Source organism: Chiloscyllium plagiosum, unplaced genomic scaffold (genome assembly GCF_037043375.1).
Source record: "Chiloscyllium plagiosum isolate Xiang-an unplaced genomic scaffold, Cpla_swu_hap1 HiC_scaffold_6, whole genome shotgun sequence".
Classification (NCBI taxonomy): domain Eukaryota; kingdom Metazoa; phylum Chordata; class Chondrichthyes; order Orectolobiformes; family Hemiscylliidae; genus Chiloscyllium; species Chiloscyllium plagiosum.
Genome location: NW_028270144.1, coordinates 75,112,544 through 75,215,684, shown reverse-complemented (window position 1 = coordinate 75,215,684; position 103,141 = coordinate 75,112,544). Strand labels below are relative to the sequence as shown.

General features: G+C 41.1%; 1 protein-coding gene and 1 non-coding gene across 3 annotated transcripts; both read right to left on the bottom strand.

Moving 5' to 3' along the window:
- Window positions 1-430: 430 nt before the first annotated feature.
- gpr45 (G protein-coupled receptor 45) lies at window positions 431-90,421 on the bottom strand. Of its 2 annotated transcripts, none has more exons than XM_087987790.1 (3): window positions 90,063-90,421; window positions 7,643-7,867; window positions 431-1,826 (listed from the first exon to the last, which is right to left on the bottom strand). In XM_087987790.1, exon 3 carries the CDS (start codon window positions 1,608-1,610, stop codon window positions 486-488), a length of 1,125 nt encoding a protein of 374 aa, XP_087843916.1. In that variant the 5' UTR covers window positions 1,611-1,826; window positions 7,643-7,867; window positions 90,063-90,421; the 3' UTR covers window positions 431-485. The 2 variants fall into 2 exon arrangements, with proteins under 2 accessions (XP_087843916.1, XP_087843917.1); XM_087987791.1 differs by having other exon boundaries at window positions 90,221-90,421.
- Window positions 84,840-84,912, bottom strand: trnak-uuu (transfer RNA lysine (anticodon UUU)). The gene has a single exon. It is a non-coding gene; the product is annotated as a tRNA-Lys (tRNA).
- Window positions 90,422-103,141: the final 12,720 nt, after the last annotated feature.

The window sequence follows — 103,141 nt, the reverse complement described above, 5'->3', positions numbered from 1 at the left end:
TTTCTTTATACCCAAACAGAAGATATGATGTTGTTTAAATTGGATCTTCACAATAGAAAATCATGAAAACACAATCCATTTTATAAATGAGAGGGTTCATAAATGATGTATGGCAAAATCTAGGGTATTACAATATTAATTCCCTCATATGTGCACTGTTTGCGCAATTGCTTGGAGCAATTTTGAAATTTGAAGCGATATTTACTTCAGTTTTAATCAGAATTAGCAAAGGTAAAGAGAACGTTTTCAATACTGTCCCATTATTGCATATGAACTATGTCAAATCAAGAATCATAAGAATAATTTCAGCATAATGCAACCATTTTATATGTAATAAACCTGTCTGCAATATTAACAAATTCATTATGGCAGCAACCGGTCTTTGTAAAAGCAGACCAGTTTCACAGAATGAATGATAAGTTCACATTGCCCCAAAATGCTCTGTTTATGGCTGTTTGAAAATGCATTTGAACAAACATTTTAATTTATACAGTTGACTGATGCTCACTGCAAGCATAGACTGTACTGGGCCGAATTCTCCGTCTTGATCTTCCAGGCTGCTTTGGTAAAATTTTAAATGTTTTAGGCATGAATTCCATACAGGACTCCCGAAATTTCTTAATTCGCCAGCAGTAGATGATAGGATTGAAGACTGACTTCAGGTAAGTGAGCCACAAGACCCAGATGCTAACAGTATAGAAGGAGCGACCGTGGTAAAAGCTCTCACTGAAAACAGAGAGTAAACTGTATACGGTGTATGGCAACCAGCAAAAGGAAAAGCCAATGAAGAGAATTAAAATAGTCGTGAAGGCTCGGGTTTTAAAGCTCATATCAATGTTAATTTGATGAGGGCGTTGCAAGCCCATTAATCCTAGCTTGCTGACTTGGCTCAAGCAGAGGCTTTCTGCATGGTTGTGGATCCGTACAGAATTCCTTCGCACTGTATTCAGAATGCAGAGGTAAGAGTATAGCATCAAACTGAAAGGAATGAAAAAAATAGTAACCAGCAAGACCACCGCATAAATACGGTCAGCCTCAGTGGCTGTGTATCCCAGAACACACTGGGGTGCTCGAGTAGGCACTTCCACCAGGGTCCAGCCAATCACTGATGGAAATGAAATACAAAAGGAAACTGCCCATGAGATAACGATCATTATTTTGGCACGATGAGGATTCAGCTTGTCTTGCCGTTGCACAATGATTAAGTAACGATCAACACTGATTATCATAAGTATTGCTACGCCTTCCAAAACAAAAAACCAGTAAAGCATCGCAGATATCCGGCAAAAATAACTTCCGAAGATCCACTCAACAGTTATGATGGTGACCATGGTAAAAGGCATGCACATCAAAGACAGCATGATGTCTGAAAATGCAAGGGTTGCTAAAAGCAGATTGATTGCTGAGCGCATTGCAGGTTTCTGGTACACAATTAAACACACAACTGCATTGCCAAGGAAACCAACTGCAATCATTGACATCATAACTATTGCTAGTAATAGCCTTATAATGATGGGAAGATTTGGCTTGCCTGAAATCACCATTGGACTTGTTTCATTCAAAACTTCAGGGGTACAGCTCTGCAAAACAGTGCTATTACATTCCATCATTTTGTGAAATGTGCCTCAAATTCACTTCTTGGTGGAAAATGACTGTTATTTAACATTTCACATTTCAACAGGGAGATGGATCAAATTCTTTAGTAATGAAAATCCGTTGCAACTGGACGTAAAGCATTGCAGGGACATCTTGACATGAATTGTCTTCATTATTATTTCCACCACATTGTTAGTCGGTATGATAATTTCCAAACAGCACTTCATTGCCTAGGAACAATAAAGAAAAAGACAAGATTATTTAAACAGGTTTTGTTTTAAATCACCAGTTTCAAGTTTACAATCTTTCAAACACTTTGGATTGAGTTTTCATCCGAAGGTTGAGGCATGTTTTGATGACAGGCGTGTCTGCAATTTCTGACTAACTCTGGTCTGCCTCACGTTCCATCTTTGGCCTATTTCCAGGGAGGTGACTGCTGGGAGTAATGACAATCGCTTGCCAGGGGTGATCAGCCATTGAGACTCATTAAAGTGTCAATAGAAGGCACTCCATACACTGTCTGTATGGGGTACACCTATTCAACCCCCAGCTTCCACAATGTGTCTGGAATTCATAGATGGAGTGGTAAGGACCTCCATATGATGGACTGCTGATCTGTGGTTGCCATTATTGTGGTTGTAGGCCAATCTGTGGAAGAAAAGCCCCTTCACCTTCCCCTATGATGATAGCCTAAGAACTGTGGTTATAATATAGTTTATGCATTATTAGCTTTCAGGGGATGTCACCAAACTTGTTGCTTCTTTGTACTGCCCCAACCATAATGGCAGCTTCCTGACCTACAATGTGGGGTTGCCAAATGTCAGGAGCTTCTGGTATGCTGATTGACCTTCCCAGCTGTGAAGGTCTCCCATCCTTAATTGGCTGACCTCCCTCAGGGTCCTGACACAGCTACCAGTCCTAGCTTCCTGTCCCCAATTCAGTCAGAACCTAAAGTCAAGCACTTCCAACACAACTTCCACCATACTGCCTAACATCTTACACAATTAGACTACCACTTATAGACCAAGTGTTTTTACACCTCATACTTTTGTCTCTGTTCTCAGCTGATGCAATGAGAGCATGTCTAGATCAAAAATTTAAACTTGGTAAATCAGTCACTGAACACTTGATCGGATATTGACTACATATTTTGTATTGCTGAAAATGTGTTGCTGGAAACGAGCAGCAGGTCAGGCAGCATCCAAAGGACAGGAGAATCGACGTTTCGGGCATAAGCCCTTCTTCAGGAAAACCTTCCTGAAGAAGGGCTTATGCCCGAAACATCGATTCTCCTGTTCCTTGGATGCTGCCTGACCTGCTGCGCATTTCCAGCAACACATTTTCAGCTCTGATCTCCAGCATCTGCAGTCCTCACTTTCTCCTACATATTTTGTATTATCTTAGTTAATACCATATGAGAGTAAATACCATAAACTACGTTACTATACACAGGTTCAAAATATTTACTTAATTTAACTAACAAATCAAAATAGACAGAAGCAGTAAGATTGGCAATCTACGAAAAGTTCAATTAAGAAAGATCACTGACCTTAAAATTTAACTTGCATTTTCTCTCCACACATGCTGCCTGAGTTGCTGAGTATTTCCAGTATTTTTAACAAGTTTAAATATAATGCTTGTTTTCACCTCTTTCTGCCCTACTTATGTTATAATGCCCCAAATCTTTTAAAACAGGGAAAGGGAGAAATTGTGTGTGAGAGAGAGCAGAAACAATATGTGTTATCGATTCCATTAATTAATTGAAGAATAACCTTGGTCAACATTTTTCCTCCAATTATTATCACCCGAACAGAGGTTAACTACTACCTAGTGAGGCAGTGCTGTGAATAAAATAATTATTGCATTTGTCTTATCACTCCTGCTGCTGTTTTACCCCCAGTTGGGGGAGGTCCAGGCTAAAATAGATAGCTCAGCAGCTTTACTGAGTAACTGGTGTCAGACAAAGAGTGTAACATTAGAAATAGAAGCAGGCACTGGCCATTCAGGTATTCAACCTCCCTCCCCACAAGGTGTCACCTATTATTCTTTAACTCTATACCCTGCCTCTCAAATCTAGTTCCCCCACTCTCTTTTGTGGGTGGGCACCCAATGAGCCTAATAGTCAGTTTGGAAGGGGGGTGGTCGCGGTTGCAGTTCACATGCAATCACGGAAAATCCGCCATGTAGCACAGCTATAACTCCCTTATCTCACTAATCCAAACAGCCTCCACAAACATAGAAGGAATGCTTGAGAGATTAGGGTTGATTCCATACCATGATGCTAAAAGAGATTTATCACCCACTTACTACACTTGGCAGATGGTGGAAGAATCACACAATAACTTAAGAGTATAGCTAGTATGGTCAAGCAGTTATAAAAAGATATAAAATGGAAAATGTGCAGAAAAACATTTGAATGGGTTGAGATGCCTTAATACCTTACATGGACAGAGGGTGAAATATCTGAGCTGCTATGTACAACTAAATATGTGAAAATTTGTGAAAAACAAATTGCACTGTCCTGTTCTGACACAGTATGTTCTGCCCAGCTTTCTTTCTTCCTACTGTTTGGATATAAACAGTCACTGATAAAGAAATTTAGAAATAAACAGGTATGGAAGAGAATGATGAATGTGTATCATAAACTCAGGCAGAGTTACAGCAGTAATGGGCTTTTGCTCCCTGCAGTGTAGTGTGTTTGATGTTTGTAGATGAAAGCAGTATTTTATCCCCTGAGCACTACAAAATACAAAGAAGGTCTTGGGTTTTGTCATAGTTTCAAGCAATTTCATTTTCAATAGAGTTCTACTGGAATAAGCTCTGCAAGCAGTCTTGTGAGTCTTAATAGTTATAAACTTAATAAAATATTATCTCTCAGTTTTTGATGACACAAACCCAGAACAGCAGGAGGAACAAGAAGGATAATTGCCTGTTGAGGAAGTGCCCTGGCAGCACTAAAAGAGAAGATGGTCATGAAAACAAACAGAATAGAGGATAGAGAAAGGCATAGATGGGGATTGGGTGGTGGCTGTAACATGTTGGGGAAAAATAAAAAGAGTTAGAAATTGGCAGAATTGTCGGTTCAGTATGGTAGGGTAGGGATGTAAAGAATAGAAGAAAGGCAATAGATGATTAGATAAAACTATGAAAAACAGAGGGTTACATTTTTGCAGCAAATATAAGGAACTCATAGGCTTCTTTGTCACTAAAATTGAAATCATTCATTCAAGTGCCTCTTTCCAGCCTTCCTTTAACTCATTGGGCGATCTCTCTTCTAAAGTTGCCTCAATCCTAGCTCTGAACTTGCATCTTTCTCTACTTACTCTCTAGCCTCCTCTCGTGCTCCCACCAACCTCTTGTCCATGACACTTGCCTCCTGCTGTCTTGACTCTATTCTCACTAAGCTGTCAACTTCCTTTCTTGGCTACTATGTCAGCTGACATTGTTAATGGTCTCTCTCCTCAAGCACAGATCCTCCTCTCCATTAGCCCCTCTCAAAAAAACAATCCTCGTCTCCTCCTCACAAGCAGCCACCTCTTATCCAATTATCCCTTCTTCTCGAAGTCCTTGAAATAAATCTTGCCATAAATCTATGCCAGGAGAAAGTGAGGGCTGCAGATGCTGGAGATCAGAGCTGAAAATGTGTTGCTGGAAAAGCGCAGCAGGTCAGGTAGCATCCAAGGAACAGGAGAATCGACGTTTCGGGCATAAGCCCTTCTTCAGGAATGAGGAAAGTGTGTCCAGCAGGCTACGATAAAAGGTAGGGAGGAGGGACTTGGGGGAGGGGCTTTGGAAATGCGATAGGTGGAGGGAGGTCAAGGTGAGGGTGATAGGCCGGAGTGGGGTGGGGGCGGAGAGGTCAGGAAGAAGATTGCAGGTTCGGAAGGTGGTGCTGAATTCAAGGGATTTGACTGAGACAAGGTGGGGGGAGGGGAAATGAGGAAAGTGGAGAAATCTGAGTTCATCCCTTGTGGTTGGAGGGTTCCCAGGCAGAAGATGAGGCGCTCTTCCTCCAACCGTCGTGTTGCCATGGTCTGGCGATGGAGGAGTCCAAGGACCTGCATGTCCTTGGTGGAGTGGGAGGGGGAGTTAAAGTGTTGGGCTACGGGGTGGTTGGGTTGGTTGGTTCGAGTGTCCCAGAGGTGTTCTCTGATACGTTCCGCAAGTAGGCAGCCTGTCTCCCCAATATAGAGGAGGCCACATTGGGTGCAGCGGATGCAATAGATGATATGTGTGGAGGTGCAGGTGAATTTGTGGCGGATATGGAAGTGTCCCTTGGGGCCTTGGAGGGAAGTAAGGGGGGAGGTGTGGGCGCAAGTTTTTCATTTCTTGCGGTTGCAGGGGAAGGTGCCGGGAGTGGAGGTTGGTTTGGTGGGGGGTGTGGACCTGACGAGGGAGTCACGGAGGGAGTGCCCCAAAGGTCCGAAAAGACCACTCCCTCCGTGACAAAGTCAAAGATTTTCATTTCACTCACCGGGACTGAAATACAAAACAATACTTAGAAAGGAAGCAACAATTTGCATGGCCGGAGAAAGGGGCGCTGATTCCAAAACTCAGAATATAGCACTCAGATATAATTACTCAACTGGATGAAAGCTGTTCAAGAATTCTGTACACCAGAAACCAATTTAAGATAATTAGTCAGGCTTACAATGTGATCCGTTTGCATGTGCAAGAAATGGCCTTTATTCACACACAAAGACCTTGTTCATCATATGTACATAGAAGGCACACGCCCATATTTTCCACCTTTTTCACTGAGGAAAAGATGATAGACAGTCAATCCCTTCTGCATTCCCATGAATAATGTCAGAACCAAAGTTGACTTGCCTGCTTTGAATGTAATCAGTTATCAAAGAGAGTTAAGAGTCCTTGCTTTATCTTCATACCAACTTATTACAATCAGTCAGAACCCTCTTCTCACATTTTGCTTCCTAAGTTGGTTTTCTTGAGTTTCAGTCCTGCTGAGTTAGTGTCAAAAAGTTTCAACTTTGTGTTTCTTTTTAGCAATATTGACATTCCTTCAATTCTGGCATTTTGTTCAACACAGATGTTAATGACTCCATGGGCAGCCATACCTTAATTTCAAAAGGCACTAATTTAATTTACCCCCTTGTTATTTCTGCATCTCTTTCTCTCTTTTCTGCTTTAATATGTTTCTCAACTTAACTTCTCAAATAAGCTTTGGGTCGTAGGCCCAAATATCTTCTTAATGTGGCTTGGTGTGACAATGTTCCTGGAAACCACTATGTGTTGTTTACTATTCTAAATGGATGCAATGTTGTTGCTGGGGGAAATGATGAGAAAAGTAAAGTTAAAAAAATCTGGTAAGTTTGCAAACAGTAAGACAGTGGAGGAGAACAAAGAGCTGCTCCTGATAGAGAAGATGTGGTAAACTAAAAGATCTGGTAAACTAAAGTGAGTCTAACTGAATGAAAAATCCACATTTGTAAAACAAAATAAAAACAATCAAAAACTTATCAGTGAAGACTGGCACATTTGTCTTTTATATGTATAATGTCATGACTGTGTAGGGTTTTCATTTCCTTTCTGCAGAAGCAAAATGACATTTTGTATTTCATATGATGTTCTGCATAGTAAACTTGGTGATTATAACAGAGAGCTGGATAACTGAACCAAAACAGAAAATGTGCTACTACTTTCCCTAAGTTGGGATGAGGTATAGACTTACATGGCAATCCCCATTACAGCACTTTGTTAGAACTCGTCATCAGACACACTAGATACCAGCCTTGAAGACTACCATTTGTACAATGGAGATGACAACAAAGGCTATTGACTAAGGAAAAGTGGAGAGAAACTGTCCTTAATTCGAAAGAGCATAAATTACTTGCATGGTATTACAATAAATCAAAGTACACTGTAGTCATTAAGCAATATAAATTGAATTTGAAGGGACTCTATCAGCATCCATCCTCATCTGACACCAAGAACAGTTAGAACATTAGTTTGTTCAGGATGCCAAACAACAGGAAGGTTGTAAACTATGTCCATTTTGTAAGCAGAAAGCAGGTGGAATACATACCAATTTAGCCTTAGGACTGATGAAGGGCTTTTGCCTGAAATGTCGATTTTCCTGCACCTCGGATGCTGCCTGAACTGCTGTGCTTTTCCAGCACCACTCTATCCAGAATCTGGCTTCCAGCATCTGCAGTCATTGTTTTTACCTTAGGACAGCAGATAGCCAGTCTGCACAGGTAGTGGTTATACTGCCAAGCTTTCCAGCAGATGCCTGAAGGAATAGTTAGATCTGTGGGATATGTAAACGCAAGCTTAATACCCATTAAAAGCTCTTTCAGAAATTCAGCAAATGACAAGCAAATGTTTAACCCTATGTTTTTTAAGGGGTCCTCACTTTCCCTTCAATAATTAGAGTGAATACAATCCAACTTACAAAGATTTACCACCTGGACCTTTGATTATTTTAAGGCAGTAATCAATCATTTTCCATTAAACTGTAAGAAAATGGAACTTAAACAGGCTTTTGTAAAAGCACCATATTATATTCCAGTTATTTTTTCATTATAAAGGCTTATAAAATGAATTATAAAATGAAGGAATTTGCATTGATTTACTTAAATAATTTACTTACATAAATTACTTAAATTTACTTAAAAAATGTCTTCACAATAGGATTGTTCTACACATTTTGTAAACAACCTGTTCAGAAATGTTAGTACACATCTGTTGAGTAGGTAAGACTTGAATCTAAAGTCTACCACTACACCACAAGAGCCCCTAATAGGGCTGGTCAATATATGATTTGATGAATTGCATCAGATGACAATGGTATATTTTAATCTTTGTTCAGCCATTAGTTATCTGTTCAGCCTTACGTGAACTAGGCCTTTACTTAGTTACAAATTGCCCAAAAAAACAGCAGACCTAAAGACAGACGGCAGCTTAGATTTCAGAAAATCAGAACAAAGGAAGTGAGGAAGTGATTGACAGCTGGAAACCGCGGTATGAGAGTTACATACAAACCAAATGTAAAATCCGTTGCAGGTATGTGAAGAGAAGAAATCTAGTAAAGACAAATGTTGTTCCCTTTCAGTCAGAGTTGAAAAGTGTGGCGCTGGAAAAGCACAGCAGGTCAGGCAGCATCTGAGGAGCAAGAGAATCTATGTTTCAGGCGTAAGCCCTTCACCAGCCCTTGATCCCATTCCTGATGAAGGGTTTATGCCCAAAACGTCAATTTGCCTGCTCCTCAGATGCTGCTTAACCGGCTGTGCTTTTCCAGCACCACACCTTTCAACTCTGATCTCCAAAATCTGCAGACCTTACTTCCTCCCTTTTAGTCAGAAAGAGGGGAAGTTATAATGGACAAAAAGATATGACAGATCAATCAAATAAATACTGTGGTTCTGTGCCCACAAAGGAGGGCACAAATTATGTCCCAAAAGTAATGAAGTGCACACTGTCTAGTGAGAGGGAGAAACTAAAGGAAATAAATATTAATAGGAGTATGGTGTTGGGAAAATTAATGGGATTAAAGGATGATTAATCCCAGGACTTGAAAATCTATATCCCAGAGCATTTAAGAAAGTAACCCCAGAAATTGTGGATAATCAGTGATCATCTTTCACTGGTTTGCAGGGTGGATAATCATATTTTAAAAATGAGGTAGCGAGAAAGTAGAGAATTATAGACCAGTTAACCTGACATCAGTAGTTGGGAAAATGTGAGGGTCCATTGTAATACATCTAATAGCAGAGCACTTGGAAAACAGGATTGGACAGAGTCAGCATGGATTTACAAAAGGAAATTCATATTTGACAAATCTACCGGAATTTTGAGAGTATGTAACCAGTAGAGATGGAGCCAGAGGAATGCAGACGACATGGACTTTGAAAAGTATTTCAATAAAGTACTACATAAGAGATTATCATGTAAAACTAGGAGAATGGGGTAGTGTACTGACATAGATAGAGAACTGTTTGGCAGACAGTAAACAAAGAATGGGGATGAACAGGCAGGCAGTGACAAGTGAGGTACCATGAATCAGTGCTTGGACCCCAAAAGTTCACAAATTAATAAGTAGATGAAGGAACTAAATGCATATCGCCAAGTTTGCAGATAACACAAAGCTGGGTGAGACTGAGGGAGCTGTGAGAAGGATGCAGAAATGCATCAGTGTGATTTGGAAAATTGAGTGTGTGGGCAAATGCATGGTAGATGCAGTATAATGTGGATAAATACGAGGTTATCTACTTTAGACTCAAAAACAGACTATTATCAGAATGACTATAGATAGGTATGAATATAGCAAGAAGATTCAAGCACATGGATATCTTGCTGCAATTGTACAGGGCCTTGGCGAGACCTCACCTCGAGTAATGTATGCAGTTTTGGTCTTCTTACCTGAGGAAGGATGTTCTGGCTATGGAGTTCAACAAAGTTTTATCAGACTGATTCCTGGAAATGCAGGAGTGATTTATCCAGCAGGAATGGATCATTTAGGACTATATTCACTGGTGCTTCAAAGAATGAGGGACTGTCCCATAGAACCCTATAAAGTACTAACAGACTAGACAGGATAAACACTGGGAGAAAATGAAGACTGCAGTTGCTGGAGATCAGAGTTGAAGAGTGTGGTGCTGGAAAGGTACAGCCGGTCAGGCAACATTCAAGGAGCATAAGGGTCGACGTTTCGAGCATAAGCTCTTTGTCAGGAATAATAGCTGGATTATCCCAATTACTGAGGAGTCCAGAATCACGGATTTAAGGGAACAGAATAGACCATTTAGGACTGAGATGAGGAGAAATCTCTTCACCCAGAGAGAGGTAAGCCTCTGGAATTCTTTGCACAGAAGGTAGCCGAGGCCAAACCATTAAAATGTTTTCAAGAAAGAGTTAGATATAGTTCTTAGCGCTAAAGAAATCAAAAGGTATGCAAAGAAAGTGGGAAGTGGGCACTGAGTCGGAGGATCAGCCATGATCATATTGAATGGATAAATGGCCTGCTCCTTTTTTTTTTATGTGGACAGATTCACAAGTCACCCATGTTATTGGAGGCAGGAAAAAAAATCACAGTTCTTCATCCTGCAAGTATGAGACTAATCGTTTCACAATATTCATTCCCAAATGCAATAGAGATAATGAGAGAAGTGACATTTTGCTGCATGGATGATTTAATTTTCTTTCATTTGTTTCATCAGAAGGCACTGAGGGCAGAAGAATTGAGTTCTTTTTTTGAACAGATCCAACCTTGAAATCCTAACTCCTACAACACCAAAACATTCATTTGGAAAGTCTTATAAATAAACAATTGTATGCTAATTCCCACTTCCATAAACTGTATCTGTTAGAATTAGATTTGTTCAAAAAGATAACAAGCCAATATTATTATTTGTTTTTCATATCTTTAAGGCTAATGAAGCACAAACATGCAATTATTTTGTGCAATACTATATATGATACACATGGGGCATAAATTTGATAGGACATTACTTACATCCTCTTCCATTGTAATAAATCATTTAATTGATCCTTACACCTATTAGGCAAACTATGTCTTTTCCTAGGCATTAAATACAGTTCACCAATGTTGATTAAATTGCTTATTAACATTCTTGTCAAAGATGACATATCATATGAGGAGGCTGCAATGGAACAAAGATTTTCTTCTCAAAAGTAACAAAGAGGAATGTCAGCCCTTTAAGTTCAAGCCATCGTATCTTATTTTTAAGTCTGTTTTAAAAGGTTTTAACATCCATTCATGAATCCAAATATATGAATTTAATACAGAACGATGGAGTGATTATCACTAAATTCATTGTTGCTGAAATGAAAATCCTGGGACACAAGTTAATAGACTGATCAAAAGTACCTTCAGCACACAGAATATAGTCATTCAAAAGGAAGACTCATTGCCACCTTCTCAAGAGCATCTAGCATAAAAGCTAGTCAGTAAATGCTGATCCAATTAAAAAAGCTTTGTCAAATAATTATTGCCTCCTTATATGCTGAAACTTTATTGCTGGAACAGCACAGCAGGTCAGGCAGCATCTAGGGAACAGAAGATTCGACGTTTCGGGCACATGCCCTTCTGTTCCCTAGATGCTGCCTGACCTGCTGTGCTGTTCCAGCAATAAAGTTTCAGCTTTGATCTCCAGCGTCTGCAGACCTCACTTTCTCCTTGCCTCCTTATATGGCAACTACCTAACATAATGAAGATTAGCAGCCGAACCGATTCGAAAGGTTGCCCTTAGTAATAAAGAGTAGAATCAAATAGGGGTCAGTGTGATGTGGGCTGTGGTGTAGCAGAATGAGGCAACAAGGAAGGCAAGGTCTACCTCAATGCTGAAATGATCTCTCTCCATCTTGTAAGCTTTTCACAAGCAGCGAGTCAAAATTCTCACGAGACACCACCAAGATGCTTGATCATGGCCTTCATCTTAGATGGGGGCATGTGGAGTGCTCTGTACAGTAAGTCAAGGTCAGCCTCCAATACCAGTCCAGGCCCTGATCGGACTGATCAGCATCAGGAGCCTCTCCTCATTAGGGGGGAGGAGCAGAATGACAGGCAGCACACGATTTACCTTGACTATTTCTGCCCCACTGCACACTGTTTACCTCCTGCAATCAGAGAGCGTGATAGGTATTATGGGAGATAAACGTGGGTGGCACACTGCTACATTAGGTGCAGGTGGAGAAATGCCCCAAACAAGCAAACAATGCAGCGTTAGTGCTGTTGAGGACGATGGAGGGCTGATGCCCGAAACTTTGACATTTCCTGCCCTGCATTTCGACTCTGATCTTCAGCATCTGCAGTCCTTACTTTCTCCCAGTGTTAAAAGGCTACAGCCAGAACACTTTATACACACAGACAGGCACACAGTTCGTGAATTGAACCAGTCTGCATCTCAGGGCTACTTACTTGCTCTCTTAGTGTTTGCTCATATGACACCTACCAATATGCCCAAACCAGTCCCCCATACCATGCCTTCCAGGGTCACTTACCACCAGGCAGCTCAGCTTGCAGTCCATTTCAAGGGGCTGGACCCCTTGCTGTACAACAGCATATTATGTTAATCTCCCACATCAACTTCTGCAGCAAGCACACTGCATGTGTAACAAGCAAGCAGTTATGTCTCAAAATAATAGCCTTTATCCAAGTCCATGGAGGAACCTGACAGTCTGAGGCTTCTAGCACAGTAAGTTAAGAGTATCCTCTGATAGCTGACCAGGGAATTGTCCACAATCAAAGGTTCAATCAGAGTGTTCTCAGTCAGGGGGATGATGCCTCTGCAATCTGGGGAGTTGGTTATGTGTCTCCATAGCAGCCAGTCCACAGCTAATAATGGAGGAGGAAGCACACAGCCATCAGTCAGGGCTTTGGGTACTTCTTAGCTGTCTGGTTATGTTGCTCAGGGACTGGGCCACAGTCAGTCGGTCAAGGGACAAAGGAGCTCACTGCATGGGATGGAGAGTTGGTTAGGATTGGGGGCTGCAGTCCGGGGGGCAAAGGGCATTGACAACTGTGAAGAGCAGCAATAGTTTCTGTAAGGGGTGATAAGATAGAGAATGGATGGGAAGGGGTCATGTGGGATGGGTATTTTTCTATAGTCTGGTGCACCTTGCTTCAAGTGGGGCCAGTGTATGACAATGAGCACTCTGTGTGACCATGACATTAGGCATCGCACTGCTACTGTTGAATTTAGGGCTACAGAGAGACTGTGTAGAGGTGTGAGCAGTACCATTTACAGAAAATTAACAAATAACATATGTTGTCATGTGAGCCACCAAAGTGCCCTCAATATGTTTTCTTCTTAGTCTTCCCTTCATTAGATCTCAGTGTAGTCCCTCATTCCACAGCTGGGGTGTAGGAAGCCTGCTCAGTGGTGGAGTCCATTGGTTCTACAGGCTTGATTGGGTGACCTCCAGGAACATTGATGTGTAGACAGGCCAGACACATCAATGGCCTTCTTTCCAAGTGCAAGTGGACCCTCTATGATTAGATTAGATTAGATTATTAGATTACATTACAGCGTGGAAACAGGCCCTTCGGCCCAAAAAGTCCACACTGACCCGCCGAAGCGCAACCCACCCATACCCCTACATTTACCCCTTACTTAACACTATGGACAATTTAGCATGGCCAATTCACCTGACCTACACATCTTTGGAGCACCCGGAGGAAACCCACGCAGACACGGGGAGAACGTGCAAACTCCACACAGTCAGTCGCCTGAGGCGGGAATTGAACCCGGGTCTCAGGTGCTGTGAGGCAGCAGTGCTAACCACTGTGCCACCGTGCTGCCCTATGATGTTAACTTCGCAGGGTTGACGATGGGTGGCTAAGGTGGAAGTAGAGGACACAACCAAGTCGAGAGTGTCCTGAAAGGAGAATTGCGAGGGACCTGTGTGTGGTTTCTCCTCCAGCTGGGTCTCTCCTGGCAGTGCCCTGTCTTCATGTGAGGAAGGGACACCAAGAGTTCTTGCCAGGTTTTCCTCACACAGATCTTATTTTGTTATTATGCCTTTGATTCTGAGGACCAATAGCTATGGAAATGGAGAGCATAGGGTATTAACTGCATTTTTTATCTTGCAAGAAGGCAGAGTTAAGACTGTAACATCAGTAAATCTACAATGTGCCAATTGTACTATTCACATAAGTTTTCTTTCTAATAAATCTGAACATTATCGTTTATAGACACTCAACCTAGTAAATAACGTTCCTATTTTTCACTCTTAAATTTGTTACTCAACTGACATGGTCATAAGCATTTCTTTTCAATGATTTTCTGCACATTTATCAGATGTGATCTTCTCTGCCTATATCCAACATGCAGATATTGGTTAACTCATTGATTTTTCACACTGAAATCATGGGAAAAAAATCTCAGGGCTTTTTCCAGTTACTATGACTTCTCTGAGACTTCTAAACAGCACATCTGGTAATATTGATCTTTGATAAAAACAGAACCTGCTTTCTGTCCGTGGCTTTTCCATCTGTCTCTCACCAGTCATAACAGCCCAGCTTAGTAAAAACTTGAAAAGCTGTCTCACCAGGTATCTTGGCTAGTCATTTAAGTCTCATGATTCCTTGGCAATGCTGATGGACCCATTGCTGACAAAAGTGACCTGCCAACCCTGAACAAAAGACCTCCACAGAACTGAAAACCAAAAATCAATTTAGCTCTACTTTTGAAATCAAGTTCTCAAATAGGAATATATTATAAACCTTAACACATCTTCCCCAGAGAAAACAATCTATCTTTATGTAGCAACTTCATTTTGTATTAACATTTCTTTTACTCCTTCTTGCATTTCACTTTGACAGTATTAATGAATTATAGTAAACATATAAGGATTCCCACAACAATTATATTTGACACAAGTCCATGTAAATCCTGACATTTCCCTCCCAATATTTGTTGTTGACAAAGTTATGTTTTGAATATTATCCCTACTTGGCATATGTTCAATAGTTCTGTTGGCTCAAATTCAATTTTTAAGCAAAATAAATAATGGGTCACACAATCCGCAACACTGTACAATACCAAAATCATTGGCATTGACAGTCAGATTAAATTACTTATCGCAATTTGGTGCTACTAAACTGACCTTTTAATCAATATAGCTTTCAAGTTATCAAATATACTCTGACAGGCTTTTATCTCTTCAAATTTCTTGATTTCCATTAACAAACTCATCAAAGGAGCAACTACTGTACAGTAACTTGGAATTACTTTCTGATAAAATCCACATAAACCAAAAAGCCTAAAGAAATTTGTATTTTATCTTAGGTATGAGAAATTCCAAGATAGTCGTTATTTTTACTTGTCTCAACCTTACTTATGCTTTTGTTTTATTATGTATTTCAAATTAAACACTTTTTCTTCGGGAAATTCATTTCTAGCAAAATTTATGATCAAATTGACTATTTGCAACTGATCAGAAGTTAATTCAAGTCCTGTGAATGTTCTTCCCATGCTCAGCTGAATATCAATATAAAAAGTCATCAATATAAACAGCACAGTTGCATAAGCCTTCAATGGTCTTTTTGGTAATCACTGAAAGGTTTTGGTAATCACTTTCATTCCAAATGATATGGCTTCATGTTGAACAAAGTTACAGAAATTTATATTTGTTTGGCTGTCTCAGTCAATGGAACTTGCCAATATAGCCTTTAAACAAGTCATTTTTTGTAATAAGTTGTGGCTCTTCAAACCTCTTCAAACAATTCTTCAATCATGGAATTGGATACAAATCTGTGCTTGGTTCCCATGTTGACTTCATAATAGTAATTACACTGTTGTAATTTTTAGCACTATCGCATTAAGCAAGCCGCTGCTACTATGATTCAGTTCACTTAGGTCATTGCTTATCATAAGCTTTAACTCTTCACTTCCTGAGCTAACTTTTCCATATTAAGTCGAAGAGAATATTGAATTATGGGTAATGCATCTCCTTCATGATCATCAAATAAAGTCAAAAGCTATTTTCCTGTTCTCTTCACGGAGGGGTGCATTATCCAATCAGATTTATGAAGGGTCAACTCTCACATTTTAAATTTCTGATTCATTCTTAAATAATTCAGGTATTTCTATTTCGCTTCCTATTTCTTTCACCATTGTAAAGTACAGTTTTCATCTGATCAGTTATAATTATGGTCTTAAACATTTGATGCCATCTTTCCACTGCTCCTGAGACTGGACGATAACCTGAAGTAGTGAAGAGTTTTATTCCCAAACTATTGATTACTTCTTTGAATACTTCAATTAAATTTTGATCTGATTTCATGTTTTTGGTAATCAGTATCTTGTAAAAAAAAAGAAACTAATTTATCCACGACCATTTTGCCATAGATTTCCCCAAAATCAATGCTTCAGAAAATCCTTAAAGATTTAAAGATATTAATACCAATTCCTGGTTTTAAGCAGGGATCACACATGATCTATTAAGTTCCCACTAAACAGTTTTTTGAAAGCTGATTTTGGAATTAAAGGTACAAGTTTAATTCGTGGTTAGATGGTTGCTCCACTGTGTGACAGGTATAGCACACCTGGAAAAATGTAACCACATCCTTGTGAAATCCTGGCCAATTGAAATGTTTCAGTGTTTTGATGCGTATTTTCCTAATATCTAAATGACTTGACATTGGGATTTCATGAGCCACACATAAAAGTTTGTTACAATATTTAGAGGAAACTTCCATCTGATGGACTACTGCATATACCTCATGGGCTAGTATTTGAGATGATTGCCATTTGCTCACTAACACTTAAATAATAACACTCTTAAATAATAACACTCAGGTTCAACTCCTCCATAGGCTGTTTGATACAGTTCTTTCAATTCAGGATCTGACTGTTGCATTTCTATTGAAGAATATGGGCTAAACATGTCAGCTTCATTCTCTCTCCCTTCATCCTTTTGACCTTGGTTTTTGAAAACAGTAACAGATAACTGAATTTCCACACCATCATCCTTTATCATGCACACTTCTTCTTCCTGTCTAATTCTTTGAGCCTATGACAGAGTAACAACAGTCAAGAAACAATCAAGCATGTTCCTCCCATAGCATCTCAACTACTTTTACTTGTGTTGTCTGTCCAATACCCTCAGCAAGGCTAATTCTTCTGAACCAGTTAGGTCATTCACAAAGATAACATCAATTCCTTTTATAAAAATTTATTGCATTACCTTGGTTACAACTTTTCCACTTACTATGCCACCCTTAATCAAACTCTATAAAGTGGGATTGGTTAGAAACCCCTGTGTACCTTCAATTAATATCTCTTTCCTACATTAGCCCCTCCAGAAGGCAAACTCAATCATCAGACATCCTCAGTGACTGACTTTTTCCAGTGTCTTCCAATAGCTTCATTGCTTTATGTCTTTGAAGAGTAAAGCAATACCAATAAGTATTCAGAACCTCCAGTGGGCTGATTTGCATGTTCAATAATCGAGGAATAATTGGCTTGACTGCCCCGAGTCATCTACTCCTTCCTCATCAGCTGTGAGGCAACATGCTCCAACTGTATCACTGTTTTATTTCCAGATACACACTTATCTTAAACTTCCATAGGTATTTCTATCACTGCAATTTCTCTACCATTTAATTTCTAGCAATTAGCTTCAATATACTCATTTTTCTAATGTTTGTTAATGTCTTGCCATTACTTTTAAGTTCTAGCCTTTCTCTTATTATTTTGGCATCTTTCTGTTGGTCCCCTGAAACTAATATGCTTTCCATCCCAGAGTTTCTGTTCCACCAATTTCCTCATTGGTTCCCATTTGACTATTTTCCCCATTTGACCATATCATAGGTATCTGCCAAAATTGTTGCTTTGCAGATTTTTGAATACTTGCTCAGCTAAGTAAGTTTCAAGCTTCAACAGCAAGCTGAGAAGCATTGAATATTGCTCTTCCAACAATAACTACATGTTCTGTAGATTGTTCTTCTCACAAACTGATGTGCACATTTATAGCTGTACCATTCAGGTCCAAATATCTTTTAACCACTTCAACTTCACTGTTACCTTTTCAAATGAGGGCAGATGTCTTTCAACGCCATTTTCTGTGAATATAGGCACTAAACACAGATTTCTAATTGAATCAAGCCCCTCTTTGGAATCTGAACCATCCTCTGAAGTACCATCTATTATTTATTCTTTTATTCTAAAACTTTCTCCAGCCAAATGAAGCCTGGTTTTTCTCTCACTCTAGAATTCAAGCTTTTCATTTTATTCCTTGATCTTTTTTCTCTCTTTGCAGTTGGTGCCAGACCCACTGAGGTTCTCCAGCATTTTGTGTGTTTGTTCCTCCATAAACTCATTTCTTTAAAGCTACGTAAGTCCCTCTTACATTCAATGCATTTTGATCCCATTTTGGTAAGTTCCCAGCTGACAGTAAAACCAGATAAGACAGATCCCAGACTGAAACCCAATTTGATAGATCATATGTTTTATGTTTGCAATGTATTTACTGCGGTGATCAGTCACTGAACGTTTTTAAACAAGGCTGCCAATGTACTTTGAACAACTCAGTTTATTACACAAAAAAGGAAAAATGTAAGAGAATTTGGAAAAGTCAAATAAAAAGCAAAAATAAAGATTCAACCCTTTTATTTTCAGTGATATCCTTTACAGACACTCAAACCCAGTGAAATATCACTCCTATCTTCACTATTCATTCTCTAACTCAACTGATCTAAAGTACTTACTTTCAGTGATCTCCTGCACATTCACCTGGTCTGATTCTTGTTATCTTTCCCAGAGACATAGACACAAGCTAACTCTTGACTTTTCTCACTGAATTCTCAGGAAAAAAAGATCAGGGCTTTTAGCAATTATTTTGACTACTCTGAGGCTACAAAATAGCACAGCGAGACTGTTACTGCTTCTGGCTTCTTTATCTCTGGGTCATAAAAGCTCAAGTGAGTAAACATCTCAACAATCATCCTATTGTTATCTCATTTAGTCATTTAATTTCCGTGTATGATTTCTTGGGAATGCCAAAAAAGTTTCTGACCCTTACAAAAAGACTTTCTCAGAATTAAAAAAACTATTTAGGTCTTCTTTAAAACTAAAATAAAATTACAGGCCCTCATCATGGGAGTCATCTAGGAGTGATCTGAAATAACAAAAATGCAGCATTTAGCTCTTTCTGGGCTTTATTGTGTGTTTTAATCTACAAAGAGAACACAGGAGTTATCCTACAAGATAAACATTTCTGGACAGAATAAAGTTGGCCATTGTGTGAAAGAATGCAGCCTTGCAGTACTAACAAAATCTCTTCATACCTCATCTTTTTACTCTGCCAATTTGATAAAATATTGAAAAGATGTCTCATTATCATTCACTGCAGATATGTACCATAACCAGGCCTCTCCATTAGCAACTTAAATTGCATTTGGTCTGTCACATTGATAATTTACTAAATTTAACTGTTTGACCTCTACCTAGCCTCAAATGAAGTGGAATAATCATCTATTTGGCTCATTAATAAACTGAATTGTAAAAAGGAGGTGCTGACTCACTGCTTGTCACAAGGGCTCAATTTATGTTGTACATCAGGCATACATCCTTGACCTAAATGTGTCAACGTGAATAGAAGTCTTTATCAGGAAATGTAAGAAATTTAACTTCAAACTGTTACAGTTTTTAGTTTCTAAAATCAAATCTTTTTTATTTCTAAATCACATAAGTCAATCATAAAACATTAGAAAGTTTTAGATGATGTAAAGGCAACATAGCAAATAAATGACAATAAATTGAGGAGTTAGAACTATAGTTTGCAATTTACTTATAAATTTTAGATTGATCAGCACCACAATGTGTTTAAAATGTAAGAACTTTATCTTTAATTTTCTTATGCCAAATTAACCTGATAACTTTGACATGTACTGCATTGCAGTAGTTCTAAAATGATTGCTCGTCAAGAATAGACAAGACATTTCGATAAAATTAAAGGAAGTGATGACCTTAACTGGTACAATTTAATGCTGTTCACCTCAGGGAACTGGATTATAGGTCATCAAAAATTAACATTTTACCAATGACCTCTAGTACTAAATAGAGCATTTCGAGAAGGTGACAACCTGAAAGGTGATTGAAACCATCTTTGTTTGTAGATTCTGCTAAGTACTATATATGTGTGTAAGAAAGAGATGTCAACTGTGAAGCCCACTGTTGACATCTTGCAATCTAGAGTTGAATTTTACCAGCCCTCTGGAGTGAGACTGCAAGGCAGAAATGCTGAGAAAGTGGCAGTCGAAGGCATCACATTGGCAACTTCCCACCGCTGTGCCATATTACCAACACTCAGCATCTCAGCACCACAATTAAGTTCCAAATTAAAGGCCTCTTATTGGCATTTCATCAGCATTTAAAGGGACTGTCACTACAGCGAGAGAATACCAGGCAAATGTTGGTAAAACATTTGTAAATGTTCAGAATATGAAAGAAATGGTAATAGAAACTCACCAACAAATCTCCATGAGCCCACTGCACTAAATACGCTGCACATATTCTGTCCTTGGCCAGTGTCTGCCATTAGGTATTGCGATAAAAAATTCAGACATATAGGATTCACGTTAGTGGTCTCCCAGTAGGTTGCTGGGTGGTGAACTTCCTTTATAGTTACTTAGTGGAGCTTCCTGGCAGCAATGTTTTTTTTCCCTGCAGCTACAGCATTGACTCTGAAAGGTGCATTTTCCTTACTGATCATTGAGACCTGTCTGATTGACCAAAACTTGGGGAGAAAGAAAAGGACTGACTTACATTCAAAAACACGGCAGCATAAAAGGTGCCCACTCCTCGCTATCACCAAGCGACAACCATCTTTAACCCTAACTCTGCCAAAGCTGTCTAGCTTCCAACCCTGTGATTGGAGAGACAGCTCTGGGAGGTGGGTCGCTGTTCTCAATTGGACAGGTTTCCCAGCAGCAACACTGAATTGTGTTTCACTAATGAAATACCACCAAGCACCCAGCTGTTTGCCAGCATGGGGTCAACAACCACTTTGCTCTATTTATCAGTCCAAATCCAATTCAAAGGCCAACTTGTCAGCACTTTCGCTTACGAAGAAATTGGGAGAAAACTAGTAAACCAATGCAATACTCAGTTTTCATTTACAAAAGATAGTTCAGTAAAAACAATCTTCTTTGGTGAAGCAAGCAATAATTTTTACTTTATGGCTTTTTCTAGGTTGACTGCTGAATTCAAATCAGTTGCCATTGGGTGTTTTATGCCAAATTCAGAAACTATTATAACATTTCCAGAATAAATAAACATATCGATGCACTGACAATGCTGAAAACATATCATGAGCTCAGCTATAATTACATGAGTTCTTTCTTTTAAAAATGCAGCCAATTTAACCAGTATACTGAGCTGAAAGAGTTTTCAATCTCAGTCAGCACCACAATCAATTCTGACACTCTCATCCTATTTAATCAGATCAATGAGATATTTCAACTTGTGGAACACGTTTAGTTTCCATGGCAACATGAAATATCACAGTAGGCACCCTTTGATTGAGATGAATGTTGTGTTAGATCTGATAAATAATTCAGAATTGTTCAATAGTTAAAAATAATGTTCAAACATTTCTTCATCACTGAAATGCACATTGGCTGGGGTCTTTATTTCAAAGATTTGTAAAAGATTCAGAATATGAAAGGACATGGTAAAAGAAACTTACCAACTCAAATCTCCATAAGCCCACCGTACTAAATATGCTGCATATATACTGTCCTTAGCCAGTGTCTGCCATTAGATATTGAGATACAAGATTCAGACGTATAGGATCAAGTATGCCAAATAACTATGCACATGTATCCAGACAGAAATCTACTCGACTGACAGCCAGCGATCTCTACTTAATTTGATTTCACATTATTCTGCATTATCAGAGTCTTAGGGCTGTGTTTTCAATACAAACTCCCCAGCCTTGTGCCCATTTCTTTGGACAAGAGTCCTCTCTCTGTCTCATAGACCCCTTCGCCCACATCCAACACTCTCCCTTCATCTGCAGCCCTCCCTCTGTCCAGAGATGTGCAGGACAGGCAGATTTGCCATGCCAAATTTCCCATAGTGTCCAGGAATGTGCAGGCTAGTTGGTTAGCCATGGGAAGTGCAAGGTTACAGGGATAGGGTAGGTCTGGGTGGGATGCTTTGCAGAGGGTCAGTGTGGACTCAATAGGCCCAACGGCCTGCTTCCTACTTGCGGAGCGTTTCAGAGAACACCTCTGGGACACCCGGACCAACCAACCCAACCACCCTGTAGCTCAACATTTCAATTCCCCCTCCCACTCCACCAAGGATATGCAGGTCTTTGGACTCCTCCATCGTCAGACCACAGCAAAACGACGGTTGGAGGAAGAACGCCTCATCTTCCGGCTAGGAACCCTCCAACCACAAGGGATGAACTCGGATTTCACCAGTTTCCTCATTTCCCCTCCCCCCACCCTGTCTCAGTCAAATCCATCAAATTCAGCACCGCCTTCCTAACCTGCAATCTTCTTCCCGACCTCTCCGCCCCCACCCCAGTCTGACCTATCACCCTCACCTTGACCTCTTTCCACCTATCACATTTCCGACGCCCCTCCCCCAAGTCCCTCCTCCCTATCTTTTATCTTAGCCTGCTGGACAAACTGTCCTCATTCCTGAAGAAGGGCTAATGCCCGAAACGTCGATTCTCCTGTTCCCTAGATGCTGCCTGACCTGCTGCGCTTTTCCAGCAACACATTTCCATCTCCTAACTGTAGGGATTTACCCGCACCCGACCTGTTCATTTAGAACAGTCAATGTGACATTGGTCACCTCAAATTTCTCTCCCCCCTCACCCATTCCAACCTATCTCCCCATGAACTAACTGAACTCCATGCTCTCAGATATCATAGAATCGTTACAGTGTGGAAATAGGCCATTTGGCCCAACAAGTCCACTCCAACCCTCCAAAGAGTATCCCACCCAGACCCATTTCTCTAATACATTACTTTAAATTTCCACTGACTAATACACCTAACTTACAGATCCATGATCACTATGGGCTATTTAGCATGGCCAATTCACCTTACCTGGACATCTTTGGACTGTGGGAGCAAACTCACACAGACACAGGGAGAACGTGCAAACTCCAGACAGACAGTCACCCGAGGCTGGAATCGAACCTGGGTCCCTGCTGCTGTGAGGGAGCAGTGCCAATCACTGATCCATCGTGTATCCAATCCTGACTTTGTAATTAAGCCTGCTGACAAGAGTGGTGCTGTTGTTGTCTGGCGGACTGACTTCAACATTGCAGAGGCTGAGCTCCAGCTCTCAGATATCTCCTCCTATCTCCCACTGGACCATGTCATCATCATGGGACATCAGGCCATTGTATACGCAATGGTCACTAACTTTATTTTGTCTGGTCATCTCCTCGCCACTGCCTCCAAGCTGACAGTTCACCAACCCCGCACAGCCCGCTTTTACCTCTTTCCCAAAATCCACCAACAATACTGTTCTGCCTGCTCCTGGCCCTGAGATGTCTCAACAAAGATTAGCAGACAATGTTTCCTTTACAGCATAGAAATAACTAGACTAGATAAGACACTACTGGCCATCCTAACTGACCTTCAAGTGCAGGTGCAAAAACTCGGCTCATGAGATAAGAATGGGTTAAGTTTTGGAAAACACGGTTGGTTCCCAGGAAATATCATTGGGTTAAGTTGCTGTCAATGAAACCATTTCATTAAAATTGATTGGTAATTGTTTGAATGTGCTCTACGATTATACCTCTGTTTAAGAAAAGTATAAAAATTTCTTTGTTTTAAGCATGTGCGCAGTTTCTCTGAGGAACACAGAGATGTTTAACCTCTATATTACTGGACAACCTGTGCCCGGCTGCGATTGAATAAAGTGTGAAATCTTAAAGAACCAAACCGATTGCTAGTGTTTATTGACCGATCGTGGAGCAAAGAGATCCCGCCACCCACCTCCCCCCCCACCCAACAAAGGGGTCCAGATCTTCACCCCAAAGAACTCATCTCTTCCTACCTCTCTCCTTATGTATTCCCCCCTTATTTGATTCCTTCCTACTTACATCCGTGATTCCTCTGACGCTTTACATCAGATTCAGCATCCTTTACATATCATTCTCTGAGCAGGATGGTCTCAGGGCTCTCTGCTTTTTCCTGGAAAAAAATGCCTGACCTGTCCCCATCAATCACTGCCCTCCTCTACTTGGCTGAGTTGGTCCTCACCCCGAACAACCTCTCTTTTAACTCATCTCACTTTCTTCAAGTCAAAAGGTTTGCCATTGGTATCCACACGGACACCAGTTCTGCCTGACTCTTCGTGGAGTACGTGGAACATTCCTTTTGCCAGTCCTATTCCAATTCCCACTCATGACTCTTTCTCCAGTATATCGATGATATCATTAGTGCTGCCTCCCTCTCTCATTGGGAATTGGAAACGTTTATCAATTTCACTTTCAATTTCCACCCCACTCTCACCTTCGTCTGGTTCAGCTCTGACTCCTTCCATCCCTTCCTTGACATCTCTGTTGCAATTTCTGAAGATAGGCTGGCCACCCACCAATATCCACTATAAACCCACTGACTCCCACAGTTACTTTGACTATACATTCTCACCCTGCTTCCTGTAAAGACTCCACTCCATTATCCCAGTTCCTCCATCTCCATCACGCCTGTTTTGATGATGCCAACTTCAACAAGGGAGCGTGCTAAATGTCCACCTTCTTCCTCAACCGAGGAATCCCCAGCACTGTGGTTGACAGGGCCCTCAGCCAATTCCAACCCATCTCCCATACTTTGGCCCTCACCCCCTCTTGCCTTCCACAACAGCAATAGGGTTCCCCTTGTCTTCACCAACATCCATACCCAGAGGATCATTAACCGTCATTTCCACCACCTTCAGCTTGATGCCACCATCAGACACATAGTTCCCTCTCCTCCCTTGTCAGCCTTCCGCAGGGACTATTCCCTCCAGGGCACCCTGGTCCCACTCCTCCTTCACTCCCAACACATCCCTCCACACGCACACCACTGTGCTGGGAAACGTGTTTTCCTGGAGCGTCGGAGGCTGAAGGGTGACCTTATAAAGGTTTATAAAATCTTGAGGAGCATGAATAGGGTAAATAGACAAAGTCTTTTCCCTGAGGTGGGGGAGTCCAGAACAAGAGGGCATGGGTTTAGAGTGAGAGGGAAAAGATATAAAAGGGATCTAAGGGTCAACTTTTTCACGCAGAGGGTGGTGCATGTATGAAATGAGCTACCAGAGAAATTGGTGGAGGCTGGTACAATTACAACATTTAAAAGGCATCTGGATGGCTATATGAATAGGGAGGGTTTAAACAGATATGGGCCAAGCGCTGGCAAATTTGACTAGATTAAGTTAAAAATCACGCAACACCAGGTTATAGTCTAACAGGTTTAATTGGAAGCACTAGCTTTTGGAGCGATGCTCCTTCATCAGGTGATTGTGGAGGGCTCAATTGTAACACAGAATTTATAGCAAAAATTTGCAGTGTGATGTAACTGAAATTATACATTGAAAAATTGATTGTCTGTTAAGCCTTTCATCTGTTACAATACAGTGATAGTTTCACTTCTTTCATGTGTAAATCACAAAACCCTTTTTTTATTAAAAGTTGCATTCTTGGGTTAGCTGTTAACAATGGTGATAGCTAGACAATATGTTGAAGGTATTGGCCCCCTGTGTTCTCTATCTATGCCATGATGTTTAGATTGATTCTTATCTAAAAAGTGAGATAACGGAGATTTACATAAATTCATGCAGTTTTTGAGCTCAGAGTTCTACATGAATGCATGCAGTTTTTGAACAAAGTACAACGTAACCCTGCAAGTACAAATTCACCCCACAAAATATATGTGTGCATGTGGGTCTGTGTGTGTGTGTGTCTGTCTGTCTGGGTTGGGGGTTGAGAGTGTGAGAAAGTGTGTGTGTGTGTAGTGAGTGCAGAGTGTCTCAAGTCTGTGAGGGGGTGCATGTGTGAGTGTGGGAGTGTGTGTCTGTCTGTAAAGGTGTGTGTGGGTGTCTGTGTGCGCGTCTGTGTGTCCGTGTGTCCGTGTGTGCCTGTGTGTATGTGAAAGTGTGTGTGTGTATAGTGCAATGGTGGTCACCTGTAATGTGACATGAACCCAAGGTCCCGGTTGAGGCCCTCCCTATGGGTACCGAGCTTAGCTATCAGCCTCTGCTCAGCCACTTTTCTCTGCTGCCTGTCCCGAAGTCCACCTTGGAGGATGGTCACCCAAAGGTCCGAGGCTGAACGTCCTGGACCACTGAAGTGTTCCCCAACTAGATTAGATTAGGTTAGGATATCTGATCGGCATGGACAAGTTGGACCGAAGGGTCTGTTTCCGTGCTGTACGTCTCGATGACTCTATTTTGCTTTTCCCTCCTCAGTATCCAAGGGCCCAAACCCACCTTCCAGGTGAAGCAGCACTTTACTTGCACTTCACACAATCTGGTCTACAGCATTCACTGCTCACTGCACTGGGGAAACGAAACACAGACTGGGTGACCACTTTTCAGAGCACCTATGTTCCAGTTGCTTGCCACTTCAACACACCCTGTGCTCCTTGGCCTGTCTCAGACTTACCACAGTGCTCCAGTGAAGCTCAGCTCAAGCTGGAAGAACAGCCCTTCATTTTCTGCTTGGGAACACCACATTCTGGACTGAATATGGAGTTCAACAATTTTAGCGTTTCAGCATTTTTTCCCATATCCTCCTCCACATGCACACATCCAGGTCTTGTCATTACACTGATTGCTACCACACACTACATATTGTCAGCCACTAATTGTCCTCGTTAGCAGCTACTCATTTCCCAGATTGACCTTTAACCCACTCCTTTGTCTGTCCAACCCTTTTACTCTCTCTCTTTGGACTCTATCTTCACCTATCATTTACTCTACCATACCCCATCCTTTTCCTAGCCACCATCAGTTCTGAAGAAGAGTCACTGGACCAGAAATGTTAACTCTGGTTTCTCTCCAGAGGTGCTGCCAGACCTGCTGCGATTTTCCAGCAATTTGTTTTCATTTCAAATTTCCAGCATTCGCAGTTCTTTTGGATTTTTGTCTGGATTTTCAGAAATTCTACAACTGGATGAATACTGTGCCCTTACCCTGTGTCTCTGCAGTGTAGCTTTAGTGATGCGGTTTTTCCACGTAAATGCGCTAATTGGATGGGAAGCCAACTTTGAACCCAATTAGTGGCACCAATGGCCCCAAGAGGTTTTGGCTGCCTGCCTAGTGCCAGTTGCAAAGGCAGATGGCAGCCATGATGGGGGTCTGCTGGTGAATTGCTGAGGACAACTGGCAGATTGCCAGATGAGCAGAAGGGTAAATTTTTCAGAATGATGGTGAAGGGGCTAAACAGAAGTATGTATACATTCAGATTCAAATGATCTGCAAGTTTGACAGCAGACGGAACAAGGAATTTTACTCTATTCTACCACATTCCTGATACCAGCATACTAACATCACTGGTCAGGTTCACAAAATAAACAATAAAAACTGCATTCCTAATCACACTGGTCCCCTGACCAGTTCCCAAAGCATTTCATGGGGCATTAGTTGTTGTGAGCTGGTCCTCCATTCCTTTCCCACTACCAACAATTTTAAAATCTCAGCCTGTCTTTGAAGCTTTGAGATCCTGAAATGACCTTTATGACCATAGGTATCAGAGTGTATCCATAGCAGGACCCAACCACCAATATTTGAAAAAATGGTCCCAATCCTGAGAAAAATTGTGGGATATAGGTGAATTAATGTTACTTCTGCAATTATAAGTTCAGATACAGAGTAAATGAACTCACATCAGTGTGTAATTGTTTCGGCTAAGAGCTGAGTTAACAAGAATGGGGACTATATAGAGGAAATATATAATCCGTTAAAAATGGTATGTCAGCATGAGACGTGATACAAAACAATGGTAGATGTATGGGCGAATAGATAAGAAGTTGTAAGAGAATGCAATCACTTGTATAACAGTAGGAAAAACATCTGTTTTCCAACTTGTACAGCGACACAGGAACAAACCCTAATTAAAGAGGTCATAAAGGTCAGAGTGGCCTCCGGAGCGGAATAAATGCTGATAAAGAAAGAATATGCCTAGCGATGACCTGCAGTGGGATGACGTCAAACAACCTTATGGGGGCCAGAGATAGGCATTTGTCACGGACAAGGCCGGATAAATAGAAGTTGTGGGATCAGTCTTAAGGAAATGAGTGACGTAAGCTCAAATTGTATAAATTTTGAAAGTTTGTGGAATATGATATGTATTTGTCTTTGCCTTGCCTGGCATTAGACATTGTACCCACTTGCAAGTGTACAAATAAAGGACACGACTGATTCAGATTTTTGTCTCGGACTGCAATTGTTTAGTGAGTGAGCTTTGTTTCTCACAAAATCAATCAAGTTAAATAGCAGTTCCAAATAAAAGTCATACTGGACTCCTCAAATGTTGCTAGTCTTGCGGAGTTTCTCCAGCATTTTCTGTTTTGATCTAAGGTGTTTCAAAGCTGATTTTAAATTTGGAAAACATCCTAAAGTGAAAAGACTATCTCATGAGATGAGAAGAAGCATTGGAGGATATGTTGAAAGGCAAAATCAAAGTGATTAATTACGAGGAGCCTTTTGAAAGCTGGAAGAGAAATTGCAAGGTGGAGACCTTAACGGTAAGAGTTCCAAAATATCATCTAAGATAACCAAACACTATCTGACTAAAGGTAAAACAAAGGGAAAGCAGGATGTAATGCAGCCCAGAGTTATAATTAGGAACAGTGTATGCTGACACCTAGAAGTAGAAGAGGTAGAATCATAGAATCCCCGTCATGTACATAGAAGCTATTCAGCCCACTGAATCTGCACCAACACTCTGAAGAGCTTCCCATTTAGACCACCCTGTCCCTGTAATCCCTCGCTTACCATGGCTAATCCATCTAGCCTGCACATACCTGGTGACAGAATTAGGTAGGGAAAAATTCAAAAACTTTTTACAGTGAGTGTTGCAATTTTGAATTAATTTAGAAGACAAAAATGTCCCTGTGGTTCAGGTTCTATACATTGGGGATGGCTATCTGGGTGTCGTAGGGGAGGGGAATTGATCTTTGTATAGTGGCAAGCCATGACATGTTATCTTGACAGGATTGGGCAGTACCTTGGACAGTATGGTGGCTCAGTGATTAGCACTGCTGCCTCACAGCACCAGGGATCCAGATTCGATTCTACCCTTGGGTGGAGTTTGCACATTCTCCCTGTGTCTGCATGGGTTTCCTATGGATGCTTCTGTGTCCTCCACAATCCCAAAGGTGCAGGCTAAGTAGATTGGCCATGTTAAATTTCCCATGATATGCAGGCTAGGTGGATTAGCCATGGGAAATGCAGGGTTACAGGGAAGGGATAGAGGGGTGGATCTGAGTGGGACTCAATAGGGTCAGTGTGGAGTTGATGGGCCAAATGCCTGCTTCCACACTGTAGGAAACCTATGATTCTCTGACTGGGCTCGACTTGCTATTGAATGGGGAACATTCTGGGTGACGTCACGGTTGCAAGAGCGGGTGTCTGCTTCTCTGCTAGTGGTGGGTTGGGAATGCATTGTGCTCCAAATCTTTCTTCTGAACGGTGTCATAGGAGGAAGAGAGAGGTTATCCAATTCCACTGTACTATTGAGAGTGGACCAAACCCCTCAATCTGCAGGAGATTGGAGATCTAACCTCAATCCTATGAAGAAAGAGAGGTCTGATCTTAGATTGTTTGCATGGCAGAATGTAGGGGCGGATGTTGGCAGGTGTCTAATCTTCACAAGAGTGGGGTTAGCAGTTTACTTCCTGCCTTAGCTGTGTGAAAGCTAAACGTGGACAACTTAGGGGTCAGCTTTGTCATTTAAATATTTTACATTTCATCTGACCCCAGTTCATTCTTCTGTGGAAGTTAAAATTACATCCAAGGAATAAATGGAGGGTGCTCGAACCTGACTGAAAGGGGAAATAGGATTAGGACAGGAAATGCAAGGTTGGCTACATTGTAGTTTGAGCAGAATTAAATCCAAAAGGCAAGCAATAGTGCATGGGAAGTCAAGGACAATAGTTTAAAGACATGCATGAGAGTTTCAGCAATAAGGGGCAGAACGAAGCAATATTGTGAAAGTGAGTGGTTTTTGTGGTGGATTGGATGTAGGATTAAAGACCTTTTCTGGGTCAAGCTAAATATGGAAGTTACAGAATATCAGAGTAAACCTGAGCAAATAATTGGGAATGGGATTGAATCAATTGACTAACAACTCAAAAATGACAGTAGGTCCATCATGCCTGTACTGGCATTTGGTATTCAACCGTAACTATCTGCTCCTTTTTTTTTAAGCCATTTCCTCAGCTTTTAAAAAAAATCTTTCCCATTTAAATGATTCAATTCCCATTATAATTCCACTTTTGACCTCAGCGCTGCAGTCACTTGCTGTAAAGCTGGCCACCTCCTAATAATTCTCTACATGCATCGCATCCTATCCGCTACCTTCTATCCTTTGCTTTTGTTCCTCAGCACAACTTCCCCCAAGTTCCCTAATTTTGTATCATTAGCAAACTTCAATTACTCCTGCTAAATGTCTAAATCACTTTTATAAAATAAAAAATAGAAATAGCCTCAGAAAATACCCTGGGTCACAGTACTACCTACATCTGACTAATTCACTCTGCTCGCCAGCAATCCATTTATCCAAGCACTAAATTTTGCTTAATGCCATTCATGTTAGTTTTTATAACTTGTATTTTGTGGAGCGTCTTATCAAATAGTGTTTTTAAATCCATTTATTAAACATTAATATTATTCAATGTACATTCAGCTAAGTCACAGAGCTAATGTCAGAAGTTACCAGGTTGGTTTTAAACTCAAACTTCTCCAGGGGTTCTGTTGGATATGACCACTAGGTATTATGGTGGCACTCCAACCAACAGCCACACTATGCCAGCTACTTACCAGGACTAGGGACCCCATATCCACAGCATGCAGGGCCAACGTTGTATGAAAAATCCCTTGCAACTACTGCAACACTACATCAGACAATGTAGTAGAAAATTAGCCATCCAACTTCACAAACACCAACTGGCCACCAAAAGACATGACCTACTCTTCCCCCTCTCCGTAAACAAAGACCAAGAGGGCCACCAATTCAACTGTGACAAAGTTACTATCCTAGGACAGGCCAACCAAAGACATACAAGAGAGTTCTTGGAAGCCTGGTTTTCAACCAAAAAGGCCATCAACAGACAAAGAGAAAGACCCAGTGTACAGACTGCTGCAGAGAAGACCTGGAACTGACACTCACCTCAACAGACTGGACCACATAAAAACCCAGGTTGGGCAGAACAACAGCACTTCACAGAAGTTGCACTGAAGAGGTTACCCAGCAGGGTAACAAAATGTCTACACGATAACCCAGCAGCTTGATGAGCTAACCAACTACCTCATCCACAACCCCAGCTACAGATCTTCTCAAAACCTTAAAGAATATGAATACAAACTCTGGGCAAAGCCACTGGGAAAAAACAGGGAACTGGTGTCTGCTGATTTTTGGATTTAATGGGCGGCATTACAACCTGTATGTGTTTCTTGAAAAGTTCAAAGTTTGGCGTATATTTTTTGATTGCCCCTAATTTAGTGGATTTTGAGGATGAAATCTACAGGCAATAGAATAATTCAATTGCAATTCGCATTCTGTGTCATGTTTCCAATAATCTCAAGTGGAAATAAGTGAATTTTAAAAAACCTTATTAAAATTGCAAAAACAAAATTGAAAAAGAACATAGGGAAGTAGCATAATCATTTATGTTCAAGCACCCAATCCATTTTTGAGGTCAACAGTTTTATTTAATTAGTTGCATTCAATTGGAAGTGTCCTAATTGCTCGCTAATACTACTTAGAAATTGAGTACCTTCCTCCGAAAAAAAATCGGCTCTTCACAAGGTTCTAATTTTTTGTTTCTTTTATTAATAAAGGAACAAAAATGCTGCATCTCATAAAATAGAATATATATATATATGTATATATAGAATATTTTATACATTGCTAAAAAGCAGACTAGATGTTGAAACTTTTTATCTTGCACTCATCAGAACTCGAACAGGAGAAACAGACTTGAAATAAGGAGAATGTGAAAAGGGACCTGACCAATTTTAGATAATCTGCTGGGCCCACGGTGTAAATGTATTTGCATGTACTGGAAACTACATACATAAATAACCAGGGTTGTGTGTCATGTAGACAAAGGAATTTGCACATACATTGTACTGTTTTCAAAAAAATTGGGGTCATGGAGCCAGCAATATCTCTGCAATATCTCCATGGCAACACTCTGAACAATCAGCATCTACCTTCCTGTTCTTAGAATTAAAGGACAATTAATGGTTCTTGCTGCATCTCCATGCCAATGATGACTCAACCAATCAGCACCCTCTTCTCATTCTGTACAACATAGCGTCTCTTTTTTTCCCAAGTCTGCTTCCAGCATCTGCGTTCTGATGAATGCAAGAAATAAAGTTTCAACTGCTAATTTTCTTTTAAAGTAATGTTTAAAGTTCTGAATTACCAAGCATTTATTTATGGAATTTTTTTGCTCTGAGCCACTTAACGGTTCAAGTTTAAAAGAAAGGACACTGGAATGGGGACGCTGCGATTGTGTTACACTTGTCAAGTTAGAAGTAGATGAACAGTAGAAGCCTTAGGTGATCTGAAGCAGGCAAATGTAACTGGTACATGGTTACGGCAAATTTAACCACCTTACAGTTGACAGAATCCTGAGAAGGCTATACTGGAAAACCTCAGCTGTTGACAAGAGTACTGTTATATTTAGAGCTGAAAATGTGTTGCTGGAAAAGCGCAGCAGGTCAGGCAGCATCCAAGGAAGAGGAGAATCGACGTTTCGGGCATATACTGTTATATTTAACCAGGTTTTGGTAGCTGGAATTATCAAAATAATTAATGGCAAGTATCTTACACCTATCTGAAGAGTTTATTTTATTAAGTTCAAGCCAGTAATCCATCTCCCATGGCGATTTTTATTTTAAAATGCATAAAAGGTATCTGGTTGCAAATTCAATGGGAATGAATTAGCTCTGACCTCACCAGTCTGTAGAATGAATGTTTAGGGGGAGGGCTTTTTGAGTGTGGAAGTAGACATCAATTTCTTTGAAATAAAAACTTCTGTTGTAACTTTTGCCTATTGCCCCTGGTATTCAGGAAATTACTGCTTTCTTTCTGTGTTTTGGCTTTAAGTTTAAATAAAATATTGATAATTACGGAAAATATTGAGATGTTCTTCGAATTGTACACCTGTGAGACTAAATACTAAATATGCCAACACAAAGAAAGAAGATATTGTTACATGACTGCATCACTGAGCAAATGTTTCCTTCAAAACGAAAAAGGAGTCCATGAGAAGATCTTAGAGTGGCCTTGCAAAAGAAAAATATACTTTGTGCCCTGTCAGTCACCACTGGGAATGCAATGTCTGACCAGTACGACAGACTCATCAAAACAGTGATGCAGAGCTATACAGTAAGTAGGGGAGTGGCACTGGAAATCCTCAACATTGACTTCAAATCTCATGAAGTCACCTGGTCTCAGGTCGATTTGGGAGAGGAAGCTTCCTATTAATCATTGTTTTCCCTCTGTTACTGAATAAGTGCTTCTCCACATTCAAGTTAGTAGAAGTACTGAGTGTAACAAGGGCACCCAGTGCATTTTGTTAGGGACTTAAATGTCCGTCATCCTGAGTAACTTGAAAGCACTAAAATTGCCCAAACTGCTTGTGCCCTGAGCATCTTTGAAGCATTGTGTGTTGTCAGAAGTAACAGAATTATAGTCTACTGCAATCCATAATTTTGTGACATGGCATATCCCTCAATCAACCATCATCATCAATATGGGGACCGATGCTGGTTTGCTGAGTCCAGAAGAACATGCCAGGAACTAAATCTAAAGTTGAGGTCCCAACGTAGTGAAGCTATAACACAAGCTTATTTGCATGGTTAACAGCAGAAATAAGATATGCAGGCAGAGCCAAGCAATCCCAAAAACAATAGATTAAGTCAAAGCAGTATGCCACACTCAGTCATGAATGATGATGGACAAGTAAGCAACTAATCAGAGGTGGAGAGTCCATGAACATCCCCACTTTAAATGATGACAGAAACCAAAACGCTTATTACAATATTCTAGCAGAGAGTGCCAACTTGATGATCCAACTCAGCCTCCTCCTGATCTCCTCATCACTACCGCTGAAGCCTTCAGCCATTTTGATTCAATACACATATCAGAAAATGACTAGAGGCACTGGACTCTGCAAAGGCTATGGGCCCTGATAACATCAAAGGAGTTGAATTGAAGACTAAGAATTGAGTGTTGCAGAATTAGTCACTCCTCTAGGCAAGCTATTCTGGTGTAGCTACAACATTGACACCTACCTATGTGGAAAATAGCCCAATTCACCTTGTCCACAAAAAGCAATTTAGTCAATCAGAACATAAAACTGTAAAGCACATTAACAGGCCATTCGGCCCACAAACATGTTGCCTGAAAAAAACCAGTTCCTTCTGCCTGTCCTTGGTCCATATCTCTCCATTCCTTGTTTTTCATGTGCTTATCTAAAAGTCCCTTAAACACCCCTATCCTATCTGCCACCTCCACCCCCCAGCAGCAAGTTCCAGTTTCCTACCACTCTGTGGAAAGAAACTTGCCTCTCACATCTCCTTTGTACTGGCCTCCCCTCACCCCCCCCCCACCTTAAATATAAGCCTCCTAATTTTAGACATTTCAACTCTGGGGAAAACAATTCTTACCATCAACCCTATCTATGCATCTCATAATTTTATAGACTTCTATCAAGTCCTCTCTCAGTCTCCACCGCTCCAAAGGAAAACAACCTGGGTTTGTCTAGCCTTTCCTCATAGCTCATTCCCTCTAATCCAGGCAGCATCCTGTTAAATCTCTTCTGCACCCTCTCCAAAGCCTCCACATCCTTCTTGTAATGTGGCAACCAGAATTGAATGCAATACTCTAAGTGCGGCCTAACCAAAGTCTTAAAAAGCTGCAACATGACATCCTGACTCTTGTACTTGATTCCCTAACCAATAAAGGCAAGCGTGCCTTACGCCTTCTTTACCACCCTAACTACTTGTGTGGCCACTTTCAGGGAGCTAAGGATTGAACCCCCAATTCCCACCAATCAACTCACTCTCACAAGTAGATTGATGAAAAGTGTTGTTAAGAGTGTTATCAAGTGGCATTTGCTAACCAACAATCTCCTTACTGGCACTTCATCTGGAGTCTACACAGACCATTCAGCTCCAGATCTATAGCCTTGACACCAAGGCAGCATTTGAACCAATGTGGTGTCAAGGAGCCCATAACATTCTTGGTTTTATTCTACTGCTGAAGAATTTAAACGGAGTCTGCTGAAGTATAGAAACATTAACTTTATTTAATAAAAATCTTGTGGCATCAGCTTGCCACAGGTTACAACAAAAATAAGATTATCTGATGCTGCACCACTTCCTGCAGTTAGGAATACTGCCTCATTAGCATATTACACTATCAAACTTAACTCTTGGACTACATCAGTGCCTCCTCCCAACCTAGTCTCCTATTCTGCCTATTACTTTACTTTTCTCCACCATCACTAGCCACCAACAAGAGTGACTCGGCAGCAGGACTATTAACCAAGCTGCTCATGCCCCTAAAGGAGACAGCAGCTAATCAGGGTCTGTGGAAACTAACAAGAGAAAAGACTTACTTGACCATATCCTCACCAATTTTTGTCGCAAATGCACTTGTCTGTAACAGTGTCAATTGAAGTGACCACTGCAGAGTTATTATGGTGAAAAAAGTCCTATTTTCATATTGAGAATTTGCTCCATGATATCATGTGGCAATACTGCTGTGCTTAATGGGACAGAATTTGAAAGAATCTGGTAATTCAAAATTGGGCATCTATGAGGTGCAGCAGGCATCAACAATTGCAAAATTGTACTCAACCAAACTCTAAATTCATGAGGAAAAAGTGAGGTCTGCAGATGCTGGAGATCAGAGCTGAAAATGTGTTGGTGGAAAAGCGCAGCAGGTCAGGCAGCATCCAGGGAACAGGAGAATCGACGTTTCGGGCATAAGCCCTTCTTCAGGAAATTAATGGACTGGGGTAGCCCCCACTTTGCTACAACATCAAGCCAGGGAATCAGCCATGGTCTAATGTAGAGTGCAGGAGGGCTTGCCAGGAGCAGCACCAGATAAACCTAAAAATGAGGTGAAAACCTCAAAAAGTTAAAACACAGGACTATTTGCATGCTAAATTACTAAAGCAGCATGCAATAGGGATAGCTAAGTGATCCTGCAGCCAACAAATCAGATTAAAACTCCACAGTCCTGCCACATCCAGTCATTAATGATGTTAGATAATTGAAAAACTCCTGAATGACCAGAATGCCTAGAACATCAGAGCAAACCTTTTTGACATTTTTGCCTCCCTCTTCAGTCAAAGGTGCCAAATGAATGATTCAACTATTAATATCCCAGCATCACAGATGCCAATTCAATTCACTCAATGTTTTATCAAGAAACAACTGAAGGCACTGGATTCTGTAAAGGCTCTGGGTCCTGATAAAGTTCTGCAATTGCACAGAAGACTTTTGTGCTAAAAACTATCCACGCCCATAGCCATAGTACAACTACAAAACTGGTATCTACCTCATAATGTGGAAAATTGCCAAGATATATCCTGAATATAAAAAAACTGGTAGGTCGTGGCATTCTCACACATCTGCTGCCTTTTTCCATCCAGATCGTAGGGGTTAATGGTTTGGAAGCTGCTGACTAGGGAGACTTGGCAATTTTCTGCAATGCATCTTGTCGAACTTTGGAGAACTGAGGACCTTCTGGATGATATACATTACAACCACATTGTATACCACTACATAGAAATGCAGAGTATTTCTTAATTGTTAAGAAATGTTGAACTTCAAAGAGACTTTTGTGTCTTTTTTCATGAGTCACTGAAAGTTAACATCAGGTACACAAAGCCATTAAGGCGGCAAAATGTATATTAGTCTTTATGACAAAAGGATATAGAGTCAAAGAGTTATCGTGGTGTACAACATAAAAACAGACTGTTTGGTCCAACTCGTCCATGCCGACCAGATGTCCTAAATTAATCCAGTCCCAGTTGCCAACACGTGGCCCATATCTCTCTTAAACCAGTCTTACTCATGCAACCATCCAGATGCCTTTTAAATGTTGTAATTGCACCAGCCTCCACCACTTTCTCTGGCAGCTCATTCCACACATGCATCACTCTCTGCATGAAAAAGGTGCCCGTGGGTCCCTTTTCAATTTTTCTCCTCTCACCTTAAACCTAAGGCCTCCAGTTCTGGACTCCCCCACCCCAGGGAAAAGACCTTGTCTATTTACCCTATTAATGCCCCTCATGATTTTATGAACCTCTATAAGGTCACCCCTCAACCTCTGACGCTCCAGGGAAAACAGCCTCAGCCTATTCAATCTCTCCCCATAGCTCAGATCCTCCAACCCTGGCAATATCCTCGTAAATCTTTTCTGAATCCTTTGAAGTTTCAGAACATCCTTCCTAAAGGAGGGAGACCAGGATTACACACAATATTCAAAAAGTGGCCTAACCAATGTCCTGTACAGCCACAACATGACCCCCCAACTCCCATACTCAATGCTCTAAACTTCTTCACTATCTTATCTATCTGAGACTCCACTTTCAAGGAACTATGAACCTGCACTCCAAGGTCTCTTTGTTCAGCAACACTCCCTAGGACCTTACCATTAAGTGTATAAGTCCTGCTAAGATTTGATTTCCCAAAATGCAGCACCTCACATTTATCTAAATTAAACTCCATCTGCCACTCCTTGGCCCACTGACACATCTGATCAAGATTCCGTTGTACTCTGAGGTAAGCTTATATGAAAATGTTATTTTTTTTTCATTCACAGGATGTGGATGTCGCTGGCTGGGCCAGCACTTATCACCCATCTTTAATTGCCAGTTAAGAGTCAAACACATTGCTGTGGGTCCAGAGCCAGACCAGGTAAGGACGGCAGATTTCCTTCTCTAAAGGACATTAGTGAACCAGATGGATTTTTCCCAACAATCTGCAATGGATTTACAGTCATCGTTAAATTCTTAATTCCAGATCTGTATTAAAAATGTCTTACTATAAACATGTAGGGCCTTGATGAGATCACATCCGTGTGCAGTTTTGGTGTCCTTATATTTGTATTTGCTATGGTGGAGTTTCAACAAAGGTTTACTAAATTATTCCAGGGTTGAATGGATTGTGCAAGAAGGAATGTTTAAATAGTTGGGTGGTTATTCTCTGATTTCTTCTCATTCTATCATATATAATTCTTGCAAGGTTTTATAAGCTAGATACAAGAAGGATGTTTCCAGTTGCTGGGTGATCTAGAATAAGGGACCCCAGTCTCAGAAGAAGGAGCAGTTTATTTAGGACTGAGCTAAGGAGGAATTCCTTTACTCAAAAGAGTGATGAATCATTGGAATTCTCTGCCCCAGAAGGCTATGAAAGGTCAGTCATTGCGTATGTTCAAGACTGAAATCAACAGATATCTACCTATTAAAAACATCAGAGTATTGGGACAGTGCACAAAAATTATGTTGCAACATATCAGTCATGATGTAATTGAATGGTGAAGTGGGCTGAAATAGCTGAGTGGTCTATTCCTGCTCTCATTTCCTCCGTTAACATTTCTAACAATTTTAAAAAGGGCTTTTGCTGGTCCTCTTTGTTTCATTTAAACCTCTCGACACGAACATGGGCTCAAAAGCAAGACTGCTACCAACTGAGATAAGTAAGGGGCCTAACAGGGAAGGCAGATGAACTCAGGGCATGGTTAGGAATATGGGACTGGGATATCATAGCAATTACAGAAACATGGCTTAGGGATGTGCAGGACTGGTAGCTTCATATTCAAGGTTACAAATGCTACAGGCAGGATAGAAAGGGAGGCAAGAGAGGAGGGGGAGTGCCATTTTTGATAAGGGATAGCTTTACAGCTGTGCTGAGGGAGGATATTCCCGGAAATACATCCAGGGAAGTTATTTGGGTGGAACTGAGAAATAAGAAAGGGATGATCACCATATTGGGGTTGTATTATAGACCCCCTAATAATCAGAGGGAAATTGAGAAACAAACTTGTAAGGAGATCTCAGCTCTCTGTAAGAATAATAGGGTAGTTATGGTAGGGGATTTTAACTTTCCAAACATTGACCGGGACTGCCATACTGTTAAAGGTTTAGATGGAGAGGAATTTCCTAAGTGCATACAAGACAATTTTCTGATTCAGTATGTGGATGTACCTACTATAAGAAGGTGCAAAACTTGACCTACTCTTGGGAAATAAGGCAGGGCAGATGACTGAGGTGTCAGTGGGGGAGCACTTTGGGGCCAGCGACCATAATTCTATTCATCTTAAAATCATGATGGAAAAGGATAGACCAGATCTAAAAGTTGAAGTTCTAAATTGGAGAAAGGCCAATTTTGACGGTATTAGGCAAAAACTTTCAAAAGCTGATTGGAGGCAGATGTTCACAGGTAAAGGGACGGCTGGAAAATGGGCAGCCTTCAGAAATGAGATAACAAGAATCCAGAGAAAGTATATTCCAGTCAGGGTGAAAGGGAAGGCTGGTAGGTATAGGGAATGCTGGATGACTAAAGAAATTGAGCGTTTGGTTAAGTAAAAGAAGGAAGCATATGTCAGGTATAGACAGGATAGATCGAGTGAATCCTTAAAAGAGTATAAAGGAAGTAGGAGTATACTTAAGAGGGAAATCAGGAGGGCAAAAAGGGGACATGAGATAGCATTGGCAAATAAAATTGAGGAGGATATGGAAGATATAGACTGTAGAGAAATAGATGGCGACATATTGCAAAATGTCCAGATTACAGAGGAGAAAGTGCTGGATGTCTTGAAATGGTTAAAGATGGATAAATCCCCAGGACCTGATAAGGTGTACCCTAGAACCCTGTGGGAAGCTAGAGAAGTGATTACTGGGCCTCTTGCTAAGATATTTGTATCACTGATAGTCACAGGCGAGGTGTCGGAAGACTGGAGGATGGCAAACGTAGTGCCACTGTTGAAGAAGGGTGATAAAGACAAGCCAGGGAACTACAGACCGGTGAGCCTGAGCTAATGGTGGGCAAGTTGTTGGAGGGAATCCTGAGGGACAGGATGTACATGTATTTGGCAAAGCAAGGACTGATTAGGGATAGTCAACATGGCTTAGTGTGTGGGAAATCATGTGTTGCTGGAAAAGCGCAGCAGGTCAGGCAGCATCTAGGGAACAGGAGAATCGACGTTTCGGGCATTAGCCCTTCCTGAAGAAGGGCTAATGCCCGAAACGTCGATTCTCCTGTTCCCTAGATGCTGCCTGACCTGCTGCGCTTTTCCAGCAACACATTTCCATCTCTGATCTCCAGCATCTGCAGACCTCATTTTCTCTTCTGTGTGGGAAATCATGTCTCACAAAGAAGATTGATGAGGGCAGAGCAGTAGATGTGATCTATATGGACTTCAGTAAGGCATTCGACAAGGTTCCTCATGGGAGACTGATTAGCAAGGTTAGATCTCATGGAATACAGGGAGAACTAGCCATTTGGATACAAAACTGGCTCAAAGGTAGAAGACAGAGGGTGGTGGTGGAGGGTGGTTTTTCAGACTGGAGGCCTATGACCACTGGAGTGCCACAAGGATCAGAGCTGGGTCCTCTACCTTTTGTCATTTACATAAATGATTTGGATGCGAACATAAGAGGTACAATTAGTAAGTTTGCAGATGACACCAAAATTGGAGGTGTAGTGGACAGCAAAGAGGGTTACCTCAGATTACAACAAGATCTGGAACAGATGGGCCAATGGGCTGAGAAGTGGCAGATGGAGTTTACTTCAGATAAATGCGAGGTGCTGTATTTTGGGAAAGCAAATCTTAGCAGGACTTATACACTTACTGGGAGCATTGCTGAACAAAGAGACCTTGGCGTGCAGGTTCATAGCTCCTTGAAAGTGGAGTCACAGGTAGATAGGATAGTGAAGAAGGCGTTTGGTATGCTTTCTTTTATTGGTCAGAGTATTGAGTACAGGAGTTGGGAGGGCATGTTGCGGCTATACAGGGCATTGGTTAGGCCACTGTTGGAATATTGCATGCAATTCTGGTCTCCTTCCTATCGGAAAGATGTTGTGAAACTTGAAAGGGTTCAGAAAAGATTTATAAGGATGTTGCCAGGGTTGGAGGATTTGAGCTATAGGGAGAGGTTGAACAGGCTGGGGCTGTTTTCCCTGAAGCGTCGGAGGCTGAGGGGTGACCTTATAAAGATTTACAAAATTATGAGGGGCATGGATAGGATAAATAGACAAAGTCCTTTCCCTGGGATCGGGGAGTCCAGAACTAGAGGGCATAGGTTTAGGGTGAGAGGGGAAAGATATAAAAGAGACCTAAGTGGCAACTTTTTCACACAGAGGGTGGTACGTGTATTGAATGAGCTGCCAGAGGATGTGGTGGAGGCTGATACAATTGCAACATTTAAGAGGCATTTGGATGGGTATATGAACAGGAAGGGTTTGGAGGGATATGGGCCGGGTGCTGGCAGATGGGACTAGATTGGGTTGGGATATCTGGTCGGCATGGACAGGTTGGACTCGAAGGGTCTGTTTCCATGCTGTACATCTCTATGACTCTATCTCTGTTCCATTGCATTTGAAAAAATGCACAGCGTTGCCAATTTTATACATCATGTAACATTGGAAGTAACTTTCAATGAAGTACATTTGAATGTAGGGATATTGTAAAGCAGCACTAATGCAACAACTAATAGTGAAAAAATGTTGGAGATAAAAGCTTTTGAATGAGATTCCATTACCTTGCATTTCTCTATCTTGTCTTTAGTCTCCCACTCATCATTTTTTCAAATGCCATATATCTGAATCTAGTCTTACTGAGTTTCATTCTTTCAGCTTGCGATAGCTCCTATTCTCTGACTTACTCTTGCTCCCTGGTATCTTATGGGAGACATTCTAGTAAATGACAATGAAGAAGTAAAAATATGTAGGAGCTGCCAACTCAGAACTTGGGCACCAGGAATAAATAACAAGAAATAAGTTGTGCAGATTAGCAAGCTCTGCAGAATTCTGAAATTTCTTATACTGCATGCTAAAAATGTTGCATTTCAGACATGAAGTACTTAGAGGAGCACACATTTGCAAAAGTCCATCTTTATAGTTTGTCCTACAGGAGCTCACTCAGTTATTAATGATCCACCCCTGACCTCCTGACTCTCCCACATTCTCAAGTTCAAATCACTCTTTCTCCAAGTTTTACTATGTACCTAATCTCTCACTCAAGTATTGTTAAAAATGACACATTTTATCAAAGCTTTTCATTTTGCACACAAGACTAAGTCACAAGAATACAGACACGGGGGGGGGGGGGGACCATCATTTATACTGTCTGAGAGGAGAGCGCTGACTGTTTAGCAAGTGGACTCTGATTACTAGAGGAATTGCCATACAGGATTAACCTATTAATACTGATGGACAAGCGTTGTGTATCTACATTCTTTCAGACACACACTTTGCCTCTTCCAACTCAACAAAATAGATAATAGCTATTTTCTGGTTCATTTCCTAGAGCAATGTCCCTACCAATCAGTCAACCTGCACGATTTAAAATTTGAATAAAGCCTAGCAGTGAACTGTCAATCACATTAATGTTCAGCACCAGTTGTGACAACTCAGATATGAAAGAAGTCTATTTTTATATGCAACAAGACCTGGTCATTATTCAGATTTGGGTTGATAAAAGGTGACTACCATTTGCAATACACAAGTGCGAGGTCATGACCAATCTCAAACAAGAAATTATCTAACCATCTTTCCTTGACTTTCAATGGCAGTGCTATAACTGGACAGCCCATTATCAATATTTTGGGGTTTACCATCAAGTAGAAGCTGAACTAAATCAGTTATATTAATACTGTGACTATAACGCAGATCATAAGCTCGTAATTCTATGGCAAGTAATTCACCTTCCATCTCCACATTTACTCTCCCCCATTTTAAAGGTGCAGGTCAGGAAGATGATGGAATATGCTCCAATTGCCTGCAGCTCCAAAAACACTTGAGTGCCTCTACATCATCTAAGTCAAAACAGTCTGCTTGATTAGCACCCCATCCATCACCTTTTACATCCACTCCCTTCACCACTAACACATAATGGTAGCCAAGTATACTTAACAAAAGATATACTGGAGCAACTCAACGTACTTTCAGCAGCAGCTTTAACCTGCACCCTCTGCTATCCAAGTCAAGTGCAGCATATACATGGGAGCATTACCCCAATACATTCCGCTTCATGTCACACACAGTCTTGACTTGGAACTAGATCACCATTCCTTTACTGTCATTAAATCAAAATCGTGGAACTTCCTCACCAACAACACTGTGTGCACACCTACCTCCATGGACTGCAGTGGTTTTAAAAAAAAAGCAGCTCATCACCACCTTCCCAATGGCAATTAGGGATGGATAACAAATGCTTTAGGTTTTCAACTTCCCCATCTTCAAGCCTGGAGAAAGTGAGGACACAACATCATCTACTGTATCTCATTGCACCCAATGTGGTCTCCTCTACACTGGGGGGACAGGATGTCAACTTGCAGATCTCGCATTAACCAACCTGACTGCCCCATGGCTGAATATTTTAACTCCCCCTTCCACTCAGCCAAGGACATGCAGGTCCTGGGCCTCCTCCATCGCCAAATCCTAATCACCCAACGCCCTGAGGAAGAATGCCTCATCTTCCACATTGATCCCATGTGGTTGGAGGATGCCAATGTGAATTTCACCTGTTTCCCCATTTCCCTTCCCCCACAACTTTATCCCAGTCCCAACCTTCCAACTTGGCACAGTCCTCATGTACACTGTTCCCTGTCCATCTTCCTTCCCACCCATCTGTTCTACTCTCCTCTCCAACCTATCACCTTCATCTACCTATCACATTCCCAGCTACCTCCACCCCCACCCCCCCCAGCCCCACCCCCTCCCATTTATCTCTCAGCCCCCTTGGCCCACAAGCCTCATTCCTGATGAAGGGTTTCTGCCCAAAATATCATATGGATCCTCCTGTTCCTCAGATGCAGCCTGACCGGCTGTACTTTTCCAACACCACCATCATCAAGCCTGCCCTGAGAGTGCCAAGCAGAGAATTTGGCATTCTGCAATGAGGTCACTAGTGAACCGGGTGGAAACTGAGCAGTTGGCAGCGTTGTGGCATCACTAAGGTCTGAAGCAGTTGGGGGTGACAAGGTTGGCAAGCCTAGATAGTGATCGGCGGCGATACAGCAGCGCGGAGGAGACCGCAAGGGGAAGAGATCGAGCCTTTATGGGGAAAGTCCACCATGGAGAGTCTGCAGGCCCACTGCCAAAGACGGAGTCTAATTCTTTTTCATTTATTAATTTTGTGGGATGTGGACTTTGCTGACTGCCAGTATTTATTGCCCATACCTAGGTGCCCTCGAGAATGTGGTAGCATCCTGTCTTCTTGAATCGCTGCAGTCCACCTGCTGTGGGTTGACCCATAATGCCATTAGGGAGGGAATTCCAGGTTTTTGACCCAGTGACAGTGAAGGAACAGCAATATATTTCCAAGTCAGGATGTCAAGTGGCTTGGAGAGGAACTTGAAGGTGGTGATGTTCCCATGTATCTACTGCCTTTGTCCTTCTGGATGGAAGTGGTTGTGGGTTCTTTGGTGAATTTCTGCAGTGCATATTGTAAATAGTACACACTGCTGCTACTGAGTGTTGGTGGTGGAGGGAGTGCATGCTTGTGGATGTAGTGCCAATCAAGCAGGCTGCTTTATCCTGGATGCTGTCAAGCTTCTTGAATGTTGTTTGAGTGTTGTTAGAGCTCTACTTATCCAGGCACGTGGGGAGTATTCCATCACACTCCTGACTTGCGCCTTGTAGATGGTGGACAGATTCTGGGGAGTCAGGAGGTGAGTTACTCGCCACAGTATTCCTAGCCTCTGACCTACTCTTGTAGCCAATGCATTTAGTGGAGATTCCAGTTGAGTTTCTGATCAATGATAATCCCCAAGAGGTTGATAGTGGGGGATTCAGTGATGGTAACACATTGAATGTCAAGTGATGATGGTTTGATTGTCTCTTGTTGGTGATGGTCATAGCCTGGCATTTGTGTGGCGAGAATGTTGTTACTTGTTATTGGTCAGCCCAAGCCTGGATATTGTCCAGATCTTGTTGCATTTGGACACAAACTGCTTCAGTATCTGAGGAGCTAAAATAGTGCTGAACATTGATAGTCAATTGCACAATATCCACACTTCTGACCTGATGATGGAGGGTTGGTCATTGTTAAAGCAGCTGAAGATCGTTTAGATTAGATTAGATTACTTACAGTGTGGAAACAGGCCCTTCGGCCCAACAAGTCCACACTGACCCGCCGAAGCGTAACCCACCCAGACCCATTCTCCTACATTTTCACCTTCACCTAACACTACGGTCAATTCAGCATGGCCAATTCACCTAACCTGCACATTTTTGGATTGTGGGAGGAAACCGGAGCACCCGGAGGAAACCCACGTAGACACGGGGAGAATGTGCAAACTCCACACAGAGAGTCGCCTGAGGTGGGAATTGAACCCCGGTCTCTGGCGCTGTGAGGCAGCAGTGCTAACCACCGTGCCACCATGCCGCCCACATCTGTGCCACCATGCCCCCCATGGTTAGGCAGAGGACACTACCCTGAGGAAATCCTTCAGCGATGTCCTGGAACTGAGATGCCCAACCTCCAACAACCACGACCATATTCCTATGTGTCAGATATGAATCCAACCACTGAAGAGCTTGGCCTCAATACCCAGCGATTCCAGTTTTGCTGGGGCTCCTTGATGCCACACTTTGTTGAATGCAGCCTTGACATCAAGTGCTGTCATTCTCACCTCACCTCTCGAAATCAGCTCTTTTGTCCATGTTTGAACCAAGGCTGTAATGAGGTCAGGAGCTGAGTGGTCCTGGCAGAACCAGGACCTGGACATCACTGAATAGGTTATTGCTAAGCAGGTGCTGCTTGATAGCACCTTTGGTGACACCTTCCATCACTTCATTCATGATGTGGAGTAGACTGATGGAGCGGTAAATTGGCCGGGTGGATTAGTCCTGCTTTTTATGTGCAGGACATATCTGGGCAATTTTCTACATTGTCGGGTAGATGCCAGCGTTGTAACTGTACTGAAACAACGTGGCTAGGGGAGCAGCAAGTTCTGCAACACGAGTCTTCCGTACTATTGCCAGAATGTTGTCAGTGCCTGTAGCCTTTGCAGTATCCAGTGCCTCCAACAGTTTATTGATATCACATGGAGTGAATCAAATTAGTTGGACTGGTACCTGTAATGCTGGGGACCACTGGAGGAGGCAAAGGTAGATCATCCACACGGCACTTCTGCCTGAAGATTGCTGCAAAAGCTTCAGCCATATCTTTTGCACTGATGTGCTGGGCTCTTCCATCATTGAGGATGAGGAAATTTGTGAAGCCTTGTCCTCCACTGAGTTGTTTAATCATCCACCACTTTTCACGACTGAATGTCGCCGGACTGCAGAACTTAGAATTTGATCCATTGGTTATGGGATTGCTTATCATTTGGCAAATCTGTCATTTGCTACCTTATGCTGTTTAGCATGTAAGTAGTCCTGTTTGGTAGCTTCACCAGGTTGACACCTCATCTTTAGGTAGGCCTGCTTCTGCTCCTAGCATACACTCCTGCGCTTTTCATTGATCCCTTGGCTGATGGAAATGGTTGAATGGGGTGCATGCCAGACCATGAGGTTACAGGTTGTGCTGGAGTACAATTCTGCTAGTATTGATGGCCACAGCACCTCATGGATGCCCAGTTTTGAGTTGCTAGATTTGTTTGAACTAGTGATAATGCCACACAACACGATGAAGGTTATTCTCAATGTGAAGGCGGGATGTTAGCTCCACAAGGACTGTGCAATGGTCGCTTGTACCGATACTGTCTGGACAGAAGCATCGGCAACCAGCAGATTAGTCAGGATGAGAACAATTTCATTTTTCACTCTTGTTGATTCCCTCACCACCTGCTGCAGGCTCAGTCTAGCAGCTATATCCTTTAGGATCCTACCTGCTTGATCCGTAGTGCTGCTGCCAAGCCATTTTTGGTTGTGGACATTGGAATACCCTGTCCAGACTCCATTTTATGCCCTTGCCATCCTCAGTGCTTCCTCTCAGTGTTGTTCAACATGGAGGAGTACCAATACATGAGCTGAGGGAGGGTGGTACATGGTAATCAGCAGGAGGTTTCCTTGCCAAGGTTTAACCTGAAGCCACAAGATTTCACAGGGTCCAGAGTCAATGTCAATAACTGCCAGAGCAACTCCCTCCCAACTATACATCACCGTGCCGCCACCTCTGCTGGGTCTGTCCTACCGGTGAGACAGAACAGATCCAGAGATGGTGATGGTGGTGTGTAGGACATTGTCTGTAAGGTAGGATTCCGTCTATGTCAGTCTGTGAGACAGCTCTCCCAATTCTGGCACTAGCTCCCAGATGTTAGTGTGGAGGATTTGCAGGGTGGACAAGGCTGTTTCTGCTGTTGTCTTTTCCAGTGCCTAGGTCAATGCCAGGTGATCTGTCTGGTCTCATTTCTTTGAGGCGTTGTAGTGATTGGCTTGCTGTCAATTTCAGACAGCAATTGAGAGTCAACTACATTGCTGTGGGTCTGGAGTCACATGTCGGCCAGACCAGGTGAGGATGACAGATTTCCCTCCCTGAAGGACATTAGTGAATCAGATGGGTTTTTCTGACAATCGACAATGCTTTCATGGTCTTCAGTAGATTCTTAATTCCAGATTTTTAAAAAATTTTATTAAATTCAAATTCCAACATCTGGATTCAAACCTGGGTCCCTGGAATATTATCTGGGTCTCTGAATTAATTGTCTACCGTTAATACCACTAGGCCATCACATTCCCTTCATTGAACTTCTAACTTCTTTATTTCCCTAATTTATACTAAGAAGAACTGTAACATTTATTTGTTTCTTTTTCTACTTTGTACCTAAGATCTGTACCCAAGACGACCGGGAATGGTGATTTTGTACACTTTTCATTGTACTCCTGTATCCTATACCTGAGTACACGTGACAATAAAACCTAATTCTAATTCAGAGTCTGCCCATTTACAGCAACCTTACCCACCAACAGACATAATTGTAATTTATACTTGGGTTACCAGTGAAATTTCACTGCAGCAACAACTTTCTAATGGAATAGACTCCTTGCTTCTGTTTGCCAACCCTGTGCTGCTGGCAATGTTGCATCTTTCACCTGACCGTGCATCTTTCCCAAACATTTTATACTACTGCACGTCTGTGTTTCAAAGAAGAATCAGTGACCCAATAATTACATCATCTGTCTGCTGTACAGTCATTGAATAACCTAAAGTTATTATTACAGAAATTCAGCATAATTAAAATCAAAACAAACATTAGGCTAATTATTTTCAGGCAGCTGTTTCAGGGTTATTACATTGAAAACTCATGCAAAAAGGAAAATATGGTATCATTACTGATTCATCTTAGCTAAGCAATAATAATTATGTTTTTCAGAAGATCAGCACCTGGCAATCTAAGGTAATTTCATTCCTAAATGTGCTATTGTTCAGCAGGATGATGTGATAATGTTGTTTATTATTAAACATAGAAACATAGAAAAATACAGTGCAGTACAGGCCCTTTGGCCCTTGATGTTGCGCCGATCCAAGCCCACCTAACCTACACTAGCCCACTATCCTCCATATGCCTATCCAATGCCCGTTTAAATGCCCATAAAGAGGGACTGCTACTGCTACTGGCAGGGCATTCCATGAACTCACGACTCGCTGAGTAAACAATCTACCCCTAATATCTGTCCTGTACCTACCATCCCTTAATTTAAAGCTATGCCCCCTCGTAATAGCTGACTCCACACGTGGAAAAAGGTTCTCATGGTCAACCCTATCTAAACCCCTAATCATCTTGTACACCTCTATCAAGTCACCCCTAAACCTTCTTTTCTCCAATGAAAACAGCCCCAAGTGCCTCAGCCTTTCCTCATATGATCTTCCTACCATACCAGGCAAAATTCTGGTAAACCTCCTCTGCACCCGTTCCAGTGCCTCCACATCCTTCCTATAGTATGGCGACCAAAACTGCACACAATACTCCAGATGCGGCCGCACCAGAGTCTTATACAACTGCAACATGACCTCAGGACTCCGGAACTCAATTCCTCTACTAATAAAAGCCAGTATGCCATATGCCTTCTTCACCGCACTATTTACCTGGGTGGCAACTTTCAGAGATCTGTGTATATGGACACCAAGATCCCTCTGCTCATCCACACTACCAAGTATCCGACCATTAGCCCAGTACCCCATCTTTTTGTTACTCTTACCAAAGTGAATCACCTCACACTTACCTACATTGAACTCCATTTGCCACCTTTCTGCCCAGCTCTGCAGCTTATCTATATCCCGCTGTAACCTGACACATCCTTCCTCACTGTCAACAACTCCACCGACTTTCGTATCATCTGCAAACTTGCTCACCCAACCTTCTAGCCCCTGCTCCAGGTCATTTATAAAAATGACAAACAGCAATGGTCCCAAAACAGATCCTTGCGGAACACTGCTAGTAACTGCACTCCAAGATGAACCTTTACCATCAACTACTACCCTCTGTCTTCTTCCAGCCAGCCAATTCATAATCCAAACCTCCAACTCACCCTCAATGCCATACCTCCGTATTTTTTGCAGTAGCCTACCATGGGGAACCTTATCAAACACCTTACTAAAATCCATATACACCACATCTACCACTTTACCCTCGTCCACCTTCTTAGTCACCTTCTCAAAGAATTCAATAAGGTTTGTGAGGCATGACCTGCCCTTCACAAAACCATGCTGATTATCTTGATCACATTATTTCTATTCATAAATCCTATCCCTTACAATTCTCTCTAAGACTTTGCCCAAAACAGAAGTGAGACTCACCGGCCTATAGTTACTAGGGTTATCCCTACTCCCCTTCTTGAACAAGGGAACCACATTTGCTATCCTCCAGACTTCTGGCACTATTCCTGTAGACAACAAGGACATAAAAATCAAGGCCAATGGCTCTGCAATCTCCTCCCTTGCTTCCCAGAGAATCCTAGGATAAATGCCATCAGTCCCAGGGAACTTATGTATTTTCACCCTTTCCATAATTTACAACACCTCTTCCCTACATACTTCAAAGCCGTCTATTCTAATTAATTGTGACTCAGTATTCACATCGGCAACAATGTCCTGTTCCTGAGTGAATACTGACAAAAAGTATTCATTCAGTGTCTCCCCAATCTCTTCAGCCTCCACACACAACTTCCCACTACTATCCTTGACTGGACCTACTCCTACCCTAGTCATTCTTTTATTCCCGACATACCTATAGAAAGCCTTTGGGTTTTCCCTGATCCTACCAAGGACTTTTCATGTCCCCTCCTTGCTACTCTTAGCTCTCTCTTCAGATCCTTCCTGGCTACCTTATAACTCTCAATCGCCCCAATTGAACCTTCACGCCTCATCTTTACATAGGCCGCCCTCTTCCCTTTAACAAGGGATTCCAATTCCTTATTAAACCATGGCTCCCTCACACAACCCTTTCCTCCCTGCCTGACAGGTACATACTTATCAAGGACACTCAATAGTTGCTCCTTGAACAAGCTCCACATATCAATTGCGCCCTTCCCTTGAAGCCTACTTTTCCAAGCCACGCATCCTAAGCCGTGCCTCACCGCATCATAATTTCCCTGCCCCCAGCTATAACTCTTGCCCTGCAGTGCACACTTATCCCTCTCCATCACTAGAGTAAAAGTCACCGAATTGTGGTCACTGTCCCCAAAGTGCTCACCTACCTCCAATTCTAACACCTGGCCTGGTTCGTTACCCAGAACCAAATCCAGTATGGCCTCACCTCTTGTTGGCCTGTCTACATATTGTGTCAGGAAACCCTCCTGCACACATTGGACAAACACCGACCCATCTAACGAACTCGAGCTATAGCTTTCCCAGTCAATATCTGGAAAGTTAAAGTCCCCCATAACAACCACCCTATTACTTTCATTCTTCTCCTGAATCATCCTCGCAATTCTTTCTTCTACATCTCTAGGACTATTAGGAGCCTGTAGAAAACTCCTAACAGGGTGACCTCACCTTTCCTATTCCTAACCTCAGCCCAAACTACCTCAGATGGCGAGTCTTCATCCATCGTCCTTTCCACCGCTGTAATACACCGCTGTATTAAAAAGGAAATGATAAAAGCTAAGAAGGAGCAGGAGAAAGCATTGGCAGATATTAGTTTTAAAGGAATTGGATTCAAGTCGTAGATGTTTATAGCATAGCAGAAAGCCATTTGGCCCACTACGCCTGTAGTCAACAAAGATCTGACTAAACAAACCCCATTTTCCAGCTTTTAACTCATCGCTCTAGAGGCTATTGCAATCCAAATGAATATCTAAATACTAATTCAGACTTTCTGACCCAACCACCCTTTCCAGCATTGGGTTTCAGACACCCACCAACTTCTGAGTCAAAATATTTCTCTTCCACAAGTCTTTACTTAGCCTTCGGTCTCCTACTGTAAATCTATGTTTATTGACCCCACTACGATTGAAAAAAGTGTCTTCCTATCTACCCAACATTTTTGTCTCTCATAATCTTGTACACATTATCAGGTTCCCTCTCAAACTTCTCCATCCAAAGATATCAACTCCAGTCAATCCAATCTTTCCTCATAGCTCAGAGCCTTGAGCCCAGGCAGCTCCTGGTAAGCTTCCTTTGCATCTTTTCTAGTGCAATCACATTTTTCCTTCATTGCTTCCCATTCTGATAAAGACTCACCAGACTTGAAAAGTTAACTCTGCTTTTTTGCCAAGACATTGCCAGACCTGCTGAGTTCCACCATCAATTTCCTTTCTTTTCAAAGATCTCCAGCAGTTGTAGTTCTTTGTTTTATTATCACATCCTTCCTTTCATGTGGTGATCAGAACTGTGCACATTACTCAGGTTGTGGTCCAAGCACTATCTTATTTTGCTCTTGTATTTATCCTCAGTTAATAAAAATAAGTAAGCACATGACTTCTTAATCACGTTATCCACCTTCTTTCTACATTCAGGGATCAGTGGACCGGCACTCCATGCTCCTAGTGATCTTCAGTACTTTCTCTGACCCTACCATACTTATTGTATTTCTTCACTTTGTTAGCATCCCCCAAGTGCATTATCTCACTCTTTTTCAGCTGGAATTCCATTGGTCACTGCTCTGCCACCTGAGCAGTCCATCGACAGCCCTCTGCAGTTTCTAGCTATCCTCCATACTATTTAACCATCTTATCAATTTTTGTTTCACCTGTGAACATCCTGACCATATCCTCTACATTGAAGTCTAAATCATGAATGTACACTATTAACAGCAAAGCCCCAGCACTAGAGCCCCAGTTGGAAACAGATTTCCAGTCACAGGAACACGCCTCTCCCATCCCCTCTGCTTCTTGACTCTCAGCTAATCCTGAATCCATTGTATCATTTTGCCTTGAATCCTGTGGGCTCTTATTTTCTTGACCAATTTGCCATGAGGGACCTTATCATGGAATCCCTACAGTATGGAAGCAGGCCATTCGGCCCATCAAGTCCACACCAATACTCTGAACAGTGTTCCACGTAGACCGAGCCCCTTTCCCTATCCCTGTAACTCTATTTCCTATGGCTAACCCACCTAGTCTGCACATCCCTGGGCACTATGGGTAACTTAGCATGACCCAATCCACCAAATGTACACATCTTTGGACTGTGGGAGGAAACTGGAGCACCTGGAGAAAGCGTGCAACCTCTACACAGGCTGTCGCCCAAGGCTAGAATTGAACCTGGGTCCCTGGCATTGTGAGGCAACGTGTTAATTACTGAGCCACCGTGCTTTGCTCAAGCTCATGTATATGACATCAAATGCGTTGTTAGCACTCTTGGTTACCTCCTCAAAAAAATTCACCCAAATTCTGTCAGCCACAACTGCTCCTTAATAAATCCATACTGACTATTCGTGATTAATCCACACCTCTTGAACTGCAAATATATTCTGTCTCTGTGAAATCTTTCTAATAACTTCCACGCTACCGAGGATGGACTGACTTATGTGCAACAATGCCAGCATTCCTTTGACACCTCACCCCTGGGCAAAGATTTGAAAATTACTACAAGAGTCTTTGATATCTTCTCCCTTGCCTCCCTCAACAGCTTGGGATACTTCTCATCAGGGCCTGTGAAAGTATCCACCTTTCAGGTTATTAATTTTTTGGAGTACCTCCTCTGTCTGTATGCTAACTTCTTCTAATATTTCACAGGCCTCCAAACTGATGTCTATGTCTGCATTATCCTTTTCTATTGCGAAGCCTGATGTAAAGTATTCATTGAAGACTGTACCCATATTTTCTGGGCCCACATATGGATTACGTTATGGTCCCTCATAGGCCACATTATTCCTCTAGTTTTTTATTACTCTTTACAAAATTATAAAACTACTTGGGTTTTTCTTTATTCTATCTGCCAATGCTTTCTCTTGCTCCTTCTTAGCTTTTATCATTTCCTTTTTAACTGACCCCTGCACTTTTTATACTTCTCAGGTCATTCTGTCTTGTTGGAACTTCAGAACCTGCCATCAGCTTCTGTTTTTCTTAATCTTGACAACCAGGGTTCTTCAGATTTGGTCCCACTCTTTGACTTTACATAAACACATTTGCCATGTAATCTCTATATTTTCTTATTGAATGTCTCCGACTGCTCTGGCACAGCTCTATCTACGCGCAGCTTCTCCTAGCCCACTTGGGCCAAATAATATCTTAATAAAACTAAAATTAGACCCTTTATTTCTGACCATTCTATCCTCTTCCATAACAATCCTATATCTAACTAAGTTATCGTCACTATCTCCAAAATGCTTCGCCACTGACACAGGCAGGCTCATTTCTGAGTATTTAGGTCCAAAACTGACCTCTCTTTTGTTTGGACTTTATATACTAAAAAAGTTGAAAAAGTTAAAATGTCTCTAGGATGCAGTTTAAAAATTTTGTTATCTCCCTACCTTGTACACTAAAACTATCCCACTTAATATTTGGGTAGTTAAAATCCCAAACTGTTATTGTCTTATTTTTAAATCTTTCTGAAATTTGTTTGCATATTTGATCTACTATTTCTCCCTGATTATTTGTACACTCAAGAGCGTGATTACCCTTCGTAAAAGCAACAATTCTACCTACAGGGCCCCACTGGTGATCCCTCCAAGATATCATCCCTCCTCATTGCTATAACTGATTCCTTGATCAAAACTGTGATTTGCACCCTCCATCCCCACGCATTCCCTGCTCTATCTCATCTGAATACCCTTTAACCAGGAATGTTGAACTGCTAGTCCTATCTATCCTTTAGCCAAGTCGCAGTCATAGCTATATATTATACTCCTTTGTGACTATCTATGCTCTCAAATCACTTATCTTATTCATCAGATGCCATGCATTAAAATATTTTCCATTTAGCCTTGCAAAACTCGCTTCTTTCTTATCGAACTTATGTTTCCTCTGTTTCAGACTCACTTGCATTTTAACGTCTAATTCCACCTCAGTTTTTCTCCCCTCTGAACTCCTTGTTAGGATTCCATTCCCCTGCCAGTCTACTTTAGCACTGCCTTAACAGCATTGGCAAATCTCCCCAAGAGGCTAGTGGTCCTGTTCCTGTTGTGATGTAACCTGTCCAACTTGCACATGTCTCACCTACTCCTGAAACAGTCCCAATGGCCCAGTGTTATGATACTGGGTAAACCCCTCCATTAATTTTAACCCGACACAAGAGAAGCTCACCTCGCCTTGTAAGCTGTTAAATTTCAAGAGGCAAAGAACTATCCTAGATTTCACTATTTAATGTAAAAACTAACAATTTTATTCTTTAAGTCCAATACAGAACCTTAAAACAATTATTTACAACTTCTTTCTCTTAAACCGATCGTTTACCTCCCACTCTACAATACCGGTCTGATTAAAAAAAAAAATAAAGATTTACAAAAAAGATTAATCACATTTCAAAACCAGTTCAGCTCTGGCAATTTTTCTCTGGCTTTTCCTGGGTCATCTTTTCTTCGGTCTTCTGCTGCACAACTTTTCTTATGGACAGGTACCTTTCAGAGAGCTATTTGGCTAGCAGTCTGTACTTGTTGGTGCTCTTTGCGATTCTCCCTCTTAACTGTTCAAAATGTCTGATTTTACACCCCAAAACATAGAATCATTTCATTGGTTTGATGTCATCAAAACATTAAATTCAAATTCAATTGGATTTTGGTATCTGGGGCATAATTTAAACTGATTGGTTGAATTTGAATTTGTTTTTGTTCCATGGCAACACAACTCCAGCTATTCATTTCAACCAGGTGTTACATTTTTACCTTGTTCAGCACTCTGTTCTTTCAGTCAGTCCTTGCTAGCTTCCTCTTTCTCAAAGGTATAGTACGTAACTACACCTTCATAACACCAGGAGTCTAAAGACTTCCCGATTGTACCATCTCTCCAGCGACATATTCATCTGGTATACCCTTATAATCCATTACTCCCCACAGTGTGACACTAGGAGTAATCCAGAGATCAATACCTGCTCTTCAATTCCCTTTCCAACTCCTTAAATCTGTCACAGCGTCGACCCTTACCCCCCCTTGCCCCCGAAATAAAACATTCAGAGACACTATATAATTTTATCTCCTTCATCTTTATTCTGGGCCTTAGAGAAAGAGAGAACGTTTGCCCCGTGTACAGAGAAATTAGCTCTCTGTCTTCTCTCTCAAACAGCAGTTTCTTATTGAATTACATAGTCATTTTACAGGGAGGAGCATCCAGCTAAGGCAACATATATATTGATTGGGTGACTGTTACAATCAGCGAGTATCAATAGTAATAGTTTTCACCTTGTTAAACTGACCTTACATACTGAATCCTTCCAATATTGTTAAATGGCTCTACATAATGAATGCTTTTCCACCTTGTTAACCCATTACCCTTGTCTTCATCACCCCATTGTTAACTGCAAATTCTTATCTGATCTGAGTCATGCTCAGCAGAACCTCTTGTTTCACAAAACTTAACTCTTTCCCTACCTGCTAAAACCCTGTACACATTCTCAACAGGGTCCTCATCTCACCCACTCCTCTCAGCGATGCTGACTTTTTTTCAATTTTAAATAAATACTTTTTTCATAAAAATCTGAGTTTAGTTACAAATGCTGTTTGATTCTCAACAAACATTTGAGGTTGACTCTATCCCAACAAACCAAAGACATCTCTTACACATACAAAATTACATTTACAGACATTGAGGCACTAGGAGGATCTGATAACTGAATGAATCTCCAAGTAACTTCAGCAGGAAGGCCTCAGACAGTGGTCTTCACCCGCTGCGCCTTGGCGGCAGATGCCCCAAGGTTTAGTGCATCTCTCAGTATGTGGTCCTGGACCTTGGAATGTGCCAGTTTGCAACACATGGTTAAGATCAACTCCTTGCTTTGAAAGACTAACAAGGTTCGGGTAGACCAAAGAGCATCTTTCACCAAGTTGATGATCCTCCAGGCACGGTCAATGTTCATCTTGGTGAGCGGCCTGGGGAACAGCCATTGTGCACAGAGACCCAGGTCACAGAGCTGTTGGGATCAACCTCAACAAAAACCACTGCACCTTTCTCCACAATGTTCTTTGCAAAGGTACATTCCAGCCAAAGATGTATAACTGTCCCAACAGCACCACTATACTGCCCGCCCCACCCTGGTCCCACCCACCTCCCCACCCCTCTCCCCCCCCCCCCAAACGCAGCTGCTTCAGGGGCAGCATGCTGAGTCATAGCCCAACAGGGCATATGTGTAGAATCTCACAGGTTGTGCCCTTCTCAGCATCACTAACCTGACTGCATGCCATACAGTCCTCACTTTGCCCACTCTTTTCACTACAGGGTTCACTTAACAAAATCAATCCTTTCTCAATGCTGCTGGAGTGCTTCTGGTTTTGATCCTTATAGCATAGTATATATTTTTCATCCCTGAGAAAAAATACCAGTACACCAAACCACCATTATTTTCAAAGCTGCAAGCAAACACCTGCCAGAAATCCATAATACCTTTCTGACTGTTACATCGAGCTTCTCAATCGACTCTGATAGACTTGCCATTTTAGGGCAGCAGTGTGTATAATGTCATTGTGCCAAGCAAGCAGCCACTGAGGACTGTGCATCAGCAAATGTTTCACTGCCGGTTTGAGTCAATGCGATAAAATCGTCAGTAAATGGTAAGTTCATGAATCATTTCTATATTAGGAATGCAGTGAGTCAAATTTATATACTGAGCCCAGCACTGACATTCATTAAGACTCTTTGCAGAGCTAGATAATTCCAGATCCTTATTGCTCAGATCAACTGGTCTCCAGATAGCCATACACTGGAAGACATGCTTTGAGATCTCTCGGAAATTCTGATGCACTGATTATGTGGGATTTTCCCCTGGAAGTTTCAACTTCCAATGGGCAATTACTCCACATCGGGAATCCTCTGATAAAGCTTCCCAAACTCTCGAGACTTTGGAGGGTCCCGACTTACTGACCTAAACAGTTAACCAGGAAAGGTCAGAGGATTAAAAGTACAACCTCCAGACTAACTCGAAAACTGACCTCTGACTTGCGCAATCACTCACTCTGCGTGTTCTATCACCCAATCCAGTACCTAACATTTACCCTCACACCACATCCACACCTACCACTAAGACCTGACCACCCTCTCATTCTAACCACAGCAAGTACTCAAGGCCCACCGTTCCTGAAGGACACTGAATCCAGGACCCCTCACCTCAATGGCACTGACTAAATCCATCCCCAAACACTCAACTCAGCACCCTACTACCCCCGACACTCAAATGCTTCTCCTGACATCTGCCCACCACCTATTCTCTTACCTACCAATGCACTCTCTCACACTCCTGGCACTCTACATCCCTCATGTAACTGCCACACTACCACCTCTTCTACTTGCCACCCTCTTGGCACTGCCACCTGTACACTCTCATCCAGCTGTGACCTATATTCCATCACTCATCTGATATCCTACCCCACACCCACCGCTACTGTATCCCCTACTTATTACACCTTTACTTTCCCTCAAATGCTGTCAAAATCACTTTGGGACATTTAAGTATGGAGCATTGGAGCTACTGCTACAAAAGAAAGAAAATATTTCTGTGAAGATAAATCTTGTTGCTGCCTTTATGTCTATATCTGTCATACAGTTTCCTGAATTATAGCCAGTAATATCTTGGAAAAATAACTGGACAACTTTTTGTCTGATCTGGGAGATTTTACCCAAGATGTTGTATATTTAGAGTGCCTTCAATATAATGCAATTAAACTGAAGCAAAAAAGTTAATGATTTGAGAATACAAAAATAAAACAGGTTGTGTCCTCACATGAATCTTTCAGCAAGACTTGCTGAATAGTATTCAGAAAAATGGTTCCTACCAGTTTTCTCCTCCTCATTTGAAGTATACTGAGGCCAATGCTAACTTTCCCACTGCAATTCTGATCTAGATCATCTCACCTATGTGATTGTGTTATTATCACCTTTGAACCCTTGAAGAGTTCAAAATGGAAATAAACCAAGCAGTCAGATGTTATCACATGATCATTGCTCAAGAGTATTCCCAACTATTCCAAGGCTCTGTCTGTGGATTATCACATACCTCATTTAGAGTCATAGAGTCTTATGGGTCAGAAACAGACCCTTCTGTCCAACTAATCCGTGCTGACATATTCCCGAACTGAACTAGTCCCACCTGCCTGTATTTTTCCCATGTCCCTCCAAACCTTTCCTGTTCATGTACTTATCCAAATGTTTTCTAAAATGTTGTAACTGTACCTGCATCCATCACTTCCTTTGGCAGTTCATTCCACACACTAACCACTGTGTAGAAAAAGTTGCCCATGTTCTTTTTAAAACTTTCTCCTCTCACCTTAAAAATATTCCCCCTAGTTTTGATCTCCAACACCTTGGGAAAAGACCTTCACTATTCACCTTGTCTATGCCTAATTCTATAAGATCATCCTTATCTCCTATGTTCCAGTGAAAGAAGTCCCAGATCATCCAGCCTGTTTTTATAACTCAAACCCTCCACTCCTGGCAATATCCTGGTAAATCTTTCCTGAACCCTCTCCATTGTAATAATATCCTTCCAATGTGACCAGAACCGTACACTATACTCTAGAAGAGGCCTTACCAACATCTTGTGCAACCTCAACATGACAACCAAACTCCTGTACTCAAAGGTCTGAGTAATGAAGGCATGCTAAATACCTTCGTAACCACCCTGTCTGCCTGTGATGGAAAATTTCAAGGAATTATGCATCTGAACCCCCTTGGTCTCTGTTTTACAACACTATTCAGGGTCCTACCATTAATTGTAAAACTGCCAACCCTTGTTTGTTTTACCAAAATTCAATACCTTGCATTCTTTGTAATCCTAGATACCTTTCTTCAATATCCACCAATTTTGGTTGCATTCACAAATGTACTAACCACGCCTCCTATATTCTCATCCAAATCATTTATATAAGTGACAAATAAAGGTGGACCTTGTACTGAACCCTGTGGAACATCACTGGTCACAGGCTCCCAGTCCAAAAAACAATCCTCCAACATCACCCTCTGCCTCCCACCATAAAGCCAATTTTGTATCCAATTAGCAAGCTCCCCCTGAATCCCATGTGATCTAACTTTACTAATTAGTCTACCATGCAGAACCTTATCAAAGGCTTTACTAAAGTTTAAGTAAATAACGTCTACCACTCTGTCCTATTCAATCTTGTATTGCATTTTGATGAAACAAGAATATTATTACAATGATCATAGAGCAAACTCATGCAAAAATGGCCCTGTAGTGTATCTGAGGCGAAAGTGAGGACTGCAGATGGTGGAGATTAGAGTCGAGAGTGTGGTGCTGGAAAAGCACAGCAGGTCAGACAGCATCCAAGGAGCAGGAAAGTCGACGTTTTGGGCAAAAGCTGGGAGCCTAGGTGGTGGAGAGATAAATGGGAACTCCTCTTACTACTGTCCAAGTCCCAAAGGAGCCTTCCACATCCAAAGTTTCACCTGCACATCCACACGCCATTTACTGCATCTGTTGCTCCCAATGCGGTATCCTCTGCACTGGGGAGACAAGGCGCTTACTTGCAGACCGCATCAGAGAACATTTCCGGGACACTCGCACCAACCTAGCCCACCGCCCCGTGGCTGAGCACTTCAACTCCCCCTCTCACTCCGCCAAGCACATGCAGGTTCTGCACCTCCTCCATCACCACTCCCTAACCACCTGACGCCTGGAGGAAGAACACCTCATCTACCGCTTCAGGACCCTCCAACCCCATGGCATCAATGTGGATTTCACCAGTTTCCTCATTTCCCCTCCCCCCACCTTCCAACTCGGCACCTCCCTCATAACCTGTCCTAGCTGTCCATCTTCCTTCCCACCAATCGACTTCACCCTCCTCTCTGACCTATCACTATTATCCCCACCTCCATCCACCTATTGCACTCTTAGCTACCTTTCCCCAGCCCCACTCCCCACTCATCTATCTCTCCATCTCCTAGGCTCCCAGCCGCATTCCTGATGTAGGGCTTTTGCCTGAAACATCAATTTTCCTGCTTCTCAGATGCTGCCTGACCTGCTGTGCTTTTCTAGCACCACACTCTCGACTGTAGTGTATCTGACTCCATTCAGAACACTAGCCCTGCCATCTTGTCTTTACTCCAGCCGACAGTTTTGTAAATTATTTCAGAGTTAGGTCCTATCAACCTCTCTGTAAAGATGTACCTACTGATATTAATTCTGTACAGTTGTCATCTTGACTTTTGCAAGTCCTGATCTAGTTTGTCTACTCTACCATGTAATCTACGTAAGATCATCTTTCAGGTGTCTCTTTCGATTGAAGTACCTCAACTCATCCAGTCAATCCTCATAATGTTTATCTTTGCCTCAGAGGTTCACTTCGATTATTCTTCTCTGACCTGTTTCACACTTTGGGCTTATGTAATTGGGACCAGAATTCTATATTGTACTCTAGTTGCAACCTGAAAAAGCTATTGCACAGCTTCAGCATGACCTCTGTTGAATTCGCATTAAAACCTAGAATATCATAAAGCATTCATTACTCCCTTAACATAGTTTTCTCCAAGGAGTAAGATAACTTACTAGAGCAGGAGAAATTTTGACAGTAGTTTTTTAAAAAAAAATTAAAAAGTAGATGCTTCTAAATTTCTGTTCCAATTTCAAGAGATAGGTGAGATACTAAATGAATATTTCGTGTCAATATTTACGGTGGAGATAGACATGGAACTCGAGAATTTCAGGAAATAAATAGTGATGTTTTAAAATCAGTCCACATTACAGAAGGGGTGGTGGTGGAGGTCTGAAAACACATACAAGGTAGATAAATCCCTGGGACCTGATCAAGTGTATCCCAGGACATTGTGGGAACCTAAGGAAGAAATTGTGGGGCCACTAGCAGAAATACTTGTGTTGCCTACAGCCTTGGGTGAGGTGCCAGAGATTGGAGGGTGATTAATGGTTCAGGAGTGGTGAGTGATTAGAGAGGACAGGGAGATATGGGGTGTTTTGGCTGGGGTAGCCATTGTCACCGGGAGGTGTCTTCACGGGGCACCAAAGGCCCGATTAGGAAGGCACCTCATCCCGAGTCCCAGTCTGCAAGTAGTCCACGGCTGTCTTATCCTATAAACAATGCCATAATTTGTGCTCCAAACTCCCTTCCACCTCACTCAACAACACGAATTTATATAAGACCATACTGTTGCACAGGAGCTTAAAACAGTTACATTTTGCTACTGAATCAATGAGATGTTATTTGCACAAGTTACCAACTGCTTCGTCAAATGGAAATTTTGAACAAATGTCTCACAGGAAGAGGAAAAGTACAGAGAAAATTTAAAGGGAGAATTAGATCCTCGACAGTTAAGATTTAGTATCCAATGGCACAGAAATGAAAATTGAGGCTGCACAGAAGTCCAGAATTGAAGTAGCACAGAGATTTTGGAAGATTGCAAGACTGGCGGAAGTTACAGAGAACAAGTTGAACAGAGTTTTGGGAATAACAATTATAAAATGGAAGCATTTCTAAACGAACAGCCAGTGGAGGTCAGCAAGAATATAATGGTGCAGGAATAAGATTTGATGTGAGGAACACTGTTTTGAATGAGCTCAGCTTTGTGGGGGTGCAAGGTGAAATGTCAGCCACACAAACAGTGGTATGATCAAGAGGAGAGGGAGAAAACAGACTAAGTTTCAGCAGATGAGCTTAGGAAATGATAGATTAGTCGCAGACATCCACAATCAAAGTAATAACCAATAGCACAGGATTCCTGCATTCTGTTGGCGGATCAACATTTGTGATTCTAAAAAATTTTTTGCGTAGAAACAATTGTAACTGCGAAAGTTAAATAGAGGCAAAAACATGATCTTTATAGACATGAGTTTGTGCAAAGGAAGGAAAAGTAAATAGCTTCAAAAGGTCATTGATAATGAGGGCAGTTGGCAAAAGTGGGAGATTGGCTGATGTGGAGAAATTGCATTAGAGAGAGAGAGAGAGATGTGGATTATTTGTAGATATCAGAAAAAGATGAGGAGCAGGAAACCACATTATCACATTTTCAGGTGACTACACTGACTGTGGGTGGGGGGTTTTCACAAGCCAGAGAACTGGAATGTGAAGCTTTGCTATCTTAACTTTGGACAAAATAATTCATCTGATACAAAATGCTGAGTTACAAATACAATTGATCTTGGGTTTGTGATACAGATAAACTGGAGCTATTTAGCTATGATTTTGTGAAGGAGTTACCACCTGACCACATTTCCCGAATGATGTACTGAATGAATCATCCAACTTACTGCTCTCAATTCAGGAACAATTTGATAATTTTCTCTCTGCTGTGAGAGAAAGGAGATTATTCTATTGCTTAGTAGAAATGGAACTTGATTTAGATTGTCAAGATGTGGTATGCAGAAGTGAGATTTCCTAAGGATGACTATCTTTTAAGAAATGGGTCTCCACATCATCATACATAATTCTTAATTTGCTCTTCACAATTTGATGGCCTCTCATTCACCCAAATTTCAATCAACCCAATGCCAGACAGATTTCCATAAGGCAATTCTTTAGGTTGAAGTGTCCCTATTCGTCATCAATTTTGTTTGCCAAAAAATCATTCGCACAGATACATAAATCAACCAAAACAAATTCACAAGCCATATAAACTTCCAAGCAGATGCAATAAACACCATGGTATTTTCTAAGAACTGTAACATGTAATATTTGTTTGTACCTGCTCTACTGTAGCCTTGTGAGCTACGTTAGCATGGTTTTCTCAACTTCATTATGCCAGCTACTATCATGAAAACTACCATGAGTTCCTGGGAAAGGGTGGTCAAAACACGGGTTGGTGGTAATGTTCCACACATGCAGACAGATTGCAGTTAACAATGATAGGTTTGTTACTCAAGTTGAAAAATATACACATTATTGAATACATTTTGTATTAAATGCTGTGCATCTGTATCCTTACTATAATAATATTGCTGAAATTGAGTATCAATGTAAAATTGTGAAGAATTAGTATATATAACATATTCTCTCAGGTGAATGTAAGCAATTCCATGATCTGATGCAGGGACAAGCAAGGATCCCAGCAAATACCAATCCCAGGATTCCAGCAAACACTGATCTTATTTTCTAATCAACCCTGTTCAGAGATGTTATTATAGACTTCTTGTGATGAAGCTGTGGCTTTAAGTGGTGCCTTTTGTCCTGGTTTCTTTGAGAAAGAGATTAGGAGACAGGTTGCGAGCAGATTATGAGAAGATAGATAACTTGCGAGACCTTGGGGTTTTTTTGTTAATATTGGAACAATAGAAGCAGCCTGACTGGGTGTGGTCAAGCTCTCACAGATCCAGGATTTTTATTTAAATTCAGTAGTTGCTGTCAGAGTCTTGAAGAAGTAAATACTGTTCTTTCCCTCTCTCAGTTCCAGCCAAAAGCTGGGGGTTCTCTGCCTACAATGCAAGTTGCATGTGAGACAATCGGTTTTCTGAATTTGCCTCTTTGTCAAGGGTGTGTTGATGGCATGTTACTATATTGGAACAGTTACGGTTTATTAGTAAAATAAACTATTATTTTGTTAAGTTTTTCAATAGAGTTAAGTTATTTCAAATTCCTCCTCCTTTTGTCGTACTTTTGCTATAGTGTTTAAATAAATTATTATTTTTCTTAACATCAAGTACTTTAACCAATCAAATTACATCTGGAACACGGCCCCTCACATTTGCCTTTAAAATCAGAAAAGTTAGAGTCTTGGTCACTTTTCTAATATATTTTGAGGGGGTCTGGTCTGGTCCATACCACTCTGGAACAGATGACACTTGAACTTTGACCTCCTGATTCAGAGGTAGGGACGTTACCACTGTGCCATAAGAGCTTCCAAGCCAACTTTTTTTTAAATTTAAGCTATTTTCTAAATCAACCTGTTCAGAGTTGTTATTATACACCCCTGGGGTAAGTGGGACAGGAAACCAAGCCTCTTGGTCCAGGAATTGGGACTCTACCTCTGTGCTATAAGAACCCTTCGCCAACATTTACTGCTCTCAACCAACATCTAAAACGATGATTGATATTTCACTGCTGTTAGTAGGAGCTTATTGTGTACAAATTGGCTGTTGTGTTTCTAACCTTATTATTGTTAAATACACTGCAACATACTTCATCTTTGGTGAAGGATCTGGAAAGTCCCGAGGTCATAAAAGTCACTTTTTAAATGTCTTTCTTTCTCATGGGAAGTCCACGGTTAGGCTTTTTAAATGGTTGAGATAGAGAACTTAGTGCACAAAAGATGGCACAATCATTTCATGATAAATAAGTACTGAGATTTCATGCAGAGATTCATGGTAGAGTACAGATTGTGATGTGCCAAAATAAGTAATTACTGGTGCTTTAGATGTGACACCAGATAATTACAGTTAAAATTTAAAATTTGATGGGAAGGGGAGGACAATAGAATTGAGAATTGCCAATAAAATATATGCAATATTGAAAATGCTGCAGTGGGATTGTGATGTTGCTGGTGGGTGGATGGGTGGAGGTGGAAGGGGAGAGGTAGATATAATCCTACACTGAAACAGCTCAGTTAATTTTAGCCATCACAAATGGTTCCAGATGAAGAAAGGGTATAATTGCCTAGTCAAAAGGGCAAGAAAAAAACAAAGCCAGACTGACAGTGAAGCAACTGTGAGTAATATATGTGGAATGCACAGAGAGGCTGTTCATCAATTAATTAGCACTCAGGTCAGCAAACCAGATATCTGTCATTCAGAAAGTCTGTTGTTAACCTAATCCAAAAAGTTCCAGGTAGATTCTGGTGAGACACGGGAATCAAGGACTATTGGGGTAAATGCAAATGTGGAATTTGAAATATAAACAATATTATTGAATGGTGAAGCAGGCTTTGGAGCCAAAGGGTCTATTTCTGTTCTTAATTCATATGTTTGTGTGTCACAATGAGGCAATATCAAGGAGAGTCAAATGCTAGAAATGTGATGAGGTGAGGCAGAAGCAATTGATGAAGTAAAAGAGAGTTTGTTCATGATTGGGGAAATGGAGCGTTACCTAAGCAGGGAAGATCAACAGGAGTAATGTAACAGCTCCTAGTTCACTGAACCTGGTACAATATTTACACACAATCACTATGAATGGCCAACAAATCTTCGACTTACTCTCAGGATCACTTGGAATTGCACTAGTTTCTAAAGAGTTGACTGAAATAGTGTTTAATGTTATTTTGTATTTTTGAAAAGGCAATGGAAGTTTTAGACTCATTGAAATGCTGAGGAAGGTTTTATCTCTGTATACAGATACTGAGGCAACCCTCAATAATGTGAAGCAAGCATGCTGATCCTCCAAGGAGGTGATGTAGAGGCAGGGAGAGAACACCAATACTGTTTCAGCTGTGAAAGGGAGGGAGATGAATTCAAGTAGTTTTAGTAATAGAAAAATGTTTGACTTAAAACTCAGCTGTGGTTCAGCAAGGTGCCAAGGCGTTGCACAATCATGATGTCAGTGACAATTCATGGAAGGGCAAAAAAAATGGCTCTGATATTGGCAAAGTTCAATTCAAGAAGTTTCGAACGATCCATTCCTGGTGCTAGACAGGCAATCTGATACAATAAGATGATTGTATGACAAAAGAGTTAGAGAGTCACACAGCACAGAAACAGACCCTTTGGTCCAACTCATCCGCAGCAACCAGACATCCCAATCTGACCTCGTCCCATTTGCCAGCATTTGGCCCATATACCTCTAAACCCTTCCTATTCATATACCCATCCCAATGTCTTTTAAATGTTGTAACTGTACCCGTCTCTGCCACTTCTTCTGGCAGCTTGTTCCATACATGCATAACACTTTGCATGAATAAGTTACCTCTCAGGTGCTTTTTAAATCTTTACCCTCTCACCTTAAACTTATGCTCTGTAGTTTTGGACTTCTCCACCATAGGGAAAAAAGACCTTGGCTATTCACCCTATCTATGCCCTCCCTGATTTTATAAACCTCTACAAAGTCACCCCTCAGCTCCAAGAGAAAAAAACCCAATGTATTCAGCCTCTCCCTATAACTCAAACCCTCCAAGCCAGGCAATATCCTCGGAAATCATTTCAGGACCCTTTCAAGTTTAACAAAATCTTTCCTATAGAAGGGTAACCAGAATGGTATGCAGTGTTGTAAAAGTAACCAATGTGCTGTGGAGCTGCAACATGACATCCCAACTCCTATACTCAGTATTCTGACCAATGAAGGCAAGTGTGTCAAATGCCTTCTTCACCATCCTGTTCAATTGCGATTCCACTTTCAAGGAACAAGGATGGAATGAAGTGATGGCGAGTCAGAGCCAACTGTCAAATGGTAGCAGATACGTTGCCTACAGCCAACTCTATGAGTGACAGCATGTGGAAAGGAAGAGGAGGAAGACAAACACACATAGGCCTCATCTCCTTTAAGGCCCCTGTATTTTCACTGCAAAGTTTTTATTTTAAGAATCACTGTAATACAAAATATATCTGCAACAACACGGTGTGATCTCTGATCAGAAAAATCTACTAAGTTAAAGATGTTTTGATCCAGTGTCAATAGTTATGTATTTGAGATTGATTTGGGGGTGGGGGAGTCTTTCATTTTGTTACTATATCCAAACCCTGCCATTGCTTATTTGTGGCTGTTATTAACATTCACTGGTAGCCATCCTGAAGAAGTTAGACTGGGAATTCCTCTGGAATTTTGTTAATCAACTACCATAACATCAGTCTATTAATCAAAGCCCTGTTCAGACATCTTGCCATGGAAATTCCTGGTGATTATGTTTATAGGCTCTACAGATAATTGTTTACGTTGAGCTGTTAGATTTATCTAACAGACAGCCTTGAAAACAGGAACTGAGAACATGTTGTGTTAGCACTTTGATATACCTTACCAAAGTGTATGAGTATTAATTATATTTACAGTTAGGCAATTTATACAAAGAGAACATTCCATTTCTGCTTCAGAATCAAATTGCTTATTTCCTTCTGAGACATATTTAATCTCTGATTCTATGTCAAGGATACAAAGACTCCTGCTTTTATTTATGCATTCTTAGGTATCAATGATAAGACCAACATTAATGCTCATCTGTAGCTGACTTGAGAAAGTTATAGTGTGGTATCTCCTTGAACATTTTTTTAAAATGCTTTGATACTTTAGATTACTTTAGATGACAGATTAAGACTCAATCACATTGGTTTACAATTAGAGTCAGCAATGGAGCTGACCACTTAAATATGGCCGATATCCTTCTTAATGATGGCATTGATGAATAATTTGTCTTTTTATAACTATATTAGCTTTGCAAATAACAGGGGATAATCCACATTCTTGGACTGCTCCAGTCAAGAACTCAAGAATAAGGAGCAGGCGTAGGCTATTCATCTCTACAAGGATGAAGTAATGGTAAATGTCCACCAATGCTGTCACGGACAGATTTTTACCCATACAATAGGGTACTTACATACTGCACATTTGAGACACTAGGAGGATCCAATAATTGAACAGACTCCCATTTACTTTCAGCAGGAAGATCTCAGACAGTGGTCTTTCCCCACTGCGCTCTGGTGGCAGATGCCCCAAGCTTATTGTTTGTTGGGATACAGTCAAACTCAAATATTTGTTTGTTTATTTGGTATGCTACTATACAGAATGGAACTACATTTGTGGCCATATATATATTCTGTGAGATATTATGTTATAAGTTACATTTATTAACTCACTCACCAATTTGCTATATCGATTAATACGGGGTCCCTGTTCATTCATTCACAACCCTTTACTAACTCATTATTTACTACAACGAATGAATGAATGTTTTCATTCATTCACAAAACCACGTTTTGTGGTATATTTTACTATTACAATATTGACTAAAATTAAAACATCCATTTCAACCCATTCACCTTAAACCCTTATCAGGCCTAATTCAACATGAAAAGTTACCTCTGAATAGGTGTCAGTATTGTAAACAATACCATCCCCATTGAGTATAATAACATTATAATATTAAGCAGCCCTTACCAACTGTCTCTTGGACCTGAAATACCAAATAGTTTCCCCAATTAGTATGCACTTGTTGAATACCTTTTAATAAGGCCACTATCCCCTTAAATAACAAAACAGCACTTCCATGAAATTGCACGAACGAATGAAACTCACACTGACAAAGACTAAACAAATCTCACAAGCCAGCTGTGGTAATCAGTTTAATATTCTTTATTCTTTTATTAAGTACAGGAACAATTTCTAACTTATTTAGTGCAGATACACCTAGTATTTTTCACTAACACAAAAGACAAAAGGACTAACACCTCTTAATTATGAAGCATACCAGGCAGACACTCTTAATCCTAATCAGAAGTAGCAGTCAGTATTTAGTGCATAGAGTCATAGAAATATACAGCATGGAAACAGACCCTTCAGTCCAACCCGCCCATGCCGACCAGATATCCCAACCCAATCTAGTCCCACCTGCCAGCACCCGGCCCATATCCCTCCAAACCCTTCCTATTCATATACCCATCCAAATGCCTCTTAATTGTTGCAATTGTACCAGCCTCCACCACTTCCTCTGGCAGCTCATTCCATACATGTACCACCCTCTGCGTGAAAAAGTTGCCCCTTAGGTCTCTTATACCTTTCCCCTCTCACCCTAAACCTATGCCCTCTAGTTCTGGACTCCCTGATTCCAGGGAAAAGACTTTGCCTATTTACCTTATCCATTTACCTTATCCATGTAAACCTCTATAAGGTCACGCCTCAGTCTACGATGCTTCAGGGAAAACAGCCCCTGCCTGTTCAGCCTCTCCCTATAGCTCAAATCCTCCAACCCTGGCAACATCCTTGTAAATAGTTTCTGAACCGTTTCAAGTTTCACAACATCTTTCCGATAGAAAGGAGACCAGAACTGCACGCAATATTCCAACAGTTGCCTAACCAATGTCCTGAACAGCTGCAAAATGATCTCCCAACTCCTGTACTCCATACTCTGACCAATAAAAGAAAGCATACCAAACGCCTTCTTCACTATCCTATCTACCTGTGACTCCACTTTCAAGGAGCTTTGAACCTGCACTCCAAGGTCTCTTTGTTCAGCAACATTCTCTAGGACCTTACCATTAAGTGTCTAAGTCCTGCTAAGATTTGCTTTCCCAAAATGTAGCACCTCACATTTATGTGAATTAAACTCCATCTGTCACTTCACAGCCCATTGGTCCATCTGGTCAAGATCCTGCTGTAATCAGAGGTTGCCCGCTTCGCTGTCCACTACACCTCCAATTTTGGTGTCTTCTGCAAACTTACTAACTGTACCTCTTATGCTTGCATCCAAATCATGTTTTAACCCATCTCTTGTCTCCCAAGACAGAAGCCCATCAAATCTTTATGTACTGTAGATAAAACAATATAACACTATAGTATTGGAATTTTAATATGTGTAAGAAGAGTATATAAAGAGGCTAGTGTAAGAACTGTATTTTGGGTTTCTATAGCCACTTCGAATTTGTGCTACTTACAGTTGCTGAATAAAGGGGCTATTTTCTGCCACTCACAGATTTCAGTCCCACAATACAAAAATATTTTCAATGAATAAAATATATTTTTGAACTATACAAAATGTGCAACACTAGAGTGGCGAGAATGAGGTCAAATAGTTTTTTATATTATATTGACTCTCTCATCCCCTGCCATAGGCCCCTGCTAACTGATATATCTTTCAGGCCTCAGTCACTGGGGGCACCACTCAGTCGCTGGCACATTCTGTATTCTACTGCCCTCACAGCATCTTCCAAGTGGTTTTCGACATGGAAGCTACTAATACATCAGATGAGGTATGGCAGTTAAGTGATCACCAGTCTGATTGTCAGTGTTTGATGTGGTACCATGACACTTCATGGGATTTGGATTCAATGCTGAGGACACTTGGGGCCATTTCTTTCCAATTATACATCACGATGCCATGAATGGTAATCTACGTTCATCCAAAAGACCAGACAAAGCTTCCAGTGAATATCTTATCAGAATGATGGCAACTCTGACAGTTTAGTACTGCTTGATATTGCACTGAAATAGTCAGCCAGGATTGTGCATTCAAATCTCCAGAGTGAAATCTGAAACCACAGCCTGACATCAATTTTCTGATTTACATGAGAGTGCTACAACTGACTCACAGCTGCCACATCTGACTGGTATAACGTTTCATTCTTTGTGAACATTTCTCAGACTGTAAAATCTGTACTGAATTGCACAATATCTTACCTTTATCTTATTTTTATAACAAATCCCATTTAATATAACAGCTGGTTAATAATTTAGACTGTTATGAAATAGAGACTAGGAATACTGCGGTGAGTAACTCACCTCCTATCACCCAAAGACTGTCCACCATCTATAATGTCTGGATGAGTGCAGCTTCAATAAAACTCAAGAAACATTTACACCATTTAAGACAGAGCAGCCTGCTTGACTGACACCACATGAACAAATGTTCACTCCCTCCACCACTGACGCAGTAGTGGCAATGTGTACCATCTACAATGCTGCAATTCCTCAAAACTCCTTAGACAGTACCTTCCAATTGAGGACCACTACCATCTAGAAGGACAAAGGCAATAGATATATGGGAACAACACCACCTGCAGGTTCCCCTCCAAGCCATTTGCCACTCTGACTTGGAAATGTATCGCTGTTCCTTCATTGTCACTGAATCAAAATCCTGGAATGTCCTTCCTAGATAAAATGGACTGTAGCAGCTCAAGAGGGCAGCTCACCATCATCTTCTCATGGACAACTAGGGATGGGCAATAAATGCAGGCCTAGCCAGAAACATTAATGTCCCTTGAATATATATAAAAAATTGTCATGGCTGATATTGTGTTTTCTGAAGTCAAAAACATAATAAACAAAAAACAGTAACAGAAGACCACACAGCCTACTTCATAACTCAATATTATCAGAGTTGATATTGTGCTCCAACTCCTTTCCCACTTGCTCCCCTTATCTCTTGATTCACTGAGAGAACACACCTCTGCCAACTACTGCCTCAAATATATCCAATGATGCCACATCCATAACCTTGAGATAGAGAATTCCAAAGATTTTGAGTGAAGAAATGTCTCCTTACCTCAGTCCAAAATGATTGACCCTTCTAGATTTGGCCTGAACACTTGCAGCATGACTTCTTTACATTTGTATTCGAATCACATTGCAAAAAGGGCAACATGCCACAAGCATTGCTTGCTATATCAGCATGCTAATCTTTCAGGTGTACCTTGTAAATGTACGCCACAAATCCATCCAAATATTAACATTTACAAGTTTCATTCATTTAAAAAACTTCTATTCTTACGATGAAAGTGAACAACTTCACACTTCCCGATATTAAATTCTTACCTTTCACCTTGTTGCTGACTTACTTAACTTGCCTATACTTCTTTATGACCTTCACACAGCTTTCCTTCCAACCGGGCTTTGTATCATTAGCAAAGTTAGATACTTTAGTCTGGGGCTCTTCATTTAAGTCATTATTACTGTATATACTCGTGCATAGGCTGATATCATGTATAAGTTGACCCTTTATTTTTGGCCTAAAATCTAGTATTTTTCATGTACCTTGTGCATAAGTCGACTCTACTTTTTCCAGGGGTCTCTTATTGACCATATATGCAGCCTTAAAGGGCATAATTTGCACATTTTTGATTTAAATGCAATACCTGCATCATCACATGCTACGTGCACCATTATATATTTGTGCAACGTGATTTTCAAATCATTAAATTGAATGTTGATTACTAAAAATACTGCATACATTTATGTAATATTTACATATATATATTTGACCTCTGCATGCAAATATCTACAGTACCTTATGGCAGCCCTTGATCTTGTGTTGCCTCAGTTTCTTAAAAGTAGGTACCATGTACAGTTGTGCTCTGAACTTATTGTAAAACTCCCCCAAATGTTTCTGACAAAATGGCATCACGAAGAAACAAGTATACAGTACAGTTTAAACTAAATGTTATTGAAGTTTCAGAGAAGAACAACAATAGTATAGCTGCAAGGGAGTTCTGTGTTTCTGAAAAACTTGTTCAAGTATGGAGGGGAAAAGCCACATAGTTAAAGGCGATGCTAAAACAGAAGTATGCCAACTGAGGAAAGCCGAACAAGTGGCCATAACTAAAAGAAAAGATTGCTGACTGGGTAATTCAGTGTCATCAGAACGGAAGCAGAGTGACTCGACAATGTATAAGAATATGTACCAAAAACAAAGCAAAAAAAGATGGATTCAGTGATTTCAAAGTGGTTTATAAAAAGATACGATCTAGTGATTAGACAGAAAACCAAGATTGCCTGATGCCTACCAGTAGAACATAATGACAAGTTAATAGAGTTCCATCGCTGTGTAATCAGAAGTCGGAAGAAAAACGGGTACAGGCTCTCATGCATCGGCAATGTGGACGAAACCCTAATGAACTTTGATATGCCAGGGAACAGAACTGTGGACCAGATTGGAGCAAGACAGTTTTGGTTAAGACTACTGGCCATGAAAGGAGCTTAAAACTGTGTTGCAGGTCAGGCAGCATCAAAGGAGCAGGAGAATTGACGTTTCGGGCATAAGCCTTTCTTCCTGAAGAAGGGCATATGCTCGAAGCAATGATTCTCCTGCTCCTTTGATGTTGCCTGACCTGCTGCGCTTTTCCAGCAACACATTTTTAAGCTCTAATCTCCAGCATCTGCAGCCCTCACTTTCTCCTGGCCATGAAAGGAGTTGATTCACTCTGGGCATTGATTGTATGGCTGATAGAACAAAGTTAAAACTTCTGGTAATTTTTAAGCAGAAAACTCTGCCCAAACAGAAATTTCTGAAAGGCATTGCTGTCCTCGTCCGTGAAAAAGGGTAGATGGATGAAGGTAGCTGCAAGATTGGATTAGGGAGATCTGGAATATACAACTAGGTGGATTTAGAAAGGAAAAAAGCTTACTGGTTTGGGATATGTTCAGATCACACAAGAGTGAAAACAAAAGTGTTATCAGTGAACTTCGAGCTAACAATACTGACATTGTAATGATTCCTGGAGGCCTTACATGCATGGTGCAGCCACTGGATGTTAGCATCAATAAACCTTTTAAGGACTTAGTATGGAAGAAATGGGATACTTGGATGCAAGCAGGAGAAAAAAGCTTCATAAAGGTTAGCAACATGCATGCTCCATTACTTGCAACTGTATGTGAGTGGATTGGTGAGTCCTGGAAGGGGGCGAAAACTGAAATTATTGCGAAAGCCTTCAAAAATGTGGAATTTCTAATGCTTTGGATGGTATGGAGGATGACTATTTATGGTCAGATGGAAGTGATGACACATCAATTGATGATGCCCTTGAGAGTGCAGATGAAGATGATCCATACAACAACATACTTGACCCAGATGACTGGAATGAATTATTCAGCGGTGCAACTGATGAGGGCAGTGAATTTGAAGGATTCTAATGGACTTTTGCATGTACCAGTAACTTTTGTTTTAAGCAGCTATCCCATAATATTTGTGATGTATGGTGAGAAGAGCTTTTTGCTGTGAATATCAGTTTTTTGATGTGAAATGTTTATCATACATTATTAACTGTTTCATGCTGTCTTTTTCTAATAAAATAACATGGCTTTTTTTTCTTTTTACTGCTCCTCTGTTTTTATTTCATCAATTGAGTGTTGTACAAATAGCCCCAGTAGATTGTCTGACTACCTGCTGGCATGTCTATTAACTTTTGTGCATACGAGTCAACCTAGATGCACTTTACGGTAATGGTAACTGAATACAGTACGATAGTACCATTCTAACATAGCAGGCAAATTGATGACAGTTAGTTCGTAGATAAGTATTCAATAATGGCCGTAATTCTTTTCCCTTCTGTTGTTTATTATTTTAGAAAGAGATCTGGCTCTTGTTTGTCCATTTTTTGACTCAAGCCAATCATGAATTTCATTCCCTCGAAAACAATACTACATGTATAAGTCAACACCCTAATTTCAGCTAAAAAATGTCTTCAAAACTCAACCTATACACAAATATATATGGTAAAGATTGGAAAATGTTTTGGACTGAGCACTAATCCTGTTGCAGTCTATTAGTCAGTGTGCCAACTTTAAAATGCCCCAATTCTGTGGTATCTTTGCTTTCTGTCCATTAAGCGATTCATGCTATTACAGTATAGCATTACCAACTCCATGAACCTTTAGTTTCTGTTTTAATCTTTTGTGTGACACCTTATTGAAGGCCTTTTGGATATCAATTTTTTGTAGCTACTGGTTCCTGTATATCTGCCAAACTTGTTGCATTTTCAAAACACTGTAATGAATTTGTCAACATGGCTTTCCTTTTGTAAAATTGCTGACTTTTCTAATCAGGGAGAAAGTGAGGACTGCAGATGCTGGAGATCAGAGCTGAAAATGTGTTGCTGGAAAAGCGCAGCAAGTCAGGCAGCATCTAAGGAGCAGGAGAATCGACGTTTCGGGCATGAGCCCTTCTTCAGGAATGAGGAAAGTGTGCCCAGCAGGCTAAGATAAAAGGTAGGGAGGAGGGACTTGGGGGAGGGGCATTGGAAATGCGATAGGTGGAAGGAGGTCAAGGTGAGGGTGATAGGCCAGAGTGGGGGTGGGGGCGGAGAGGTCAGGAAGAAGATTGCAGGTTAGGAAGGCGGTGCTGAGTTCGAGGGATTTGACTGAGACAAGGTTGTTGGAGGGGAAATGAGGAAACTGGAGAAATCTGAGTTCATCCCTTGTGGTTGGAGGGTTCCTAGGCGGACGTTGAGGCGCTCTTCCTCCAACCGTCATGTTGCTATGGTCTGGCGATGGAGGAGTCCAAGGATCTGCATGTCCTTGGTGGAGTGGGAGGGGGAGCTGAAGTGTTGAGCCACGGGGTGATTGGGTTGGTTGGTCCGGGTGTCCCAGAGGTGTTCTCTGAAACGTTCCACAAGTAGGCGGCCTATCTCCCCAATATAGAGGAGGCCACATCGGGTGCAGCGGATGCAATAAATGATGTGTGTGGAGGTGCAGGTGAATTTGTGGCGGATATGGAAGTATCCCTTGGGGCCTTGGAGGGAAGTAAGTGGGGAGGTGTGGGCGCAAGTTTTGCATTTCTTGCGGTTGCAGGGGAAGGTGCCGGGAGTGGAGGTTGGGTTGATGGGGCGGTGTGGACCTGACGAGGGAGTCACGGAGGGAGTGGTCTTTTTGGAACGCTGAAAGGGGAGGGGAGGGAAATATATCCCTGGTGGTGGGGTCCGTTTGGAGGTGGCGGAAATGACTGCGGATGATACACTGGAGGTATATGGAGGTTGGTGGGGTGGTAGGTGAGGACCAGTGGGATTCTGTCCTGGTGGCGACTGGAGGGACAGGGCTCAAGGGCGGAGGAGCGGGAAGTGGAGGAGATGCAGTGGAGGGCATTGTCGATCACGTCTGGGGGGAAATTGCGGTCTTTGAAGAATCAACATGGACATTTACTATAAACCGAACGACTCCCACAGCTACCTAGACTACACCTCCTCCCACCCTGCCCCCTGTAAAAACACCATCCCATATTCCCAATTCCTTCGTCTCCGCCGCATCTGCTCCCTAGGAGGACCAGTTCCAATACCGTACAATCCAGATGGCCTCCTTCTTCAAAGACCACAATTTCCCCCCAGGCGTGATCGACGATGCCCTCCACTGCATCTCCTCCACTTCCCGCTCCTCCGCTCTTGAGCCCCGCCCCTCCAATCGCCACCAGGACAGAACCCTACTGGTCCTCACCTACCACCCCACCAACCTCCATATACAGCATATCATCCGCAGTCATTTCTGCCACCTCCAAACGGACCCCACCACCAGGGATATATTTCCCTCCCCTCCCCTATCAGCGTTCCAAAAAGACCACTCCCTCCGTGACTCCCTCGTCAGGTCCACACCCCCCCCACCAACCCAACCTCCACTCCCGGCACCTTCCCCTGCAACCGCAAGAAATGCAAAACTTGCGCCCACACCTCCCCACTAACTTCCCTCCAAGGCCCCAAGGGATACTTCCATATCCGCCACAAATTCACCTGCACCTCCACACACATCATTTATTGCATCCGCTGCACCCGATGTGGCCTCCTCTATATTGGGGAGACAGGCCGCCTACTTGCGGAACGTTTCAGAGAACACCTCTGGGACACCCAGACCAACCAACCCAACCACCCCGTGGCTCAACACTTCAACTCCCCCTCCCACTCCACCAAGGACATGCAGGTCCTTGGACTCCTCCATCGCCAGACCATAGCAACACGACGGTTGGAGGAAGAGCGCCTCATCTTCCGCCTAGGAACCCTCCAACCACAAGGGATGAACTCAGATTTCTCCAGTTTCCTCATTTCCCCTCCAACAACCTTGTTTCAGTCAAATCCCTCAAACTCAGCACCGCCTTCCTAACCTGCAATCTTCTTCCTGACCTCTCCGCCCCCACCCCCACTCCGGCCTATCACCCTCACCTTGACCTCCTTCCACCTATCGCATTTCCAACACCCCTCCCCCAAGTCCCTCCTCCCTACCTTTTATCTTAGCCTGTTGGACACACTTTCCTCATTCCTGAAGAAGGGCTCATGCCAGAAACGTCGATTCTCCTGCTCCTTAGATGCTGCCTGACCTGCTGCGCTTTTCCAGCAACACATTTTCAGCAGTGACTTTTCTAATCATACTAGATTTCCGGAGTGTATTGTTAAGTCTTCCTTAATAATTCCAGAACATCCCTAATGACTCACGTTAGGCTAACTGGCCAATAGTTCAAAGCTTTATGTTGCCCTCTTTTATGCAGTAGCAGTGTTACATTTTAAACCAGTTGGAACTTTGTGAAATCATAGCTAGTGTATTCACGAACTCTGCAGTTACCATTTTTGGAACATTTGGATGTAGGTCATTAGGAACTGGAAATTTGTTGAATTTTAATTCCTTGAGTTTCTCCAGCACTTTTTCTCTATTAATGTCTATACTCTTGTTAGTCCCTAGATTACCCTTTCTTTCTCCATCCAATGTAACTTCTGACCTCTATTGGGATGACACCACAATCTCTGCTTCACAGACAAAACATTAATTTTAGTGACTTTCTTTTTTTGTTTACTAGTTGAAGCTCTTACAGTCTGTTTAAATATTTCTGATTAATCATTGTCATATTTTACTTTTTCCTTTATCAACTTTTAGTGGGCACTTGCCAGTTCCCTAAACACTTCCAACTGTCAGAGTTACTATCAGCACTCAGAATTTTTGAGAATGCAAGCTGACTTTATGCCTGAAAATGCCCAAGGAAGACCATGGGAGAAAAGTTGCCCTCATACGTGGAGTGGAACGCAATGGTGGGAAGCTCTCAAGTCACAGGCTGTATTTTCCCGTGCTTGTTGGTCATGAACATTTAGGTAAATACATGCTAGCAATGATGGAATCTCTGAGGCAGCCATTTACTGTTTGTTGAGGGCCAGGAAGGGGGCCTTTTTATCAAAGGGTGGGATGGGGTTTATTACCATTTATTAGGAGCTGAAGGGGTCTATTTGCTGAGGCCCAGAAAATTGGAAGGTGCAGAGTGGGGATAGGAGGAGGGGTGGGACTGAGAGGTTGCAGTTTAGTAGGGTTGGGAGGGGGTGTTAGTGAGCTGAGCGGGAATGTGGAGTCTGCAATGTGGAGGGGTAATGAGGCTAAAAGGAAGGTAGGGGAGGTGGAGAAGGAGACTGCAAGAAGGAGGTCACAAAGTGGGTAAGTTGTAAGGGGAAGAGAGAAGAAGGCTGCTATGCTTCAAAGGGGAGAAGAGAAGGAGGCTGCAGTGAGGGGTAACAGAGAAAGGCTACAAGGAGTGAAGAGAGAGTGCTTGCAAGACAAGGGGCAGAAGAGAGGGTAGATGCAAGTTAAGCAGAAAGAGAAGGAAAATGCAAAGGTTGGGGGAAAGGAAGCCTGCAAAGCAGAGCGAATAGTCTTAAATCAGTCAACAAAGGAACATTCAGTTAATTGGGAGTCACAGAAACGTGAAGGTAATTTGATAATTAATACATGTAAATAAATGACACATCTCTAATCTCTTAAGGTTGCATTGGTACAGAGGTTAGTATATGAGGCAAAATGCAGCAGATGCTATTGTAATGAACACTGTTTCAATTGTTAAATTTAAATGTGGAGATACAATAAAAAGGCTAGTACTGACATAGAGTCACAGAGGTATACAGCACAGAAACAGACCATTCGGTCCAACTCGTCCATGCCAACCAGATATCCTAACCTAATCTAGTCCCATTTGCCAGCACTTCACCCATATCCCTCCAAACTCTGCCTATTCAAGTATTCATCCAGATGTCTTTCAAAAGCTGTAATTGTACCAGCCTCCACCATTTCTTCTGGCAGCTTATTTCATAAATGCACCTTTGCCTGTGTGGAAACGTTGCCTTTGGGTCCTTTTGATATCTTGCCCCTCTCACCCTAAACCTATGCCCTCTAGTTCTGGACTTTCCAATCCCAGGGCAAAAGACCTTGTCTATTTATCCTATCCATGCTCCTCATGATTTTATAAACCTCAGCATCTGACACTCCAGGGAAAACAGCCCCAGCCTGTTCAGCCTCTCCCCTTGGCTCAAATCCTCCAACCCTGGCAACATCCTTGTAAATCTTTTCTGAACCCTTTCAAGTTTCACAACATCCTTCCGATAGAACACAGGTTAAAATCTTTCAGCTTTATACATATTTGATGGAAATAGATTAGCACAGGTCGGTGAAGTTCCAGCTAATCTATGTTTAGGATGATGGTTTTTGTATGTAGACGCGTGTGTCCATTCTTTTGAAAAAGTGATGTTGCAAACTGAATGCATGTTATCTTGCGTTAACTTAGATTCCCTTCTATCTAAGGAATTAATGGTTTCCTTGTGTGTGTGGTTTTAAATTTAAGGGAAGATTGACAATTATTGAGGATATTGATGAATTCTTCAAATTCTGCTCCTGCACAAGTCCAAATACCACAAATATCAAAGCAAGCAGAGAATGTATTACTACATGACTGCATCAACTAATAAAAATTTTTTTTTTAAAATTCATTTGTGGGATGTGGTCATCACTGGTTAGGCCCTAGTCACCCTTGAGAAAGTGGTAGTGAGCTGCCTTCTTGAATTGCTGCAGTCCACCTGCTGTGGGTTGACCCATAATGCCATTTGGGAGACAATTCCAAGATTTTGACCCAGCGACAGTGAAGGAACAGAAATACATTTCCAAAACAGGACGGTGAAGGGAACTTGCAGGTGGTGGTGTTCCCATGTATCTGCTGCCCTTGTCCTTCTAGATAGTAGTTGTGGGTTTGGAACAGCTGTCTGAGGATCATTGGTCAACTTCCACAGTGCATCTTGTAGGTAGTACACCCTGCTGCTACTGAGTGCTGGTGGTGGAGGGAGTAGATGCTTGTGGTTGTAATGCGAATCAAGTGAGCTGCTTTGTCTTGGATGGTGTCAGGATTCTTGAGTGTATTTGGAGCTGCACTTATCCAGGCAAGTGAGGAGTATTCTATTACACTGGACAAGCTTTGGGGAATTGGGAGGTTAGGTACTTACAGAGTCATAGAGATGTACAGCACGGAAACAGACCCTTTGGTCCAACTTGTCCATTCCAACCAGATATCCTAACCTAATCTAGTCCCATTTGGCATTACTTGGCCCAAATCCCTCTAAACCCTTCCTATTCATATACCTTTTAAATGCTGTAATTGTACTAGCCTCCACCACCTCCTTTTGCAGCTCATGCCATATACACACCACCCTCTGCAAGAAAAAGATGCCCCTTCAGTGCCTTTTAAATGATTCCCCTCTCATCTTAAACCTCTGCCCTACTTGATGCAGTATTCCTAGCCTCTGATGTGTTCTTCTAGCTATTGTGCTTATGAAGCGAGTCCAGTTGAATTTCCTGTCAATGGTAATCTCTAGGATGTTGATAGTAGGGTATTCAGTGAAGGTAATATCATCGAATGTCAAAGGTCAGTGGTTAGATTGTCACTTATTGGTGATGGTCATAGCCTAGGATTTGTGTAGTGTGAATGCTATTTTTAGTGAGAATAGTTAGTGAGAATAAAAGTGTAGCACCTGAAAACCAAAATGTAGCGTTCAGGATAACATGAAGAACAGCCCTTAGGGGAAAAAAAATGTTGTGCCCTTCGTACTATTATTTTCAGCTTTCTAAGCCTCTGCTTTTACTCTAATGTTATCCTTAATTGCCAAAGTAAACCACAGGTAGATGTTTCTTGCTAAGATTTTGTTTTCAAAGAAATGTATTTGTTTTGTTCAACATTTTGAATTTTTTAGAAAATGTTTTCAACTGTTCATTTGAAGTTGTGCCTTTTTGTCGATTTACCCAATCAACCTTATCTCTCTCTCACCTTGTATCTCTGTAATCACTCTGTAATCACTCTCTCACTTTGTACCTGTGTAATTGACTTTGCTTAAGTTTAAAACTCTTGTTTGTAATTGGAGTTTTTTTTCCGAACCTAATGTTGAATTCAATTGTACGATGTTCACTATATCCCTGTAGATCCTTTACTAACTACATTACTAATAAAATATTCCTCACCTCACAATATTAGATTTAAAATTGCATTATTCCCAATTGCTTCCACAACATATTCCACTAAGACATTGTTACAAAGACATTCTACAAACTCATCTCCTAGGGTCGAGAGTGTGTTACTGGGAAAGCACAGTAGGTCAGGCAGCATCTGACGAGCAGGAGAATCGACGTTTCGGACATAAACCTTTCATCAGGAATGAGGCTTGTGGGCCAGGGCTGAGAGGTAAATGGGAGGGGGTGGGTTTGAGGAAAGGTAGCTGAGAAAGCAATAGATGGATGAAGGTGAGGGACAAGGTGATAGGTCGGGGGGGTGGTTTAGGGAGTGATGGACAGGTCCGGAGGGTGGTGCCGAGTTGAAGGCTTGGGACTGGGATAATTTGGGGGGAGGGGAAATGAGGAAGCTGATGAAATCCATGTTGATCCTGTGTGGTTGCAGAGTTCCAAGGCGGAATACGAGGCGTTCTTCCTCCAGGCATCGGGTGGTAACAGTTTGGCGGTGGAGGAGGCCCAGGACCTGCATGTCCTTGACAGAGTGGGCAGGGGGTGGTTGAAGTTTTCAGCCACAGGGCAGTGGGGTTGGTGGATGTGGGTGTCCCAGAAATGTTCTCGGAAACGACCAGTAGCTGACATTGGTAGAGGTACAGGTAAATTTCTTTGGAAGGATCCCTTGGGGCCTTGGACGGAGGTGAGGGGAATGGTGTGTGCACAGGTTTTGCAGTTCCTGCGGTAGCAGGGAAAGGTGCCAGCAGTGGGGCGTGGACCTGATGAGGAAGTCATGGATGGGAATGGTCTCTCCGGAGAATGGTTTCTCCTAAACTCATCTTCTGGTCCACTTTTGAAAATGTTACTTGTCTGTATGAAGTTCAAGTCTCTTACAACTCTTATACTGTGTTTATTGCAAGCTCCAATAACTTCCTGTTTATTGAACAGTGTGGTTTATAAAGTATTCCCACTAACAATTCTTGATCTTTTCTATTCAGAGTCTCCATTCGTAGTTATTGAATTTAGTAATTTTTTGAGCCAAACTCCTTCCTCACTGATGTCTTTATGCTTTTCTTTATTATCAGGGATAAGGGTTCACCTTTTCCGTCTGTCTGTCTTTTCAAATGGTTTTGAAGTTCGTCTTGGAATCTTTATTTTCTAACCTCATTCACCTTGTAACTGTAATTTCATAATAGCAATTAGATCCAAACTAGCTATCTCTATTTGTGCCACAAGTCCATCATCCTGTGGATGTTCTACACATTCAGATAAAGTGACTTCTATTTTATCTTTTTACTACTATTTATTGCACAGGCCTTACTTTCTGATGCAATAATACATCCATGACCTTGACAGTCATATTTTTTAGAACATTAGGAAGAAGTCCATCAGGTCCTAAGGATTTGTAAAATTTAATTCCTTGACTTTCTCCATTATTTTCCTCTCCGGATATTAATTGTCTCAATTTATTTACTCTTACTACTCCCCAGGTTACCCTCTACTTCTTTGGATTTCCAAATCTCTCCATATAAACGCTCATCATCTGTTCATGTGAAGCCAATTTTCCCACTTTCACCATATTTCCTTGAGTTCTCACATATCTGTATGCTCTTAGAAGCAATGTTATTCATATGCAAATTCACCACAACTTACGGACATTTTCTTTCCAACTCTAAGTTCTTCTGTGGCCTGGAGAAGATGTCTTTATCCCTGGCACTGAGCAGGTAAATAGGCACTGCAACTGAATTGTAGAGAATCATATCTATCCTCATTATATTCTTTACTGTTATAATAACACTCCTGTTTACTCATACCACTAAAAATGACTTCATGTATCACACTATAATCAGTTTGTTCACCTCCCTGCAGTCTCAGCCAAGTCTTCAAGGCTCTTGATCTGTCTTACTCACAATCATTTCCATTTCTTTGTGGCATGACTGCCTCTTGGAACAAGTGTCCAATTCCTGTCCCTCTGATACACTGCAGTATCCGAAGCCTGTACTCTAGCTTATCAACTTGGAGCTGCAGTTTCTCAAGCAGCTGGAGATGTGCTTGCCTTGGATCAAACAGATGTCCACTAGCTGCAGCCACAACACACACCTCCATTGCCAAGCTAGTTTTGTGTTATATTTAACTAAATGAGTTCAGTTTAGAAATATCTCTCAAACTGTTATCTGTAGGTTATATTAAATAGAGTCATAGAGATATACAGCATGAAACAGACCCTTCGGTCCAACTCGTCCATGCCGACCAGATATCCCAACCCAATCTAGTCCCATCTGCCAGCACCCGGCCTATATCCCTCCAAACCCTTCCTATTCATATACCCATCCAGATGCTTTTTAAATGTTGCAATCATACCAGCCTCCACCACTTCCTCTGGCAGCTCATTCTCTGCGTGAAATGTTGCCCCTTAGGTCTCTTTTATATCTTTCCCCTCTCACCCTAAACCTATGCCCTCTAGTTCTGGACTCCCCTACCGCAGGGAAGAGGCTTTGTCTATTTATCCTATCCATGACCCTCATTATTTTATAAACCGCTATAAAGGTCACCCCTCAGCCTCCGACCCTCCAGGGAAAACAGCCCTAGCCTGTTCAACCTCTCCCTATAGCTCAAATCCTCCAACCCTGGCAACATCCTTGTAAATCTTTTCAGAACCCTTTCAAGTTTCACAACACACTTCCGATAGGAAGGAATCCAGAGTTGCACGCAATATTCCAACAGTGGCCTAACCAATGTCCTGTACAGCCGCAACATGACCTCCTAACTCCTGTCAATACTCTGACCAATAAAAGAAAGCATACCAAATGTCTTCTTCACTATCCTATCTACCTGCGATTCCACTTTCAAGGAGCTATGAACTTACATTCCAAGGTCTCTTTGTTCAGCAACACTCCCTAGGACCTTACCATTAAGTGTATAAGTCCTGCTAAGATTTGCTTTCCCAAAATGCAGCACCTTGCATTTACCTCAATTAAACTCCATCTGCCATTTGATTAGATTCCCTACAGTGTGGAAACAGGCCCTTCAGCCCAACCAGTCCACACACATCCTACGAAGAGTAACCCACCTCTGACTAATGCACTTAACACTATGGGCAATTTAGCATAGCCAATTCACCTAACCTGCACATCTTTTGTGACTGTGGAAGGAAACCAGAGCAAACCCACACAGACACGGGGAGAATGTGCAAACTCCACATAGTCACCCGAGGCGGAATTGAACCTGGGACCCGGGTGCTGTGAGGCAGCAGTGCTATCCACTGAGCCACTGTGCCGTCCAAAGCGACCATCCAAGCAGGGACATGAACCCTGGACCCTCAGATTAAAAGTCTGATGCTCTACCAACTGAGCTACCCAGACTTAGCCCATTGGCCCATCAGATCAAGATCCCGTTGTAACCTGAGGTAACCTTCTTCGCTGTCCACTACACCTCCAATTTGTCATCTGCAAACTTACTAACTATACCTCTTATGCTCACATTCAACTCATTTTATACACCTCTATAAAGTCACCCCTCAGCCTCTAACGCTCAAGGGAAAACAGCCCCAGCCTATTCAACCTCTCCTTATAGCTCAAATCTTCCAACCCCAGCAAAATCCTTGTAAATCTTTTCTGAACCCTTTCGTGTTTCACAACATCATTCTGATAGGAAGGAGAGGCGCTGTGAGGCAGCAGTGCTAACCACTGTGCCACCGTGCCACCGTGGGCGGCACGGTGGCACAGTGGTTAGCACTGCTGCCTCACAGCGCCAAAGACCCGGGTTCAATTCCCACCTCAGGCAACTTTCTGTGTGGAGTTTGCACATTCTCCCCGTGTCTGCGTGGGTTTCCTCCGGGTGCTCCGGTTTCCTCCCACAATTCAAAAATATGCAGGTTAGGTGAATTGGCCATGCTAAATTGTCTGTACTGTTAGGAGAATGGGTCTGGGTGGGTTACGCTTCGGCGGGTCGGTGTGGACTTGTTGGGCCGAAGGGCCTATTTCCACACTGTAATGTTATGTAATCTAATCTAATAACTGCACGCAATATTCCAGAAGTGGCCTAACTAATGTCTCATACTTTAACAAGTAATGCTATAAGTTTAATGTAATTCTTAAATCTCTCCGGTACTAGTTTAAATTATTGCCACCTTTGAGAGGGATGTTTTTAAAAGAAAACTCACCAATCTGCTGAGCTAATTAATACTTTTGAATACTCAACTACTGAAAACTGAAAAAAATCTCCTTTCTCCTCCACACCTCATTCCCATTTTTACTAAATTCCCAAGTTATAGCTCATCACATTCCTTCTTCATTGTTTGCTTTTTGTGCTCCCATTCTCTGAAGGGAAGAGACATGCAGAGGAATCTTGTATACGAATTACTGCAGATGCTGGAATCTGGACTGAAAACAAAAAATGCTGGAAATCACAGTGGGTCAGATAGCATCCGTGGAGTGAAAAGCTCTGATGAAGAGTCATAGAGTCATAGAGATGTACAGCATGGAAACAGACCCTTCGGTCCAACCCATCCAGATATCCCAGTCATGTAGATGGGATATGCTTTCTTAACAATCCTATCCACCTGGGTGGCCATTTTAAGGGATCTATGTATCTGCACACCAAGATCCCTCTGTTCCCCCACACTGCCAAGAATCCTATCCTTAATCCTGTACTCAGCTTTCAAATTCGACCTTCCAAAATGCATCACCTCGCATTTATCCAGGTTGAACTCCATCTGCCATCTCTCAGCCCATCTCTGCATCCTGTCAATGTCCCGCTGCAGCCTACAACAGCCCCCTATACTGTCAACGACACCTCCAACCTTAGTGTCGTCTGCAAACTTGCTAACCCATCCTTCAATCCCCTCATCCAAGTCATTAATAAAAATTACAAACAGTAGAAGCCCAAGGACAGAGCCCTGTGGAACACCACTCACCACAGACTCCCAGGCAGAATATTTTCATTCTACTACCACTCGCTGTCTTCTGTTGGCCAGCCAATTCTGTATCCAGACAGCTAAGTTCCCCTGTATCCCATTCCTCCTGACCTTCTGATTGAGCCTACCATGGGGAACCTTATCAAATGCCTTGCTGAAGTCCGTATACACCACATCCACAGCTCGACCCTCATCAACTTTTCTAGTCACATCCTCAAAGAACTCGATAAGGTTTATGAGGCATGACCTGCCCCTCACAAAGTCATGTTGACTGCATTTAATCAGGCCATGCTCTTCCAGATGGTCATAAATCCTATCCCTCAGAATCCTTTCTAACACCTTGCAGACGACAGACGTGAGACTTACTGGTCTGTAATTGCCGGGGATTTCCCTATTTCCTTTCTTGAAGAGAGGAATTACATTTGCCTCTCTCCAGTCCTCAGGTATGACCCCAGTGGAGAGCGAGGATGAAAAGATCTTCGCAAGTGGCGAAGCAAATGGATTTCTTGTTTCCCAAAGCAGCCGAGGACAAATCTGGTTCGGGCCTGACGACTTGTCAATCTTAATGTTTGACAAAATTTTCAGCACATCAGCTTTCTCTATCTCTATCCATTCCAGCATGCACACCTGCTCTTCAAAGGTTTCATTCACTACAAAGTTTGTTTCTTTCGTAAAGACAGAAGCAAAAAACTCATTTAGGGCTTCCCCTACCTCCTCAGACTCCACACACAAATTCCCTATGCTATCCCTGATCGGCCCTACTCTTTATTTGACCATTCTCTTATTCCTCACATAAGTGTAAAATGCCTTTGTGTTCTCCCTAATCCATTCTGCCAAGCCTTTCTCGTGCTCCCTCCTGGCTCTCCTCAGACCATTTTTGAGCTCCTTCCTCGCCTGCCTGTAATTGTCTAGAGCTGAGCTTGACCCTAGCTTCCTCCACCTTATGTAAGCTACCTTCTTCCTTTTGACGAGAAGCTCCACCGCTCTCGTCATCCAAGGTTCCTTTATCTTACCACTTCTTGCCTGTCTCAAAGGGACATATTCATTCATCACTCGCAACAACTGTTCCTTAAACAGTCTCCACATGTCTATAATGCCTTTACCATGGAACAATTGCTCCCAATCCATGCTTCCTAACTCATGTCTAATCGCATCATAATTTCCTCTTCCCCAATTAAATATCCTCCCATTTTGCCTAATCCTCTTCTTCTCCATAGCTATGTAGAATATGAGGCAGTTGTGGTAACTATCACCAAAATGCTCTCCCACCACAAGATCTGTTACCTGCCCCGGCTCGTTTCCGAGCACCAAATCTAGAATGGCCTCTGCCCTTGTCGGTCTGTCAACGTACTGAGTTAGGAAACCCTCCTGAACACACCTTACAAAAACAGCTCCATTCAAATCTTCTGCTCGAAGGAGGTTCCAATCAATATTGGGAAAGTTAAAGTCACCCATTACAACAACCCTACTACGTCCACACTTTTCCAAAATCTGCCAATCTATGTTTTCTTCCATCTCCCTGCTGCTATTGGGGGGCCTGTAGTAAACCCCTAATGAGGTGACTCCTCCCTTGCTATTCCTAATTTCCACCCATACTGACTCGGTAAGCAGATCTTCCTCGACAATGGAAGCTTCTGTAGCTGTAATACTCTCTCTGATTAGTAGTGCTACACCCCCTCCTCTTTTTCCCCCCTCCCTATTCTTTTTAAATGCTCTAAACCCTGGAACATCCAGCAACCATTCCTGCCCCTGAGAAACCCATGTCTCTGTTATGGCCACAACATCATAGTACCAGGTACTGATCCATGCTCTAAGTTCATCACTTTTATTCCTGATACTCCTTGCGTTAAAGCAAACACACTTTAACTGATCCCTTGGTTCCTTCCCAGGAAAATCCTTCCCACTAGCTGGCCTACCTCTTGCTATTGCCTCATCTGCATCAACTCTCACCTCCAGTATACAGCTCAGGTTCCCACCCCCCTGCCATATTAGTTTAAACCCTCTCGAACTACTCGAGCAAACCTTCCACCCAGGACATTGGTCCCCTTCCAGTTCAGATGCAACCCGTCCTTCTTGTACAGGTCCCACCTTCCCCAGAAGGCATCCCAATTATCTACATATCTGAAGCCCTCCCTCCTACACCAGCTGCGCAGCCACGTGTTAAGCTGCGCCCACTCCCTCTTCCTCGCCTTGCTATCACGTGGCACCGGTAGTAAACTAGAGAACACTACTCTGTTCGTCCTGCTTTGCAGCTTCCATCCTAATTCAATTAGGTGTATTTGATACAATTTTATTTCTTTAAGAGAGGTTCTGATGTTTAGCATCTTGCATCCATCATGTTCCAAACCACGTAAAAAAATAAAAATTACCTTCACTGGTTTGCTTGCAGACAAATTTAGTTCTAGAATAATCTGAGGTAACTAATTATTAAAACTGAGCTATCGGTTGGACCAGTTGGATGAAGTATTTCATACAGAAGAATTTCTACAATAAAAATTTTCAATGTGTGTTATGTTAAAACCATATCAACTCACATTACACAGATGTCCACTAGTTCCAAGGCACTGGAGCCGCAACACACCACCTCCAATGCCAAGTTAATTTGTGTTATATTTAACTAAATGAGTTCAGTTTAGAAATATCTGTTATCTGTAGGTTACATTAAATAGAGTCATAGAGACATACAGCATGGAAAGAGACCCTTTGGTCCAACTCGTCCATGCCAACCAGATATCCTAACCCAATGCAGTCCCACCTGCCAGCACCCGGCTCATATCCCTCAAACCCTTCCTATTCATATACCCATCCAGATGCCTTTTAAATGTTGCAATCGTACTAACCTCCACCAGTTCCTCTGGCAACTCATTCTATACACCAACCACTTATGCAGATTATTAGTAATGCAAACTTTACCACAGGATTATATTTATACGTAAACCACTGATTTGTAAATATTGCTCAATAATGACAATACACGTTTAATTAATGATGGCTGTACTTTACACTTCTATCATGAGGCAAAAATAAAGCACCGAAGATCCTAAAAATCTGAAATAAAAACAGAAAATGCTCGAATTGTTCAGCAGGTGTGAACATGAACTGTGCCATTCACTCTGTTTTCTTTGCATAGACACTGTCTGACTCGTTGAGCAGTTCCAGCAATTTTTGATTTATGAAACGTAAGAACGTTTTGGCATGATGCAATACTTTGATCAGAACTGGTGTGGGCAGTTGTTCCAATTCTACATGAAATCAGTTCAGTGCTAAGGTTAGCAGACCAGGCCCCAGCTGCACACCAGTTTACATTGCCTCACATCTCTCTCGTCTGCCACCTTTGCAGAGAGTAAAAAGCTCTTTTTTCTCCTTCACCGGTCATGCAGCAACTTAGGAAAGCGGAGAGGTTTACGTTGAGAATGCACAACAGTGGCACACACAGAGACAAACACAGAAGTAGTTACTGGAAAAGCTCAGCACGTTTGGCAGCACCTGCAAAGAGAAATCAAAAGACTTGCAACTTTTGTTTCTGTTTCTGATTTACAGCATCCGCAGTTCTTTCGGTTTTCAGTCACACACATACACAGATGGAAACGGAATTACCTTCGATTTGTCTTCTCGGTCACGACCACATAAATGACAAAATAGGATCACAGCGGCTCCGCAAATAACCGTATGAAAACCAGGGGAGTAGGGGAATGTACAATGATACACAAAGAATGAGTATCAATGCCACTAATCTAAATGAAAACAAGAGTTACCGCAGCCATCCAGGATAAAGAGCTAGTTTGCTGATTGTTAGCACCAATGGCTCCGCTGTGGTTGTCAGAGAAACGAGGGAAAAAATCACTTTACTCAAGTCATGGAGCGTCTGTGGGAGAAAGAAGGCTGGATGCAGTGGAAAGTCTGCTGTGCAAGAGCCAGTCATGCGGGAGGAGCTGTATACTTTCAGCGGACGGCGAGGTTTCAGGCTGGGCGGGGGAAAGCGTATTCTCGGGAAGAAATGCACTGCGGGGTTTGATGGTCATTTTCTGCCTCTCGAAATTTCCGACATGCTCAACGGAAACACAGCTTCAACAGTCACGGCTTATGAGGAAGATTAAAAAAAATACTTCTATCACGCCCACCCCCACCTAAACATGGAAAGCAAAATACTGCGGGTACTCGGGAAATTTAAAATAATAACAAAATAATAAAGCTGGAAAAGCTCAACAGGTCAGGAAGCATCTCTGCAGAGAAACAGTTAAATGTTTCAGGTCCATCTGTGTGTTGCCTTCATCGTTTCAGGACTCAGTAGGTGAACAAATTTCTCCTGGATTCCTTATTGGATATATTGGTGGTTTCATTACTCATCAGTTTTCCCATTTCCAGAGAAAAGAGTCTCAGCCTATTCAGCCTTTCCTGATTAGTATACCCATTAAATTCTGGTATCACCCCAGTTCTGATGGAAGATTGTTTACCGGATACATTGTTCCTGTCCCAGAGGCTGCCTGACCTGTTGAGTTTTCCCAGATTCTTTTAATTTTTATTCCCCATTTATTTATGTGGGATCAAGAAACTGAGAAGCAACCGCAAGAAAGTCCTGAAATACAGATAATTCAAGAATGTTGTCATTTGATATTGTAGACATTGACACACACTACACCAAAACGAAATATTGCACAAAGGTGTAACTGAACTCGGGTTCATAGACTTTAAACATAAGAATCGCTCCCTTAATCTGGGTATTTTTAGAGGTTTTTTTACAGACAGGTGTATTTTTCTAGTCCATTGAAGGTGAAGAACCATTATTTTCTGGACTAAAACATTCTCCCTGAAAGGAGCCATTTAATGTATTCTTTTATCTGGAGTCTGTCATGAATATCTGGAAAGCACACATTTGTGGCTTTTGTATTTACACAATGTTGTTGGTTAGATTAATGTATTATATTGTTTGCTTATATTCATTAAAGGTTGATATCATTCATCAACTCACTATTCCAGCTTTATGTGATTGTAGATCTCTACTGAATCTGGAACGTCTAAGCTGAATGAATTGAAGAGGTAAATTTGAACCTTTCAAATTTGGCCTACACAATCAACTTGATGTAACTACATTATAAATTATGTGAACTCCAGCTTAAAACTTACAAACTGGTAATTAGAAGTTAAACAAAATGTCAGCAATAACAGCAGTTCAGGCAGATTCAGTGGATGAAGAAATAGAGTTAATGGTGAAAAACTTTGGGATTTATTTTGCAAAAAACAGTTTTGAGTTGAAATTAGTTAATTTATGTGATTTGTCAATGTATTTTTAACAAAAGAACATCAAAATAGATTATGTGTAAAAGGGGGGAAAGCACCCAAAACTATATATATGACAACTTGGAAAGGCCATAAACAGCAAAAACAAAAAAACCCCTCATTTTTCTCTGCTGGTAATCTCCCTTACAGACACTCAATCCCAGTGAAATATGATTCCCATTCTTTACTCTAAAATTCCTTACACAACTGTCAATAACACAGTGGTGCTGAATATTGATGAGATGTGATTGTCATAATTACCCTCTGTAATAGACTAACAAACTGATTTTTCCTCATTAAATTTTAAGAAAGGTTCGCTGCTTTTACCAGCAACTTAGACTGCTAAATAGTACATGTGCTGGTTTGGATCATTTTTTCTGAACCAAACTTGCTGCTGGCCTTTGGCCTATCTGAATCATGAACCTTAACTTCATAAACACCTCAGCCATCACTTCACAAGTTACTTGGATACTTATTTAATTAAAGTCACATGATTTCTTGGACATACTGATTTGGGCCAATACTAATGAAAATATTTCTGACCATTTAAGAAAAAAAGTCAGCTCCATAGAATCAAAAACCCATCTTTCTGTACTTAGAACATAAATTTCCAAATAATAACATAAATCTTTTTCACAACTCCCCCAGAAAAAAAGGCACATTTAAGAGATATCTTTTCAGTTCTATAAAGTTTCCTCTTATCACTACTTATATTTTAACTTTTGCTGTAATAATACCTGCATTAAATGTAGATTGTCATAATAAGCATTTCTACACAATTTCATCTTCAATATGATCTTTGTTTCATCCATTTTTGTGCTTGACCAAACGTCCATTATTATATTGACTCTTCACACATGAATAATGTTTCAAATTATATGATTGTAGTATTAAACCGTAATAAAACAGCCTTAGATCATTCAAGGAAGGTTAAAAGATTATGATCTCAGTAGAGTTGTTGAATATGTACACGCCAAAATGTTATACAGCCAATATTGGGTCAGTATTTCTTTTGGTACAAGTTCAATTTTATGGGAAAATAATTGCCGGTTGTTCGATCCCCATCTTGTTCTCCTTTAACAGCATTTCATCAAAACCAAAGTAAATTACATTAGTCAGTTTAAACAGCTTAACATAATTTGATGCTGCTAAAACTGATATGGTAGTCAAGTTGTCAAAATATTGTTGACATTCTTTTGTCCATTCAAGTATCATGCCACAGTGCTGAAATTTGGAAAAACTTTTGGATAAAAGCAACAGTTGTTGAGGTGCCAATAACTTGTTCTTTCAGGCACAGCAACATCCTAGGTAGCACTTATTTTTGATTTGCTTGGTGCTTTTTGGTACTGACCCACAGAGCAGGCCAGATAAGTCATTTTGTCTTGGCAAATTCACTTAGCCAAATGTATAACCAAATTTTTTTAAAAATTGATTACATAATTTATTCAAATCTTATAAATGTTGCCCTTTCATTTTTGGCTGTTTATAATCAAGTCATCTACAATACATAGCATAATCCTTCAATGATCTTGTTGGTTATTTGTAGAAAAGGTTTATGCATTTTTCATTCTGAAGCGCATAACATTGATCAAGTCTATTTGAGCTTTTATGATATTTTTGTTTGTCTGTATCAATCAATAGCATGCACTAATGCCCTTTTAACACATGTTTTTTTTTAAAAATCATTAACTGTGCTTGTGTAATTGTTACATTACAAACATTTAATTATGAATTAAATATGATTCCAACTTTGGTACAGCCTTGACATTTCGATAATTGATACACAATCATGATGATCCATCTGACTTTGACTCCATTGCAATAGGTGAGATGGCATTGTGACTCAGTTGAATAATGTAACTGTTCATGATAAATTTGATCTGTATGTCACTTTGGCTAACTTCACTGGGTTGAGTCTATATGTGTGTTGTTTTATGGGTAATGTATTCCCTACATTAAAATGATCGAGGTGGCATGTTCAACTTGGGAGGACAAAGTCAGAAGTCACATGATGCCAGATCATAGTCATATTTGAAATCACAAGCTTTCAGAGTGTAGCCCCCTTTGTCAGGTGAAATAAACCTGTTGGATTAAAAGCTGGTGTTGTATGACTTCTGACTACATTAACGTGATGTATAGCCAAAGATATTTCTTTTGAACTATTTACATACATTCAATTATGAGGTTGAAATACCGTTTGTAAGTTACTTCAATAGTTTTCTGGGAGATAGCATATTATTCTATCTAACTTTTCAAACACCTCCATATTATTGGTTCTGAGTAACAGAGATCAATTTTGGAATGTTCAATTTCAGATTATTTTTCAAACGTTCTGAATTTTTTATTCCACTCACTATCTCTTTCACTATTGTATATATGCTTCTGTTTGGAAATTCTCCCTGTCACAGTATTACTTTAACATATCAACATGACACAATTGCTGATATTTTCTTTTGTCTGGAGTACACACGCTGTATAGCTAACATTATTAAGTATTTTGACTTTATAAGGTCTAGTGATTCTTGATTTTCACGGTTCTTTAGAGATAGGTAACAGCACTAACATTTTGTCTCCAATGTCAAAATTCCAAGCATTTTAATTGTTTGTTGAGCACCCTTCAAATGCTTTTCAGTCTTTACATTTGTTAGTTAGATTTTCTATGAAACTTGACTCATATTCAGAAGTGTAGTCTTGTACTTTGCTTCATAATTTTTTTCTTGAATTCATTCAATGGGTCTTTTCATCGCATGCCCCTATATCAATTCCAAATCATGGAATCCTGATTGGCAAATAGCAACAAGTTAATTTCTTTATCCCACTCACAAGGACATATCTGATGTTTTAAAAAAATCTCTAATCATGGTTTTTACAATTTAGTGCCATTGTGCCAATGCTGTTCAGGCTTGTGGATGGTAAGGTGAAGGTGAAAGCTTTTCTTATTCCCAGATTGCTTATTATTTATTTGAATTATTTCTAACACAAAATGTGAACCTTGATCTGATTGTACATCTTTGGGTAATCCATAATGTTTTTTTTTTAAAAAACGAACTCTCCTACTACCATTTTTATTGCATTTTTTTTTCCTAAAGGGACTGCCTCAGTAAATCTTGCAGGAACATCCGTAATTATTAAAAACATATCAATTCCCATCCCTGGTTTTAGGTGACAAACTGGCACACTCCATTAGGAGTTCTGAGTAATAAGGAAGGGTCACTAAACCTGAAACTTTAACTCTGATTTAGAGTCAGAGTCATAGAGATGTATAGCATGGAAACAAACCCTTCAGTCCAACTTTCCCATGCCAACCAGATATCCAAATCTAGTCCCATATCCCTCTAAACCTTTCCTATTCATTTACCCATCCAGATCCTTTTTAAATATTGTAATTGTACCACCTCTCACTACTTCCTCTCATAACTCATTCCATACTCACAGCACATCTGTGTGAAAAAGTTGTTCCTCAGGTCCCTTTTATATCTTTTTCACACAGTGGGTGGTACGTGTTTGGAATAAGCTGACGGAGGAAGTGGTGGAGGCTGGCACAATTACAACATTTAAAAGGTATTTGGATGGCTACATGAATAGGAAGGGTTTGGAGGGATATGGGCCAGGTGCTGGCAGGTGGGACTAGATTGGGTTGGGATATCTGGTCGGCATGGACAGGTTGGACCGAAGGGTCTGTTTCCATGCTGTACATCTCTATGACTCTAAGTACCTTTCCCTTTGAAAAAAAAAATCAGAATCTCCAGTGTTCTGATTCTTTTTAGCAATATTTGAAGAATAATTTTCTTTGGCCATCTCGCTTTTCTAGTAGGTTCTGAGGGAACATGCTCCATCCTTACCACTGCTACAGTTTTACTACCCACTTCCTTTCCTGATACATTGTTTTTCCAGGGCATTGGTTAGGGGCTTTTAGTATAGGAGCAAGGATCACTTCCTGAAACTGTACAGGGTATTGGTGAGACAACACTTGGAGGATTACATGCAATTTTAGTCTCTTTAGCTAAGAATCAACATAATTGCCATTCCAGCAGTTCATTGAAGGTTCACCAAGCCGATTCCTGAGAAGACCATTTGATCACGAGGAGAGATTTGTATTAGATTAAATTCACAGTTTCAAGGAATGAGAAGGGATCTTATTGAAATATATAAATTCTTAATATAAGAGGCTGGTTGCACTGGAATTTTTTAAAAAATCATTCATGTATATGGGCCAGCATTTATTGCCCAACCCTAATTATTCAAAGGACAGTTAAGGATCAACCACATTGCTGTGGCCTGAAGTCACGTGTAGGCCAGATCAGATAAGGAACAGTTTCCTTTCCTAAAGGATACAGAGATGATGTTCACCTTGGTCTGGGGTGGTGGAGGAGGAGGAGGAGGGGCCAGTGTTAGCAGAACAAAGGACACAGTGGGGGAAGGACAGCATTGGCAGAATTAAGGGTCATGGACCTAAAATAGAAAGTAGATGATTTAGAACTGACATGAGGGAAATATCTTTTCTCAGAAATTGAGTCCCTGTGGAATTCTCATTTTTTAAATCACGCATGAGACAGAGATAGTGGTGGCTCGGCCAGCATTTATTGCCCAATCTTAGTCCCCGTTGAAGAAGTGGAGGTGAGCTGCCTTCTTGATCTGCTGTTTTCCATGTGCTATAGGTAGACCCATAATGTCTTTAGAGAGGGAATTCTAATATTTTGATCCAATGATATTTGCAAGTCAAAATTGGATAAGTGGCTTGGAGGGGAACTTGTAAGTGGTGTTGTTCTCATGTATCTGCTGCCCATGTCCTTTTAGGTAGTAGTGATTGTGTGTTTCGAAGGTGCAACTTTCTTATTGATAGTTCATCTTGCTCCTACTGAGAGATGGTGGAGGAGTGACTGTTTGTGGACATGGTGCCAATCTAACTGGCTGATTTGGATGGTGTCAAATTTCTCAAGTGTTATTGGAGCTACACTCATCCAAGCATGTGAGGACTATTCCTTCCCATTACCGATTTGTGCCTTGTAGATGGTGACAGGCTTTTGGGAGTCAGGAGCCTCTGACCTGTTATTGTAGCCATTGTATTTATATGGTGAGTCTAGTTCAGTTTCTGCTCAATGGCAAGCCTAGGATATTTATAAGTGGCACCATTAAATGTGAAGGGTTGATGTCAGATTCTCTTATTGATGTAGCTATTGCCTGACACGTCTGTGGCACAAATGTTACTTGCCAGATTGCAGTCCAAGCCTAGCCATTTCCAGGTTTTGCTGCAATTTAACATGAACTGTTTCAGTATCCAAGTCGTCACATATGATGCTGGTCATTGGCAAACACTACTGTATAAGATATGAAAACCAAATTATTGTATATATTTAGGACACTCAAACTGTCAAGTGGAATGGGGAGGAAAGAGTCTGGTGTTCAGATAAACATCAGCCACAATCATGCTTAGCGGTACAGCCTCAATGGGTTAAATGGCCTACTGTTGCCCCTACTTCCTATGTTTCTATTTTAAACTTTCCCGTTTATCATCCGCAATTAGCTTTAAGCTGTTTGTCTATTATTTGTTTTTACTTCATTTATAGGTTTTAGTCTTTCCCCTTTATTACTTTGGCATCCTTCTATTTGCTCATAAAATTGATACCATTTCCATCTCCAGATTTTCTATTCCTGCAAGTTGTGTTGACTTTTATGTGACTATGTAAATGCTTGTGTAAGATATCATAGGTATGTATCGGAACACCCACTTCACAGATTGTTCGTACTTTATGTTTATCTAAGCAATAGTTCAGAGTAAATTGAATACTATTTTGGAATTCTTCCTTCATCATTACACTCATATTCTCAAAACATTTCTATAGCTTCAGTAATTAAAACTACGGATTCTACTGCATATTTTGTTTTCTTGCAAAATTCTACAAACATCAGAATAGGTTTATTTTCTTTACTCCTAACTTTTGATTGATGAGCTTTAGCCAAAAAAAATCATAATAAGCATTAAGTATTGCCTTTGACAGTTTCATAGCATGCAGTTTGCTGTAACAATCAGGATAATGCAACACAAGGTCGAAAGATCCTTTGGCCACTTCATTCACAGCTATTTTTTCAAATGAGGCGAAATACCTTTCAACTGCTTCATCTGTAAACATACCGCACTAAACAAAGTTAAATCAAATCTATTTTCCGAATCAGGACCTTCCTCTGATCTACTTTCATTTCTTTCTTCTATTTCACTAAGTTTTCTCTAGCCATGTTGCCTGATTATCCTGTGTTTAGATTTCGAGCTAATTTAAATATAGCACTTCCCTTTTGTTATTTATCCTTTTTCTTACTGTATCAAATCAAAGTTTCTGTTTTCTTTATTCTTTTGCTTCAATTTCCACTTGCTTTACTTTTCACTCCTTACCCTTTGTTCTTGTCCTTCCATTTATTGTTTCTATTAATTTCTAGTCAAATTTTAGCTAATTCTGGTGGTCACATATCAGTTTCAGGTTCTCCAAATGCATTTTTTCCTTATGAGATCTTATTTTTTATTTCTACCTTTAATTTACCTGCTAACTCTTTCAGTGTAGCCTCAAAGATTTCAAATAATCATTGTTCCATTTCTATTTCTAGAAACCTTTTAGCATAGATAAAACCATTTTGACATTCCAATCTATGTGACATACCTCACAACATTATGCCTAATACCTCCACTTACTCGTCTCTTCAAAAGAAAAAAAAAATCAAAGATATTTCTTAAATTCAACAAAATACCATCCCACTAAGAGCCTCCAATTAAATGTGATTCTAGCTCATGTTGTCAGATCTGAACATGAAGCCTGGCCCAATAAATCATAAGTTTTATTTTTGCAATTTTATTACCTTAGTAGTCAATCACAGAACAAGGGGTTGCCAAAATGCGTTTAACATAAAAACAAAGTTTATTACCAAACAAAATCAATACTTCTCTCATATGACAGCTCACTAGCATCTTATCATAATAAAGAATACACCTGTACTCTCTTTTCCTTACAATATCATTCATTCTTAATGCCAGTGAAGAATCTCTCCTATTCTTAAGTCTAACATTAATTACTGAACTGATAATACATAATACTACTAGTTAGCTTGGAGGGGTGCAGCTTCAACTCACTAAAGAAGCTTGACTCATCCAAAACACCCCACTTAATTGGAACCAATTCTAAACCTTCAATATTCAGCCCCTCCATCATCCATACACAATGACAGCTATATAAATCATGTAAAAGATGAACTACAGCAAATCACCAAGACTCCTTCAACAGTACAAAGAACAGAATTACCTGAAAGTTCTCCAAGACACACATCACCCTGACCTGAACTCTATTGCTGGTCCTTCACAGTCGCAATGAAAACATCCTACTTTTCTACAGTATATATGTGGACCTACACTACATGAGTTGCAGTGATTGAGGAAGGTAGCTCACTAGTACCTTTTAGAAGGCCTTTAAGGTGAGCGATGAATGATACCCTAGCTAGTGACACACATGCCACAAAAGAATAAAGAAGCCATTTATGATGAGATGTGGCAGAACTGTGGAACTTTAATCTGAACCATTATTTGTGGGATCACATAGCTCTATTGCACGCTGATTCTAATGCATGGGCTGGAAGTATTTCTGTATTGTAACTTCACCTTGTTGACACCATCTTTCAGATATGCCTGGTGCTGCTCCTGGCAAGATCACTTGCACCCTTCACTGAATCAAACTGATTTCTAGCTTAACATTAAGCATAGACTGCAGGTTACTGATGGTTTGAGTAAAATTCTGTTGCACTTAATGACCCCCACCAAATCTCATGAATGCCCAGTTGAATTGGCACATTTATTTGCCAACTATCCCATTTGGCAAGATGCAAATGGAGAGTAAGTAGAGGATTTACTTTCAATTTTATTAATTAATTAAAGTTAAGTTTTGCCAGCTGCCACTGAAATACAACACCTGTCCTGACAGCAGTAATCTGAACCTCTGGATCATGCGGTTTCTCTTAATAGAACTGAAGGTGATGTGCAGTGATAATGACAACCTTAAAAAGCTTGGATAGAGAAAACTGCTTCCAGTAGTGGAAGGTTGGGAACTTGGGGATAGTGATTTAAAGTGATTGCCAACGGAAACAATGTCAGTATAAGGAACATAGTTTATATGCAGTGTGTGACTCCAATCTGGTACGCTCTGCAGAGATTCAATTGCGACTTTTAAAAGGGAATTAGACTATTAAGTAAGGAGGGGAGGGAGAAAGAGACAGAGTCAGAGAACCCAGGGATGGGACCAGCCAAACTGCTCGTGCAACAGGCTAAATGGCTTCTGTTTGCACTGTAGTCATTCTATTAATTCAAGATTCTATGTCCCAATTTGAGCCAAGTTAGTAATGAAAAGCATTACTGATTGGCCTTGGAGGAGGGAAAAAAAAACATCCACATCACATGCAGATTTTTTTCCCCCATACATACACGACAATCATTAGTTTACAATTTGTTTTTTAAAAATTAGAGTCAATTACAAAAGAATCTGGCATGGGTGTAGAATATAGAGATAAAAAAGTTTACTGTTTATGCTAAAAGTGACAATGTCCATCACTCTATACTTCTTGACTACAGATCACATCATAAACTAATATTTAGGTCCATATTAATGCAAATATGGGACAGAATTTCTCAGAACAGCTTCCAATCCATTAGCACTACTTCAGGAGGAAGTGTAGGCAAAACTCTGTGTAAATTGGGTTTCTGCCAGGCACTGGCAAAGCAGCACCTATACTTTTGAGAATATATCTAAAGAATTTCTGGCAATTGCTGTAAAGTGCATCAACTGCAAAACTAAACATAAATTTTTATACATATTATCAAAAGTATCGTCATTTAGCATTCAACTTTTAAAAATTCTGCTTTTAATTTTCACTTTGCTAAGTGGAATCCTACCCTAAAAGAATTTAATATGCATTTCCATGTCAGTGATTTGCCAGATTGGGTCTGGACTGGTTTTCTTGCATGATTTTACAAAAAGAGAACAGTTAATGAGTAAAATCAGTGATGGTGGCACAATAGACCACTGATCTGTATCAGCTTGTTTAAACCTGGTTTCAGTTCCCCTCCAAAAGAAAATTAGCAGATTGGCATTTCCATCCTCTCAGATACAAGAAACAACTAACAGAAACGGAGTAACAAAGGACATGAATTTTCCAAAATTGCATTTAACAAATAATTAGTGTGCAGCACGTTGCTCCCAAAAACATTTTCTTATGGAAGTGCTGACGTGGAATTTGGTTTCATATCAAGGTCTCATTATCACCACACACCATCTTCGGTTATATTGAGTGTGACAAGATCTCCACAAAGAAAATGGCTTAAGTAACAATTATTGGATTTGGAAAAGAATGATGAGCTTCCTTTGAGCCATTAGGTTTAATAGTCAAATAGAGGTGTCATCTAATTTAGAAAATATTTTGGCCTCACTCCAAGGCTGTATGGTGTCAAAGTCCCTTTTGTAGAGCAGCTTCTTAACAGAGTTGGAATGAATGGACTGTGGAATTGATCATAGTCTTCATCTTCTGAAAGGGGAAGGGAATGGTGTTTGAGGAAACAGCTGAAGATAAATGGGCCAAGAGGACATCCCTGAGAAACTCCTGTAGTGATAACCCAGAGCTACAATGATTGGCTACTGGCAACCAAGATCATCTTAGAATCAGTTATGATCCCAGCCATCCTTTGTTTGCCTTTGATCCCCATTGTGCACAGCAGGTCAATCAAATGCTGCATGCTGAATTCAACTAAGCAGCATCAGCATGCAAAACTGACGAATGATTAATGGCCATTTAAATAAGGCACTGTGGAATGTCTAGCACCCTCAAAATTATCTACCCTAAGATATACAAGAAGAAAGGATAATTGTTGACAAAATTGGCAATGTAACAAATAATATGTGACCTTGCGGAGTATTAACCAAATATATTCGCTCTCTTTCTGGGTATTGGATTTTCTTACATAAGAGAATTATTTTGCGAATAAGATATAAATGTAAGACCAGTAAGGTGTTTCACCCATTCAGCCTGTCCCTGTTTTGTCATTGAGGTCATGGATGATCTGATACTTTGTTCTGCCTTTGCCCCCATCCCAAAATATCTGGATAAAAAAAAAATCAGTTTAATCTTTAAAATTAACTATCATTTGGGGATGGGATCCAAACCTCTACCTTCCCTTGTGTAACATGCTTCTTAATTTCACTTCTGGAAGTCTGGTTTTAATTTTAAGTCTAGTCCCCTAGTTCTAGATAGTCCAACTAAGAAATATAGTATTTTTCCCCCCATTAAACTGTACCTGTTCCCCTTAATACCTTGAATAACTAGATGAAACCATTCAATAAACTTCCAAATTTACAGCAAAGATCTCCTGGGATTGAGTTATCATTCTGATGAATCTATTCTGCACTCCCTCCCAGGCCAATCTGCAGTGCCCAAATTACTTGCATGTCTCCAGAAGTTAAACCAGACTTTTGTTTTGCTGAAGCATGTCTATCCACTTGTATTTGATCCTCTAACTATAAAAATCAGCATTCCATTAGCCTTTTGGATTACTGTCTTCATGACATTTAAGTTATTTATATAAGTCCCCAAGTCTCTCAAGACATCCGCTATTTCAGGCTTTTCATAACTGCAAAGCATTTTTTTTAAAGAAAGGTCCCGTGTGTAACATTTCTTATTCATTATAAAAAATGAACAATCTTGCAAAACAACATAAGAGTTCAATATTAATCTAGGAAACAATTTAAAAAGGAAACAAACTGTTGGAATACAAGCAAGAGAAGTTAGACAAATTATTAAACATATTGTAAACTCTAAGGTAATTCAGGTTGGAGAAAAAATGGTCTATTTAAATAGGTAAAAATCATTGTTTGGATTATATTATAATATTATTACTGCAGAGAAACTTCAATAGGCAGATTATTTTCCTTCTCCTTGATTTGCACTACTTAACATATTCAGTTAACCAAAAACACGCAATATTTTTGTTGCTGAAAGCCATATGATTTACTTACTCTAGTGAAAGGGTATTTGGTTGCATATACTGACACCTAGTGGGAAGCTTTTAAGTGCTACACATTTACACAGTCGAAACTCAAGAGTTCCTTTAAAATATGAACTTGTACTCTTTGATCATCAAGGGATAATAAACATAAGGCAGATATTTCTATATTTGGCACTGTCCTGCAATCCTGGTGACTATTATACAAAGAATGACAGTAAGATGGACAGTAAAGACACCTAAAATTTGCTGAGAGATGCATCTTGAAGATTTATTTTATGTCAGGAATGTCTATTAACAAAGAATTCCAATGAGTTACACTAATGTGGCAGGAGTTAAGGATAATTAATTTATTACCAATGTTGTGGGGAAATTC

Bases quoted from the DNA above. Each gene is read 5' to 3' on its own strand.
- gpr45 (XM_087987790.1), bottom strand. From the start codon at position 1,610: ATGATGGAATGTAATAGCACTGTTTTGCAGAGCTGTACCCCTGAAGTT.